This window comes from Topomyia yanbarensis, chromosome 3 (assembly GCF_030247195.1).
Source record: "Topomyia yanbarensis strain Yona2022 chromosome 3, ASM3024719v1, whole genome shotgun sequence".
In the NCBI taxonomy this organism is placed as follows: Eukaryota; Metazoa; Arthropoda; class Insecta; order Diptera; family Culicidae; genus Topomyia; species Topomyia yanbarensis.
The window spans coordinates 267,019,068-267,163,246 of NC_080672.1; the positions used below are offsets into that span (position 1 = coordinate 267,019,068).

The 144,179-nt window shown below is 39.1% G+C and overlaps 2 protein-coding genes across 2 annotated transcripts in view; both read left to right on the plus strand.

Annotated features, from left to right (window-relative positions):
* Positions 1-135,411: 135,411 nt before the first annotated feature.
* On the plus strand, positions 135,412-136,744 carry LOC131687918 (microfibril-associated glycoprotein 4-like). The gene is made up of 3 exons (XM_058972012.1): positions 135,412-135,557; positions 135,618-136,454; positions 136,597-136,744. Exons 1-3 carry the CDS (start codon positions 135,412-135,414, stop codon positions 136,742-136,744), a joined length of 1,131 nt encoding a protein of 376 aa, XP_058827995.1.
* Positions 136,745-144,111: 7,367 nt separating this feature from the next.
* The window catches only part of LOC131691440 (chromatin remodeling regulator CECR2-like), a 4,136-nt gene continuing 4,068 nt past the window's right edge, over positions 144,112-144,179 (plus strand). Inside the window, exon 1 of the mRNA XM_058977831.1 lies at positions 144,112-144,179. This exon is cut by the window's right edge and continues 354 nt beyond it. The gene's annotated coding sequence lies outside the window, so the exon portion shown is untranslated.

The window sequence follows — 144,179 nt, forward strand, 5'->3', positions numbered from 1 at the left end:
TGTCCGCTATCCGCTATTCGCTTTTCGCTATTCGCTATTCGCTATTCGCTATTCACTATTCGCTATTCGCTATTCGCTATTCGCTATTCGCTATTCGCTATTCGCTACTCCCTATTCCCTATTCCCTATTCGCTATTCGCTATTCGCTACTCGCTATCGGCTATCCGCTATCCACTATCCACTATCCGCTATCCGCTATCCACCATCAGCTATTTGCTATCCGCTAACCGCTATCCGCTATTCGTTATACGCTATTCGCTATTCGCTATTCGATGTCTGATATCCGCTATTCGCTATTCGCTATTAGCTATACGAGGTCCGCTATCCGCTATTCGCTATTCGCTATCCGCTATCCGCTATTCGCTATCCAATATTCGCTATTCGCTATCCGCTATCCGCTATCCGCTATCCACTATCCTCTATTCGCTATTCGCTTTCCGCTATCCACCATCAGCTATTCGCTATCCGCTATCGGCTATTCGCTATCCGCTATTCGCTATTCGCTACTCGCTATCCTATATTCGCTATTCGCTATTCGCTATTCGCTATCCCCTATCCGCCTTCCACCATCAGCTATTCGCTATCCGCTATCCGCTATCCGCCATCCGCTATTCGATGTCCGCTATCCGTTATTCGCTATCCGCTATTCGCTATTCGCTATTCGCTATTCGCTATTCGCTATTCGCTATCCGCTATTCGCTATTCGCTATTCGCTATTCGCTATTCGCTATTCGCTATTCGCTATTCGCTATTCGCTTTCGCTATTCGCTATTCGCTATTCGCTATTCGCTATTCGCTATTCGCTATTCGCTATTCGCTATTCGCTATTCGCTATTCGCTATTCGCTATTCGCTATCCGCTATCCACTATCCGCTATCCACCATCAGCTATTCGCTAACCGCTATCCGCTAACCGCTATCCGCTAACCGCTAACCGCTATCCGCTATTCGCTATACGCTATTAGCTATTCGCTATTCGATGTCCGCTATCCGCTATTCGCTTTTCGCTATTCGCTATTCGCTATTCGCTATTCGCTATTCGCTATTCGCTATTCGCTATTCGCTATTCGCTATTCGCTATTCGCTATTCGCTATTCGCTATTCGCTATTCGCTGTTCGCTATTCGCTATTCGCTATTCGCTATTCGCTATTCCCTATTCCCTATTCCCTATTCCCTATTCCCTATTCCCTATTCGCTATTCGCTACTCGCTACTCGCTATCGGCTATCCGCTATCCGCTATCCACTATCCACTATCCGCTATCCACCATCAGCTATTCGCTATCCGCTAACCGCTATCCGCTATTCGTTATACGCTATTAGCTATTCGCTATTCGATATCCGCTATTCGCTATTCGCTATTCGCTATTCGCTATTCGCTATTCGCTATTCGCTATTCGCTATTCGCTATTCGCTATTCGCTATTCGCTATTCGCTATTCGCTATTCGCTATTCGCTATTCGCTATTCGCTATTCGCTATTCGCTATTCGCTATTCGCTATTCGCTATTCGCTATTCGCTATTCGCTATTCGCTATTCGCTATTCGCTATTCGCTATTCGCTATTCGCTATTCGCTATTCGCTATTCGCTATTCGCTATTCGCTATTCGCTATTCGCTATTCGCTATTCGCTATTCGCTATTCGCTATTCGCTACTCGCTATCCGCTATCCGCTATCCACTATCCACTATCCGCTATCCACCATCAGCTATTCGCTATCCGCTAACCGCTATCCGCTATTCACCATCAGCTAACCGCCATCCGCTATTCTCTATTCGCTATTCGCTATCCGCTATTCGCTATTAGCTATACGATGTCCGCTATCCGCTATTCGCTATTCGCTATCCGCTATCCGCTATTCGCTATCCAATATTCGCTATTCGCTATCCGCTATCCGCTATCCACTATCCACTATCCACTATTCGCTATTCGCTTTCCGCTATCCACCATCAGCTATTCGCTATCCGCTATCGGCTATTCGCTATCCGCTATTCGCTATTCGCTATCCGCTATCCGCTATTCGCAATCCGCTATCCGCCGTCCGCTATTCGCTATCCACTATCCGCTATCCGCTATCCACCATCAGCTATTCGCTATCCGCTATCCGCTAACCGCTATCCGCTAACCGCTATCCGCTATTCGCTATTCGCTATCCACCATCAGCTATCCGCTATCCGCTATTGGCTATTCGCTATTCGCTATACGATGTCCGCTATCCGCTATCCACTATTCGCTTTTCGCTATTCGCTATTCGCTATCCGCTATCCGCTATTCGCTATTTGCTATTCGCTATTCGCTATCCGCTATCCACTATCCACTATCCACTATTCGCTATCCACCATCAGCTATTCGCTATCCGCTATTCGCAATCCGCCATCCGCTATTCGCTATCCACTATCCGCTATCCGCTATCCGCTATCCACCATCAGCAATTCGCTATCCGCTATCCGCTAATCGCTATCCGCTAACCGCTATTCGCTATTCGCTATCCACCATCAGCTATCCGCTATCCGCTATTGGCTATTCGCTATTCGCTATACGATGTCCGCTATTCGCTATCCAATATTCGCTATTCGCTATTCGCTATCCGCTATCCGCTATCCGCTATCCGCTATCCGCTATCCGCTATCCGCTATCCGCTATCCGCTATCCGCTATCCGCTATCCACTATCCACTATCCACTATCCGCTATCCGCTATACGCTATTCGCTATTCGCTATTCGCTATTCGCTATTCGCTATTCGCTATTCGATATTCGCTATTCGCTATTCGCTATTCGCTATTCGCTATTCGATATTCGCTATTCGCTATTCGCTATTCCCTATTCGCTATTCGCTATTCGCTATTCGCTATTCGCTATTCGCTATTCGCTATTCGCTATTCGCTATTCGCTATTCGCTATTCGCTATTCGCTATTCGCTATCCACTATCCACTATCCACTATTCGCTATCCACCATCAGCTATTCGCTATCCGCTATCCGCTATTCGCAATCCGCTATCCGCCATCCGCTATTCGCTATCCACTATCCGCTATCCGCTATCCGCTATCCACCATCAGCAATTCGCTATCCGCTATCCGCTAATCGCTATCCGCTAACCGCTATTCGCTATCCACCCTCAGCTATCCGCTATCCGCTATTGGCTATTCGCTATTCGCTATGCGATGTCCGCTATTCGCTATCCAATATTCGCTATTCGCTATTCGCTATCCGCTATCCGCTATCCACTATCCACTATCCACTATCCACTATCCACTATCCACTATCCACTATCCACTATCCACTATCCACTATCCGCTATTCGCTATCCGCTATCCACCATCAGCTATTTGCTATCCGCTATACGCTATCCGCTATCCGCTATCCGCTATCCGCTATCCGCTATCCGCTATCCGCTATCCGCTATCCGCTATCCGCTATCCGCTATCCGCTATCCGCTATCCGCTATCCGCTATCCGCTATACGCTATTCGCTATTCGCTATTCGCTATTCGCTATTCGCTATTCGCTATTCGCTATCCGCTATTCGCTATCCAATATTCGCTATCCGCTATTCGCTATTCGCTATCCGCTATTCGATACTCGCTATCCACTATTCGTTATATTCTATTCGTTATTTTCTATTCGCTATTAACTATCCGCTATTGGCTATTCGCAATCCGCTATTCGCAATCCGCTATTCGCAATCCGCTATTCGCTATCCGCCATCCGCTATTAGCTATTCGATGTCAGCTATCAGTTATTCGCTATTCGTTATTCGCTATTCGCTATTCGCTATTCGCTATTCGCTATTCGCTATTCGCTATTCGTTATCCACTATCCGCTATCCGCTATCCGCTAACCGCTAACCGATATCCGCTAACCGCTATCCGCTATTCGCTATCCGCTATCCGCTATTCGTTATTCGCAATCCGCTATTCGCTATATACTATCCGCTATCCGCTGTCTGCTATCCGCTAACCGCTAACCGCTATCCGCTATTCGCTATCCGCCATTCGCTATCCGTTATTCGCTATCCACTATCCGCCATCCGCTATCCGCTAACCGCTATCCGCTATCCGCTATCCGCTATCCGCTATTCGCTATTCGGTATCCGCTATTCGCAATCCGCTATTCGGAATCCGCTATTCGGTATCCGCTATTCGGTATCCGCTATTCGCAATCCGCTATTCGCAATCCGCTATTCGCAATCCGCTATTCGCAATCCGCTATTCGCAATCCGCTATCCGCTATACGCCATTCGCTATCCGCTATACGCCATTCGCTATCCGCTATCCGCTATTCGCTATTCACCACCACTAACCGCTAACCGCTAACCGCTAACTGCTAACCGCTATCCGCTAACCGCTATCCGCTATTCGCTATCCACCATCAGCTATTCGCTATCCGCTATCCGCTAACCGCTAAGCGATATCCGCTAACCGCTATCCGCTATTCGCAATCCGCTATCCGCTATACGCCATTCGTTATCCGCTATACGCCATTCGCTATCCGCTCTTCGCTATTCGCTATACACTTTTCGCTATTCACCACTCGTTATCTTCTATTCGCTATCCGCTATCCGCCATCCGCTATCCGCTATCCGCTATCCCATATCCGCTATTCGCTATTCGCTATCCGCTATTCGCTATCCAATATTCGCTATCCGCTATTCCCTATCCGCCATTCGCTATCCGCTATTCGCTATCCACTATCCGCTATCCGCTATCCGCTATTCGCAATCCGCTGTTCGCTATTCGCAATCCGCTATTCGCTATACGCTATTCGATATTCGATATTCGATATTCGCTATTCGCTATCCGCTATTCGCTTTTCGCTTTTCGCTATCCGCTATTCGCTATTCGCTATCCAATATTCGCTATCCGCTATCGGCTATTCGCTATCCGCTGTTCGATATCCGCTATCCGCTATTCGCTATCTGCTATCCGCTATCCGCTATCCGCTATTCGCTATTCGCTATTCGCTATTCGCTATTCGCTTTTCGCTCTCCGCTATCCACTATTCGTTATCTTCTATTCGCTATCCGCTGTACACCATCAGCTATTCGCTATCCGCTATCGGCTATTCGCTATCCGCTATTCGCTATCCACCATCAGCTATTCGCTATCGGCTATCGGCTATTCGCTATTCGCTATTCGCTATCCGCTATCCACTATCCGCTATCTGATATCAGCCATTCGATATCCGCTATTCGCTATCCACTATCCGCTCTCCGCTATACGACATTCGCTATTCGCTTATCGCTATCCGCTATTCGCTATCCGCTATTCGCTATTCGCTATTCGCTATTCGCTATTCGCTATTCGCTATCCGCTATCCGCAATCCGCTATCCGCTATTCGCTATCCGCTATCCGCTATACACAATCCGCTATTCGCTATTCGCTATTCGCTATCCACTATTCGTTATCTTCTATTCGTTATCTTCTATTCGCTATCCGCTATTCGCTATCCGCTATTCGCTATCCGCTATTCGCTATTCGCTATTCGCTATCCGCTATCCGCTATCCGCTATCCACTATCCGCTATTCGCTATCCGCTATCCACGATCAACTATTCCCTATCCGCTAACCGCTATCCACTAACCGCTAACCGCTATTCGATATCCGCTATCCGCTATCCGCTATCCGCTATCCGCTATTCGCTATCCGCTATTCGATATCCGCTATTCGCAATCCGCTATTCGCAATCCGCTATCCGCTATCCGCTATTCGCTATCCGCTATTCGCTATCCGCTATTCGCTATTCGCTATTCGCTATTCGCTATTCGCTATTCGCTATTCGCTATTCGCTATTCGCTATTCGCTATTCGCTATTCGCTATTCGCAATTCGCTATTCGCTATTCGCCATCCGATATCCGCTATCCGCTATCCGCTATCCACTATCCGCTATTCGTTATCCGCTTTCCGCTATTCGCTTTTCGCTAACCGCTAACCGCAAACCGCTAACGCTATCCGCTATCCGCTATTCGCTATCCGCTATTCGATATCCGCTATCCGCTATCCGCTGTCCGCTATTCGCTATCCGCTATTAGCTATTCGCTATTCGCTATCCGCTATTCGCTATTCGCTATCCGCTATCCGCTTTCCGCTATTCGCTATCCGCTAGTTATTATGTTCAATGTCATTCAAATTTTAGTAATGACTAATCCAATTGTTATTCCAATGTTCCAATTTATATAAAATCATTTCACTACTTCATAAAGATTAGGATAGTATATTAGCACCTTAATAGTAATTAGTAGTCGAGTAGATATGTCCATACCGCTATCCGCTATTCGCTATCCGCCATTCGCTATCCGTTATTCGCTATCCACTATCCGCCATCCGCTATCCGCTAACCGCTATCCGCTATCCGCTATCCGCTATCCGCTATTCGCTATTCGGTATCCGCTATTCGCAATCCGCTATTCGGAATCCGCTATTCGGTATCCGCTATTCGGTATCCGCTATTCGCAATCCGCTATTCGCAATCCGCTATTCGCAATCCGCTATTCGCAATCCGCTATTCGCAATCCGCTATCCGCTATACGCCATTCGCTATCCGCTATACGCCATTCGCTATCCGCTATCCGCTATTCGCTATTCACCACCACTAACCGCTAACCGCTAACCGCTAACTGCTAACCGCTATCCGCCAACCGCTATCCGCTATTCGCTATCCACCATCAGCTATTCGCTATCCGCTATCCGCTAACCGCTAAGCGATATCCGCTAACCGCTATCCGCTATTCGCAATCCGCTATCCGCTATACGCCATTCGTTATCCGCTATACGCCATTCGCTATCCGCTCTTCGCTATTCGCTATACACTTTTCGCTATTCACCACTCGTTATCTTCTATTCGCTATCCGCTATCCGCCATCCGCTATCCGCTATCCGCTATCCCATATCCGCTATTCGCTATTCGCTATCCGCTATTCGCTATCCAATATTCGCTATCCGCTATTCCCTATCCGCCATTCGCTATCCGCTATTCGCTATCCACTATCCGCTATCCGCTATCCGCTATTCGCAATCCGCTGTTCGCTATTCGCAATCCGCTATTCGCTATACGCTATTCGATATTCGATATTCGATATTCGCTATTCGCTATCCGCTATTCGCTTTTCGCTTTTCGCTATCCGCTATTCGCTATTCGCTATCCAATATTCGCTATCCGCTATCGGCTATTCGCTATCCGCTGTTCGATATCCGCTATCCGCTATTCGCTATCTGCTATCCGCTATCCGCTATCCGCTATTCGCTATTCGCTATTCGCTATTCGCTATTCGCTTTTCGCTCTCCGCTATCCATTATTCGTTATCTTCTATTCGCTATCCGCTGTACACCATCAGCTATTCGCTATCCGCTATCGGCTATTCGCTATCCGCTATTCGCTATCCACCATCAGCTATTCGCTATCGGCTATCGGCTATTCGCTATTCGCTATTCGCTATCCGCTATCCACTATCCGCTATCTGATATCAGCCATTCGATATCCGCTATTCGCTATCCACTATCCGCTCTCCGCTATACGACATTCGCTATTCGCTTATCGCTATCCGCTATTCGCTATCCGCTATTCGCTATTCGCTATTCGCTATTCGCTATTCGCTATCCGCTATCCGCAATCCGCTATCCGCTATTCGCTATCCGCTATCCGCTATACACAATCCGCTATTCGCTATTCGCTATCCACTATTCGTTATCTTCTATTCGTTATCTTCTATTCGCTATCCGCTATTCGCTATCCGCTATTCGCTATCCGCTATTCGCTATTCGCTATTCGCTATCCGCTATCCGCTATCCGCTATCCACTATCCGCTATTCGCTATCCGCTATCCACGATCAACTATTCCCTATCCGCTAACCGCTATCCACTAACCGCTAACCGCTATTCGATATCCGCTATCCGCTATCCGCTATCCGCTATCCGCTATTCGCTATCCGCTATTCGATATCCGCTATTCGCAATCCGCTATTCGCAATCCGCTATCCGCTATCCGCTATTCGCTATCCGCTATTCGCTATCCGCTATTCGCTATTCGCTATTCGCTATTCGCTATTCGCTATTCGCTATTCGCTATTCGCTATTCGCTATTCGCTATTCGCTATTCGCTATTCGCTATTCGCAATTCGCTATTCGCTATTCGCCATCCGATATCCGCTATCCGCTATCCGCTATCCACTATCCGCTATTCGTTATCCGCTTTCCGCTATTCGCTTTTCGCTAACCGCTAACCGCAAACCGCTAACGCTATCCGCTATCCGCTATTCGCTATCCGCTATTCGATATCCGCTATCCGCTATCCGCTGTCCGCTATTCGCTATCCGCTATTAGCTATTCGCTATTCGCTATCCGCTATTCGCTATTCGCTATCCGCTATCCGCTTTCCGCTATTCGCTATCCGCTAGTTATTATGTTCAATGTCATTCAAATTTTAGTAATGACTAATCCAATTGTTATTCCAATGTTCCAATTTATATAAAATCATTTCACTACTTCATAAAGATTAGGATAGTATATTAGCACCTTAATAGTAATTAGTAGTCGAGTAGATATGTCCATACAAAGTTTGATAAAAAAATACATCATTTAATGCAAATTTATTAATCAGGTAATATTTTCTGTAAGGAAAGGATTTTTCATTCCAAACTTTTAAAATTACCTTAAGGGATCGAAACAAGTATAAAAAAATTTTGGAAAAAAAATTAAAGAATCGAATAGAAGACACCATAGCCAAAGATAGAATTTTGCGCTTGGTCAAGTCTCCCCATGTTCCCCTACACAAATTTATCTGACAGCAAAGAATCATTTTTCAGACGACGCAATATACCATATTGTTTCTCAAACTTTTTGATGCTATCGCTATCTCTATCCGGTATCCTCTATTCGCTCTCTGCTATCCGCTATCCGTTATATGCAATCCGCCATCCGTCTTTATAAAGATATTTCTGCCAAAAGACTACAAGACCGTCAACAAGGAGTGCGTACAGTGCCACACAAAATTTAGCGCACCGATGTTAAATTGGTAGAGCTTCATTTAATCTGTACCCTATATGTTGGAAGTAACTATTTGTCCAATATATATCTTAATTATGCTTCTACTATAAATTCCTCAACATAAGCCACATTCTACAAACCTCCTTCGAGATGTAATAAAAACTTGCCAACGGTTAGTCCTCGTCCGCAGTCGAGAGCAAAAAAAAATTGAAACAATGCCGGCCATAAATTTGTTGGCATATAGATATACTTACTCTATAGCTGTCTCAAGCCAGAGTGTCCTCGTTCACCGATCGTTATTCAAAGACGGAGTTATGCATATCTAATTTGACCAGTATTTAGATCGAACAATGCAGAAGCCTTCCCGCCATGAAAACTACGAGATGTGTTGCATTACCTATGACAAGTTCTAGATCATCCAATACAAGTCAATTTGTGACCTGCTTCAGCCGGATCAGTCAATACACGGAGCACGATTAATCAGCTAGACTTCGTGCAACATCAGGTTGGCCAATTATTTATCAGAAGTCAAGGTGCTCTTTAGATTGGAAAGATTTATCCTGATCCGAGGCGTTTGCTTAACCGTTTGCGTTGTGAGGTAGGCTCGTTGACATTGATAGAACGAAAGTGATTTCTGTAGAGTAGCAATTAGTAGACATTTAAATATTCAGTAGACGTCTAATTTGAATTATTAATCGGGTGGAAGCTATAATTAATGATTTAATACTGTACATATTACTTTCATTTAATACAGCATGAACGTGCTTTCTTCAATCGACGTTGAGTAAAAGACAGACGGTCTTTGTAATTAGGCGTCGGCTTGTCTGTGGAAAGGGTTACATGAGAATAAGGGAAAAAATTAAATGTAGATCTCCAGAACACGACATTTGCGAACGTCAAAGCGACATAATGCTATGTTTTGTTTTTATTCGCACCAACTGTAATTTGCATGAACCATTCATTTTGTTACAACCACGTCTTTTTCAAGCAAGCATTGACAAGAATTATTTTATGTCGCTCCACACCGAAATAAATATGCTGCCGTTTTTCGTATCGTTCTACTAAAATTATATGAAAACCATCAAATTTTTCGTGGATCAACTTTTATTCAACTACGCCATGTTTGAAATGACCTCACCGCTTTTCTTATATGTAAGTAGAAAATTGAAGATTTGGATAAAATATTTGCAGGTTTTTACTTTCTATTTCAACATACTTTGCAAAAGATGCTTAGCGTATAGGACTATACTATACGGCTAGTGATGCAGACACTGAAGAATCTTTCTTGATCCGAACACGAGCATTCTTGATTTTAATATATGCGAACAGCACAAATTAGCAAAGTTTGAAGTTAGTTTTACGAAGATAATGAAAATAATTCAATTTCATGGATTTGGTCATACAATAAAGCATTTAATTATGACAAAAACACTCGGATAATTTATTCACGACTCGATGCAGCTCGGAACGGTTCACTGATTGATTTCTGGTGAGGTGAGCTCTCCGGTGTCGTAGACAGCTGGCCAGTCGCCGTCTGTCACAGCTGAGACAGCCGATATAAAGTGTGCCACGAGCACGATCTTGCTGGCGGATTTAAACTCGTTCGCTAAAGTGCAAATTGTGTTCCTTAAAATTGTGCGCCAACATCGTCATAAACAAGCAAAATGCAGCTTAAACGCGCGCTCGACATTGCATTGCCGTCATAACACAAGCCGATGCGATGTGTTGGTAAAGGGATAAATTACCTGCCTTACTCGCAATTGGCTGGTGTTCAATCAATGGTTGATTTATTTACAATAGAGCTATTTATTTTAGTTTTAATTTCATGATCAATTAAGGAAATCAGCGGCTACGGGAAGAGCCTCGGCAGCTGCGGAGATTGGCTAGCGGAAGGTTCCAGCCAGGCGGTAGCGAGGGTCGTGACTTTTACTCTCGTTCCACATACCTATACAGTAGGTTAAGCGGCTGGTTGCGAGGAACGGCCATAAATAATCGATGAGAAGAGTGACAGAAAGGGACTGCAACTTTGCTAGCACTGCAGCAACGTATTGCGGATTGCACACGCGAACCGTCAAACGTGCGGTAATTTTTCTTCTTTCATCTTCTGTGACATGCTGATCCGGAGCAAGGTCAAGTCGAACGTTTCGATCCAAGTAGGTGAGTGGCAATAGAAGTGTCGTGGATGAGGATTCTGAACATGAGCAGTGTTACGACGGGATCGGCGAGTAGAAAAAAAATGAGTGTCAAATTGTTTCTGCACGCAAGTATCAGTTTGGATCTCATGGATGGATTCTCAATATAAGCTAGCACGATGTAACGATAGAAATATACGCCATATAAAAATAAAATGGATGGGTTGCGGTAAACAAATTATTTATTTTTCTAAATTAGAATATTTAATATTGAATTTATTTATGTTCAAAACTCAGAAACATTTATTAGACTCTCTTAAACTAGTTCTATGTACGTTGGGGATCAATTTTTTACTAAGACCATAGGGATAGTTTAATGTAATTACTAGGAATACACTAGCTTTTTGTTAAATTTTTAATAAATATACCTTTTTTCCTTTTTTATATCGGCTAATATGTAGTCACATTTTCTTTTTTCTTTTTAACGACATTCAATTAGCTAGAGATTACTGGGTAGGAAAAGCTATGAAAATTTAGAGCCATTAGTACTCAAGTGAGAGCAAGGATGTGAAGTATACAGATCGGAAAACTTGAAGGAGCAGGGTTATTAGAAACAGGCTTAAAATTTTACAGGATAATCTATTGTCTTCTGTTGATGACTGCTCGGCCATCCATGGAAGCTGTCCTTCAATGTCAGCTTCTTTCTCCGAACAGCCTAGATAAGCCGTGTAGTGTCGGTAGTGATTGTTTCAACCGGCTAAGAATTACACTACGGACTACCTGTTCAGGTGGTAAAAACCCTCCACACAGGGAAGCCCAAATCCATAGTGTCATGCCACCCGTGTTATAGGTAAAATTGTTGAGGGGGTTTAAAATATTCTCAATGGCGAACGGAGCCTGGGAAGAGTTGGTCGAATTCCCCAGTATGCTGCATTACACAGCGGAACGTTCACTCTACGCACCGAAGTTTTTTCGCCGATGATCTGCTTAATTTTGCCAAATTTGTGTTGGCTGGGGGTTTGCTGAGACTCTCGGCTGGTGGTAGTTCGGTGAAATTTTGCTGGATTTCGATTATCAAATTTCGATGTGTACAGGGGGCATGTGGTATCCGGCCAAGAATTGAGCCACTGGGTTCCTGCTTCTATGTCGTACGAGGCGACTGAAAGTAGGAATCCCCAAGTCAAGGTGTAAAATATGCCAGTCGCGCACGGAGCATTTTGGGTTTTGCCCTACCTGTGTTATGCGAATCTCTGTGGACAGTGGACCATTATTTTCTTCGCAAATTGTGGGAATCAAATGATTGTGTCCCAATTAAACCTGATATGGCTCGCTGTATGCGTTAACAATCCAACTTGCTTGGTGTTCTCCAGTTGTTGTGCAATTTATGTTGGAAATGAAATGTACAGTTCTCTAATCAACAATGGTTAGAATAGCACAAATCGTTCTGCAGCATAAACGTACAGCAACTATGAATTTACCTCGACTCATGCAGGAAGGTAAAGCTTCCATTGCATTGGTCCAAGAACCGTATTTCCATAAAGGAAACTTCTACTTTGGAAAGTTACTTAACACCGCCTTCATTGCTTACAACAAGACAGGCATGAGTATCCCACGTGAAATGCCTCGATCTTGCATTCTTGCAAATAAGGCTATCGACGCGTGTCTCGTATCGGAGCACACAACTCGCGATATCTATAATGTCACAATTATTTATTTGTTCGATCTTCGGTAGATACCGTACAGGTTATTAAAAAATAGAACATACTTTCTAAATTAATTAAAAATTCCTAATAGCTAACTTATAACTAGATTTGGTGACATTAAAATCGAACAAATGTGAAGTTTCGTTGAATTTGTAGCAACATCTATCCACAGGATTGTTTTGACCGTAAACAGTACGATGTCTAGGAATCCACAAAAGAGGACGGTTCCTTAGAGCTCGAGGAGGTACAAACACATTAATCCATGCAAGAATATCTGGGCAGTCAATGTTATTACACAACATATCAAATATAAACATTCTTTGCAAGAATGTGCGGCGGAACTCTAACGTCGGTAACTCAAGCAGCATGCATCTTTCGTTGTAAGGTGGTAGATGGGCAGGGTCGTTCCACGGCAAATTTCTTAGAGCGTATCGCACGAAACATCTTTGTACGCGTTCTAATCGGTTTATGTGGACGTTGTGATGTGGAGCCCACACTTGCACAGCATACTCCAAAATGCTTCGCACCAATCCGTAATATAGAGATTTTAGTGCATAGAAATCGTTAAAGCCAGCGGTATTTCGCTTCAGGAAACCAAGTGTTCCGAATGCCTTCGCCGTCGTTGCGGTGATGTGATCCGAGAAGCTAAGCTTTCTATCAAAAAGCACTCGCAAGTCACGAATGGAGTCCACTCTTTCGATGACGCGGCCTTGGAGCAAGTACTCATAATGAGATAGAGTGGATGATCGCCTGAAACTTATCATTTTACATTTGTCAACGTTTATCTGCATACCATTCAACAGGCACCATTGTTCAATATTAAGTACATCATCTTGAAGTGCAGCAGAGTCAAGTCCAGAAGCAATGGAACGAAAAATCTTCAAATCGTCGGCGAAGAATAGTTTTCCAGATTTGATACGAGCACAAATGTCGTTTATAAATAAAATAAAAATTAGCGGCCCTAGGTGACTTCCTTGAGGGACTCCGGTTGGCATGTCGAGCAAGCTAGAACGTGTTGAACCAATTTCAACGAAAGCACTCCGACTAGACAGATATGATTGCAACCATCCAGTTAACCACGCAGGAAATCCAAGCCTTTGCAGTTTTAAAAGAGCAATGTTGTGAGGTACTTTATCGAATGCTTTCGAGAAGTCAAAATATATTGCATCGGTTTGTTGACGCTTCTCAACAGAGGGGACCAAGATGCTAGTGTACATCATCAAATTTGAAGTTGTAGAACGTTGCTTCACAAATCCATGCTGACATTCGTCGATGATGTGCGAAGCAGCAGCGTACATCTCATTGTAAACAAATTTTTCAAGGACTTTAGCAAAACAGTTCAAAGTGAGATTCCTCTGTAATTTTCAACATTATGAATGTCACCAGCCTTGTGAATTGGAAATATAGCCGCTTGTTTCCATGCACTCGGGAAGACGCTTTCAGTGATTGAGCAGTTAAAAATAATGCTGACCGGCAATGACAATGATCGTGCACATCCTTTTATGAATATCGGAGGCAAACAATCCGGGCCTGGTCCTTTCGATGGGTCGACACTGGATAGAGCTTTCAACACGTCTGCTTCAGTCATATTCAAGCTAGGGAGACTGATATTGTATGATGGTAATGTGTCTATATACTCTTGTGACGGAGAGGCTGGGTTGGTGAATACCCCACGAAAATGTTCTACAAAAAGGTTTACGGATTCGGCTGTGGATTGCGCACTGGCATCTCCAAGATAAACATTTACGGGAATGCCACCAGCGCGTTTTCTGCTGTTCACAAACTTCCAGAACGTCGAGGGGTTGTTCCGAAGGTTGCTTTGGGCGTGACTTATATACTCGCCGAATGCACTATTCCAGGCTGTTTCGTATTGAAGTTCGGTTCGGCGAAGAACAGCTTTGTTTTCGTCGGTCTTATGACGGAAGTAACGCTTGCGATGTTTTCGGAGAATTTTGCGCAGACGACGAAGCTCGGAATTCCACCACGGATACTTGTAGTCCGTCTTTCTGTTGACACGTTTCTTAGGAACTATGCGGCGTAGTATCTCGTATAGAGTTCCGCAGAACACCGCGACAGCATGATCCTGATCGTTTCCACTTAACATCAGCATCAAAGGCCGAAGACACTTCTTCAAAATTGCAGCGATTGAAGTCAAAATTGAGACCGTCGACGGATTCGGCAAAAGCGTCTTCTGTTTCAACTTGCATGTTAAACCTCACTACGAAGAGTATATGGTGAGCGTCCAATTTGAGTATAGAGGTCGGAGGCTCGAGAAGTTCGACTAAATCGTCGTAGTTCACGAATGCCAGATCGAGCGTCCGCCCATATGCGTTAGTGAGCGAGTTGATTTGATACAGTCCCCCAGCGACTATCGTTTCCGTGATAGCTATCTCTTGTTCGGTTGTGGCATTTTCAGGCAGGTAACATTTGAGATCATCGTCGAATATCCATCTGAGATGGGGAAGATTGTAATCACCTACAATAAGTACACTGTCTGAGCTACTAGCTTTATCCAAAATTTGTTGAACTGCAGAGGAGTGGGCATTGTACAGGTCTGGACTGCTGTTCGGCCGCAGATATATACAACAAATATATAGAGCGCTATTTGGTAGTGAAATGCGCACAATAACTTGTTCCAAGCATTCAAAACCAGGCATTTTTATTACAGTGCCGGTGAAATTATTTTTTAGCGCAATAAGAACGCCACCCCGCGACGTAGTTGACTAGAGGAAGAGTTGCGATTGCAACGATAGATTGTGAGGTTCATTGAAAGTTCCGAGTTATGTATGTCAGCACGCAGCCAGGTTTCTGTGAGAACAATAACATCATAATCGCAAGAGGAAAGCGCCAGCAAGAAGTCCTGAGTTTTTGTTCTCATTCCTCGAACATTTTGATAGTAGACGGACAAGAAACCGTCCGACTTAGAATTGGAATTGGCGGCCGACTTAGGATTGGAATTGACGGCTTGAGTAGGAAGGCGAGGCAAGTTGTGCCGATGAAGTGTCGGTTTGGAGCTTGGCTTATTTGGACACTGGCAGCATGTGGCGGAGCAGGCTTTACTTTGCTGCCTTCGGTGTTTCTGCTATCGGTTGAGGAAGGGTGGGATTCCAAAACCCCTTAATCGTGTTATCTTCGAACTCGCGGAATAGGATACAAACGGGCCATGTGGAAGCAGTCATCGCTTTGTCTTTTCTATCAATAGGCAATCCAACTTTGAAGGAAATAAATGTTAAAGTGCGCACATCTCGTACTTTAGGAACCAGCTTGTGTACTTCGACGTTGTTGGTGTCCAGTCTTGACTTGACCATTTCTGTTACCGTATCATCTGGTACCTGTGGCATTACCCCGGACAAGTACAACCAAAACTTTGGCTCCCCATTCTGAGTAGAAGCTACTGCAATCGATCTGAGTAGAAGCTACTGCAAGCATCACCTCCATGGACGTCGGTACCAGACAAAAGCTTTTTTACTGGCCTAGATACAGCTTCATCAAAATCATCGTCCCTCTTGCGTTTCTCTCTTCTTTCAGACCAAATGAAAGGTGATTTTCTGTTCACAACCAATGGAGTGGCAGGGACCGATTCCATCCAATATTTCAAATTGCTGCGAATTTCAGACTGGATCTTGGTCAAAATAGTATCGCGGATATCAGTCTTAAGAGCCTCGATAATATTTTCATTGGCTGCGTCGATTGATTTCAAAGCAGTAGCAAAATTCGCTTTTTTCAGGAGAGTAGAACAAGCATTACACATCCAGCACAGATGCACGCTGCTCTTCACTGCCAATCTTATATCAGTCGACATCAGAACCCACCACAAATAATAAATTCATCGGTAAGGGTACCAGTGCATTTTTCACAAAGTGCATTCATGATCAGAAAATTATACAGACTGTCGGTAACGTAGACAAAAACTACAAGGGGCAGCCCTATGGGGTTGCACGAGCTGTAGACGTAGGACTATACTACTTAATGTAAAATATTTATTTTCTTAGTACATTTATAGTAATAATAAATCAAACATATTTCTTACGTATGGTTTAATCACAACCAATCAACATCGAATATTACATATTGAACCAAACCTTCTTGGTTAACAGGTCATTTCATTTGTAGTAGGTGATCGAATCCGATTAAACTTATTTAAGAAGATCTGAAGAAAGAAGGCAGAAAACTGTGACCGAACTACTATCTGGAGCTAAATCTTTATAACATAAAATTAGCTTGTAAAAACTTTTCGATAGTGTGTGGTAAAAATCCCGGACCAGTGAATAAAAATCAAATTTTAGACAATATAATCACATTTCATGTATAGACCAAGCATTCTAGTTATATTTTGATCGAACGTAAATAATAAACTTTCGTTGCGCAATTTAGTAAAAAATTATATCTACCTACCTACACGTTCGCCTCAAACATTAAACCCAAGCGCAAAGCAAAATGAATGAACGCTGATGATGATGGGTAGAGCGAAAGAGACAACTAATACCACGACACTATGTTAACCGTGTTTGCAAATGGAGCTCGCATGTACAAACTATTTTGTGCACGAAAAATTATACATAAAAGTGTGCTGGAAACGAGCACAACACAAAAGATAGCATAGTGTTTGAACGGCAAGCACAGTCGCCAGGGATGCCACATTGAAATCTGTGTTTCGGCCAAAAAAATCTTTTTAGCATCTGTGATGACTAAAACAGTCAAAAAAAAACTGTGAAAATCTGTGATAAATTTCCAAAAATCTGTGAAATTTTTATCAAAATTCCAAAAATCTGTCATCTGTGAAAAAGAATCTGTGATCAAAAATTGTGAAAATAATCTGTGACATTACAGAAAAATCTGTGAATATGGTAACCCTGACAGTCGCATTCACTGGGTAGCGTACCTCCACAGGCAGTGTAACGGACTTCTAACTCAGCTACACTGGCTGTGAAAACACACAACGCAATGACCTGCGTCGTCTGCCGCTCAACAGGCGACTGAGCTGGTTCAGCGAAATCCGTCCGTTTAAATAGTCGATGATGACGTCATTCACAGAAACGTAGCGCGCTAGGTACACAAATCTGTCGTGCTGGACTAGGGAAGCGCTATCTTCTGTGTGTAAATGCGCGATATTTTGACTAGGTTGTTCATTATTTAAATTTTTAATGCCATGATATCAAAAATCTTTGGGTTTATCTATTGGAATCTATTCTTAGAAGTATTTCGGGGCGATATGTGCAAAAAATTGAAAATTTATAGTGAGATGGCTGAATTATATGCGTTTAAAATTGGACCACTTTTCGTTACATACCATTTTTGTAGAATTTGCAACGTTCACCCCTATATCGAAAACAAAGACGTAGTCCTACGTCAAAAAATATTGTTCAGTATATCTACCGCATAACGAGTGATCTCCTTCTGATGATTTCAAAAGCGTTGTATCATATTGTAGCAGAAATGGGCTTCCGCTCATTATCGGCAGTGATGCGAATGCTCATCTCATCATTTGGGACAGCTCAAACATTAATCTGAGAGGCTCTGAACTGTCGGAGTACATAAGTAATACACATCTCCATATTCTGAATGTGGGCAATCGACCAACTTTTGCGAGGTCCGGGAAGGAGGAAGTGTTAGACATAGCGCTCTGCTCTGATAGAATTTCGCGTGAACTGAAAAATTGGCACATTCCAAATGAAACTGAACCGTCTCCATTCGATCATAAATATATATATATATATATATATATATATATATATATATATATATATATATATATATATATATATATATATATATATATATATATATATATATATATATATATATATATATATATATATATATATATATATATATATATATATATATATATATATATATATATATATATATATATATATATATATATATATATATATATATATATATATATATATATATATATATATATATATATATATATATATATATATATATATATATATATATTTACACAGGTGTACCTCGATTTAACATATATGCAAAAAAAAATTATTGTCAATGTTACTAAAACGAAATGTTAAGAATCAAGATCAATTTTATTCTATGATCCACTTCCAATGCTTAAAGAAACATAATTTAATTTCGTTTTTTCGCTAGATTATGTTTAAGGTTCTGAGATACAAAACCATTCTCATCCCTTTCATGCCCATGTTGTTTGTGGACAACAATGTTTTTAAACAGCTATAACTTTTGATTGAGGCAAGATTTGCTCACAAAAACAAGTAAGGCTAATAAATGTGACTATTGCCTTTCATTTGAGCATTAACAGTTACAAGGATCAGCTCTAGAACTGAAGTTATTGCGATTAGTCTGATTGGATTCCGACGGAGCAGTGCTGCCAGGGACAGCTTACGTTGATGACGGAAAATGAATTTTTCATATATCTTCTTTATGTTGCAATATTATTGAAAACTGATAAATCTTATCAATTTAGACTGTCTTCCGCTTCGTTTTCAACGCAATTGGACTATTGTAAATATTCTTGGAGAATTGTATTGAGCATTGGAAGGTAAAAATTGAGCAGCTTCTAACACTGCGATGGAAGCACCTATCTTTATGAAAAAAGGCTTTTCGTGTTTCTTGACCCCACCATTTTCAAGGAAAAATAGTTTTGAAACTGTACCTGAACTAGAAAAAAGTTGGGCATGAAAGGGTTATTTTGATACCGCACAGCACAATGAATACACGAATTTGTGGTTGAAGTTATTTCCTGATAACTAAATAACTAAAATAACTTAACTGATAACTAAAAATAGATAACTGGAAAGATATGGTTGATGGAAGGTATAGGGCGGTGTCGATATATTGGTGGACGGTGAAGTCCACTAATAGGCATTGGGGCTGCAGCAGTTATTACGAAACTGTTGGAAATTTGTAATGAAGTCATGACAAAGTCTTGCAAAAAAATGCAATAGACGATAATGATGGAAGATACAAGACTTCCTTCAATGTACGACTCCTGGTAGGCTCACGGTGTTTATTTATGAATACCGGTGCCATTCATTACTTAATCTAAACAGAGGAAGCACACAAAAGCAATGTTAGTCCGACACTGATTGTGATTATATTCTTCATATATTACTGCGTATTCTGTGTATCTGTATATATTACTCTCAAAAACTGCAACGGGTAGAGAATGGTCGTTAGTAGAGATTGGGATTCGAACAAACTGTACTGGCATTGGCGTACGATTTAAGATGATCGAAGACTCTGAATACTTGGCCCCCAGGAGTACCATAATAAATGTTCACGTTTAAATAGAAATCTAGGAGATAGATCCAATAAATAATAAGCTAATAAAATGTGTAAAAAAAGGAAATAGATCCAAAAAAATGAAAAGAAGATTTCCGTCTTTGTCGCCTATTACAACGTGGGAGTAGGAAACCAGTGGATCAATTCTTGGCTTTAGACATCACATGCTACGCGGCTATTTTGGAGATCGATAATAGTGACATCAACATTCTAGTGAATTCCATCTCCTCGTCGTACATAACGATTAAACAATTTTTTAAAAATATTTTTGTATTGTAATTAAAATGTCCTTTTCATTCTGATGAGTTCGACTTAAACTGAGATATTGTATCTGTCGTGAACAAAATGATTTAATCCAACTTTTTCCTTAAGGAGAACTATAGCGCTACAATAGCTCGATTTGGTTGTTTTTTTTCTGCAAGTAGAACTCCTGTGCTTACAAAACTTCGTGACTAGTCGTTTGCTCGTGAACTCAAGTAGTGTTCTCTTTTTGAATTCTGCGATTATCTGACGGACAGGTTGGTCTACCAAGATAATGATGAGACAAAATAGAAACACAAATTTTCTTACTTACTAAAATTAGGCATTGTGCTCTTCATGCACACAATGGTTAATCCAACTTTGTTGACTATTCTTATAAGTTATTCTGAATTCTGAGAAAATTTTGCGACGAACTTTACGAAATGAATATCTGTTAGAATTGGCGAATACTTGGCAAGGTTAACATAAATATGCTGTTTATGTTCAGAAGAGCAATCTAATTGTTTAATTGTGAATATGTGGTTTCTATGTCACTGTTAGGTGGATACAATCAGTAATATCCTCGTAAATATGTCGTGTGATGAATAAAGAAATAATTCTATTCTAAAACAAATATTTCTTTTGTGTTTCGATTTTACATAAAATTCGATTTAACGTACATGATTGAATCGGAAAATGTATGTTAAATCGAGGTATACCTATATATTATATATATATATATATATATATATATATATATATATATATATATATATATATATATATATATATATATATATATATATATATATATATATATATATATATATATATATATATATATATATATATATATATATATATATATATATATATATATATATATATATATTCGATCATTTTAATGTCACCTTCAATGTGGTAACATATCGTAATCCTAAATCTACAAACTGGGACCTCTTTTTGGAAAACTTGGCGACTAAATTTCATGTCAACTAGAAGACTTAGATGACGTCGTGGATACGACAAACTCATTCATAGTAGCATCCTACGAAGAAGCTTGTCCACTTCGTAATGTTAAAACTATTAGGGGAACCCCGTGGTGGAGAGATGAGCTTGAAAGAATGAAGAAGAATATGAAAAGAGCTTGGAACCGGCGTAAGTGTGATGATTCCAGGGCTTTCAGGTCAGCTCGTAGTGCATATAAGAAATGTCTTAGATCGGCAGAGCGAGCTGGCTGGCAAAACCTAATATCTCTTCTCTGAACGAGGCTAGCAGGTTTAATAAAATTCTCTCGAAATCGAAAGATTTTCAAATGAACTCCCTAAAAACCAGAGATGGTGTTTATGTGATGGACGAAAAAGATGTTTTTAATTGTCTCTTCGACGCACACTTTCCAGATTGTATCGATCCGGAGCTGAATAACGTTCACAGATCTCATTCTGGAGATTCGGACTCCTCGTGGGCGTGCACGCACATTGGTTACCACTGAATCGGTCTAGTGGGCAGTTGACAGTTTTGCTCTATACAAACATATCTTGAAAAAGATTATGCTTTTAGAACGGATAATCGATCATCACATCAGGAACGTTAGTTTAGTTGAATATCCACTGCACAAAATGCAACATGCATATCAGTGTGGGAAATCCACGATCACTCTGCTTCACGATGTTGTTTACAATATTGAGCAAGCCTTCTCAAGCAATCTAGCTTGGGTGTATTCCTAGATATTGAGGGTGACAATGTGCCCTTCCAGTCTATTCTGGAAGCGACGCGCGGTCATGGGATATTTGCATGTATCTCGGGTTGGATAAACGAAATGCTTAATAGCCGCATTTTTTGCTCGTCACTGCGAAAGGCAGAGATACGGAAGGTGAGTATATGCGGTTGTCCTGGAATTCTGTCACCTTTGTTATGGAATTTGGTCGCCGACGGCTTGTTAAAGAAATTCAATGTGCGTGGATTTCCAACCTACCGATTTGCTGACGATTACCACATTCTAATTACTTGATTCTGCATCGGAACAATCCTTGACTTAATGCAACAGGCATTAGGAGCTGTGGAACAGTGGTGTCGACAAGTTAAATTATCAGTTAACCTAAGCAAAACTTCAGTGGTTCTTTAGAAAGGGCATATGAAATTACACGAATTAATTATTTTTGTTGGACCAAAATTCCAAACATATCGACAATTATAGAATTTTGGAAGATTTTAATCCATTTTGATTTAAAATTACACTTAAAATCATATTCTGGAATAAAATTATAGCTTTGTATGTTAATTAGCATGAAATTTAAAAACATTTTTAAAGTTATTATTAAAAAAAATGTTTTACCCATAAGTTCTCCATCATGCAATTACATTCAAAATGTTTCTTTTTTTGCAATTTTAATTTTTAACACAAACTTTTGTCTAAGCTGACACAACTTTTTTTCAGTGTTCATATTTTTTCGAACTGAAATATTCATTCTCTGTAACTCGTTCTCAGATGGTTTTGTTGTTTAAAGTACAATAATAAAAAAACGAAATTACTGCACGTAGAAATGTCTACGCCCTTTTGAAAAATTGCTCTTGTATGAAAATATTGCCTGGCAATTGTAGAAAATCATGGAGATTCATAAACCGAACATAACTGCAAAGTTTCGTTTGATTCGATGATGGTCATATTTTGCGGTCGGCCGGTGTCTACTGCTGTAATTTCCTAATTTTTTATACAAAATTTGGAAAACTTTTTTATTCGGCATTCACATGGATTTTATACTGTTGAATTGTAAAGCAAATTAAATTTCCTTTACAAGGATTAAAAAAAAAAGGTAGAATGGTTTTCCGGAATAGTGGAAGTCGCCCTAATATTCGCAACAGCTTTTTCAACAAGCTCCGGAGATAAGTTGATATTGATTTGCATTTTGACTAGTTCAGTTCAATAAACCGTAAGTCGACCGTAAAAGTTTATCACCATCGATCAATATAAAAAACGAACATTTTCGCGAACGTATAGATCAATCAGATGCTCGTTAATTGAGATTGCGAAGCGATTTCGTTGAATTATGTGTTGAAAATCTTTTCGGTGACATTCGGAAATTTGGCAAATAGCTCAGTCTCCGGTTCGATATTAATTTTATGGGCTATTCGCTGATCAGATTCGGCCAGTAATGGACACTAGCCAGGAAACCTAAACACAGTCACCCTGTCTGTGATTGGAGTTAAGTTTTATTGATATACTAAAATCCCTGCTTATCGGGTCGTAGGAAATGAATGCATCATTCCAATTCCCCTTTGGCATGTTCTTGGTAGTGATTTATTTTGAGCTGAGCTGGATCATGACCTAAACAACCTAAAGAGTTGTCCGACGCCAGGCGTTCACAAGTGCTTTCGCGAGAGCCGATTATGACGGGATAGGCGAGGATAAATATTTGTTTATAATTAACTTTTGGTTCGCGCACACATGTTGGCGCTGGACTTCGCCATAACGGACATTACAAGTATGTGCTCCTAGTTCACGAATCGATATTTATTAGCTTGTTGGACGTGAAATGAAAATAATGTAGGAATCGTGCACGAAAATATGAGTTACGTACATGTCGGGACCAGTTGTAGTCTGCGAATGGGCCGGCTAGCTGCGAAAATCTGCATAAAGTTCAAGCCCTCGAAGGTGGAACCGATAATGCCGGTGTCCCAATGTCTCATAAGGTAATGCTGCAACGAGATTCGACCGTTGAACAAGCATTTTTACCTTGAAGCAGAAACAACATTATTTGCCGAAAACGGTGTACATACATAGTAAATATCGATCTACACGTCGCATAGTGGGTCAGCATCTGGCTAAATTCAAACCGAAATTGACCTATTGGTAAGCTTCAGAAAACATGTTCAAGGCAAGTTATTTTTTGACGAATTGTGAATTACTATTCGCTGGTAAAACCATTCAAATTATTCGTGTTAATTCCAAAGCCACCCACATTCGCAACTGGATGTTGTGCCCGATGTTGTTTCACTGTGCGATGGCTTGTTCTAACATTCAAATGATACAAAGATGCAAACCCTTGGGACCATTGAACTCAAGAATTTCAATTTAAGGTTAACGCGAGAGTGTGTCGAAAAAAGTGAGCGGCTTGTTTGGGCTGTTCTCGTGCAATTTGCATAACTCGATAGGTACTTGTTACCGCAGCCGCCCGCACGGCCACCGACGGTACCGCCGTGACCGGTGAATGATTCATAGTTTATGGGATGTTGTGTTTTGTCTACCACATACGCTGGACGAGCGTATCAGTGGCGGTTAGATGTTGAATCATCAGGTTTAGAACTGCCTAATGGATTACATTTAATAAGATTACAAAAATTATTAGCTTTTGTGGAATTTTAACTCCTACTAATTATGGTTGTGCCTTAAGGGGGTCCTCTACTCTCAAGGCCTAAAATTAATCTGTTTAGTGGGGAATAAATTGCAAAGTATCTACTGAATAGATTTTGATTTCTTTTTATTTTGAAGCTAGAGGAGATGACCCAATAGAGAATGAACTATGTCAACGCCTAAGCAGTTTTAAAAGTAAACTCACTCAATTTGACTTATATGTGTTCTGTAATTGCATTTTTTTGAAGGACTGCTCAATTCTATAACTAAGAAAAATCCGTTCAAATCCAAAAAACTTACATGGAGTAAAACCTCTATTTTTGCAAAATGTCAATTTGACTTATATGTGTTCTGTAATTGCATTTTTTTGAAGGACTGCTCAATTCTATAACTAAGAAAAATCCGTTCAAATCCAAAAAACTTACATGGAGTTAAACCTCTATTTTTGCAAAATGTTAAAAAAAAGCTTTCCGTAAGACCCAATAGTTGTGATAGTTGTAGACACATTCCAGATTTAGGGGACTACAGCCCGTCGTTTGAAAAATCCTACGATTACGCTCAAAAAACTTAATTAAATACTTTAAAAATCGTAACACAACGTTAATGTTATGGGTTCGTTCTTTTTCATGTTGTCCTTTCATTCTGAAAGGGGAAAATGTCGCGTTAGGGGACAACAGAGCAAAATATTGATTTTTCAACCTACACCAGTATTTATCAAAAAAATCTGCTATATCTCAAACGTTAGAGCATTTTTTTGTTCTAGGAATTTTATCATCGATCCTCACAAAATAATACACAGAATATACGTGGATTTTTGAGTTTCATAAAAAAAATGTTCACGACTGATGCAAACTTGCGTTAGGGGACATCACCAAAAAGAAAACACAAACTGTCGCACATGAAGTGTTGTCCCCTAACGCGACGGAAGTGCTTGTTGAAGCTTAAACAAAGCGATGTATATCACCTCTAAACCTGTAAATGAGTCAAAATAAAAATTTCAAATGCCAAATCAGTTGTATTTCTAGTTTCACCTTCATGTGTATTTCGTCGTTGTTGTGCTATCTTATGGCAAACACCATTTTGGGGTAAATTGTGTTAGATATACCACATCACTTGTCTAAAAATCTCTACAAAGTGGCGTTTACAGAATTTTGCCGTTCTGCTTGGTTACTGAGCTATAGCGTGAAACGTGGTGAATTTTGTTTTTTTTTAGTTTTTTTGCTTGAAATGACTGTGCCTGGGGATTGGCTCAAGTTATCTTGATATATAAGATGTTTTAATGTGTAAAATGGCATAATCATTTTTAGAACAAAATTACACGAATTGCGAGAAAAATGCAATTTAAGTTTTAAAATGGAAATATAGCATATTTGGCAACACTGTGGCCAAAAATAACTATTTTTTCTAGATTCCCTGACTCATTTGTGTTTACTCCTATTTCGTTGAAAGTCACAGCAACACGCGGCGGGTATTGGCTAGTTCAATATAAAATACTTCTAATGTATAATAAGTGCTTCATACACTTTCATTGTTTTTACATGTTGATTGTTGATAATAGAAGATATATTTTGCATTGAGTGTAGTATTCTGTATTATTACGTGTTGATTTACTAACGCCCGCTCTATAGATACTGCGAAATATCCATACATTATACAGTATAAAAATGTAGGAAAACTAAAAAACCCGAAAAGTTCGGATTGTCAGGCTGAAAGCGATTAAAATTAACTTTTTTATGTTATATAGTTCAGGGAATCGATTGAAGATGGTTCGAATGACTGGACAAAATATATGTACCCGTTTTACCCCAAATTTCACCCATAGCTCAAATGTGAAGTTAGTCCTGGCTGTACCTCTCGGAAAGAGGCTGCATGCAGCTGATGAAAAGTAGTAATTCTTATGTAAAAAATTCCGGGCAACCGATTGGAGATAGCTAGTATGACCGCACGAAACGTGTATACCTGTTTGCCCCAATTCTTTACGTAATGTATGTGTGAAGTTATATCTTACTCATCATTTCAGCAAGAGGCTGAACGCAATTTTTTGTGCATAAGAATTACTATTTTTCATCAGTTGCATTCTGCCTCTTTCGGAGAAGTATAGCCAGGTTTAACTTCATACTTGAGTTATGAGAGGAACTTAGGGTAAAACGGACATTCTAGCTACCTTCAATTGATTCCCTGAAGTATTTAACATAAAAAATACTTTTTATCAACCGCTTTCAGCCTCTTTCTGAAATGTTGGGTAAGTATAAGTTAACACTTGTATAAGGGAAAGAATTGGGGTGAAACGGGTAAACACGTTTCGTGTGGTCATTTCAAGTATTTTCAATCGATTCCCTGAACTGTTTTACATAAGAGAAACTACTTTGGTGAGCCGCTTTCAGCCTCTTGCTTAAATGATAAGTAAGGTATAACACCACTATACATTATGTGAAGAATTGGGGTAAGACGGGTATACACGGTTCGTACGGTCATTATAACTATCTTCAGTCGATTTCCCGGAAGTTTTTACATAGGAATTGCTACGTTTCATCAGTCGCATTTAGCTTCATTCGGAGAAGCACAGCTAGGTTGAAGTGCACGCTTGAGTAATGGGAAGAATTGGGGTAAAACGGATGTACAAGTTTCGTGCGGTTATTCCAACTATCACCAATCGATTCCTCGGAATTTTGGGTATAAGAATTACTACTTTTCATCAGCCGCATTCAACCTCTTTCCGAGAAGTACAGCCAGGTTTAACCTCACACTTGAGTTGTGGGAAGAATTTGGGGTAAAACGGATTCACATGTTTTGTCCGGTCATTCGAACTATCTTCAATCGATTTCCTAGATTATTTGGCATAAAAAAATACTTTTGATCAATCGCTTTCTGCTTCTTTCTGAAATATTGAGTAAGATGTATCACCGCACTTGTGTTATGTGAATAATTGGGGTAAAACGGATACAAACGTTTCGTGCGGTCATTCCAACTCTCCAACCGATTCCCCAGATTTTTCTACATACGAATTACTATTTTTCATCAACCACCCTTAGCCTCTTTTCGAGAAGCACCGCCAGGTTTAACTTTTCACTTGAGATATGGGAAGATTTGGGGTAAAACGGGTACACATGTTTCGTGCGGCCATTCTAACTATCTTTAATCGATTCCCCAGATTTTTTTGCATAAGAAATACTACTTTTGATCAACCGCATTCAGCCTCTTTCGGAAATATAGAGCCAAGTTTAACATTATACTTGAGTTATGGGAGGAATTGGGGCAAAACGGGTACATACGTTTCGGGCGACCAGTCTAACTATATTTGAACGATAACCTGGATTTTTATACATAAGAATCATCACTTTTAATCAGCCGCATATAGTCTTTTACCGAAATATGAAGCCAGAAATCACTTCAAACTTTGGTTTTGCGGAGAATTGGGGTAAAATGGGTGTATACGTTTTGTGAGATTATTCTAATTATCTTCAATCGATTCTCTAGACTTTTTTACACAAGAAATACTAATTTTTGTCAGACATTTTCAACTTTCTTCCGAGTTAAATATTCAGTTTTGAACATAAACTCAAACGAAAGGGGGAATTGGGGCAAAACGGGCATGATAGCGTACCGTGCGGTCTTTGTAAATAAGAGCAATCAATTTTTCAGACCTTTTTAGATAAGAAATACCTTACCTGGTAAACGGCATCCAGCCTTTTCAAAAAAAGTCGCGTTTTGGGTCCATTTTTTCCCACTGTGCGCTGTAGGCACCATGCTTGCTGTAAGCCTAAGATTACGTAAGCCGGCATAGATTTTTGCACACTGCCCATTAATATGATTATCCCATTCTAGGTTTTGTTGAAAAATAATACCCAAATTTGAAACCTTCTCAACGTAAACAAGAGATTCATTATTGAAAACGATATCTGGTAATGGTAGACGTTGCTGACGTCTCGTTATAAACATGATTTTAGTTTTATTAGTATTGATGGGAAGCAAGTTTCGTTCTGACCACCGATATATATTATTTAGATCAAAATTTATTAGTCTAGCCATTTCAACTATCGTTGTATCGTGGGAACACAAATACAGTTGTACGTCGTCGGCAAAAATGTGAATCGAACAGTATTTGAGTACGGATGGTAAATCATTGATGTACATGGAGAATATCAGAGGGCCCAGAACCGACTCCTGTGGTATACCAGACACAATTTCAATTGGTCTCGAAAGTGAATGGTGCATTTCAACCATTTGAGTTCGATCACTAAGGTATGATTGTATCAAGTGTACTGCATCTCTCGAAAAACTAAACTTATCCGATAGTTTCCGCATCAATTTTGTGTGCGATACTCGATCGAAAGCTTTTGAAAAGTCTAGGAAAAGCAGGAATGCAACTCCTTTTCTGTCCACGTGGCGATGGATACCATCGTTAACGCAGTAGTTGTACTATGGCCGGTTCTAAAACCAGATTGATGGGGCGTTAGTAAGTTTAAAGCGTGGATATGGTCTTGTATTTGTTGTTTGGCTATTTTTTCAAAAACTTTTGACAAGGAACATAGTATGCTTATCGGTCGCAGATTATTTAAATCGTTGTTCCTAGCTTTCTTTGGAATGGGGATGACTTTTGAGGCTTTTGAAGAACGTGAAAATTTGGAGGTCAAAATAATTGTATTAATACAATGGGTAATAGGAGTTAAAACAAACGGTAAAAGCAGTTTTACGAATTTTAAGGGGAATGCCGTCCAAACCCACAGCATTCGATTTGATTGCTTGTATTGCTGTTCCAACATCCAATTCATTACACGGAATAAATTTAAAACCATGTGGGTTGGCTGGAGGTATTGGCGGTAATTCAAGATCAGATATGAAATTCCCACTGAAATAAGCATTAATTTCGTCACCTGTATTCGACGTTTGTAGTTGTTTAACTTGAGATTTAGAGATATTGAGCTCTTTTAATTTCTTCCACAATCGCTTACTTGTATCACATGAATTTAGCACAGCAGACATATAATCAGACTTTGCCTTAGAAATTAAATTATTAACCCGATTTCGTAAACGTTTATATTTTTATTCTAAACGTTTTTTGCACGCCTTATGCTTTAGGTTCTTCTCCTGATCGAATTTCCAATGTCCACCATTTTTTTTAGTAAAAGTACCATTTTAAGGAAGCTTTGCTTTAAAATTTATTTTAAGACATTCATATTAAAATACACATTCTGATCCATCATTCCATCAATGAAGACCAAATTTCTAGCACTTCTAATGGACATATAATACCCCACACAATAACTGCACTGTTCCTGCGCTTAGCTGCTGTTATAAGACTATTACGTTCAGGTCTGAGTTCGATTTTCTCCAACCAAAACAACAGCCATTTGAGTCAAAGATGTTGAATTTGGACTCGTAGACAAAGTTTAACATCTTTCCAATATTTCAATAAAGTTGTTTGGTGTATAAAAAATCAATTCTCTGTTCTTCTCATTGATGAACAGCTTCTTGCTCAGAACACAGGCATTGTAATTGTCCGATCTCCGTACATTACGAGCCGTACCAGAGCAGACTTATACTTAAATGCTATGAATTAATTTATTTACCATGTAAATTAATTACTCGATTTTCCCAATTTTTTCTAATTAAAAATCGTTTATCCCTCATTGTACATTTTGTTTACAGTTCAAGTTTTACGCAATATCTGCTCTATGTTTCGCCACATCAAAGTTTTTAACAACATGTTAAATAGTTGGACGCAGCCTTTGAACAATTTCAAAGATTTTATTAAGTGATTTAGCTTCATTTTGGTGAGTAATAATTAGTTTCCCTCCATAATGGCAGTTAATTTACTTTTTTTGACCATTACGTTAATTTGAGGGAATTTCTTAAAATAGCGTTGAGGAAACTGTTCCAATGAACACTTTTCTGTAGTCATAAAATCTATTTTTCAAAGTAAAACAAAAAAATAAAGAAATAACAGGTCTTAAATTACAAATTAAATGACTTTTCAAAAGTGTACGAATATGAAATTGTGCCATTTTCACACCAAGTAATGATTTTTTATGTGTAGTGTACGGAAACTTGCACACTTTAGATTACAAATGATAAGAAAATGATTCTACTACCACATTTACAAAACAATACCTATATTAAATAGCGCAAACGTTTGTGAAACAATATTAAACATATACACTAGAGGTGTACGAATATGAGATTGTGTCACTGTACGATTATGACACGCCGTACAAATTTTGTTATCAATACACACCTATGACACGTATGAACGCGACTTTTTTACATTTATAGTGAAAACTCGCAACATAGTTAACCGATCTTCTCAATACTTGAAAGATTAATACAGAATACATAGAAGTATCAATTGTTCCTTTGAATTGTTTATACTATTTATAAGTTTCAAGATATTCAATCTCAAACTTTAAAAATCGTTTTTCTCGAAATGTACTGAATGGCGCTTGTTAAAAGATAGCAGAACAGCGACGATTTGACAAATGATATTTAAAAATCAAATTAATATGGATTGAGAAGAGGACACACCACATACCACAGTGTGGCTCGGTATAGAAAAAATTGTAGACCACAATCTACACTTTTTAACCCTAGAACGTTGCATTGGGGTACAAATGTTTCCTACGCCGTCATTGGAGCCACATTGTCGGAATAGATTAGCGCCGGCTTGACGCAAATCCCTTAAAACTAAAACACACTATGTGTTTCAATCAAACGACTGATCAAACGTGATGTCCCGTTCGAGCAGAAGTTCTGTTTATGCCGATGAGACACAAGTGAAGCCGAAACTTGTCTTGGCTTAGCAGGCCTATGCGAAAGCACTATAGCATAGCATAGTGAAAAATAATGTAAATTTACGTCTCCTGGCCATGACATATACAAGCATCAAAAATGACATAGTTTTTCGTTTAATTTTAATTTTACATGGCGAATTTCGTAAATCACGTAATTTTACTCTACTTATAGCGTTTGTTTTGAACGGTAATAAGTTTTTTTATTTCGATTATAGAGGTTCTAACCTTAAGGTCATTCGCCACTTCGGGTTAGAAAAATCTCTTATGAAATTTTTTTAACCCTATGTGTGGGGTTGAGACTCGAGCCTAGGTGCGCTGCGTACAAGGCAATCAATTTACCAACTACGCTACGCCCATCCCTGGCAATAAGTGTATTTTTGTGTCATTACGTGTGTAAAGTATATTTTTCATGTAACATTAAATGGAACACGGCTGTGTTTCGTTATTTTGTGAATTACAGTTTGTTAAATTGTGTCATGTTTGCAATTACGTCAACGATAAAAATTCATATTTTTTGTGTGTAGCTGGTCATAGCCTTCGTGGAAATAAATGTCAAAGCTGGCGTGGGGTACATATGCAATACATATTTTTAATTCGGCGCTATAAAGATGAACTCCTTATGTTATACTAAACTATCTAAAAAGGGGACTGGGGAGTACTCAATTCATTTCGAACATTTCATTCAAAGGTACCAAGTCTCTGTGATGACTATATTCTCATTTATTTAAGTGTAAAGTATCCGTGTCGGTGGTGTCCTGGCAGTGTTGGAATAAATAATGAATTTCTGCATTTGTATTGAAGCATATGTTTTAAAATCGTTATTACTATTTTTTGAAAACTCGTAGCTAGTTATCGTCTTCGACAAAGTTGTTAACCAAGGTTTGAATTATCGTTTTATGAAGCTGGTTTTTCATATTGAGTGATATAGCGATCTTTATTAACGTAAATGCAAAATAATTGATTTCCCCATATAAAATCCTATACGAACTTTGAACACAATGCGCAAACCCGGGAAGCAACCTACCGCTCTCAAATTTTGCACATGTATTTGGTACCACAAAAGGAACTCAAAAAGTGCTGTGCTATAAAATGTCACTCTAATGTTCACAAAATGCAGCAATCCATATAATGGTTACTAACCAAAAAAATAATGGAAACACGCGCTCCCCTTCTTAACATCTTCAATTCGATGAATGAACTAAACTTGTTAAAATTGACAGAGCTCAATGAATGGAACTCAACCATCAGAGATTATATCTCCCAAACTGGCGCAGAGTTGAGGTACGCTTCTGTCGATCACCGCGAATAGTAACATCTAATGTATCGCACGACAGCGGTTGATCCACATATGAAACAAAAGCTAAGCTTACAAGGATCTCCTAATTGATTGAAAGATGTACGAATGCAATGTGCAATGGTTAGCGGATCAACGTGGGTCACCTTTGGCTGTCATGTCAAAAGTCGACATCGTGCAGAACCGTATCATCGAAAGTAATGTTTAGTAATCGATGTTTCAGGAATAAAGTTTGCAAATCGGGCTTCTGATGATCCATTTTATTAGATGAAATACATCTCAAATACATTGCCAGCAAAAAAATCTCTTACTAGTCATACTTTCATACGAATAGCAATGCGTTTAGATAGCAATCAAATACTGGGCAATGTGTAGTGCTATCAGTAGTTACGCTTGAGGAAAGCTCCTAGCACAGAGGTCTAAACAGTGCAAACACGGTTGTTGATGATGTTGCACGACGGTGATCATGACCTCTTTTTGGTGAACCTTTTTACTGCGGGGCGAGACCTCCCGATAAGGTACCGGCCAAAGAGTAACAGTAAAGAAGAAGACAGTGAAAAGAATCGTTAAATTTTGTGCATATGTTTAAGTTTAATTTCTGTGGAATTTAATTACTTTTCATCCAATGTCGCGCAGTCAGCTGCTTTAGTAGGGTTGCGTTAACAAGCATGTTCTGTTTCGAAGATTGTAACTCTCGAGAGTTCAGTCTATCGAAAGAAACACTTTCGTTTGTATGTCTTTCCATACAACCCTGTTTTTAAAGGGTTAGCCTCTCCAAAGGAATCAATTAGATTACTTTTAGCTAAAATAACAAATGGCTTACAAATCGAAATAGATAACTCAGTTATAAAAATAGCGATTTTCGTAAACTTTATTTTTCAGATTTTTTCCTGCAAAATTACGACTCGAAAAAAAATAATATTTAAATATTTATACATATTTTTCTTGTATAAAAATTGACTTCTCTAGACGTACAGGGCTAAAAATTAAAAAAAAATGAATTTTGTGAATATGCATTTAATGTAAAATTTCCGTTTTTGGCCGAGTCATTTCGTGAAAAATAGCTCATATAAATTGAAACACGTATAACCTTCTTTGGATGCAATATAAAACCCTCAATGTTAAATAAAAGAGTAATTAAATGATGCAAATATTCCAATACCCTAAGTGGTGTTGCTCCTCACGGGAAATAATAAAAACCCTCAACAATCAACTACGCAGTTGCCGTTCGACATAACGCTACTCATAACTTTGGAAATTCACTATTGACCCTTAACACCCCCAGAAAGTCATACGTCATCAATTTTATGTGACGTGAATGGAACTTTTTGTACGCATTTCAACTCTCTCAAAACTCCATTAATCACCACGGAGCTCTGTCCACTTTTCTGACTCAGATTCTCGCTTTCCAAGTGCCGATGCCGACAAGTAATTTCGCAAAGTAAGCGATCTCTCTGCTACTTGGCTTATGGAGGCCAACTTCAGAAGTGCACTGATGGGACCTTAAACACGTGAATCTCGTTTTTTTGTGGTTGTTGTTGTTGGTGGAACCCGCTTACCTTAAAAGAAACAAAGATAAGATTCCGCTATCTGAACCGCGTGATACAATCAAAGAAGTACTATCAAAGTAAATGATTAAGTTTTATTATGATGATGAATGACAAATTACTCTTACTTGGGGCCCAATTAAAGTGGGCACTGTTTACGAGCGACTTTGCAAACTTCGGGTAACTGGCGGCTGGTTGTTGCTTTGACGCAAGCAAAGGTCAGACCAGGCAGCAATGGATGGCCGCTGGTCGCTGTCAGAAGATAAAACATAATTTTACCTAACTACTGATTTCTATAAGTCAAGTGCTATTGAATAAATGTCAAAGATAATGATTTGTTAAGTCATTTTTTGGATAGGGTCAATTCATTCATATAAGAGGCAAGACGGAGAGTTTGCGATAACTATTTTGGATTGCATTCATTAGATTAGGCCGAAAAACACGAAAAACTTGCCTCTGTACTCAACATCGGTGCGGATAGATTGCATATTGCTAACGTTTCAGGGCCATTGAATACAATTAATGTGCGGCTGTTCGCCCATCTAAATATGGAAGCTGTTCTTCAATGTCAGCTTCTTTCACCGAACAGCCTAGATAAGTCGTGTAGTGTCGGTAGTGGTTGTTTCAACCGACTAAGAATTACACTACGGACTACCTGTTTCAGTGGTAAAAATCTACCAAACAGGGAACCCCAATTCCATAGTGTCATGCGACCCGTGCTATGGGTAAAATTGTTGAGGGGGTTTAAAACATTCTCAATGGCGAACGGAGCCTGGGAAGAGTCGGGCGAACTCCCCAGTATGCTGCATTACGCAGCGGAACGTTCACTCTACACACCGATTTTTTTTTCACCGATGATCCACTTAATTTTGCCGAATTTTTGTTGGCTGGGGGTTTGCTGAGACTCTCGGCTGATGGTAGTTCGGTGAAGTTTTGTTGAGTTTCGATTATCAAATTTCGATGTGTACAGATGAACCTGCCCAGAGGCCGTGTGGTATCCGGCCTAGAATTGAGCCACTGGAGTCCTGCTCCCATGTTGTAGGAGGCGACTGAAAGTAGGAGACTCTAAGTCAAGGTGTAGTTCCGTGCCGAGGACTTAATGACTGGAGGGTCTAAAATATGCCAGTCGCGCACGGAGCGTTTTGGGTTTTGCCCTTGCTGTGTTATGCGAATCTCTGACACAGTGGACCATTATTTTCTTCGCAAATCGTGGGAATCAAATGATCATGTCCCATTTAAACCTGATATGGCTCGCTAAATGCGTTAACATCCCAACTCGCTTGGTGTCCTCTAGTTGTTGTGCAATTTGTGTTGGAGATGAAATGTACAGTTCTCTAATCAACAATGGTTAGAATAGCACAAGTCAATCTCCAACATAAACGTACAGCAACTATGAATTTATCTCGACTCATGCAGGAAGGTAAAGCTTCCATAGCATTGGTTCAAGAACCGTATTTCCATAAAGGAAACTTCTATTTTGGAAAGTTACTTAACACTGCCTTCATTGCTTACAACAAGACAGGCATGACTAACCCACGTGAAATGCCTCGTGCTTGCATTCTTGCAAATAAGTCTATTGACGCGTGTCTCATATCGGAGCTCACAACTCGCGATATCTGTGTTGTCACAGTTTCACTGACTGTCGGAAACATAGACAAAAAATACATATATTGTTCAGCATACCTACCGTTAGACATAACACTTTGCTCTGATAGAATTTTGCATGAACTGGGAAATTGGCAGGTTCCAAATGAAACTGAACCGTCTCTATCCGATCATAAATATATATTTTTCGATCATTTTGATGTCACCTTCAATGTGGTGACATATCGTAATCCTAAGTCTACAAACTGGGACCTCTTTTTGGAAAACTTAGCGACTAAATTTCATGGATATTTTCCAACAATTAGTCAACTAGACGACTTAGAAGACGTCGTGGATACGACAAACTCATTCATATTAGCATCCTACGAAGAAGCTTGTCCACTTCGTACTGTTAAATCGACTAGGGGAACCCCTTGGTGGAGGGCTGAGCTTGAAAGAATGAAGAAAGTTATGAGAAGAGCATGGAACCGGCGTCAGCGTGATGACTCCAGGGCTTTCAGGTCAGCTCGTAGTGCATATAAGAAATGTCTTAGATCTGCAGAACGGGCTGGCTGGCAAAGCCTATGCACTAATGTCTCTAGTCTGAACGAGGCTAGCAGATTAAATAAAATTCTCTCCAAATCGAATGATTTTCAGATGAACTCCTTGAAAACCAGAGATGGTGTTTATGTGACGGACGAAAAAGATGTTCTTAATTGTCTCTTCGACACACACTTTCCAGGTTGTATCGATCCGGAGTTGATCAATGTTCACCGATCTCATTCTGGTGATTCGGACTCGTGGGCGTTAGCACGCACATTGGTTTCCACTGAATCGGTCAAGTGGGCGGTTGACAGCTTTGCTCCATACAAATCACCCGGAAAAGATGGAATACTTCTCGTGCTACTACAAAAGGGATTTGATATTCTTAAACATGTCTTGAAAAAGATTTTGCTTTCCAGTCTTGCTACCGGGTATATCCCGAAGGCATGGCGAGAAATAACTGTTAGATTTATTCCCAAAGGGGGGCGCTCAAGCTATGAAGAAGCCAAGAGTTTTAGGCCTATCAGCTTAAGTTCTTTTCTTCTGAAAGCTTTGGAACGGATAATCGATCATCACATCAGGAACGTTAGTTTAGTTGAATATCCACTGCACAAAATGCAACATGCATATCAGTGTGGGAAATCCACGATCACTTTGCTTCATGATGTTGTTTACAACATTGAGAAGGCCTTCTCGCTCAAGCAATCTAGCTTGGGTGTATTTCTAGATATTGAGGGTGCTTTTGACAATGTGTCCTTCCAGTCTATTCTGGAAGCGACGTGCGGTCATGGGATACCTGCATGTATCTCAGGTTGGATAAACGCAATGCTTAGTAACCGCATACTTTGCTCGTCACTGCGACAGGCTGAGATACGGAAGTTGAGTATTTGCGGTTGTCCTCAGGGCGGCGTTCTGTCACCTTTGTTATGGAACTTAGTAGCTGACGGCTTGTTGAAGAAACTCAATGAGCTTGGATTTCCAACCTACGGTTTTCTGACGATTACCAAATACTAATTACTGGATTTTGCATCGGAACAATCTTTGACTTAATGCAACAGGCATTAAGAGCTGTCGAACAGTGGTGTCGACAAGTTAAACTATCAGTTAACCCAAGCAAAACTTCAATGGTTCTTTTCACGAAGAAGCAAATAACAACCGAGGTTCGTCCCTTGCAGTTCTTTGATTCTGAGCTACTGTGTGCAGATCAAGTCAAATACGTTGGAGTCATATTGGATTCCAAACTGAATTGGTCTGCTCACATTGAGTTCAGAGTCAAGAAAGCGTGCATGGCCTTCGGGCAGTGCAGACGAACTTTTGGAAAGACCTGGGGTCTCAGACCTAAATACATCTATTGGATTTACACGACAATTGTACGTCCAATACTGTCATACGGATGCCTTGTGTGGTGGCATTCCATGTGAAGATTCCCTCTCGAGAGGAGTGGTTGTCTGGCTTTATGGAAAGACAACAACAAACGCAAGTGGTTTGCTACACTGACGGTTCTCTGATGGAGGGACGTGCTGGTGCTGGTGTCTACTGTCGTGAAATGAGATTGGAACAATCTCACTCACTAGGTAGATACTGTACTGTATTCCAAGCAGAAATCTTTGCGATTATGTGCGGGGTGCAATCGGCCCTTCAACTGAGTTTATCCGGCAGAGTTATAAACTTCTGCTCCGATAGTCTGCAATCAAGGCCCTTAGCTCAGACAAATCCCGGTCCAAGCTAGTGATCGCGTGCCGAACCCAAATCGAAGAACTAAGCATTGTCAACACTATCTAGCTTGTCTGGGTGCCCGGACATTGCGGTATTACTGGAAATGAATGGGCTGACGAATTGGCCAGGGCAGGTTCAGCGATTGACTTCGTTGGTCCTGAGCCCGCACTGCCAATTTCGACAAGTTGAATAAGGGAAAAAATACGGTCCTGGGCTTCGTCCGAGCACCGCAATTATTGGAGAAATCTACAAACGTGTCGCCAAACAAAGGCGTTTCTAGAACAACCATGCCCAGTGGTTTCGAAAAATCTCTTATATTTTTCAAAGCTCCACTGCGGCATGCTGACCAGGGCTTTAACCGGCCACTGCAAACTCAATTATCACATGGCAACTATTCAGCGCGCTGAGTCTTTTTCATGTGATCTTTGTGAATCCGACTACGGAACCTCATATCATCTGATATGCAACTGTCCAGCGGTAGCGCAATTGCGATTTCGGGTCTTCAGCCGTCCTTATATAGACGAAACCAGGTTTGGTCGGCTTTAGGCTTATTCGCAGGCAAGTTGAACTACTTGTGAGTTTAACTTACCTGTTGTTTATTTTTGTTTTGTGCTGTTATTTTTCCCACCCTTCCAATTCTATTTCCCCACACCTCCTTGTCCTTTCCTTCCGCTCAGGAAATGATGAAACACACGGCAAGGCACAAATCCCCGACTATGTACGGGGAACGTGCCATTTGAGCCAATATATTTTGATTCCTGAAATGATTAAGTTTTATTATGATGATGAATGACAAATTACTCTTACTTGGGGCCCAATTAAAGTGGGCACTGTTTACGAGCGACTTTGCCAACTTCGGGTAACTGGCGGCTGGTTGTTGCTTTGACGCAAGCAAAGGTCAGACCAGGCAGCAATGGATGGCCGCTGGTCGCTGTCAGAAGATAAAACATAATTTTACCTAACTACTGTTTTCTATAAGTCAGGTGCTATTGAATAAATGTCAAAGATAATGATTTGTTAAGTCATTTTTTGGATAGAGTCAATTCATTCATATAAGAGGCAAGATGGAGAGTTTGCGATAACTATTTTGGATTGCATTCATTAGATTAGGCCGAAAAACACAAAAAACTTGCCTCTGTACTCAACATCGGTGCGGATAGATTGCATATTGCTAACGTTTCAGGGCCATTGAATACAATTAATGTTTTGTATGACCTCACACGAAATATTGATGGAAGAGTTACGCATCCATGATATCCGGCAAAATCGTGCCCACACAAGAGCTACCTCCGGAGGAAGAGTACGCGTACCAGACGCGAACTCTCGGGGGGGCGTCCTCCTAATCCATGGTGGGACAAAGAGTGCTCAGACGTGTACACGGACAAGGCTGCCGCGTATAAGACCTTCCGGGACAACGAGTTGCCCGCTAGCTATCGACAGTACGCGATGCTAGAAACGCGAATAAAGAGTTTGATGAAATCCAAGAAACGTAGTTACTGGGGCCGGTTCGTTGACGGGCTAACGAGAGAAACATCGATAAGCACTCTTTGCGGTATAGCTCGGCGCTTACGAAACCGAAACAGTACTAACGAGAGCGTGGAATATTCTAATAGTTAGATATTCGATTTCCCCAGGAAGGTTTGTCCGGATTCCATCCCGGTACAGAAGATCTACCGCGCAGTTTTTCCTCGCGATGCTGTGAACGCAACACCTTTTTAGATGGTGGAGTTCTTACTTGCTCTTTTATCATGTAACAATAAAGCCCCAAGGCCAGATAGAATCAAATCCAACTTGTTGAAGAGTCTGCCAAACTCTGCCAAGAGACGCTTGCTGGATTTATTCAGTAAGTTTCTTGAGGGTAACATGTCTTGCCAATTCCTGTACGTTAAGGCAACTTGCAGACGACGGTGTGGTTAAGGGACCCAAAGCTGTCGATCTACAAGGGCCGTTATACCTTGGACAATTTGCCTGCTTAGGCTATTAAGCTAGGTCTCCACGGCAAAAACTGAGCTAGTTGTACTTTCTAGGAAGCGTGAACCAGCACAACTACAGCTTCAATTATTGATTCAAACTACCGCTCATGTCTTCACAGTAAAATATCTTCGACTCGAAAGGTACTTAGGAAGGCCAAATTAGTTATTTGAAACAGAAGTACCAACAAAGGATAAACTTTCTTCGTATAATAATCGGTGGGGTGTCCACCCAGGAGACCTAATTAGGTTGTATCAAATAACGATACTGTCGGTAATGAAATACGGATGTTTCTGCTTTCGCTCCGCTGCGAACATACATTTCATCAAACTCAAAAGGATTCAGTATCTTTGTTTGCGTATAGCCTTAGGGTGCATGCAGTCGACCTATACGATAAGTCTCGAAGTCCTGTCGGGCGTTCTCACGCTGAAAAATCGATTTTGGGAACTCTCATATCGATTGCTCATTCGATGCGATATCTTGAACCTGGAGGTGGTTGAAAATTCTCAGACCCGTTTCATGTCCTCGTACTTTGACTACATGGTGCAGAATATTAATCCTTCTTCTTACAATCCAAACCGTGTGCATTTCATAAATTCTTCTGAATCTACTGTTTTCTTTGACACATCCATGAAAGACGAGATTTGTGGAATTTCGGAGCACATACGCCCGCAAGTGGCTCCAAACATTTTTATAATAAATTCCGTCGATTGTTCTAAGATGTTTTATATTTTATTTTACTTATTCCATATTTGGTACGAGGCACCTTAACCTAAAATTGTTACAATAGCAAAACATGCATTTAATTACACATCATACAATTATAAACAAAACACACGCTTAATTCAACACTAGCAACATTAACCATTAAAACACAAATCTCCGATCAACATAGGGAACGTGCCATTTGAGCCAGACGCTATACTAACCAAGTTGAATATTCGAATAATAACAATGCTAACAAATCATTAAGGTTTCCAAACGCTGAAGTGCTCATGGAATTCCCGAAAACAAATTTCGCGAGGCCAAGTAGTTGGAGACAAAGCTCTACGTTTTGGTTCCAAGTCGATGCCCACCTTAACCTTAAAGCAGTCGTGCTAGTACACTGAGTGCACGCTGCTCTGAAAATCTGGCGAAATCATCTTAGAGCTCCTGCGGTTGCTCGTTCGGTAGGCCATTGACACGACATCCGGAGGGTTAAAATAGATGAATGGCATTGATGCTGCATCCTTCCATTCAGCTACCAACTTTTTCACGTTGACAGCATCACTGCTTAATGACTCCGCTGCCATAGAGGCGATTTCGTTCTCGCTCACGGTGTTTTTTAATCTTGTGAAGAACAGCCAGCAAAGTGATGATGCCGATTTTCTTCTCATCGAAGAGTGCACAGATCTCGATACGGTACCGGTGCCTTGCAATATTCTTGTTGATGACAGATTTGGAGAATTACTGCCGATGTAATATTGGGACGGAGTCGGGAAATTTTGGCGATAGACTCTTGAATGACTGCAATCTGTTATTTCAGTTTGCTTAACTCAGCGTGATCGTTTAAACTGCTTTCATCTGTTTGTGAGTCTGTGTGAACAGCAACAGAAGGATCACGGATGAAGAGAAAAGAATCAGCATCGTATATAGCCTGTCTTTTATCGCGAAACGCTCTGAATTATCTAGCATCGCTCATTATATCTGCGCATGGAGTACACATCCAACAAATGTTTCGATTTTTATTGCAGCTTAATGCCTCAGGAACGGTTAGTGCAACGCATTCGGCATGGTACTGATCGGAACAAAAACCTTCACAAACGATAATTTTCTCTCCTGGAGCAAACAAGCCGGCACACCAGCTCATCTTTACAGTCTCCTAGCAGCAAGCACTGTCTATCATTTTATTTGCTTCTTCTTGATACAATGCTCGTTCGTTTGGTGAAGAGTCTTGAAAGGATTTTTGGTTTTCGATGGCGGGGACCGAAAATTACAATTTAGCGACTAATATCAGCAAAACTACAGTCAGTCATACGACATTTAGGGAGTTCAACTTCACTATAAACAATGCTAGCATGGCAAATTCTACAATATTTGGTGAGCGACGTACATTCACACCCAGCAGAATTAGACAATACGATGTTTTATACTGACAGATCAAACCTTGAAGGATCCACTGGCTACGGTATTTTTAATCAAAAGTTCGCCGCTTGTTACAAACTCAGGGACTCTGCTTCAGTTTACGCCGTAGAACTTGCTGCTGTTCAGTATACCTTTGGCGTCATTGACACATTACTTGCATCATTTCGAATAGCCTATGCATTGACGCTATTCGCTAGATGAAACATGGAAAGCACTTCTCGTATTTTTTTGGGGAAAATACGGAAGCTACTGAGTGCTTTATATCTCCATCCCGGGCAATGAGAAGGCGTACTTTTTAGCTTTTAGCCTTTTAGGTGCTTTAGAAGGTGATATTTATGAAAGACCAATTTGCTTCAACGATTTTTTCAGAATTACTCATCAGAAAACCCTCGAAAGTTGGCAAACTTCATGGGGCAATGGGGAACTAGGAAGGTGGCTACATTTGATAGTCTGACGATGTGGGTCATTCATTCACGTGATTTCCCGACTCATGGCAAACCATTGCACGCTGGATGCATACTTCCGGCGTATTGGACTCGTGGATAATGGTATATGCGCTTGTGGCGACGGCTATCACGATATCGAGCACATTGTCTGGGCGTGCATTGAGTACAGTTCCGCCAGGTTTCGGCTAATGGATACGCTCCGTGCCCGAGGAAGACCACCCAACGTCCCGGTTCGAGATGTTATGGCAAGCCACGATCTCCTATATATGTCCCTCATCTATCTGTTCCTAAAATCAATTAATGTAAGAATTTAGCCCCTCTTATTGTTTTTTCTCGATCTCAGAAGTCTCCTGTAATGCTTTGTGGCGCCGTCTCTCATCAGAGCGCTACTTCGTGATTGTTTTCACTTTCACCTTTGTGCTGGTTTTTTCTCTGTCATTGTTGTACACCTTCTCTTCCCTCTATATTGCTGTTACTACGATGCTAAAATGAAACCTCCGGGAAAATGTGTCACTCAAGTAAATAGGCCGTTGTTAGAAATAATGATTTTGACTTAGGTTCCCCTTATTACCACTCTTATTAGATAATCAGCAGTCAATCATAATGAACATGATGTCAGTGTACAATCTGCCAAAATCATCGTCACAACGCAAATCAACGCCACGCAATGAATGACAGCAAAAATTTAGTAGAATGTTCTTTTGAAGTAGAATACTTCTATCGTTTCAATACTGGGGTCCCGTTTCAAAAAAGTCTACTGAGATATTTTCCGTTTTTCAATGCGAATAACTCCCGTAGTTCTGATTGAAATCGCGATACTTTTCACTGTCTGGCCAGAAATATGTGCAGATGTTTCGTATACAATTTCGCAAAATTGGCAAGCCTATTTCAAGCAGAGCCGTCGAAGGGGAGCATCTAAGCTTTTCATCGCAAATGGGAATGTTATTCATACAGTGGCTCAATCAAATACAGGTAGTTTACAAATAGAGGTGCCGCGTCGACGTTTGGATCATTCGTCGCTCGAATACCAAACGCGCAACATCATGACTGTATCGTCCGGACTATACAATCGTTCGTGTACATGCTGGGTTTTGATAGACTTTGCACACAGCAGGGAAACGTTTTACATGGTTTAACTGTGTACGAGTTGATGCCGTTCCTGCTATGGGATTTCAGCAGGGTCGGCATTGACACAGTTGGACTGTGTGGGCCTTGCACCCGTTTCCTTGCTGTGTGCATGATTTGTAGTGCACTCTTCGCCCTGCCATGGGATTTGAGATTGGATGTACACGCAGGGAGCCATTATGTTAGATTTAGCGGGCCAAGACAATTATTTGTAGCTTCCAGACAAAAAGATTAACCAGCCATTCTGTCACATTTTTGAATTATAGAAGTTGTTACATAAAACTATCATGTAACTAAACCGATAGTATACATTTTGGAAATTTTGGATATATTTTGCTAAATGCAAGAAAAATCGATTGTTGCACTTCTGTGAAGACTAAATTGTATGTTAAATTTCGATGTTTTTGAGGTCGCTGCCAAGTGACAATTTCGCCAGACATTTTAGTTGTACCGCTAGATTTTCTTTGAATAATACCTGTGTACATGAACGAGTATGGAAATGCGATACACTCGATGATTTGCAATTTGGGTGGGCAGTGTGGGTTTTGATTGAGTTCAACACTGCACGGTGCGACGTGTGCGTTGCTTGTGAGTTACATTAATTTATTTTTCTGCATGTGTGTGCGTTGGGTTGATACGGGTGAAATTCTTATACCAGCATGTTTTCGGCGGTTTGTGGGTGCGTAGGATGATGAGCCTATTCACACACACGTTTCATATTTCGAATATGCGTGATGCTTTTTTATCACTAAGGCATCTAACAACATACTTCTGTAGGTGTTTCTGAAGCACGGGCGGACTGTTCTTTCAGTTTGTTTCAAAAAGTTGAGAAGCTAATCTGTAGCCATTATTGGTGGTCAACCCAAGGGCAGGGATGTTATGCACCTCAGAGCAAATAAAGAGAAGAATAACAAAAGCTCTTTGCACTTTTCATGCGAACTACCGCTCTTCTCTTTCACAATAAACCTCTTCACTCCGAAGTGTATTGCTCTCACACGTGTATTATACTCCATGGCTGCACACCACAAAGAGTAGAAATAAAGAGGCTCTTTAGTGTGCATCTTGATCCCACGCGCACGTAAGTAGAAAAGGCAACAAAAAACATTTTTAAAACGTTCTTCCGATCAAACTTTGTCTGAATTGTAGTTTGATCCGCCTTCCTACCGGCTTTCCAGTGAGAGGAGGCACAAAAAAGTGGCTCTTCAAGGTGACTCTTTGAACGAAATTGTGCAGCTCTTACTCTTTTTCGTTTTCAAGTTTCTTTTTGTGCGGTCGTTCTGCACATCGCAGTGTTTTTGTGCTGCTCTATTTTTAATCGGTGTATTTCGCTCTTTGTGGCACATTGTGCGAACAAATAACAAGCTTGCCCAAGGGTGATGTCATCTGACAAAGATAAAGCACTGATTGGTTTTTATTGTTAACACAGGTTTACAAGCTCTGGTATTTTATAACAATCAGGTTCCTTAAGGTGCATTCAGTAGCGCAGTTTCTAATACATCCCTAGCAGAGGGTTTTGGTTTAATATTACGAACACTTTTGTTCCAAACTTTAAGTTGTTGCGAAAACGTGAGCTAAGTTCGTGATTTTTTGAATGTGTTTCATGCAATTTTTTTTGAAAAAGGGAAAGTCAGTTCGTTGGTAATACTATCGAAGTTCGAAAAAACAAGATGAATTATACAAATATTCAAGATTAGCGGAGTTATGGCCCAACCCTATAAGCGTGTTTTTGGCAAAGGTTTGCGGTGAACGCTCCCCAAGCCGAACCGCTCAACTGAAATCGAAAAAGTTAAAAGAATATTGAATATTACAAAAAATCGAAATTTTTTTGATGATAAAAGAATCGTTCAAACACACGAGAATGTAAATACCAACAATTCAAAATAAAATTATGAAAATCGGATGAATAGTTTTTAAGATATCACGTTCACCGCAACGGTACTTTTCAAAAATCTTAGTTCCGAGATAATTGCGTTTAAAGTTTTGTGTTAACTTCATTCGCGGAAGATCCAGCGCGCTACGAACGGCTGTAGTTTGAAATCTAGTGCTCCGATCTGAATGAAATTTCGCACCGATATTTTCAAAAGAATGCTTTCAGAATATCCAATATAAATTTTGTAGCACTGTATTTTGAGTAAGAATATTCAGCACATAAGATTTTTCGATAATTTTGAGTCAGGCAACGACCTAAGGGTCGGTATGGTTCTGTTTCAGATTCATGATTTTAACAGTTCTATAACATAAAACTGGAAATTTTAAAATTAGGACTAACTCTCCCCAGCAGCAGCTTGAGGGTGTTCTGTTTGGTTCAAAATTGATGCCACGTCATGTCTTAAGCATTACTGGACTCAAAATATAACAAAATTATTTGTTTTTAGAATTTTGTCATACAGCAAATTGTAACATATAGAAGCAGGAGAGTGGGCTATAACGTATCGTAGTGGTTTACTAAAGACTGTATAGTCTCCACTCCATCTCCAGTCTATAGTTTCGATAGATTGATATTCATCCGCGAATTGTGTTACACACTCTTCGAAAGTGCTATATTTTTGGTGTCGCTGTGGTCGTGTACTGTACACAACCCCTGAATTTTTTACTAATTGTCAATCCAAATTTTTATGACTTCACGAGAAGATTCCGAATCTACCATTTTGAGTATCGCAGAGATTCAAAAGAATCAAGAATGTGTGCATGGACCTTGCAAGTTATTTGAGAGAAATAATTACATTTAGAAAACATAAGTTACAAATAAATTAAGATATTTTACCACCAAATTATAATAACAATTAGGAAGTTCATCGCTTTGTGCCTACTTTTTGTTGCTAATAATAGTATTTTTAAAGTAGGTACAGCCCTTGCAAATATCCTGTTGGTGAAAATGTTGATTGTTTTAAAGTGCTTGCATATTCCGGAACACTAAAAGCGATGATAATTTTGTCGAATTTAAAAAAAGAATCATCCTAAACCACTTACTTGAAGTTTCCAATGACAATTGACTACACAAGTTAGAAGGGAAAACCTTAAGTGTATTCTACTAAGTATTCTACTTAGTTGCGGTTATGTCTCTGACATTACCCACCCATCTTTTTTATGTCCACGAACACAGAGGCCTTCTGTTCTTGTCGTTATTTTTTTACCTTACAATACATTTGAATTCACTTTGTAGTAACCTGGCACTCATAAGTCAAAATAAACCTGAAATAAAGCTTGCCATGCTAAGGGAGAAAGCTTCGACGGCCGGAATTGGTACTAGCATCCGTTGTCCTACCATAAATTTTAAAACCATCATTTTAGCTGAAAATAAATTCACCATTCAATTAAGCTTACCTATTCTCTAATTACGACCGAAAAACAAAATCGTGAACATCACGATTTCTATAAATCGAAGGCGATCCACTTCGGTTGCGTCTTCCATTACTGCGCCAGCCTCCGAGTAGCCACAGCAGAGACCCAATTCTTCTACTCCATCGGGGTGCTCTTGATCACTGTGTCATCAGATAAAATTTAATTAATCCTTATTACCTTCATGACTGCATCATTAATTAGCTGCAATGGAGCAACGTGCTGCACAGAGTAGTTCCACTCGTTCGCAATGTTGCAGGATCATCGTGGGATGGGACGGGGGTCTCGGTGGAATGTTGAAATCATGCTGCGCGAACAGAATAATGATAATAACCGTTTCTCTTTATGGATTTATTTCGTCGCTGTTGCTGCACACCAATCTGCGGTTGGTAAGACTAGTTAGGCATTGCGGATTATTAAAGGAATATTATGTACTGTTTATTGACCCAATGGGGAAAGATCTACTTCTTATTACTGAAAAGAAGATCAAAATTAGAGAATTATTTTCTCAAATATTTATATATAATAATTATCAGGCACTCTTACAAAAGTAGTTTTGTCGAAGTGTGTGTATGCTGTATTCTTACATATTCGGTATTCGTCAAAGTACAATTTAATTTTCGGATAAATCTCTATCGGGTCGTGGAATTTATTCCTTGCGGTCTGCAACATCGCAGCTTCTAAGGCCCTAATGAGTTCAAATCGTTTATAACTGGATCACGAGTTAAACCTGTTAACCCCTGAGATCGATCCCCCACTCACTGTTTACGAAAGGGCACCACTGATTGAACAAAGAATTAATAAAAATTAAAGCAAGCCAACTTCCGTATTTACGTTTCAACCGAGTTTCCTCGTAGAAGAAAGATAAGGACCGATCAACCTGTGCGCCACAACTAAAATAAATTCAACTTCCCCTCAAAATGTGTGTCCCTCGGAGAGTTTGAAGTGTCTGCCAGTTGGTCGTGACCAGCTTTTCAGGTTGAGGTTTTCCTTCCTCAGTCTTATCAGTGCTACGAGCGGTTAGGCATAGTGCTTCTATTTCTCCACACAATCAGTCAGTGCTTCTCGGAAGAAAAATCGTGGTAGCAGTACATAAGTGTGCACAATTTGTACTGCTCGCCATGGCAAGTGTTTATGGATACTACCCCAACCAACTGCCACGTAAAAGCAAAGCAAAACGGAGTGAAACGGCTCAAAGATCTCGTTTTCAATTTTCTTTTATAATTTAATTTAATTTGATAGAAAAAAGGGCACAACAAAATAAATAACACGCGGAGAGACCTGATCGTCTTCGCGTGGAAAATTATAGGTGAACATAGCTTCAACACGTGGAAGAACTGGATTTTCTCTGTGGGCTACTAGTGCAATTGTGGCCCTACCAGGTCCGGCTCAAAGGTTAATGATAAGTTCTGGGTTCAGAAGGCTTGGTGGTACTTCAGAAGTTTAAAAGCATTGGGAAAGCTTGTCGGAATTTATCTGTGAAACAATGATAAGATGGTGGTCGTGAAACGTAATATATTCAATATCAAAAACTGTAGTCGAAAATTGTTATTATTGAACTGTGCCGCAAAATAGAAAAACTGCTAATGCATACTAGTGTAGGTTGTATGTATGTGTGGTCGAATACGGTACTAGGTAATTCTTCGGGAAAGCGAAGAATACATATCGTTTTCATTCGTCCCAGGGTGTAGACTGTTCAACCAACTGCCGGTTTATACATCGCCTCCCGGTCTACCTTGGCATTCATGTCACGGATATCAAACTCAACATTTCAGCGTGGGCAGTTCTCGTAAATACATTCTACCTGCTATAGAGACCCTTCTGTATCTTCCGTGGATCTCTCTTCTTGTGGGCAGGACACCTTGAGTTCACGAAACTGCCTTTGATCTGCACTACACACATCTAAAGAGTGTACGGAATCAAATTGCTTCACAATAAAATTTTCGTCAATAGTCATCTATTCAACCGATCGTTTTTAAATTTTTTAGGAATAAGATAAACCATATTATTAAACAGTGTTTTTTGTCAAACTTAGGCATCTTCTGCTTTTAACTTCCTCAGGAACGTCGAAATTATGACGAGCAGTGAAGAAAAATAGGCACAGGAAGCTGCAGGAAATCAGAGTTCACATCAGTCTCGCCATCCATGATGAGACACTGCATTTTCTTCAACAACGGAGTGTAGAGCTTCCGCGACGTGATTTCCCAACTGTTTGTTACGTTTTTTTGCACATTGGACGAAAGTTTTTTACTTCTATGCATTTTTTCAAAGTTTTCCGTAGTTTTTTTCCTTTTTTATTTCGACAAATATGTAGCCACATTTTCGTTTTTACTTTTCAACGACATTCAATTAGCTAGAGATTACTGAGTAGGGAAAGTTATAAAAATTTAGAGCCATAGTACTCAAGGGAGAGCAAGGATGCGAAATATACAGATTGGAAAACTAGAAGTGGCAGGGTAGTTAAAGTCGGTTCTCATGGTAAAGAGGGACAATTCTGTCTTTGCCGTGAGACATGCTGGTAGACTTGAGCGATATATACTAATGCTGCCTAAGCTCGACTCCTGCCAGTAGAAGACAAAAGATTAGTCTGTAAGATGTTAAGTTTTTTTTCTAATGACCCAGCCGCTTCTAGTTTTCCGATCTGTATATTTCACATCCTTGATATTCCTTGAGTACTTTGGCTCTAAATTTCCATAACATTCTCTACTCAGTAATCTCTAGCTAGTTTTTGTTTTTCCTATATTTATTTGAATTTATCCTCAACAGACCTTTCAGAACATATCTCCAACAAATCACAAAGATGCTTTCTTGGAACCATGGTCACAGTTCCGTCATATTCTTCATTGCTTTTGTGAAAGTGAATATGGTAACTTGTGTGAAAGAGTGCGTAAACATCAATCGGTTAAATCGTGTGAAATACTTTACTTTTCGTTGAAAACTTTGTGGGCGCCTATTGCTAATCGAAATATCATTCAGATAAGTATAGTGTGTAGTCATACAGACTATTATTGCTCTGTGATTTTCAGATTTCATTTCGCTGCGGCTGGCTTTATAAGCTTGCCCGCAGTGGAAGACGCAGTGTTATATTGTTCTTTGGTATTGTCCCGCTTCTCCAGCTGTAGTTTAATTTGCCTATAATGAGCGGCCTGTGTGCAAGGTGTACGAGCACGGTGAGTCTCGCCGAAGGCCTGGTTGTATGTCTTTTTTGCGGTGATAAATATCATCAAAAATGTTCCGGGCTAACAAAGGCCATGGTAAATTGGGTGGCTGATAATGCAAGTCTTTGCTACAAGTGTGCGAAGTGTTTATCAGATCAGTCTTCTGGTGTGCAGGATGTTAGTTCGATATCCATTGAATTGAATAAGAAGATGGAACAATTCGCTTCCATTTTTGAGTCTCTCACTGATGCCCGAAAAAACATCGATGCACAGATAAACATCGCAGTAGAAAACGGAATAGAAAAACTGATCAGGTCTTTCAACAACTCTCTCGAGAGTAAATTGGCTAGCTTGGAAAACAGTGTTGCCAAAAAGTTGGAAGATTTGAAAAGTTGTTTAAATGAAAATGTTAAGCGTGAAATTGAATTAGTTGGAATGAACAGAAAGAGGAATTTTAGTAATAGGAAGGTTCATTCTGAATCTGACGGGAATCCCAGTAGAAAACGAAAAATTTTGACGAATAAAGAAGATGAACCGATGTTAATTGAAATAGACGATGATGGAAATAATGACGAGGTTTTTGATAAAAATAGTAGAATTACTTACGCGAATGTTTTGTCGGGAGCTACTGGGACGAATAAAATTAGAACTAGAAGTCAAACGAAACGTAAGGCTCGCCCGGTCATTGTGATTAAACCAGTCGAGCCGTTGCAATCGAGTGACGACACGAGGAATGAATTAAAAAATAAATTAGATCCAAAGGTGCACAAAATTAGCAACTTTAAAAACGGTAAAGATGGCTCGATTATTGTGGAGTGTGCAACTCGGGATAATATTGAATCGGTGAAAGAAAACATTGTAAGCAATCTGGGTGAAAAGTATAATGCTGTTATACCGATACCCGGTAAACCGAAGTTGAAAATAATGGGGATGAGCGATCGATACTCTGAGGAAGTTTTCGTTGACTTATTAAAGAATCAGAATGAGGGCATTCCGGTCGATTATGTTAAAGTTGTTGCCAATTTTGAAAATCCACGCTTCAAGTATAACAAATACAATGTTATAATTGAAGTTGATAAGAACACTTATAGCGGTCTGATGTCAGCCCGTACGGTGAACATTGGTTGGGATAGGTGTTCTGTTTTAGAGGCCTTTAACGTGCTGCGCTGCTTCAACTGTGGAGAATTTGGTCATAAGAGTACGGGATGCGTTAATAAAGAAACATGCTCCAGATGTAATGGAGCACATAGAACATCTGAATGCTCGTCAACTGATTTTAAATGTGTAAATTGTATAAAAAAGAATAGTGAACGCAAAATGAATTTGGACGTGAACCATGCGGCATTTAGTAAGCAGTGTTCAGTATATCGGAGACTGCTAGAATCGAAAAAAAGCAACGTTTTGTTGAGTGAATAGCAACTAACAAACGGGAGGCTGTCTGAAATATTATGTTTAAATATAGCTGGGTTGTCTACAAACTTTGTTGCAATGCGACATCTTGTAGAAAACAAACGTCCATTGTTGGTTTTTCTGTCAGAAACACATATTGTTAATGCTGATGCATTTGATCAGTATAGCATTCCGGGTTATAAAGTTGCTTTTTGCCTATCTCATTCCAGACATACCGGTGGAGTTGCTATTTACGCCAAAGAATCGATTAAATTCAACGTTCGGTTAAACGAAGCAGTTGATAATAATTGGTTCTTGGGTATATCAGTTGAAAGAGGCATGCAGATGGGAAACTTTGCAGTAGTATACCATTCTCCTAGTTCTAGCGATCGACGATTTTTAGAAATTTTAGAAAACTGGTGGGAGAATTTCGTTGATTTAAGCAAACTTAATGTAATTTCGGGCGATTTCAATATTGATTGGCTCAACGATCAAAATTCGAATCAGTTGAAGCAGTTGGCTGAGTTTTTCAATTTCAAGCAAATGGTTAGTGAGTTTACAAGAATTTACAGACACAGTAGAACATTGATAGATCACGTATATTCCAATTTTGATTGGGTTCATTCGTATGTAGAGGCCGATTGTAAAATTTCAGATCATGAGACAATTTCAATTTTGCTGGAGAGTGAACCAAATCGTGAGGAGGATAAAGTTAAAATTATGTGCTGGAAAAGATATTCGAAACAAGCCATGTCTCAACTGGTTTCGAGAAGCCTGGATTTTACGGAATTGAATGGAAATTTGGATAACAAGGCAGCTGTTCTAACTAATGTGTTAAAAGAGTGTACAAATAGTTTAGTTTCTCAAAAGTATATTAATTTAAATAACTCGAACAGCTGGTACTCTTTAGATCTTTTGCGCCTGAAACGTAAAAGGGATAAAAAGTACAAGAAATTTTGCAGAACTAATAGTGAACGTCTTTGGAATCGGTACACACACGCGCGAAATATTTATTCACGAGCTTTGAAAAAGGCCAAATGTGAGTACATTCAAAGGAAGATCGATCAACATCAAAACAACAGCAAAGAGTTATGGAAAATCCTAAAGAATTTAATTAAACCTAAACCTAGTTCGTCGCAGTCCATAACTTTTAACGGGGTAGAAGAACAATCTGAGCAAATAATAGCTGAAAAATTGAACAGTTATTTCGTTAACAGTGTGCAACTGATCAATCAAAGTATTGAGCTGGTCAGTGAACCTGCGGAAATAACACAGCCGATTAATATTAACTGTAGATTTGATGGATTTCAAATCGGAAACATTCGGTTGTTTTTTCAATATAATAACAAAGAACAACTGGTTTTTCATGACACATGTCATTCAACCGGAAACAACCGCAAAATTAACTTTTTCAATTTTAAGTGAACATGAAAATTTGGTTGGGGAACCCGGGGCTATTCTGATCTACCTAAGCAAATCGCCCTTTTAGGTGGATAGATGTGAACGAATTTATCGGTCAAAGGGCATAATTGTTAGTTTGAAAGCTCAGATACATTTTGGAGCCATAAAAATTCATTTGCACCACTCCATGGCAGCGCAAGGCACCGATTTGCAAAACTACGTTTTCCATCCTTTTACTATGTAAGGGTAATTCGGACCTCACTACGGGGCAACTCAGACCAGCGATTTTTTTACATTTTTTGACAATGGAATTATGTTTACCTATTTGAAATATTTTCTTTGCTGTGGCGTGTGCAATCGTATGTGTACCCGCAAGCCGCTGAACGGTGTTTGATGCAATACGAGGTCCGATTAGCCCCGTTTGCACAAAAGTGGTGAGCGTCTTGAAAATATCTGTGTTTTCACCTAAACAAAAACCATTCCATAAAATAGGGGACTCAAGTTTTCCAAAGCGCGTACCTGTTATTTTCTCACTGTTATTTGTTGCTTTAGTCACGGTTTTACCCTTATAATGATTTTTGTTTTGAGGATGGCAAAAAACACGTTGTATCTCCTTTCTACAAAAGTAAAACAATTAGATCCAGCTGTCATAATTAATGTTTTAGAATAGCGGTTCCACAAATATTTACGATAGTAGAAAAGTCTTACGATTTTCAGAGAATTCGTGGGGGTCCGAATTACCGCCACGGTCTCAATAGCCCCGGGGTCGGCTATTGTTGTATTTAAGAACAGCTCATGTTTCAAAAAAGGAAAAATTATCAATGATTTGTTTTGCACTGACTGTCAGTCTAAACAAGTAAGTTTTAATAGATAATTGATCATTGAAAGGTCATCAACATACTTCATCGAATTTTTCCTTCTTTTAACTATGAGCTGATTTCTAGTGCTAAACTTTGCACATTTTTAATACCATGTTTCCATAATTTTTTATTTTGACTTAAACCGTTTGCATTGGAGATCCAATTGTAAACAAAGTAGGTTCTGTTTCTTTCGATAGTATATGCCAATATTGAAAATAAATTATACTCAATGATTTTATTCATACGGATTCGAAAAAATTAATTAAAGAGACTTTCTTGATTTTGAACTTAAATTCGCTTCTACTACTTACGAACGACGACTGCTCATGAATTATTATGGACTAACACTTAACATTAACATTACATTTAACGGCGCATATAAACACGAGCATTTGGGGCGTGTTACTACGGTCTCCTGGAGAATTTCACTGGGTGGACAGTCAACCCTAAATGCGGTGGTCTCCTGGCAAAATAACTTTACAAAAATAAACAACGTAGTGAACTAATTAGACCTCAAGGACATCACAAAATTATACAAAGCAGTTTAATTAGAAAGGCAATACATTTTTTCAGAACTAACACACTAACGAAAAAATACGCTAATTTTGTTTTACTCCACTATTTTACTTTGGGATCGTTGCGGCCGAGATGAACGGTGGTCGACATTCTCGGGTTCCGGGGTATGCGACGACGAACGGGTACTGGAACAGCAGACGATAGTGTTCAGAATGGGTGTAACGTGGGGCCTGCGTTTCGAAGATCATCCGGGAGTGGTACTGTGCGCATAAAAACTGTTTTAGCGCAATCGAGTGGGGGTAAATCCTTTCATCACTTTTCTTATACTTTGATAGCATCATCTGACTAAAATGGCGCTCACGGCACAAGGAAATCGTTCTTCACTGGATTGGGCTAAAATTTTTGATCACTATACTATGTCCTCAGTGTGGATTCCCCACTCGACTGATCCTGCCAGTACCCAACGTTCGTGTTGTGCGTCTGGCGGATCGTGCTTCAGATCATGAAGCTCCAAATTCTACCGAGAAAAGAACTGTCGAAACGCATAAATTAAATTTGAAAGGTCTCGCATCGATTATCAATCACAATGCATATCATTAATGTGGTGGAGCAAAATGATTGTTTATTCAGCAAAAAAAAAATTGGTTTCATTTGGGATCCCATTTAACTTCGCAAAATTTGGAATTTGTTTGGGAAAACCTACTTCTTAACATTTTTAATTCTCGAGAGCACAGTTTTTCCTGCAGTATGCGACTAAATAAACAGGAGTTTAGTTTAAGATTTGCCGAATAACTTTGTTGAAAGAAGTATGGTGCTAGAATCTCTCTGAGCAAAGTTGTAACAGTTCAAATTGCGTTGGTTCTAATTAAGTGGCTAAAATTATTTATTTTAACAGCAATGTCGGTGTACTATTGGTAGTCAGACTTGAAGTTGAAATAGCTTCATAGTTTGTTTTTGTGTTACTGAATAAGTATCTTCGGATAAATTATGTGTTGCTTCTCTTTCTCGCACATGCTTAGAATAGGCAATTTCAAAAAAATCGTTTGGTCTTCAAAGTTAAATCGCCTGAGCCTGCCTGAGTGATTTTATTTTATCGACTATTGTGACTGTCTCAGCGTATGTGACATATGGTCACACGTGTTGCTGATTTGCACGGTGTCGGCAGCTTTCACCCAAAGCTGCGACGATGGATGCCCATCACGGTAAGTTCTATTTTTACCATTTTTTTTGTTAACCATTTTTGTTAACGACCTATTGAGTCAATTTGTCAACAGTTTTTTCGGCATTTAATTAGCAAGGGACTGGAACAAAACTGGCTCATTCAATGAGTTTCAACGTCGCAAATGCTTAGTGTGGAAGTTTACGGTGGCTTAACTTTTTGTCGGTTCCGACAGCATGAAGTAACAAGTTACTTAACGCTTGTCCGGACATGCCGTAGACTCAGGTGATTCGCATTTCTAATGCCAAAAGATCTTGACTCCTACGGTAGCAGACAAAAAGTTAAGTCGCCAGTGAGCTCTAAGCTTGCATATATGATCCTTCCACGCTTTTCTAAACTTTCTCCCTTCAACACCTTGCTCTCCCTTGAGTACTATGGCTCTAAATATTGAAAAATATACTTCACCTTCCAGTCCCTTGCTAATTAAATGCCGAAAAAACTGTTGACAAATTGACTCAATAGGTCGTTAACAAAAATGGTTAACAAAAAAAATGGTAAAAATATCAGTTTCATTGGTTGACCACATTGTCACTTGTTCAGTACTATGGTATCGCCGGAATCTGTTACCGTTCCGCATCTTATACCCTATATTGTCCATGCAGTAGAACAAAAAATACCATCGTTTGGAAATATTAGGCTTAAATGTTAGTTATAAAATTCATGGGCATGCGTTTCAAAAAAATAAATAATGTTAAAATAATCTAAATAGTAGTCAGAGGTATAAAATGTAATTAAATAAAATGTTAATTAAAACGTACGTCACTAACGATCAATTTAAAATATATTGAATTTATTTCGTTTGTACTAAAATTGTAAACATACACAACACTCTACACACTATTTCACTGCGAAGTTGGCACCAAAGTTTGAGTTCAAGGTCTTAAAAATCCGGGAAATACTGAAATCGCAGAGGGAGAGAGATAGCTGATAGAGAGAAACAATTTATTAACGGTACGTAAAATGAGGTACTGAGACATTTTCCATTCCAACCTTCAACCCAACCAGATTAAATTCATTTGTCCAAAGTGAGTTAAAGTTAAAAAAGTGACTAACCTACAGCAAGGACTAATCAACGAGTCAGGACCCATTATTGTACGAGCAAAGCAAAGTGCTTACCAGCCATGCACTAACTCCAGCCATTGAGACCGCCCCGCGGCTCGCCTTCGATATTGCCCGATACCTGCACTGTCGTGTAGCGGTCCCAGTTCATAGGAGGGATCGACGAGAAAAACCCTCTGCTAATAACACCAACGGTACCCGCATTCAGTCTTGTACCGATGTCTTGGTCAGGCGGGAGGAGTCTTACAGAGAATTATCAGAAATGGAAGCTATTGGGTTCAATTCCCAATTCTATCAAGTATCTTCCCGGAATGAAAATTTTATTGATGGACCTTGGTTGTTGATGGAATATTCGAAATATATCTGGTTACGATCTTTTGAAGGAAAGGCTATGTCTGCAAATTGAACCAGTCCGTTTTTTTGTTAACTGGTCTTGTCATGAGTTAAAATATTAATTATCTTCTAGATAAATCGTTCAGCTCACACCTTTGTGGGGGTATGAGGTGGGACCATCATCATCACCACGTTCCATTGGGAGGCAACGGCGGCCCGAAACACCACGTGTATCGGGCAGATCCAGACCCTCTCATCTTGCAGCAGTATTCGGGACAGTTACCCTGCTTTGGAAGTCGCACGCACGCACGCAGAACCACGCGGAGCGAGTATTTCCCCGCTCTAAGTATAGCCATTGGAGAAAAGTCGGCCGACTCAGTGAGTACACACACACACACACTAGGTTCAGTTAATAAATGTTCTGAAGTGAAGTGAAGTTAGTGACATTAATCATCCGAACTCTTGATCCTAAAGTAGTCCCGGAGCCTACCCTAAAAGTCTTCGTGCTTTCACGATCGAGCTAGCCAGAGAAGAGACCGTAAGAGTCCACCCCAGACGGTTCCCGTGGCTTGACCAGGGACTAGGGGCTTTTCAAAGGGTGGCCATCTGCCAGCCAGTAACAAATCAGCATCGGAAGCATAATACGGAAAAGCAAGATCGGTCCAATCATGTACAAAACTGATATGTATATTCTTACTTTTGTTTTATTTGTGTTTATTATTAGTATTCTGTCAATAAACTTGTGATTTATGATGACGGTTCTGCATACATCTATGCATACCAAACATGACCCCATTCGGCACCGATCCCCGCTGGCTAATCTGGTCAAAAGCAATAATATTTACCAGAAACTGAAAATTGAAACTCTAACTAACAATTTGGGTACAAGTTCATATAGATTTGCTGAAAATGTGTCTTAACCCATTCATGCCCATGCTGTTTGTGGACAACAACGTTTTTAAACAGCTATAACTTTTGATTTAGGCGAGATTTGCTCACAAAACATGTAAGGCTCATTAATGTGATTATTGCCTTTAATTTCAATATTAACAGTTATAAGGATCAGCTCTAGAACTGAAGTTATTGCAATTAGTCTGATTGGATTCCGATGGAGCAGTGCTGCCAGGGACAGTTTACGTTGACGACGGAAAATGTTTTACATTTCTTATAAAAGAAATGTATAGAATTCGCTCAAACTTTCAAGATTTTTTCCGAGGCCCGGAGGGCCGAGTCTTATATACCAATCGACTCAGCTCGACGATTTGGGACAATGTCTGTGTGTGTGTGTGTGTGTGTCTGTGTGTGTGTGTGTGTATGTAACGGACAAATTCTCATTCGTGTTTCTCAGCAATGGCTGAACCGATCTTATCCAAACCAATTTTAAACGAAAGAACTAAAAAACAGTATGAACGCTATTAATTTGTTTTTGATTCTGATGTTTAGTTCCCAAGATATGAATGTTTGAATGTGTAAAAATGGCGTTTTTTGCAGTTTTTTTAAATTATCTGCCGAAATTGACAACATAGATTAACACTTTATATGTTTTTAGACAGCTTTAACGAATACCTTTCAAACAAGCTATAGATTGTTGAAATCGGACTATTATCAAAAGAGATATTTAACATTAAATGCGGACGAAAGATTTTTATCATTTCCCATTGCCAGAAATATGACCAAAAACATGTAATCTATTATTAACGCCAAAACGGCTTATTTTAGGTCAATAGTATCTTCGGAGAATATAATGGAGGCAATACGCCCTTTCTTTCGGTATTGTGCTTTTACTGATTAATCTCCCTATGAGTGAGATATTTTCACAAATTTTCTTGGAAGTGATTATATCGAAATAATGCCTTCAGCAAATTTGTAGCTCTTACTTTTGCGAATAACTTTACTGAAGACTTCACATATCTATTTTGAATACTTTAAAAGTTATGGCTTGTTGTTTGTGGATTACTCTTTGTCGCCCATTTATTGTTCAATATAGTAATAATCCATTGAAATAAGCCAAACATTATTACGATAAAAAGAATTTGGTATTTCATTTTTCTATCTGCAACCGCTAGAAATAATCACCGAACACTTCCAAGTTGTCTGGAAGGAACTTGATACCTTATCAGTGCAAAAATGTTCATTTGTACGAACCTTCTGACTGCAATTTTTCTAACTTATAACCAACGGATCGATCGGAAACATATCGGAAAATGAAAGTGAAGTAAATAACTCCAAGCAACGGCGTAGCCAAGAGAAGGTTTTGGGGTTTAACAACTTCCCTCCCTACCACACCCAAAAAATATATTGGATTGCAATTGAAAATTTATTGATGCAGACTGATTTAATTCAATATTACAATAACAATTATCTGATCCGTAAATTGATAACCTGTTGTTGTAAACATCATGAGGACTTTTGATAAATTGTCGGAATGGGGTCCTGATATGTAATTGATCTATTGGTCTTGATTTCACAGTTGCCTAATAGCATCAATATCAAATTCCTGCCTGAAAACATTCCAAATAGAAAATTCCAGAGTTCTGTAATCAATCATAATCCTCAGATTTCTTTTCGAATTGAGCTCGCTTTTGTAGAGATGTACTGTAATGAGGGTCTTTATTTAATAGAAAGCGAAGTTAAAATTGATTTAATGTCTATGAAACATTTGCTAAAAATGTTTTTGCCTTTCTCATTCACTCTAAAATTCGTCAATCTAATCCCGACCGGGAGGGCCAAGTGCCATATGCTGATCGACTCAGTTCGTCGATATAGGAAAATGTATGTGTGTGTATGTATGTATGTGTGTGTATGTGTGTATGTGGAAAAAAATATGACCTCTGTTAATCAGAGATGGCTGGATCGATTTTGCACAAAGTTAGTCTCAAATGAAAGGTACAACCTTCCCATCGGCTGCAATTGATTTTTTTATTGATTGGACTTCCGGTTCCGAAGTTAGGAGTTGAAGAGTGCAATCACACAGCAAATTCCCATATAAACTGAAATGAAAAATTTTCAAAATCATATTTGTATTTTTGATGCCAAATGACTTTATAATGCATGAACCATTGAGATTTGATATAAACTCGAAAAAATAATGTTTGAAAAAAATTGATTTTTTTGGACTTTTTTGCCTTTCTCATATAGAAAGGTTATGCAATCACTCTAAAAATCGTCAATCATACCGGCCCGGAAGGAGTATGCAGTGAGGGGTTGCTGTTTTAAAATTAAAACTAGTTTAAAATTTCTTAACAAGTTGAAAATTTTCGGCAGGACCCGGACCTCCCGGATCTTACTATGTGATACTGAAACATTGCTTGAAACCAGCGGCGATCAAGCGATGTTTCAGCATCACATAGTATCTCAAGATCGTGGCTGTCGATCCATTGTACGTATGTGCAAATCGTACTGAACATGTAATATTCATTTCCACCATCGTATTGAACATAACCAGCCATGGAATCGTAGTCTGGACAAATGAGAAAAGCCCAATTGCACCACTAGGTGGATCAAAATAGGTTTTTATTTTGGGAATGCGTCGAGTTGAGACGAAAACGTAATATGATTAATAACGAGGATAACACTTTCCGAATGTAGAGAGAAATTTATGAAAAATGACGATTTCCATTCGACTCTAGCAGGTCCTGGTCGATTTTGATGAGAATTTGATTTTTGTTGTATGACCAATTATATGTATAGGTCAAATGTTCCAAAACAATAATTTAAGGTCAAGATAGCATCATTTTGAAACCGCCAATTTCGGAGGTTTAGTATCTTCGATGAGTTTTACAAACGAACAGCGCATCATTTGATAAAGTAATTTTGACGGTATATCGTCCAAGAAGTATTTATGGTGAATTTTCTCAGGTTAATATTCATGACTACAATAAAGTCTCAACAAATTTGCTAAAGACACGAACTCTGTTACTATTGTCTGAAAAATTAATTCTGCATAATTTTAAAACTTCAAAAATTACGGTTTCGGAATTATGCTGTTTGGACAGTAAGATCGATTTTCACCAAACTCCCACAAATTGTAAAATTGGTATTGTAGAAAAACGTAAGGGCGATACTTCAATGCTGATAGGTGGGACCGAAAAATTAACCAACGCCAAAGGGACTATATTCTATATATACTATCATTTTGTCAATTTCAATAGCAAACACAAATTTTAACTTAATAATTTCAAATACTTTATGAAGTTTTGGGTTTCGATCACTGAATCATGCAATCTAGGATGTAAAAAACACAATAGTTCTTAAATAGGAAATAAAACCAAGTCTGGAAATATTCACTGTTGATTTTCTTTGAATGGTGTCACTGCTACTATCGCTTTTTTCAAGAAAAAGCGTTGATTTCTTAGTTCTCAGTCGCGTTGTAAATTTGAGTAAAGTATAAACTTCAAATCGATTAAAAAAAATCGATTTTTTATGGCTCAGTACAATATACATAACCCCTTTAGGAAAATTCAGTTTTCCCACCACAATGCATTTAATGAAGAATTTAGATATTTTATTAACAGAGCATTAGCAATAATTCGTTTGTATGTCTATTTTATTGGCCATTTTTTCGCTTTCCCATTGATTTGGTTTGAGATTTCTAGCACTGATGTTGTCCTATGCTGATTTGAGCGATTCTCTGAGTCCTGCCACTATCCCATGTAGTATGTGTTATCAAAAACATCGCGAAGCATCAAGTTCTAAATGTTCTCAAACGATATAATATCCGAAGAGAGTGATAAGAGTTATAAGAAATGTCTCATCACACTGTTAGGTGGATTAAAATCGTTTTTTCATATATCTTCGTTATGGTGCAATATTATTTAGAACTGATAAAACTTCAATTTAGACTGTCGTTGGTTACGTTTTCCACGTAATTGGACTATTGTAATTATTCTAGGAGAATTGTATTGGGCATTAGAAGTTAAAAATTGACCAGCTTCTAGCACTGCCATGGAAGCACCTATCTTTATGAAAATAGGCTTTTTGTGTTTCTTGACCTCACCGTTTTCAAGAAAAAATAGTTTTGAAACTGTACATGCACTAGAAAAATGTTGGGCATGAATGGGTTAAAATTGAGTCCGAAATCGGGGTCAATATGACCCGCTAACACCGTATTCGTAACTTTTTTTGTACCCTTTCAGGAATATCCGAAAATTTTAAACTCGATTGAATATCACTGCACTCTATGAAAGAGTAAAAGTCAAGAAATTCTAAACTTTTTGATTCAAAACTTAAAAAGTTATCGCATTTCGAAAGTTCATTTTGGGTCATATTGAGCCCAACACCTAAAGAAGATTAAAACTATTCCAATCGCCCAAATAGTTCTTGATATATGGCCATCTGAAGTTCGAAGGTATTAAAAAATCATGTGAGTTGAATTGAACAGAAATCCTCGACATCACTTGCTTCAGCGGTACGCTAAAAATTGATTTTTCATCCAATTATCGTCACATTGAAAAATGTTTCAAGGCACGTGCCACGCAAGTAATGTTGCAATGGAATAATTGCGTGGGAAATTCGGTGGATCGCCGTAGATCTGTCAATTGACCGCCTACGTCGTGTGATATTACACCTCTAGACTTTCTTATGTAGCTATGTGAAGTTCAAAGTCTATATGCATAAGCCTGCAACGATTGAAGCATTGGAAGACAACATTACTCGAGTAATTAGCCAGATACCACATGAAATGCTCGGACGCGTCGTTAAAAATTGGATTATTCGAATTTAACACCTTAAGCGCTGCTATGGTCAACATTTAGAAAAAGTTGTTTTCAAACAACAAATGACAAAGAATGTTCTTTCAAGTGATAATAAAAATTTTACGATTGCATTCATTTAAAAAAAAATGTTCGATGTAATGTTGAAGTTGTTATCACTACACAATTACCTACATGATGTAACTGAGCATATGCCCCTTCCGTGAGGTTAAGCTACTTTTCGCCTTAAGTTTCTGTTCCACCTAGTGCACTGTGCAAATACGAGTTTGATTAAAGTCAATCGAAAGCGATTTTTAACTTCTCTTCTCTGAGAAATGAGTAGGAAGATGTAATATTACGTAGAATTAATGTTCCGATATTTGTTTGCGCTATTTCATCCTGCTACCAGTACAAACGTTATGATGCTTTTTGTATTAAATGTTGTCACTATGATTGTTTTATTATTTCTTTATTAACACGATAAAGAATGAGAAATGAACATGCCAATACTGTGTTTCATATAATCCTCACCTTATTTTATAAATCACAATCCGTAGTTTAAGATTGACTAACCCAGAAAATTCCCTTATTCCGCCTCTGAACTTGGTGTAAGGTAACACGAGCATTACACCCAATCAAAATAGTCTAAATGAAAGAAGGTGTAGAGTAGCAGGCAAAAGACGGATAAATTATCGCCCGCATTGTATCACGAGCTTTCGGCGAGGTCGTTTTGTGCGCTGGATTGGATGGAGGTGGCTGGGGTTGGGTAAGAGAGTGTTATTTGCCCAAACATGGTGCTAAGATTAGGTTTGTGGTACTGTTGGATGATATATAGGGCTTGTCCACCGCAACCCAACGCAAGGGCCAACATTTCGCCTTCCTACGTAAGTAAGTTCAATTATATAACATACTGTACACTATCTGCGTATTTAAGGACGTCATTTCTCATGCGCTGGCGAAAACCGAAATGGCAGTCTTCAACACCAAAGCGAACGCTTAATTTCGCCTTCCTACGTAAGTAAGTTCAATTATATAACATACTGTACACTATCTGCGTATTTAAGGACGTCATTTCTCATGCGCTGGCGAAAACCGAAATGGCAGTCTTCAACACCAAAGCGAACGCTTAATTCAATTAGAATGACCGTGTCAACTGCGGTTATCGTTGCTTGATCTAGAGACAAATGTTCCGCGACCACCGCCGGCATTGACTGCCACAAATGACCAACATTATCGACCGCTGCGCTGACAAACTATTCCTTTCTCGATCGCAAGATCAGCTGATTATTAATAAAATGGATAATTTATAGACATCACGATTGGTATCTCGCATTCGGATTTTGCGCCCAAAATGGAGTGTGAGAAAAAAAATCGATTTGCTGATTTCACTTTCCTTATGCATGAATGTACCTACCTACTACATGCAATGCTGCTCCGTTTCAAATACCGTTGGTGGCAAATAAAGACATTTATGTGATAATTCATTAACTACCTCCTTGGGTGGACGATGCTTTAGCATGATTATGTTGTTCGATTTGATCGTATTTTGGTCGCGGAGATTTATGTTGCGCAAGGTGAAGAGGGGCTTCTAAAATGTGTTGTGATGCGTATCACCAGGATTCATGAAATTTGCAATAGCATTTCTAAAATTGTAGTCATTTTTTTTTTATTTGGATTATTTTAATTATCGAAGTTATTGTACATTTTTTTGGAAAACAATAGTTTTTTTCTCAAATCATCCATAACTCTAATGTTGACAATGGGAGACAAGTGAAATCCATTGAGTTTTATAGGGTTGATGTGGCACTTTTAATTACAACTAGTGCTGGCTCCCCGTTTTGGCCGGTTCAAAAGCTATTGGTTTTGAAACTTTCGCAAATTTCATTAAAAATTACCCAGTAACTTCTAAGTCTTCAGGGATAAACCTATAATCTCGTCTAGAAATATATGTATCCTTACAAGACGAATAACTATCTGGAACATTCTAAAGCTTTATCTACGATACCGATGTTATATAAAAGTTTTGAAGGGGTCATTCACAAACCATGGTTTAACTTCGAGTGTATTATAAATAGATGTTTTTGGTCTTCAGTAAAGATTAAATATGTTCGCAAAAGTAAGTTTTTAACATTTCTGTAGACTTAATCTTGCTTTTAATACTTTAAAAAAATGTAACAAATATCACACTTGAAGGGAGATTAATCATTATAACCAGAAGATAGCATCGCTGTACGCCTTCTCGTTTTCGTCTTAATTCAGCAGAATTCCTTTTCTTGCGGGACAACACGCATGAATAACGGTTTGCTCAGAAACACAAATAGTGCTTTTGATTTTTTTGGTACTAGTGTCAATCCGGCGCTAGCTTAGTCCTGTCACTTAGTGCCGGATTCTGATAAAACTAAATCGAAACGCAAATTCTTTTCCAGATGCTCAGGAGACTCAGCAATGATTAGCAAATCGTTAGCGTAAGCAAGAATTTTTGGGAGGATAATTGCCGCACCTTGGTTCAAACAGAACAATCCAAGTTCCTTTTCCACGCTTGTAAGAACCACCTCCATTACTAAATTAAATATGAATGGGCTGAATGGGAGCAGCCTTGCTTGATGTCCATCTGACTAGCCTGGGAATGGGACATATCACCTTGCCAAAAAGTCTGCTTCATATCTCCTCGCAGACACTCAAGTACGCGATTGATAATCCTTTGAGGAACGCCTTTACCTATAACAGCGGTGCAGTATAAGGTTGTAAGCCTATATTTAAGTCCATTCTGTGTACCTTTCAAAATTGCAGGTGAAGCTTTCAGATTTATTGGGTCGAAGGTCTTTTCAATATCTAGGGACATTACATAAATCGGATCACCCTCATTCCAACGATCCTGAAGAATCCTTTGCGCGACGTATAAATGATCAGGTGTGGAACGATCAGCTAAAAACACAACTTGATGATGCCCAGTTTCACCCACACATCGTAGCAGAACGTCAAGCACCCACATGGCGTAGATTTTGTATCCGGTGCTCGATAAATGAATTCTGAGATGGTGTGAAACTATTGAATTTCGGGAATCGGCACAATAATATTCCTCTTCCATCCATCGGGAATTGTGTTACAAGACCACAACCTCTTCACAATTCCCAACAGCTACTCAGCTGGCAGTCGATCATGTCCTGAATCCTTACCATTCATCATGTGCGTAATTGTTGCAGATGAGCCAAGGACGGTCCAAGCGGTAGTGATATCGGATCAGTCTCTTTAATTGGGTCCGGTAAACCGTCAACACTCGAATCATCATCTCGCTGCTAGTCTCTCATAGTTATAGAAGCATAGGTTTTTGAACATTACAGCCAACCCCATTTTTTGCCTTACTCAATAGAAAGGTATTGCAATTGCTCTGAAAACCGATTTTTTAACGGAGGCCCGGAGGGTCGAGTGACATATACTATTCGATTCTATGTATGTGTGTATGTATGTGTGTATGTGCGTCTGTGTGTGTACGCGAACACAATTTCACTCACTTTTCTCAGAGATGGCTAAGCCGATTTTCACAAACTTAGTCCCAAATGAAAGGTGCAACGTTCCCATAGGCTGCTATTGAATTTCTAATAGATCCGACTTCATGTTCCGGAATTACAGGTGATGAGTACGATCACGTAGAAAATGTCGATTTTAATAAATTCTGCAATGAATGTATAATGGTGAAAATTTTTCCAAAATGTGACCACAACTGCTTCGATTTGTAGTACTAGGTCACTAACAGCCATTCAAAGTCTTTTTGGTCACATTGGCCACCATCATCGGTTCCGGAAGCCCCGGCGGAAGTATCCAAATTCAGAATAACAGTCACATCGGTTTCTCGGAGATGGCTAGACCGAATAAACCAAACTTAGTCTCAAAGGAAAGATGTTGCGTCCCCGTAAAAGGCTATTAAATTTTATCCCGATCCGACTTCCGGTTCCGGAGTTACGGGTTGTGGCGTACGATCACATAGCAAATTGTGATTCAAACCGATACTCCGATGATAGCAAAAAAGGTAAAAATTTCGCTAAAATGTCTCTCAAACAACTTAAATTTGCAGTTCTAGGTCACCGACGGCCAAACTTTCGTTGACTACATTGACCACCATAGACGGTTCCGGAAGCGCCCGGGAAAAGCGGCCATCTTTCAACACTATCAAACTCATATCAGTTTCTCGGAAATGGTTGGGCCGATTTTCACAAACTTAGTCCTAAATGATAGCTATATTATCCCCACAGATGGCTATAAAATTTCGCATGAGATGCAAGCGTTTTACAAAAATGTTCATTTGTGCTGTTTACAAAAATGGTGGGGTAAACCCGACCCCCTATGTTTTTGGTTGATTATTACTCAAATTTTATGGTTTTTTTAATGATAAATCAATGAATGTTGTGTTATTGAATTGTAACATGAAGAAAATGGAGTTCAATATCAATCTTGGAATGCTAAAATCACTAGCAGCAGCACGTAATGATATTCCCATTAGCATCGGAGCAATTGCTCGACGAATACTATAATCATCACGTTTTTGTGTCTTTCGTTTGTAATTAAAAACCATTTTGCATGAAAATAACAAATAATAACAATAAAAATATATTTCAATTTGATAAATAAAAATTTTCTTTGCAAAACAGAGGTCGGATTTACCCCACTATTTAGGTCGGATTTACCCCACCGCGTCACTTTTCATTACGATGCAATTAAAAAATATATGAAAAAGGTTGAACTAAATTTATTTATGCACTTTGTAGGACTTAAATCAAAGAATTTACATCCACTTACATTTATTATGCAATCACTTTAACAATCAGAAATATCCTGTAGTCAATGATGCACAAAAGTCAAATCAAAAGTTGTAAAAACACACTTTTTGTCGTATGAGCATCTCAATGTAGACTAATAAAATGCTTTTATACCACCATTATGATTATTTTAGATGCTCTACACGACAACATTGATATTAGTTCGCGTAGTGCTTCTGATTTTCGGTAACAGAGGGGGGTCGGGTTTACCCAACTGTCGGATTTGCCCCACCTTACCCTAATATTAAAATGTAATATATGCATCTGAAAGCTTTTAATGAATATAAACAACGCAAACATTCTCGTGTTCATGATTGAGAAAGGCACAATTGCACCGCTAGGTGGATTAAAACAGGTTTTTACAATGGAGAATACAATTTACGTACTTACCCAGTACACGTGCTATTAGTAGATGCCAAGCTACCACACGGGGTGTACTGGGGTGTGTTGGGCTCTCATGGTGACGTCGCCATGACTAGGTAATACCGACTAAACTCCATTGGGCACCACCATTGTTCACTACCTCTCGGTATTACTTCTGGGAGGATGGCTGTACTTGATGTACTCACTCACTCTCGCTCACGCGTACATACGTCCTGTATGAGGCTTACTGGGTGCTCTCTCTCTGTCACACCTTGATTCACTCTCTAACACTCCACATGAGGCTTACTTTTGTGCTCACCTTTTTCGTTCCTTGCGAGGCTGACTTGTGTGCTCACCTTTTTTCATTCCCTGCTAGGCTTACTTTTGTGCTCGCCCCACCCATACCATGTGAGGCTGACTTGGATGCTCACCCTATCACCTGATTCACTCTCAATCATACCACTCTATTACACCCCTGTCGCTCCCCCTGGTATCCCATGTGGGACATTTTTATTAGGCCCCACTTCTGGCATACCATGTGAGGCTTACTTGGGTGCTCACCGTTTTCATATCTTGTGAGGCTGACTTTTGTGCTCACCTCTACCATACCATGTGAGGCTGACTTTTGTGTTCACCCTTAACATACCGTGTGAGACTGATTTGGATGCTCACCCTTTCGCTCCTCTGCCACGCTACGAGGCATCGATAGCTAAGTCCCAACATACTACGCTACGACCCTCCCAGCTTGACATGAGGCCCCATGTGTCAGCAGATTCGCGCTATTCCAACTGGAATCGGTGACAACCCCCTCAATTTTAATCCGACTTTCTGGCACATATACTCTGTATTCCCTCGTAAAAGGCCCGTCGCCAGCATTGTAATTTGCTTGATTTATGCTATTTATTACTACCCGAAGCTAATCTGGGCGAATTTTCGATATTTCTGTCACGGTCAAATATCGATCTGTTAGAGAAATCTGTAATAAATTCAAGGAATTCGGCTCAGACTATAACCATATTCCGGTAGAGGAGTATGGTTATAGCTATAACCGAGAAGTCGATTTTATTCAACCTCCATTTCACCTTGAGGTGAATCATCATTAGCGAAAATCTTTTTTGTACGGACCTAGTACACGTTAGTAGAAGAACGCCCTGAAACGTTAGTGGGAGAACTAAGGAAAGGGAAGGTAATATATTAGCGATATTTATCTCTTATAACGGTATCCAAGTAACCCACAATATGAGACACACTGCCACTACTCTGCTGGTTAAATGACACGGTCACACAAAAGTAGACAAAATTCCAATATCTGGAAGAGGAGGAGAACACTCAAGATTACCTTGAACGTGGTTTAGCTAGATTTGCTTTACAGCGCTACACTGCACATATTGAAAAAAACATCTACAAGCTCAGTCATTGTGTTTGATGTCATGAGCTAAATTGGTTGCTTTCGATGTTGATCTATTAGCCGTTGAAATGACGGAAAGCAAATCCATCTGAGTTATCATTACCCGCAGTAATATACCATCAAGTTGAGTTTTCAATTTTCAAAATCTAGTACACGTATTCATCTTAGGTTGTCTCGTTTGTTTCAAAACCGTGGTCAAGGAATATATTTTTTCCAGGAGTTGTCCTACTGTAGCTGAAGAGCTAGGTTCTCGGAAGGACTCCCCGTCAGAATCACACACTACAATTGCAGGCGAGACGGGAAATGTTACCTACTAAAATACTGATCGCGCGCGGATCGTGAAACTGATACATAATTTTAAGTGTACGGTTCAAATGCTAGAAGAAAGTGAGTCCTTCCATATCATTAGAGTGGATATGAGCTTATTAACTGAATGTATGAACCTCGGTTGCTAGGATAGAGGGCAATGATTTCAGGATGTGACCAATTCATGATCGCACGAACACGGACGTTTGTAGGTTCGCGTTTGAAACTTATTTATTTATTAACAGATTAAGGCCGAAGTGGCCTGTGCCGTATACAAAAGATTCCTCCATTCCACTCGGTCCATGGCCGCGCGTCGCCAGCCACGCAGTCTGCGAAGGGTCCGCAAATCGTCTTCCACCTGGTCGATCCATCGTGCTCGCTGCGCGCCACGTCTTCTTGTACCGGTCGGATTGCAATTGAGAACCGTTTTCACCGGGCTATTGTCCGACATTCTGGCTACGTGCCCGGCCCACCGTAGTCATCCGAGTTTGAAACTTCGTAAGTACCGAAACGTTCACCTTATTACTGGGGTGTTATCAAGTTTGGGCGATCGCGGGCTTAGGTGTACGTGGTTGAAGAGCTTAAGCGTTCGTATGTTAACGTGTTTGTCACATCGCGTGCATAAATTCGATTTTGTAATCGTATGACCATTCACATATTCGCGTGCGTTCTTGGATGGTGACGTGGACCATTATTCGGATATTTAGTTTTCGATGTACGGTTCACATTTTTACAGGTTGTGACTTACCCCATATCACTAGAGTTCCCGGTCATGTTGACATGGAACTTGTTGTCCAGTGGGTATGAGAGCTTTCTTTTTATAATTTGTCCAATTGAAGGCATGGACCTAGGCTGCTGGTATCAAGGATAGGGACTTCCGAAAGTGACGGAATCATGATCGCGGGAGCGCGGGAGTTTGTAGGTTCACGGTTGAGACCGCGTTAGACAATTCATAAGTGCTGAGACGTTAACCGGGATGTCTTATCACCGGGATGTTTGCCAGATCGCGAGTGTAGTTTGCGTGAATGGTCGCGAAGGGCTCAAGCATTTGTATATTAACGTATTTGTCGCGTGTATGTGACTTCGCGTGTATAAAATCAATTTTATAATAATGTGGCCATTCGCACATTCGCGTGTATTCTTGAATGATCGCGCGGACCGTGAATCTAATGCTTAATTTTTAGTGTATGGTATAAATGCTAGAAGAGAGACATTTTTCCCATATCACTTGAGTGCCTGGTCATGTCGCCATGAAACGTGTTGTCTAGTTAATATGAGTGTAATTTTTTTTGATTGGTTCAACTGAAGGCATGAGTCTAGGATGCTAGGACCGAGAGTATAGACTTTTGGACGTGACCGATCCATGCGTTAATGCTTGAGACTGCGTTTGTGAGTTTATAGGTGCTACAACTTGCACTTAATTACTGGGGTGTTTTAATGTTGGCGAAATTACGGGCGTAAGTATGTGTAGATGATTGCAATTGCCTGTATGCGTTTATGACCAGGTTTGTGTTATCACGAAGACCACGAGCGTTTTGTACATATATGAGCGAATATGCAATTAATTGTGTTAGTGAGTATGAATTTTTAGGATATAGTATTAAAAGAAAACATAACACGCCGAAAAAAATATGCAAAGAAATTGATTAGAACTGTATAAATTGACTGATACTATTTCAGTATACATGAGCAGTGGAAAAGCAAACTAATAGAAGTACATTAGAAACTGACTACTGAAGAAAAATTGAAGAACACGTGTAACATGCACTAAAACTACTCGTCAATATGCAGCAAATGATGTTTATTTGCCATTAACGACATTTGCTTTCTGTCAGAGTTTCATCATGCTATGTTGACCGGAAATGGATGAATCACGTGCGTCGGAAAATTAATTACATCTTAATTTATCTAATCCGTCCTTCCCGAATGAATAGAATCGAATACACAAATTGAACACCAGATGTGTTAGCCACTATTCTACCATATACGCCAGTGCAAAATCCATTCCCTGACCCAGCTGATACAAATCCTCAGACGAACACATTCACAGACAGACATACGACCTAAGAGAAGAGAAGACAATCGCGTAGCCAATTTGATCCAGTCCTAACCTCAATATTGAACCAGCTTCTGATTGGTCGTTTTGCCAGTCAAGAGCGTTCATAATACTTTCAACCGGGATGAAAAACAGTGCTGCTGAATTTATTTTGGCTACTTTTCATACACATGAACATTTCATGCAAATTGAATAAATACCCTGAATGACGATATAACTACGTGTATTGTTAAGAGACACACGAATAAACGTAAAATTCAATTTTTAAATGCAGCTAGTATTGTGAATTCTTGACAGAGGGTCGATATTTGAGGTACAATTATTTTCAGCTATTGTAAAAAACATGCAAATGGAATCTGGCAACGATGGATGATTGTTGTCTTTACACTAGTAGTAAATACTATAATTATTACAAAATAACAACTAATAGACTTAGACTTTTTTGACGTAGGACTACGTCTTTGTTTTCGATATGGGGGTGCACTCTGCAAATTCTACAAAAATGGTATGTAACGAAAAGTCCAATCTTAAACGCATATAATTCAGCCATCTCACGATAAATTCATATAATTCAGCCATCTCACGATAAATTTTCAAATTTTTTGCACCAATCGCCCCGAAATACTTCTAAGAATAGATCCCAATAGATAAACCCAAAGATTTTTGATATCATAGCATTAAAAAATTAAATAATATACAACCTTGTCAAAATATCGCGCATTAACATACAGAAGATAGCGCTTCCCAAGCCCTGTACGACAGATTGGTGTACCTAGCGCGCAACGCTTCTATGAATGACGTCATCATCGACTATTTAAAGAACGAACTTGGCCAGACACGCTCAGTTCCCTGTTGAACGGCTGGCGAAGCAGATCACTGCACTGTGTTTTTTACAGCCAGTGTAGCTGAGCTAGAAGTCCGTTACACTGGCTGTGGAGGGACGCTACCCTGTGTCGTCCAACAGGCGACCGTTCCAACTGCTTCCTAAATGCCGCTATAATGTTGCCAGTAAATTTTTGGTTTAACTAGCACATGTATTTGCTATTTGCGCTTGAAATTAAGTAATGTAGTGGTAGTAATAAGCTTCCCATTTTGGTTTAAACGCAAGGACATTTTTTAAAACAGGATTAGATTAATTAGTTTAGCTCATCTAAGCAATTTTATCAATTCTGTAATTTAAAAGGAATTTTACGGAACTTGGTGAATTTGGCCCCACTTGCATCTGGTATAATCAACCTGCACAAAGTGTTGCATAACGCCGGGCTGTTTTTTGGAACAAAATGTGTTATCATTCATCCCTTCGCTATGCAAAATCACGATATTATGACAGATGGGCTAAGCGCGGCCGTTCCTTTCAATCGGGAAAGACCGCGTGGAATTTTGGTGAAATTCGCTAAAAGTGTCGTGGTGGTACTAGTTGTCTCTTTCGCTCTACCCATCATCATCAGCGTTGACTCATTTTGCATTGTACGCTTGGGTTCAATAATGGGGCGAATGTGTTGGTAGGTAGGGGAACTGGCGGTAAAATGAACACGTTAAGCAAAGTCATTATTTTCTAACTAATAAGTGAATGAGATATTACAATCACCTTATGTTTATTGTTAGACATGTTTTGTACATATCTGGTAAAAATACTTCGTCATAAACACATTTTTTCAAACATGATTCTTGATTTCTAAACATGTCCAAAAATGAGACATGTTTATAGCGAGTGGGTAAAATGAACATATGGCGGTGGTAAAATGAACAGCTTCTGGTGACCTGCAAAATGTCCTGTATGTATGCAATGAGCAGCGTTGGAAAGCATTTTCCGATCAATGTTAATATCTCAACAAATCGTGAGCTTTGCATACACACAGGGCATTTTGCAGGCAAAAAAATTGTCACGGAAGAATTGAATTTTCATGACGTAATATTAACCATTTTACAATCCTGTGGCATCGAAACATATCTACAAACTTGGGGTTATCCATGGGTGTTTGAACTTTTAGGATCTGTTTGAGAGCAACTAGAAAGCTTGTTCTATACATGAGATGTGATTATATTGTCTAAAATTTGATTTTTCTTCACCGGTCCGGGTGTTTTTCCCACACACTAAGTACTAAGAAAATAAATATTTTACATTTAGTAGTATAGTTCTACGTCTACAGTTCGTGCAACCCCATAGGGCTGCCCCTTGTAGTTTTTTATTAGTTTGTGCACGATGACAAACAATATTCAATCCACCTATCCCTCGGTTGCAACGATCTCTCGCACGAACTCAGCAATGTAAGCGTGGACCCAAAGAATACCACCCAAGCGCGTTAGTGCGATAATTAACACCCACATTTGGACACCCAGAGTCTCAGCGACTGCGCTTGGGAACTTAGTCTTGCCGACCCACTGTGTCGGTAAGTATCTATGCATATTGCACTACATGTACACACTAAAGTTACCATATTCGCGAGAAATCAACAAACTATCATCGTCATCGTAGAAAAACCGCTCTCGGACCGCACTGAACGTGAGAGACCACGACGACGCGTTATAATTAGTATTTATGGCTAGAACAACATAACTGACACTGCCCGGAAAGGACACGGTTGGGCTTTGGTTGGCAGTATAGTGGCCTCGTGATACGAAGAGGTTTAATTTTTGCCAACCGTGCTTCCAGTGGCGGAGAGATTACATAAAACAACCACAAACTGAGCAAGTTATGTTGGGCTGGTAGTGGATAGTGGTTTCATATTTCTGAGTGGTGTCGTATTTGATATCGTTTCATTTTTTGTAATTGTATCATAACGAGAAGCGGCGAATCTCTTTCACGTCAATACCAACAGATATTGTGTTGACTAGAAATCAAGCGTACTATATTAGTACTGAAAATGTAGGCAAAATAATTCTGACATTTTTTTGACCACTGTGCGGTAACGGAAATCAACTGCTCGCTGCGACAACTGACCACTTGAATGTGCGGCGATCTGATTTAGACACGCCACCAGTCAACCTGTCTGCGGTGCGGTGGTACCTGTTCAATAATGGGAGGTGTAGTGCTTTTAAAAAAGGGCGAACTAATTAATTTGAGAGTGAGTGAAAGAAAAATTATATCAATTTAGCTAAATGTAGGACTTTGGCCAAGCTGGTTGTGTCTTTCATCTTTTTTTACTACTTCTTATTTCGTGCTGTTTTCTTGCTACAACTAATTGATAGCGCGTTGGAATTGAAAGTAGCTTTGACAGGCACGATTGGATCTCTCCAGCTACTTGGGACCATTGTGAAATGAAGCAATTAAACAGTGGTTTATGTCGTGTATGACCCGTGTAGGTTTATGTTTTCATTTGTAATATACCAACTGAGGGTTCTTAGCAAATGATCAACCGCATGGTGTTGTTCCATTGAACCATTAAAATTGCATTACAGGTATTTGTGACGTTGTTTCAAAAAGAAAATTAAACAAAAAAAGAAAACCCATGCGAACAACCTGAATAAAAAGTTCCTTTGCTTCGATAATGTTAACATAAGTTTCTTTAATTATAATATTAACTTTTCACACACTACAAGACGTCTCTAGTCTAGTTGGTACAAAAATTCGAGAAATTGGATATATCTAATTATAAGAAGTGACGCCAGGATTACAATGTCATGATAGACACTGTAATGAAACTGCCAACTAAGGATAGTGAAGTGGTTGTAATAGCCCCAATATACGGTAATAAAGTCTATTATATTTTAATATTACCCAGATGTAATAAGGGTAATATTTACTAATAATTCCAGAATTATGTGAAACCATCATACTACCACATACAAACACATATGTTAACATATGGGTTTCAAAAAAGTGAGCCAAATGCAGTGATATCCTCAATTCCATCAAAAAACTGCAAGGGGCAGCCCTATGGGGTTGCACGAACTGTAGACGTAGGACTATACTACTTAATGTAAAATATTTATTTTCTTAGTATATTTAGAGTAATAATAAATCAAATATATTTCTTACGAATAGTTTAAGCACAACCAATCAACATCGAATGTTACATATTGAAGAAAACTTTCAGGTCATTTCATTTGTGGTAGGTGATCGAATCCAATTAAACTTATTTGAGAAGATCTGTAGAAAGAAGACAGGAAACCGTGACCGAACTAATATCTGAAACTAAATCTTTATAACATAAGATCAGCTTTTAAAAATTGTAAAAACTTTTCGATTGTGTGTGGTAAAAAGCCCGGACCGGTGAAGAAAAATCAAATTTTACACACATATACAAATGTAGCGAATGCAGTGGTCTTAATCATATATCTGTGCTTTCCATCGATCCGCGTAAATTTGTTGCTAAGAAAGTTTTCGTATTTGTGCAATGAAAGCACAGATTGCTATCATGCAGGTTACGCATACATCCGTTAACAAACAGGGATGCCAAATTGAAATCAGTGAAATATCATTTTGCCATCTGTGGTAACTGAAACAGGAATTTCCGAAAAATCTGTAAAAAATCACAATATTTCCAAAAATCTATCAAATTTTAAAAAAATTGCCAAATATCTACCATCTGTGAAAAAGAATCTGTGATCAAAAATTGTGAAAAAAATCTCTGACATTACAGAAAAATCTGTGAACCGTGCCAACAAATTAGATATACCTACATTCGTCTCAAACATTGAACCCAAGCGAACAAAGCACAATGAGTCAACGCTGATGATGATGGGTAGAGCGATAGAGACAACTAGTACCACGACACTATGTTAACCGTGTTCGAATGTACAAGTGATTTTGTGTAGGTATAACTGTGTTCGATATTGAACATAAAAGTGTGCTGGAAACGAGCACAACACAAAAGAAAGCATAGCAGTGCATAGCGTACCTCCACAAGCAGTGTAACGGACTTCTCACTCAGCTACACTGGCTGTGAAAACACACAGCGCAGTGATCTGCTCCGCCTTCCGTTCAACGGGCAACTGTGCTTGTCCGGCCAAATCCGTTCTTTAAATAGTCGATGATGACGTCATTCATAGAAGCTTAGCGCGCTAGGTATACAAATCTGTCGTACCAGGCTTGGGAAACGCTATCTTCTGTGTGTAATTGCGTGATATTTTGACTAGGTTTTACATTATTTAAATTTTTAATGCCAAGATATCAAAAATCTTTGGGTTTATCTATTGGAATCTATTCTTAAAATTATTTCGGGGCGATTTGTGAAAAAATTTGAAAATTTATCGTGAGATGGCTGAATTATATGCGTTTAAAATTGGACCACTTTTCGTTACATACCATTTTTGTAGAATTTATATGCGGAGTCTTTCCACAGTAGGAAAACTTTTCATGCCTCGCGGCACAAAAAAGCGAACAGATAGACTAGCCTCGCCCAAAAAATCAATGTTTGGAAGAGCAGTTTCGGCGAAAGGTTCGAAGGAAGCTGATGGAAAATAAGTTGTTTCCATGTACTCCTTGATTTTTCCTGAACGCAATTGCTTGTGAACCAGAATTTTCACTGGCCGAAGCAAAGGGTTCTTGAAGGAGCGAACCACATATTTCGCAATTAAGGTCCCTGTTGGAGACTACACCATCAATCTCTACTTCTCGGGCGGGTACATAGACAAGATACTACTTCGTACACAGCCGAGTGGTATTTAGTTAGATCTCGCATATATCGATGATGTTAAATGGCCTATCTTTGCCCTCATTCAAGTTTTTTATGAATATATACCAAATTCGTTATAGATACTTTTTGAATGGTTCAGGAAACTAGCACTTGGGAAATTGGATTCTGAGATGATTATGACTTTCATTTGTTCAGTTTTCGATAAAAATACACTGAAAAAATTAATTCATTTTGGACAATGAAAAGTTTTTTTCAAATAACTTTTTTTCCTTAAAAGTGCCCAACTTGAATTGACGGCGTGTAGGGAACATAATTATCTATCATGGAAAAAATATCATACAAATCAAAGATAGGATTTTTTTGTAAATCGACTTTAAATTTTAAAAATTGATTTTTTTCCGTGTATAAGTCGATGAAGAATTTTTTCTATATTTTTATTCAAAAATTTGACTAATTTTGTGAAAATCACTCCTACAACATTTTTTTTTGCAGGATTTGCCATTTTTAGACTATAGCCATTTGAAAAAAATTGGTAAAAAAGTTTGACCCTTTTCAAAAGACAGTCTAGATCATTTTTGGAAAAACGAAGTATGCAAAGTGGCTTTTTGTGACAAAGTTCTCATGTACAGAAAGTTTAATAAAAATCTGAGAGGGTGTTGTCAACTCTGAATACGATTTAGCGCGAAATTCGTCTCAAAAATTTCGTGCACTTAAACAAACACGAGTTTAATCCACCTGACAAAAAATATACAACTAAAATTTTCTAATCAAAACATGACTCGTATTACTTACTATAATTCTTCTGAATATACTATTGACCTAAACCTAACCAATATTTTACAAAAATATTTAGTACGTGTGCATCGAGTACTGATACACAACCATGTACTGCTAGGCCCCATATAAAACTGACTCAGAGATCACTTCGTTAAAAGTTTAAAGTTTAACTTCTTTTAACAAAGCTGGATTTACTAGCAGTCTTCGATAATGTTGTAGGTAATTAAATTATCTTTCTTATTTTCATTTATAGCGATAATACGATGCATACAATGCCACCTAGCGGCGAAAATGCGAGTTAGTGGGTTTTCTCCATGTAAATTGTAGAAAAATCCCATACAAATTTCAGGCACGTTGGTCCGGTAGCTAGACTTGTCCGATTTGCTTCAAATTTGGATTAAATACTCCTGGTGGGACTAGGAATCGACTCAGGCATTGACCGATAGGGTTTATTTTTTCCTGTCACTCTAGTGTCCATGTTACTCGGAGTGTCGGTCTTCGACGCACTTCCCCTACTTATAAAGCCTGTCACTAAAATTTGATTGAATTTTTTTCCTATCTACTGTATCGGGTTTACCCCACTTCTTACTAGCAGCAAAGTGTTTTTGGTACTATTGTAAGTTCCTCATTTTAACTAGTGAATTCCGAATTGAACCAGTATATGAGAACTGGGCATATTACACCGACTGTTTGCTACCGGTCGGTGCCCCAGACAAAGATAAAAGGCCGCATTCGCAGGGAACTCGCGTGCTTTACCGATTATTTCGTAACAAGAATCTCCATTGCACCTATGGGTTGTTCGAGAGACCAGTACAGGTTGTTTCAATATAGCCAGCAAACCTACAGCTAAGTCGAGGAGGAATCCATGAATATATGCTGTAAGCGACGAGGATTTAATGCCGCGACCGGCTGAGGCTAGAAAATTGAACCGAAAATCAATATCAGCACGACGTGGTTCATTTGGGTTAAGTTTGTCACGAAGTGAGCATTAGCGAAGCGAAGTGCCTGGAAAAGCGTGGCGGTGAGGGGCGGAGATGCCAGCAGTCTACATTTTTTGGATTGGCGACCTGTGCAGCAACTTGTATCCCAGTTATGTTCGCCTGCCTCCGTTCGAGATGCTGCTCAGCTCCGGGCAACCCCAGAAGTACATCTCTCTCTCTAATCTACCTTTGTGTTGGCTGGTTCATTCATAAATGGAGAGCTACGGCCTGCAGAGGTATCCAATGATAGCGTGTTGTGTGAAATGAAAACTATGCGCGGGCGAGAGATGCAATAGTCGTCTGACATTAGGACTCTACTCGCGAATCAAGAAAGTGTCTTATTGTTGTATCAAACGTGAAGTAAAACAGAAATAACAGCCATAAGTGATACTCCGAAATTGCGTACGGATAGGTCATTTTTGCTTCCAGGATCGTATACGAGCATAAGCTTGAACATTGCCGGTAACTACAATCTCGACTGGGCAAGCGGAATGAGTATCTGCTGTGGAGGTTTCACTGATTAAATTAAACTCAAATACATTTCAAAAGCCGTGGTACCTTAAAGGCTTTGGCTTCGGGTAGGTTGTGATAGAAGAGAAAAAGGGAATCAACAGCAAGAAAACCGCCGGCACTACCGCCGTCCGTCGTGTAGAGCCCGAATAACACAAAGATGAGGGAGCCTTCTACGGCGCATTTGTGTTACAAGGCGCTCGATATTAAATTTATTTTAATTATGTAATTTCACCATCTCCTACTGAGCAGTTCAACAGTGCAATGCCGTTGTTTGTTGCAATTTTTTGAAAGACCTTTTCAAGAAGAATATAAACGTCCCTCGGAAGAATTCAAATTATTTCTTCATGATAGCTGCACAGTAGGCATTTCAGCACCCTTTCGAAAATTAGGCAATTTGTGTGGTGCCAGCATCGAGAGATATGCATTCAGATTTATGCAATTAGCACCAGAACGACGGATTGTTAGAGTGGCTGAATCGGATCGTTGATTTGCGGGTAAGCTCCCCTAGGATATTATGGCAATGCAATGGGAATTGTACTGGCATTGTGTGCATTATTGTCCCATCTTATATGAAATTACCTATAAACAGTGCAGTGTAGTAATTATTCAGATTATTTGGACTTTTTTCTATATTATAAATCTGAAAAATCCTTTTGATCGAACAGGTTTCTATAATCGTGTTTACCAATAAGGAGAGTGATAAAAGTTTATGTCTGCCCACGCGGGCGAGGGCGGAATTATCCCAAATGCAGAGTTAAAAATAATCGAAGTTTTTTGTCGGCTAAAAGTAAACCTGATGCGACTCGTAATGTATAGAAAAATAATTCTTTCAATAATCCATGTTATTCATTCAATTCAATATTTTACAAGAATATTCACTTCACTAATTATATATAGAAATGATTTCAAGGTAACGCACACAAAATATTAGTTATCATCGGCTGACGTAAAAATCCGCAAAAATCCGCAAGCAAAAAAAAACATTTTTGATTATTTCCACTATTTAGGGCTTTTTGAGCTTTTTTACAATCTATTAACAATATGTATGAGTAACCATTATATTTTGATTTTCAAAAATCTGGCTGAAAACTCCACATTCGCCGCTGATTGTGGAAGGAAATCTACTTTCTTAATCAACTGAAGGAGACGCGGAACTTCGACCAGACGGCATATTTAGTGCAGCGCACCTAGTTCCAGAAATTTTCACAATATAAAATTTAAAAAAAATAAGTATTGGAAACATAAAATTTGAAAAATAAAAGATCTGAAAATCACAATTAAAATCCTAATTAATTAAAAAAAAACAATTTAAATTTAAAATTAAAAGCATCGAAAATTTAAAAAAAACATCATGAACTGAAAAAATGATGAAAAATAACACAAAAATATAAGGATACATCAATCAAACTCATAGGGGCGGGCAAAGCGTTGTTCAGTGGCGGCGCGAGGTGTTTTGTCGCTCGGGGCCAAACATTAAATTTGCCGCCCCTTTTACAACGAATTTTCAAAAGAGTTCAACTATTTCCCACCTTTTCACATGAAACGAATATGATAAAGGTATTAGAAAGGTCTACACAAAAATGAACTTTTTCACATTTTATTGTCAATATTTTGTCCTGGCAGTAGTGTTGCGCATAAATTTCCTCGCGAAAGGTGTGGCTACGACTCCGTTCACATGTTCGCCCCGCGCTCATGTCCTTTAATTATGGCAAAAATTGATGCCCAAAATTTTCTTGTTTGAGCACAGAGAGGGTACTCGCAACTTCATTTGGTTTATGACTACTGGTACACCTTCTATAAAATATTACATATTTAAAAAAAAATGATCAAGGAATTGGACAAATCATTTTAAAAATGTTATTTTTGTGAGATACTGGCGATCAACCTTTTTTAAAATTCTCTAGATAAACGTTCAGAGAAACATAATTTTCTTTTAAGTCCTATCAAACCCATTTTATTTATAAACAATAACGTTTATCAATTTTTAGCTAAGGAAAGACTAGCGTACAAAACTAATTATTGAGACTATTAAATTTCTTTTGAGCACTAGCATATATAAGTAATATTGATAGAACTGACGTAATTGCAATTTGTCTGGATAGATCCCGGTGAAACAGTGCTGCCAAGGACAGTGGGCATAACATAAATTTTTGATATCTTTATGGTGGCTCGAATTATTATTGAAAACTGATAGACTCAATTAAGACCGTCTTTGCATACCTTTTCCATACTATTTGATTATAGTAATCATTGTAGGGGAATTGTATTGAGTATCGGATGTTAAATTTTGAGCAGCTTGTAGCACTGCGAAAGAAGAACTTATCTTAATTAAAACAGGTGTTTATGCTCCTTGATCGCGACAGTTTTGATGAAAAATTGTTTTGGAGCCCTACATGCACCAGGGAAAAAGTGGAACATGAATGGGCTAATGTATGTTTTTTAAATATTAACTTTTCATATTAAAGTATCGCAACGTTCACTTTAATGCCTTTGGAGTATTACAAATAACACGGTGCCATAGTGATTCTGTACTTTTCAAGTGACCTAGGTTATAGATTTCATCAAATGCAACATCAAATAATGTATGAGAAATGCTGTATACCCTCAAAATCTTGATTTATAGCCAAAAGTTTTCATATTTTTCGGGACCTTCGCCGCTGAAAGATTTTCTACGCGGTCATTTTTTAACTGATTTTCAATATCTGTGTTCTGCAAAGAAGACGAAAATACCTTTACAACGGTATACTATGTTATGTTCTTTTGTTTAAAATACTCTGCGAGTTTAGGACAATAACTTGTAAACAACCAATATTTTGCGATTTTTTCATGAAAATTAGGAAAATTTCTCAACAATTTTATTAAAAATTTAGAGAGATTTAATTCAGCATCTAACGACCTGTTTATCTCCAAATTCGGCTACAATCTTCAAACTTTAACTTTAAAGTTTATACACATGCTTCCAAATGTATACGCAATCGAGCAAAAAAATCGAAATTTTTTTATGGGGACGGCCCCTTGAAAGATCATGTGAGCAAGTTTCTAATTTGGAAACGCTGTCATTTTTCAACTAATTGTGATTGAAAATACCGCATAACACTTTTAACAAAAGAATATAACATAGCAAACCGTTGATAGGGCAATTTCTTGCTCGTTACAGAATTCTCAAAAAAAAAAAATAAATCCGGCTGAAAAATGACTGCGAAACTAATATTTTAGACCCGAAAAATAGTTTTTTTTGCCATAAATCAAGATTTTGAGGGTATTGTATTTGACCTAACCTAGCCTTTACTAAATCACTTGAAAAGTACATTCTTTTTTTATTTTGTAACCCCGTGTAATTATTCATTATGGTACAAGAGTCGACAATTTTTTTATAGTGTTTGTAGTATTTGTAATATTTGTAGTATTTGTAATATTTGTAGTATTTGTAGTATTTGTAGTATTTGTAGTATTTGTAGTATTTGTAGTATTTGTATACTAATAACAAGGTCGTCGAATTGTGTATACTTCCATGTGCTCGCCAGATTCTACCTCGTGCCTCAGCTTTGTAAGTAATTGTTTGTCACAAATTGGGTCCTATATATATGCTCCCAAACGACCCCAGATGAAAGGGCGGCCAAGAAGCTTCTACCATAATTTTAAATTTGTGTAAACAAATTAATAATCGTCATCATTATTTTAGTGACCTAGTGACCGAACAATACGGATAACCGAATCATAATTGAATGTATTTTAGAGTTCCAGGTTACTTGATCTTGAATCGCCGCACAGTGGCGTAACTAGACCAAATTCCTGGCCAAAATTATTTTGCACGTTTTTAAGCCTTATTATATCTCAAAGAGCAGTAAAAAGTGATTTCTTACAGTTTTGGACAATATACGAATAAATAATTACCGCATTAATCCTCCTAGCAGTGTAGTGAAAAACAAAAATTAAAAAAAAGTAAATTACACTTCAATGTTGATTTCTTCAAATTTAACGATGTTATTGGGGATGCCGGGTGTCAATTAGAAGGTTTCGCACTTAAAGGTTTTGATTTTCTGAACATAACCCCACAAATTAAAACATTTCATAATTTGCGATAAAATTGAGCTAGCGCAATAAAGTTCTTCCGTCAGCTCATCTTCTAAATTACCAAACTTATCTTAGATAAATATAGCAGGAAATTGTTTCAGAATTTGAGAACGATATTTTCTTATGAGCCTTTTGATGCTTCTATCGGTATCTAGAAAATAACCTCGTGGATGGTTCAAAAATGGGATACTTATACAAATCAAATTTTTTTAATATGCCAATAATGAACAATGAAATAAAAAGATTCAAATTTTAAACAAAATTCCGAATACCATTGCTTCTCAGTAATCTACATGAAAATCAGAATAAACTTTCTAATTAATAGACTATGTACGAAAAAAGCATTAATATACAGTATTACAATTCATAACAGATACAACCTGAACAAATGACGATTTACCAACGTTTAGAAAGCAACTTGTGTGCGTGACTATTCATATAGTAAGATTCGGGTTAGTTATATTTCACATTCTACACTAAGCAGAACGTGCATGCGATTGTAAATATAATTGTCATAATGGATTGTATAGATTAATGAACAAAAGGTCTTAATTTTTAATTATATTGATTTAAAAAAATATCCACATCACAATAGAATTGAAGAAACTTACGGAGACACTGAATAAATCATTGTATACCTTCATACATAATCTAATCTAATCATGTTGAGATGTTTAGTACAGCCTCAATAAAGGCTTTGTTGCTTATTTTGCCCATATTTTGGCATAAACATACCATTTTCAAACTGCTGTAAAAGCGGCAATGGGATTAATTGGGAATGTTTTTTTCGTGAAACGTAGAGAAGAGAGCCCAAATAACCGTGTCGTTTAAACGGATCTGCCTGACAATACCCGACAAGATACTTTTTCTACTACCGAATTTTTAAAAATATTGATAAAATTTGCGCATTTTGAACCCAACTCAAAAGAGGAAAAAATGTAACAAAAATAGATGTTCTTTAGTCAAACTTGTTGGTGTTTGTTATGAAAATCACGATTTTATACCAGATATTGACTTTGTATACTTAGTTTTTGGGCGATATGAAAAATTGTGAAACAATGTAATTCAAAGATAGAAAATCCGTTAGAAATTCACCATTTTCAAATACTCACATACAAAAATTATTAATCGAAAGACCTATTTTTCTGTTGCCATTCATTAGAGTGTGGTTTTCGTTTTGCGTTAACTTTTGCGTTTTTAACTTTGAATGTTCAAAAATTTAAATAATATTTAGCGATTAAACAACCAGAAAATTCTTATCGAAGAAACAATCGCAGCTTATAGTAATATTGTTGAATTTTAGCGCTTAATGTATTTTTATTAAATTCTCAAACTCGGAAACTATTTCGCTGAAATTCAGCAACCAAAATTAACTTTGCTGTTGTATCAGTTCCGAAATTTATTGTTCACTCGACTGTTTCGGAAGTTTCCGAGATGAGTTAAGTGAGTGTATGTGAAAATCGGTTAGATCCCTGTACGACAATTATTGCATAATTTAATTTCTTAATGTAAAAACCGATTTTCGGCCGAATAGGATAAGTAATGGCCTAATATTCATGCAATTTTTAAAAGAAATAAAGTGAAAGAAAATACACATATGATTTTATTTAAGTCGACGTATTTAAAGGGCGAACACGAAATTATTGCGACACCGAAAATGTCATGCCAATTTTCTTATGTTTAAAATCAAACCAAAATTTTAGGGTAGTTTTATACATATATTTACTTCAAAAATCAAAAGAAAAGTTAATCGATGGAGCCTTGAGTGTAAAATTGAACGCATTTTCGCTTGATGCCCTCCATCAAAGTCTTTACAGTGTCATCCGGTACCAGTTTCTCAGTTTTTTTTACATTTTCTTAACATGTCCTTCTTGTCTTTGACTGTCTTCTTGCTCTTTCGTAGTTCCCGCTTCATCATTGCCCAGTACTGCTCCACCGGGCGCAGTTTCGGACAGTTTGGCGGATTCATGTCCTTTGGAACAAAATGGACAGAATCGGCCTCATACCACTCCAGGGCACTTTTAGAATAGTAGCATGATGCCAAATCTGGCCAAAATAGCGGAGCTTCGTCGTGCTGCTGCAAGAACGCCAAAAGGCGCTTCTCGAGGCACTCAGATTTGTAGATCTCGCCATTTACTGTGCCCTTTGTCACGAAAGGCTCACTCCTCAGTCCGCAAGAGCAGATGGTCTGCCAAATGAGATATTTGGAGGCGAACTTCGACATTTTCTTCTTCTTAAATTTGTCGTCCACATAGAACTGGCTCTTGCTGGTGAAAAACTCCAACCCCGGAATTTGCTTAAAATCGACTTTTATATACGTTTCGTCGTCCATCACACAGCAGCCATATTTTGTCAGCATCTTCCCGTAGAGCTTCCGTGCCCGAGTTTTAGCCGTCGATTTTTGCCGCTCATCGCGGTTTGGGAAGTTCTGTACCTTGTATGTATGTATTCCAGCTCTCTTCTTTGCATTCTGGACGTAGTTCTGCGACATGCCGATCTTTTTAGCCAAATCACGGCTTTAAACGTTGGGATTTGCTTTAATCATCCGCTTCACGTTTCCCTCCGTCTTTTTGTTCTCCGGTCCCGGGTTTCTTCCAGCTCCTTTGCCGTGGTCCAACGTGAACCGCTCCTGGAACCGCTTCAACACTCTGGAGACGGTTGAATGGTGAATATTCAACATTTTTCCCAACTGCCGGTGCGACAGGTCAGGAAATTCCAGGTGTTTGGAAAGGATTTGTTCTCTCGACTCGCGTTGGTTTACCTCCATTTTCGTTGAATCGAAAAACACGACTTCGAGTTTGACAGCACGTAAACAATACACATCAATGAGAAAGTGTGCAAAATTTGGTTTATTTTTACCCAATGGTAAAAATATAATGCCCTGTTGAATGTGTCGCAATAATTTCGTGTTCGCCCTTTACTGATGATGTCATATCAAATAATTAAAATTACGTTTCATACAGGTGAGCATTTCTCCGGCAGTAGCCGATTACGATGCTGCTCATATATGAGTACTTCGATGGAAAACAACCGTTCGCTCACAACAGTGTATAGGGATGCCACCCCTCCGGGTTTGACCCGGAGAATCCAGTTTTTGGAGACATTCTCTGGGATTTAAACCAATTTCTCCGGGTATAGTGAGAAGATGAATAATTTTAACTAAATTTGTTTGTTTCTAACGAGTTCTTCTGACTTGGCGGCACCAGCAGCCGCCATTAACTGTTGACCAGAGAGTAAAGCTTCGTTCTTTTGTTGCAACCTCCCTAGCGACTGTGATAATGAATAACCGAATTTGCGCCCAGCAACAATTCCGGAAGACATCGCAGTGTGCTTCCCCAACGTTGCCACTTTCCTGCCTGTTTCACTCTACTTCTCCTGTTAGCTGTGGCAGAGGGTAATCCTTGTCCGGTTTATTCTCCACAGCGAGAGTGGTCGGTGTTTTTGGATTTTTGTAGTTAACCGGGGAGTTGACATTTTACACGTATAAACATCTTCAAAACGGTTTAGAAAAGCGAATAATTTACGGCTTAATGAGAAAAGTTCAGAACAGTGGTGTGGATTATGCGCTTTGCTAAAACAAAGCACTGAACGGTGTAAATTTTGGAAATTGATACCTCGTCGAGTTACAAAACGAATGAAAGAGTTTATACTTGTCTCATTTAAACTCAACAGGTAAGTCTGGTTTCAACTCGTGCTTCTATAAAAACCTATTCCAGGTCAGTAGAAATTTACGGGTGAAAGCCTCACTGGAGATGGCAACACTAATTGCGATTACTACGCATTACTACCTCCCGGCGTCGGCGGTAAAATATGATGATGAGTTATGTTTTATCAATGACCATGCGGTAGACTTGGATGCAACGCCCAACTCCTACTTAGCAGAAGGCAAAGGATTCGTCACACTAGCGTCACGAGCCTGCCTAGTCCTAGTTTGCCGTACTAAGTTTATAACTTGTTCACTCTAGAATACCTATTAGGGTGGGGCAAAATGATCGTTTTTTCAGCACAGCACTTTTTTGGTTCCATTTGGGGTCCCAAATAACTGTACAAAATTTGGGGTCGATTGAATTTGACCCGACGTAGCGCATTGCGTTTGAAATTTGTATGGAAATTAATATGGAAAACCTGCTTTATTGCATTCATCAATTAAAGCGCGCCAGATATTTTGCTTTGATTTAAGGTGTTGTTGAAGCAAATAATCGAAAAAACATTATCGAAAAAGAGAACGAAAAGGAATAAAAAATGCTCCGAAGCGCAAATGTGATCCTTGCACAGCTAAGCACAACTTCAATTCCACACTCTGGCGACGACGAGGACACCAAAGAAGTCATTCGTAAGTACAAAGCCAGATGCAGCTGCTGAAGAAATATGTTCGTTTTAACATTTCCTTCCGCGGTTTCATGATTTTTCACATCATTTGCCACTTCCTCATTTTCTTACCTCAATGACGTCAATGGATTGCATATATTATTTGGGTTATGAATTTTTAAATTATCTGCAGTATGCATACTCTTCAAATAAAAATTGAACCGCTGATTTTCTAGGCGTGTACAGTGTTGTATTTAACCCGCAATAGTAACCGATAGATTTAAAAAAAAACCATCGAAAAAAGTACCTTCGCCTTATTGGGTTTAGCTCGAAACATATTTAGCCAGGCATAAAATCATTATTGCCAAAACGGAAATGTATAACCTTTCCAACGAATGCTTGTTTGTCAAAATCAGTGCAAAAATGCCATCGCAATTTTTTGCGGAATTAGATACACATTTGTGGGGCTTATTTTCAACCAGGTAGCGCAGAAATTTTGTTATTTTTGTTGGAATCAGTTAATTGTCAAAAAATAGGTGGTGTAATATTTATTCCTCAAACGGGTTTCCAATGTTGAATAAATAAACTCTATTTTAATTTTAACAATCCAAAGACAGGAACCTCTAGCTTTTTTAAGTGTTATCTATTCAAAAAGACTGAGAGATTTGAGTGATTTGGTTGATTGGAAAATAAAATAGTTTTCTGGAACTACCTGAACTAACTGCAACAAATGGATGAATGTCAAAGTATTTATACCTTTTGAAGCCACTGGAGCTGCAAAACTCTTTAAAAACCCAATACTAGGAATTTTAATAAGCTTTCGGCACCGCAAGGTTCCCGTTGCAAACGACCTGCTAACCAACTAGATCCGACGAACGGGGTCGTGTTCAACTTTAGACCGCGCCGTGAGCAAACCGACTGCCCGCGGTTGGGTGACAGAATCAATAGCGCTCCACGTGCTTTCCTGGCCATCGCGTGGTCTTTTCGCAGAAAACAAGCCGCCCGAAATGCATATCACTGATTGCCGATCTCACTCGTCCCATGGCTTGTGCCCAGCGGCAGCCTGTACGCAGATCGTAGCATAACAGTAGAAGTGTTGGGAATATTGTTTTTCTCCAAATCTATTTATGTACCTTTGCCTCCTATCCCCAATCGACATCGTCAATAGGAAAAAATCCAACCTTTTTTGCACGAAAAATTGCGGGGTCTACCGACGAGCGGCAATTGTGCAACATTGTTCGCTGGATACTTGTGAGCAATTCGGATTCGGTCGTTTCGTTTAGTAAGCGATGAATCATCGAGATTTCGTCGCACTAAACTTTACTCATAGGCGCTCGAGCTGTCTGCACATACTAGCCTCCATTCAAACGTGATTCTTCATCACCCAGCACAGATCAAACAGAGCCTTGTTTCTTTTTTGTGACGAGAGTGGCATTTAGGTTCTTTCATACCATACCTACTATCGACCGTGATCGTTCAACCTTTTTTGCAGCGCATGTGTGAATGCGAGCACGTGAAAACCCATTCTCGCCGCATAGCGATTTGAACTTTTCCAACTACATATTGTAGCCGATCTAAGGACGGGGACTTATGTGAGTTTGCAAATTTGGACTAAAATAAACACATTTCAATGAACTATTTTGCATTAATACTCCCGATTGAATCTCATTTTCGTGTTTTTATGTGCGATGCTGCGATTCAAACCCGTCCAGTTTTGGTCAGGAATAATAAGCATTTATTGGCTTCGCGCCCGCCTCCACCTTCGCCTTCCACCCGCCCGGTGATGCTGATCTGGCGTCAAAAATAGTCAAATTGATATTCCGCATGATCGGTGAAGTGGTCACTGACTGCATATTCCGGATCGGCACGGATGAGTACAGAATGAACGGGAGAAGGTGGAGGAAGGTGGTGTGCAATAATATTAAATCGATCGTAAATTCAGCATTGAACCATATCGACGGCTTTGTGTGCGGGGTGCTGTTGATGCGTATTGGCATCAGAAGAATAAACATTTATGACCAATTGTATGCAAATCCAAATCTGCGAACGAGAGATGGAAATTGTGCAATGTGACGCACTGATACGCTTAGATACGGACTGTTCAGACAAATTTGATACTGAAGTTGAAAATTATCTTGTCAATTACAATTGAATAAGCAACGGACGACGAAAGACGAAAGACAAAACACGAAACACGAAAGACGAAAGACGAAAGACGAAAGATGAAGGACGAAAGACGAAAGACGAAAGACGAAAGACGAAAGACGAAAGACGAAAGACGAACGACGAAAGACGAAAGACGAAAGACGAAAGACGAAAGACGAAAGACGAAAGACGAAAGACGAAAGACGAAAGACGAAAGACGAAAGACGAAAGACGAAAGACGAAAGACGAAAGACGAAAGACGAAAGACGAAAGACGAAAGACGAAAGACGAAAGACGAAAGACGAAAGACGAAAGACGAAAGACGAAAGACGAAAGACGAAAGACGAAAGACGAAAGACGAAAGACGAAAGACGAAAGACGAAAGACGAAAGACGAAAGACGAAAGACGAAAGACGAAAGACGAAAGACGAAAGACGAAAGACGAAAGACGAAAGACGAAAGACGAAAGACGAAAGACGAAAGACGAAAGACGAAAGACGAAAGACGAAAGACGAAAGACGAAAGACGAAAGACGAAAGACGAAAGACGAAAGACGAAAGACGAAAGACGAAAGACGAAAGACGAAAGACGAAAGACGAAAGACGAAAGACGAAAGACGAAAGACGAAAGACGAAAGACGAAAGACGAAAGACGAAAGACGAAAGACGAAAGACGAAAGACGAAAGACGAAAGACGAAAGACGAAAGACGAAAGACGAAAGACGAAAGACGAAAGACGAAAGACGAAAGACGAAAGACGAAAGACGAAAGACGAAAGACGAAAGACGAAAGACGAAAGACGAAAGACGAAAGACGAAAGACGAAAGACGAAAGACGAAAGACGAAAGACGAAAGACGAAAGACGAAAGACGAAAGACGAAAGACGAAAGACGAAAGACGAAAGACGAAAGACGAAAGACGAAAGACGAAAGACGAAAGACGAAAGACGAAAGACGAAAGACGAAAGACGAAAGACGAAAGACGAAAGACGAAAGACGAAAGACGAAAGACGAAAGACGAAAGACGAAAGACGAAAGACGAAAGACGAAAGACGAAAGACGAAAGACGAAAGACGAAAGACGAAAGACGAAAGACGAAAGACGAAAGACGAAAGACGAAAGACGAAAGACGAAAGACGAAAGACGAAAGACGAAAGACGAAAGACGAAAGACGAAAGACAAAAGACGACAAACTAACACCAAATTATCAAAAATATTTTCTAATGCGCCGTAAAAACCATTGAAATAATCATTCAAATGGTGGTGTAAACAAAAATTTGCTAACATTTGGCATTGGTGGAATCTTGTGTTGACACGTTGATAAGGTCGGTCATAGTTAAAACGATGACCACAAAAGGTGTTACGATGTTCGTTCAAATCTTGTGTTGCTTTCGTAATGTTTGACATTAACTTGCTCCAACTGCGAACATATAAACAAACAACCTCAAACTAGTGATTTTTACTGTATACGTTTCTAACACGTAATAAAAAATGCAATAAACGAGATCCCATTTTTGTCGTTTTCTGTTCAGCTGATGAATTTGATAGCAAGCATTCCAGTGTATCGGCGTATACGATACCCATCGAATTATGCATGTTTGCAAATTGGCGCCGAACGACTGGCAACTACGACTTTAATTCGTGGCGCTAGCAGAAGTCAACAATCAAACCTGCAGCGTGACATTGACTGATTGAAACAATCAAACCGCCATTCCATGTGTGTTCCGCAGTCTTCCAATAGGTTCGAGTTTACGCCGCGTTATGCCAAACAAGACCCTGATCGCACACATATCACACGCTGGTGCCAAACTGTAAAAACCACGGACCTGGAATCGTTCAAATATTGACTGTCGATGTACAATTTTCGAACGATGTTTGCTTAATGATTAGAAATTTACTCAACCGCGAACCAAACCAACATCAATTGGAGTCAGACAGTGTTTTTTTAATTTGTGAACATTTGCGGAGACCTGTTGTGCTGCGATTGTGGATGGGCGGGAGTGGATACTGCGAAAGACAAGCTGCAAGATGTATACATCACAGGGGGAGAAGCAAAACGTGGAGTGCCTTGTTGTTCTTAAAGTTGAATCATTTTGAAGAAGGCTTCTATTTTCCATCGATATACATTCATGATGAAATATAAGTTCATCATGAATGTATATGGGGATAAACCCCCCTCCCCGGGCACACGAATCTGGACGTGTATTGGCGGGTGGCGAGCATTGTTCTAATGACATGAGATTTGATCAGACACTTAGAAAATATACAAAGATTTCTGTTAACTAGAAAGATTTTTGACGATTCTCCAAGTATCTCATCAAATTTTATGTCATTAGTAAAAAATAGTAAAAAATATTGAAAAAATTGACTCCTACGCTGAAAGAATCGATTTCAAAAATTTAAAGTCGTTTTACAAAAAAAAACCCATTTTTGATTTGGATGAAATTTTGTTCCAAGATAGATAATTATATTCCCTGCCTACCGTCAAAAATTCAAGTTGGGAACTTTTGAGGAAAAAAAGTTATTTGAAAAAAACCTTTCCTTGTCCAAACTGATTTTTTTTTCTTCAGTGTACTTTTATCGAAAACTAAACCAATGAAAGTCATAATCACCTCAGAATCCAATAAAACTCAGTTTGTGAGAAGATATTGTCTAATTTAGCAACTAAGCATATTTTTATTAAGGGGTTAACTACTTTTTCATTTTTCATGAAATCGAAATTTTTTATTACTTCGTCTGAAAGTACAACTCCCTGAGAATGTTGTCCCAAATTTTTATTAAGATTCGAGAAATAGATCGAAAGTTACAGCGCTTCCAAGCGCGCTTCGTCTACCAAGAGCAGTGGTAATTTGAAATTTTAAACTCGATTTTCTCGAAATGTCGTTTTACTAAAAATAGTTTTTCCGTGATCACGATTACCGAAAAACTACTCAATCAATTTTCTTAATTTTTTCAATTGATCGTAATTAATTCCTTTTTTATTCATAAATTTTTGTTTCATGGATAAGAATTTTTAATACAATTTTTAGAGCTTAAAATAGCGATGTTTTACTGAAAACGTTCTCCAATGCAGGAAAAAAATATTATTTATTCATCTAATCGTTAAGGTACGGGGAATACTCATATACTAATGGAATTTTTTGAGTTTTGGGATTTTAAATGATCTGTTAGTCTCCAATCGTGATCAGCGCAAACTTCTTAAAAAATCGGATTCGGGGAAAAAGCCATAACTCCGCCAATTATCAATTTATTTTTATAAACCTATGCTTGTTTATTTTACTGAAAAATGTACTACCAAAATATTATAAGTTTGATGTAATGAAATCATTCCTTTATTTCTTTACTCAAATTGTCAAACTTTCTTGACATTTTTATCCCTAAAAAATGTAACCCCTTAATCAAGAATCCCATTGAAAAGAGTTTATGCCGTTAAACAAATATTCCATTATTACTTTTTTATTTTCTTGTTTAGTGCTGAGGAAGAATCAGAGAAAAAAGTAACCACCGCAACAATATGAATTGAATTTTACATAATTATTTATTTATTTTTATATTTTACATTTGTCTTAAAACTATCTTCATGCATGCTATTTTGTATTATTTCTATACACGGAAAATATTTTTGGTTCATCTTCTGAATTAGAATACCTTTTCGTCTCTACTTTGCCCCCACGAATAGGCACAAAACTGTGGAATTTTTGAGTTCCAGATATTGTTTTGGCGTTATTATAGCTCTTAGAGTTGACATTTTGTTGTACTGTTCAGTGAATATGTAGCAGAAAATTAATTTTGTGATATTTTTTTCAACTGCCCAGTTATATAACTCTCGGGGACTTTCCATAGTCTCGATCAAGACTAGCTTTTTTGCCATTCGCTTGAGAGTGTCACCAATAGCATCACAGGGTCTTCTTCCATGGGATGCTGCAACAAAATGCCATTCTGCGCTAAACTTATATTTTGACTGGAATCTACACAAGCATGCAAAGTTTTTCTTATTTTTGTATTATGCTGCTGCTCCATCAGGCATAAAATACATTTTAGAAAAGTTTACCAATTGTTTCATAAAATTTATCAGTTTTGAGAGGAACAAATGAACTGCAGTCTTCAAGTCTTCCAGTCTTATTGTCTTCCAGTCTTCCCGTCTTTTAGTCTTCCAATCTTCCGATCTTCCAGTCTTCATTCAAGTTTGTTATGAATATATACCAAATTCGTTACTGATACTTTTTGCATGTATCAGGCTACTAGCAGCTGGGAAAATGGATTCTGAGATGATTATGACTTTCATTGGTTTAGTTTTCGATAAAAATGCACTGAAAAAAAATCAGTTTGAACAAGGAAAAGTTTTTTTCAAATAACTTTTTTTCCTTGAAAGTGCACAACTTGAATTTTTGACGGTAGCTTCCTATCTTGCAACAAAATTTCATCCAAACCAAAAATGTTTTTTTTTTGTAAACCGATTTTTTTCAGTGTAGGAGTCAATGAAGAATTTTTTCAATATTTTTGAAAAAATTGGAAAAACAAATTTGAAAAAATTGGAAAAAAAAAATTTGGCCCTTTTCAAAAGACAGTCTAGATCATTTTTGGAAAAACAAAGTATGCAAAGTGGCTTTTTGTGACAAAGTTCTCATGTACAGAAAGTTTCATTAAAACCTGAGAGGGTGCTGCCAACATTTGTTCGAGTTGGCGCGAAATTCGTCAATAGCGAATCCAATATTGTTGTTTGCGTATTGCTTTGGGTTGTATGCACTCGACTCATACGATGAGTTTGTAAGTGCCGGCGGGTTGGGTTGGGAAAACTGGAGCATTTAAAAAAACCTGTTTTAATCCACCTAGTGGTGCATTTATCCAAACTATGATTCATTAGCTGGTTTTGTTCAATAGAATTGTGGAAATGTATATTACATTCTTATTTCACTTAGCACGTATCCCACGACCACCACCAAAGTAGACGCAGACTCACTTTAAAGGCTAGTTTGCGGTGTTTTCAGTTTCCATTTTTACCGCTTTGATGTCTATCTTACAAAATACAACATGTGGCTGTTGCCAACATCCCTGAATTTTATCAAAGTGTTTGTTGCATTGTCTTTGTTTTTATAGACAAAAATGTATGACGCCGAAAACCCGCCAATTTACCCCGGCCCGGGGTAAGTATGTATGAATACGCCAGAAAATGGAGATTCAGTTATATCAATGGTTCGTGCTGAATGTCATTTCAATAAAATTGTATATCAACCGACAATTACCATTATATTTCAGTCTCAATACACCGGCAGTTGTTTATTCAAACAGCTGTGCTGCATAGCGGAGCGACGAAAAAAAAAATGCTGACCCAAAATTTTGTTCATGTGCGGGTCAATTGTGTTTGTTTTTAATTTTTTTTTGTTTCTTTTTATGGCAACCTATAGCATTTCGCAGTCGTGCTTTTTATGAAGCTTGCTCTCTTGGTAGGAGACTGGTAAGAATCGCTCGAAAGTGTTAAAAAAAACTGCTGCAATGCAACTTTGGAATGTGAACTGTACCTAGCAGTACCCAGATTGGGACCAAATCTATATTGATAATGTGAAACTCAGTCGAAGCTCGTACGCTTCTGTTTAGTTATTAATTTGATAAAAGCAAACACAAACACATATCGTGCTGTGTGCTTTCCCATTTTTAAATTGATTCGTCAGAGGCTTGTTCTGAGCGATACTAACAATGTATGTTTCCCTGGTATTGGGTGATGATTAATTCTTATTAATTTTCGAACTTTCTGTGTTTTCGAATGACCGACTTAGTACCCTCCGGCTTTATGCCAGGAGGTCGGGTTGCATTATATGCTTTTTTTTGTGCGAGACGGTTTTCATATTGAATGAAACGTTGGACAGCTACTTTTGCGTGTCACTTACAATGTGCTGCTCCGGGTCATGATACCCTGGTAGCGCTTTCAGTGGATCTTTAACCAGTGATCCCTATATCCTTAAGGATGGTTGGTATTAACAAAAAGATTGACCTGATAGCTTGGACTCGCCATTTCTATCGGTCTGTTAGTGTTAGTATAAAAAATTTGTCATCGAGTTAGTGATTATTTGCTTGAATAATTACTTTAAACCCCGTATAGCACCCCTATCCTATTTGTATTGAACTGACACAAGTCAACATCTCGGCGGGCGCACAATTCATGAGCCCCACTGACGGTTCAAATTGTTCCGCTTGTCTCGCTCAAAGCCCGATTTTTGCTAGCCAGATTCCGAGCGGTATGACTCAATTTTATTAGATATTTGGTAAAAAGCGAGAATATTGGATACACACCTAGAAAAAATAGTGTAAATTTACGTCTCCTGACCCTGACATATACGAGCATAAAAAATGACTTAGTCCCACGTTTGATTCCAATTTTACATGACGCTTAACTTCGTAAATCATGTAATTCCACTCCACATACAGCGTTTGTTCTGAATGGTAGGAAGTGTAACCCTATGTCACTGCGCATGTAAAGCATATGTTTCATGCAAAATTAAACGGAACACGGCAATGTTCCATCATTTCGGTTCACTTACCTGAATTGCATTGTTGCTCTGCCCGTTCTTGCCGAGATGATGTAGACCACTATTTCTACAGCACATGGAGCGCCGCTAGTTCCACAGCTCAACTTTACGTGATGCCAAATCTGTTGGAAACACTTTCCAAACTCTTATCAAGCGCAAAACGATGTATTTGTGTGGGACCGTTGACGCACTCTGTCAAAGTTTTGCGAACAAAGAAACTTGCACTGAATCGATTAGATCTGCTGAGTGTTTGCCTTTTTCCACATTTAAGCTATCGCATTTTTCGTGACTGGTTTGCGATTTTCCTTCAGTTTTCAACATCAATATCACGCAGACGATTTACGCATTTTTTTTCATCACATTCAATATTAACACGATCAGAAATCATCGAATTTCTGCTTTTCTCGAATCTAGTCGAGGTGAGTACACTTATGGTTAAGGTTTCCTCGCGACGGGACTTATTTCATGCATTAAAACTGGTTACCAACAACAAGCAAACTTTCTAAGATATCCACAATTTTCACTCACTGCCTACTCCAATCTGTCTCCACTACAACTGGACGAGGGAAGCCTCGCGGGCCGTTTTTGGCGTTTCCTAGCCTTTCACTTTTGCGGCTTAAAGTTTCCGCTGTCACCAGAATGAAGGAATAATTCTTCAGAGTTACCTTTTTCAACACAGTTTTATTATAATCACCTCGAATAGTATGAATAGTTTTAATTTTCCACAGTTTACTTTAAATGCCCACTTGTTACAATATTCTTCAATTCCGAATTATGAGTACCGTGATCACTATATTTGCTTTACGGTAATGTGACCTGCGACTGGCTGACTTCCGCACGCGCGCGCCTGCTACGCGCGAACACTAACTGACTTACTACGACTGCCCTCTTCCAATCTGACTTTTATCATTTCGTCTGTGTAGACTTCTCTCTGAGAGAGTCTCAGACCTAAACAAAACATTATTTCCTCGCTCGCGAGAGTAAAGTCCCCGGTGAATGAATCAGTAGTTCATTATGATTCATACGCGGAAGCCTTTGTTTTCTACAACGGCGTCGCCGCTGTGGCTAACGACAACAATTTATGTTTAATTAAACAAAACGTTTATCGCGGTTTCGTAAGCATATGGCTTGGAAAGCGCGATTGCATCAGAATATCAGCTTAGCTTATGGCTATTGCTGATGATGTAACCTACTTCCGCGTTGCATCACGTGGAATTTGCCAGGGTTGATGCTGGCCGAAAACTATGGGCGCTGCATTAGTTTTTCGCGTATTCCATATTCAAAAGCATATTTTCGAAATTCTTCAGGCGATTGGCCGAAGTAAATATCCCCTGCATTGACGAGATACACAAAGTTTTACTTTGGAGTGAATTCCAAAAATAAAAATATTTAATGACTATATTTGCACTGTAAATAGTAGCACCAACTTGCCCTGCGTGCGTCACCGCCAGGCCCGATGAGAGGGGGAGGCAGCCAGGGCAATTGCCCTGGGGCCCGGATGGTATTTGGGGGCCCGCGATCTTACCCGAAAGATTGGCGAACACGTCCGGTATTCATAGAAGATCAAAAAATAGCAATAGTAATTTTTTTGTAATCATTCGCCTTAAGAAATTGTTATATGATGAAAGCGTATAAAAATGTAAACTTTATTTGATAGTTGACATTTGTTAAAACAAACGTTCTTAAGGGAGTTGTCTACTTTGTGTACAAGTTTAAAAAAAATAGTTTTATTGCTTGAAACGACGGAATAAACTACAAAATAGTGAGAAGCCAATTTAAAGTATTTTCGAAGAAAGCAATAGAGCGTCAAACAGAAATGTGAGCGCACGGACAAAAGCATTCGTCCTCTTCTACGTTCGCTTTTTTGCTGGTAGTGCCGGTTGTTGGCTTGGAGACACTGGGCGTTATTGTTGTTGAGTGTGTTTGTTCCTGTCAGATCCGTAGATATTGGTTTTGTAGCCGTTTGTGGTTTGGCATAAGATAACAGTGTGCTTTTTACGGTTACAGTAGGTGTGCTTTTCTTAGCTGCTGTTGCTCAAAGTTTTCCGTGGTGCAGTGTCTTTTTGTAGAATTCGCGCATATGAATATACCATTGTTGCATAACCAGAATTGTCTGATAAAACGTACCATTTTTGGTTGATCCGCATAAAATGGTTATGTTTGAAAAAGTTGGTTTGTACGGAAGCATTCTCACCACAAGAACAAAGTTAGGGATACCCGGGAAAATGCGAAGCTCTTATTTATTTATTTATAATTGATAACAACAGACACAGTGTGGTCCTAATGATAATTCTTAATCTATTTAAAAAGTCAAATTGTAATCTGCTACGTGGAATGTGAAGATCGAACTCGGATGACACTCTGTTGAAGGTCCGCTGAAAACCAATGATGGCACCGTTTACTCCATAGTTAGTCCGGCGAAAAGGTAATTGGAGGAATAAATTATTGCGAAGGGCGCGAATGCGAACGTTTATATTTATCGCACTGAGAAGCTCGGGGCAGTCAATTCGATCTTGCAAAATGAAAGCCACTTCTCCCTATCTTGACATAAATTTGTTAAGGTTCAATTAACTTTCGGTGAGCGTCTACACGAATTGAACGCTTGATAGTATGCGTTGGAAAAAATGCGTTCAACTTTGTCACCGGTTTATCCATATAAAGCATCTATTAAACGCTAAAAGAAGAATATCAGTCGATTTATTAGATTATCACGATTCAAATCATGCAAAATAGTTGGTGGAAAAACAATTGACTGGGTGGAATGGTGCTTTTGAAAAAGAAACTCAGGAAACGTGAAAATAATATTAAAATTTAAAATAAAGAAATATGTTGACAGTCTGGATTTGACACTATAGGAAGGATTTAACATATCGAATTTCACGACAAATGATGCCCTGTCAGAAAAAATTAAGGCATGTTTTCCCGGTTTTCCCGCAGGGTTATTTTTATTTGACATAAACACCATCCATTGCATATAGTTTTTTTCATTTTGGGTGATAGGCCAGATGTAAACAACCGCAGTTTTCCTATGTATGGTTGCCAAGTTTGCATAAAATTTATTTTAAAAAACAAAAAAATCGTTTTTGCGCATTACAACGAAATTTTTTTTGAAATTATGTTATATTATGTATATTGGACCTAAAATTTATCGAATGGAACGGAAAACTTTATATAGCTTAATGACCCAATTTCGAACTTCATCTTCTACCTTTTCATTTTGCCTACAATAAAAGCTAAAAACTGCCCAATTGCATCCAGCAGATAAATCAATCTGTGTATCGCTTTGTCTGCACAGTAGAATCCAAATGTCGTGTTCCAAACCACTATGGCCAATGTTTACACCCTACAAATTCACCATGTAAGATATAGCGTGCTGATTATATTCCAGACCATCAATCAAGCAGAAATGTTTGTTTCTCGAAATGAAATATATACGCTCACTGTTAAAATAAAAATTCCAAATTCCTCCGGGGGTTGGAAGTATTATTCCCTGCTATTGTAACACCTGCAGATCGTTCAGAGGCGCAGAATGCTCTGCTTTGTGTAGTAACCATAAGCACTAATTTAAAATTCTAGATAAGCTATAAGTTAGCATTTCCATTACCTTCATGTAATAAATGATAATGCAATAAATTTGTAATCAAAATGCAAATTGCATATGTGCGATTTTTTCGAAAACTAAAAAAACTGCTGCTATCATCAATCAACATGCAAATCTTCTCACAGATCAGTGATCAAACGCGTATACCAAATTGAGACGAGGTTTTCGACTGCGGCTCGAATCCCATTTCCATAGGCACTAATTCGTCAATTTAAACAGTCGGTTTGTCAAACAAAGAGAGGAAGGGTGGGTGGGGCTTCATGGCAAGGCACAATTCTCCGATCAACGTGGGGAACGTGCCATTTGAGCTAGACGCTACTGCTTCCTGATTCCTGAGTAACTCGTAGCTATGGCAATTTTACCCGATTTGGATACCACGGAATAAGGGACCATTCATAAATTACGTAACGCGAAAATTGCCCAAAATTGACCCCCCCTCCCCCATGTAACAAATTGTCACAAATTTCTCCATCCCCCCCTCCCCTATTACGTAACAAATTCCCAGAAAAAAAATTTTTTCTTCGGTGAAAACATGTTACGTAACGATCTAGCTAACTCCCCCTCCCCCCTATGTCACAACTTGTTTTACCCCCTCCCCACCCTAAAAACGTTACGTAATTTATGAATGGTCCCTAAGAAGCTGTCGAAATTCACCTGTCTGGCACGCTATCTGTGAATGTGGCGATATGAGTCAACCGGAGACTAATAGAAACCACGGACTCACGAGTTTTCCATGGCTGAAGAGGAACTAACTCATACTGAACAAGAGGGCTTTAGTTTAAAAGGGCCCAGCAGTAATACAAGCTTTGGGGCCCGACACGGCTCTCGACGGCCCTGGTCACCGCCAACTTACTCCAACCACATATTTTACAAAAAACTATCGAAAAATAAAATCAATTGGAAAATAGATTTAAAATCACTCTAAATAACAAAAAGTGTTCAAAAAAAATATGCTCGAAAACACAATATCGACCACAACTTTTACAAAACAAAATGTTTTTTTTTGACAAAAACACATTGGATAATGCGTTTCACATAAGTTGAGGTACACAATGAGAGGCAGCGCTATATGTCTAATAGAAACGAAGACAAAGAGATTCCGCCAACTTACCACAACCACCAACTAGCCCCGAGCTCTCCTAATATTTAATTAACTTAGGGCCGATTTCTTCAACCTCGCCTAACGTTTAAGCCAGGTTTAAACGTACTGGTGAACCTGGTTTAAAAGTTAAGCGAGGGTGAAGAAATCGGCCTTTAATCAACATGAATTCAATGTTATCTTCATGTGATAATATTTTGAAATGTTGGTGGAATGGGTTTGGAAGTTGAGCGGGTGAGGGTTTAGTAGAGTGGGAGTGGAGGATGCGTCAGAAATCCTTCATCATATTTGGGTATATGGTGTGGATGTGAGGGTGGTCCAAAGGGAGAGGAGTGATGAAGGAGCGAGGTGTGAGGGCAAGGCGGGGGGGGCTGAATGGCGACACAATACTCAACCGCTAATGTTGCCTTTCATTTGAGACTTGGTTTGAGAACATCGGTTTAGTCATCACCAAAGAACCGATGTGACTTTAATTGTGGAATATGCCCGGAATCGTCGATAGTGGACAATATATCCAAAGAATGTTTGATTGGCAATCAGTGATCAAGACGTGCGAATCGAAGTAATTTGGTGACCATTTCAATAGTTTTTGGACTCTGCTGTGTTACGATTGTACCGATTTATAAGGGAAATTCCAGTGTAACCTTACTAATGGTACAGTCAATGGCATTACTGTACCTTTCATTCGAAATCGGTAGAGAATTCGCTGGGTAATAGGTATGACATTAGCTTAGGAACTTGGCGAGGTCCCCGGAGGCATTATGAACCGTCATAGGTGGCCAATGTGGTCAAAGCTGCTTTGATTTATCATTACAGATCCAGACCCGCAAACTAGAGTAATGTAGAACCCATTTTAATATGTTTTACGTCATTTGGACATCATGGTTGTACCAGTTTATATGGGAATTTGCTGTGTGGCCGCGCTCTTCAATCCGTAACTCCGAAACCGGAAGTCGGATCATCTTAAAATTCAATAGCAGCTTATGGGAGCGTTATACCTTTCGGATGAAACTGAATTTGCGAAAATCGATTCAGCCATCTCTGAGAAAATTGCGTGAGTTTAAATGACACACACATACACACACAGACATTTGCCGGTCTCGACGAACTGAATCGAATGGTATATGACACTCGGTCGTCCAGGCCTCGGTTGAAATGTCGATTTTTTCAGTGATTTATATGAGAAAGACAAACAGGTGCGAAATCGGCAATCCCAAAAAGTCGATTTTTATGAAAAAAAATTTTTTTCGCGGTAACATAAAATCTCTACGTTTCAAAGATGTTTGGTATCAAAAATACGAATTCGATTTCTGAAATTTCATGGGGTCCCCCCTTTGAAAAAAATTTTAAGTTCCGGCTTATATGGGAATTTCATATGTGACCGGACGGTTCAGTCTATATTTCCGGAACCATATAAGCGTACGAAATTTTATAAACATCTGTGGGGATAATATAGCTATCATTTGGTACTATGTTTGTGAAACTCCGCCCAACCATTTCCGAGAAACTTATGTATGTTTGTTAATTTTGAAAGATGGCCGCTTTTCCCAGGCACTTCCGGAACCGTCTATGGTGGTCAATGTAGTCAACGAAAGTTCAGTTGGCCGCCAGTGACCTAGAACTGCAAATTTAAGTTGTTTGAGAGACATTTTAGCGAAATTTTTACCTTTTTTGCTTTCTCGGAGCATCGGTTTGAATCACAATTTGCTATGTGATCGCACGCCACAACACGTAACTCCGGAACCGGAAGTCGGATCGGGATAAAATTTAATAGCCATTTACGAAGATGCAACATCTTTCATTTGAGACTAAGTTTGGTTGATTCGGTCTAGCCATCTCCGAGAAACCGGTGTGACTGTTATTCTGAATTTGGATACTTCCGCCGGGGCTTCCGGGACCGATGATGGTGGCCAATGTGACCAAAAAGACTTTGAATGGCTGTTAGTGACCTAATACTACAAATCCAAGCAGATTTGCCCACATTTTGGAAAAAATTTAACCGTTATACATTTATTGCGGAATTTGTTAAAATCGACACTTTCTGTGTGATCGTACTCATCACCCTGTAATTCCGGAACCGGAAGTCTGATTCATTAGAAATTCAATAGCAGCCTATGGGAACGTTGCATCTATCATTTCAGACTAAGTTTGTGACAAACGGTTTAGCCGTCTCTGAGAAAAGTGTGTGAGATTGTGTTCGCGTACACACACAGACGCACATACACACACACATACACACAGACATTTGCCGAACTCGACGAACTAAATCGAATGGTATATGTCACTCGGCCCTCCGAGTCTCCGTCAAAAAGTCGGTTTTCAGAGCAATTTCAATACCTTTCTATTAAGAAAGGCAAAATCAAAGAAACAGATATATTATTCATTTCTTTTGTTTGCATTTTTACCTGCGGAAATTGCGATCAAACGCGTGAGGTACTAGGGTGGGGCAAAATGATCGTTTTTTCAGCACAGCACTTTTTTGGTTCCAATTGGGGTCCCAAACAACTGTGCAAAATTTGGGGTCGATTGGATTTGACCCGGCGTAGCGCATTGCGTTTGAAATTTGTATGGAAATTAGTATGGGAAAACCTACTTTTTTGCATTTTCGATTTTGCAGACTACAATTCTTCCTGCAGTATACCAGCAGTTAGATAGAAGTATAGTCCAGGATATGCTGAACAACTTTACCGAAGGATGCATGGTGCTAGAATGTCTCTATAACAAATTCTGGCTGTTGAAAGTTCGATAGATCGAATTAATTGCCAAAAATCATTTTTCTTGCCAACACTGCGGGTGTACCAATGATATTTCATATAGCATACCAAAATAACATCATATACTTTAGATTTACCACTTTGGTATGTTAGGATGAATTATTCAAAAGCCTTAGCTTAATTTCATGAGCATAGGTAGTTTAGCAATAGGGCGTAGTGAGGGGAGGACCCCCTCCTTTTAAATATGGAAATTTGAACTGAAATAACTGAACTCTTATCGAGATAGAATGTTCAGATGAATTATTTTACAACATTTACACAACCCACAAGAGCCCCAGTTCAACAGCATTTTTTACTTCAGGTGATCGAACAACATCGAAAAGAGCATCCTATCAAATCATAGTGCGTATTAAACTGAAATATAATCAATGCATTCCTCTGACATATCAACTCGACATCAGTTGATTCAGTCTTCAACTTTACTTCCATTGATATAAAGTCAATGTAGAGGGATACAGTATGTTTCGTTTCATCGTTACTATTATGCGTAGGACATTGTGCAAATGTTTTAAAATAATTAATTTCAACTCGACAAGATTTCAGTTATTTCACTTAGAATTTCTATATGTTAAAGCTTCCCTCTCCCACTCCCCTCACTACGCCCTATTGCTAAACTACCTACGCCCATGGAATTGAGCTTAGGCTTTTGAATAACTCATCCAAACATACCAATGTGGTAAATCTAAAGTATATGATGTTATTTTGGTATGCTATATGAAATAACATTGGTACACCCGCAGTGTTGGCAAAAAACAAGATTTTTGGCAATTAATTCGATCTATCGAACTTTGAACAGCTATAATTTGTTGTAGAGACATTCTAGCACCATGCATCCTTCGGCAAAGTTGTTCAGCATATCCTGGACTACACTTCTATCTAATTGCTGGTATACTGCAGGAAGAATTATAGTATGTAAAATCGAAAATGTAAAAAGTAGGTTTTCCCATACTAATTTCCATACAAATTTCAAACGCAATGCGCTACGCCGGGTCAAATCCAATCGACCCCAAATTTCGTACAGTTCGACATAGATTTTTCATTAGGACTTAAATCGCAAATGTAAACAAACTGCGTTTTCGCTATTACGACATTATGCAACAAAAATACTACAAGATTGAGGTGAAAATTAGTTAAAATGGTTTTTAGTTCGATGTATAATTAAAGAAAACAAAACGGCGAAACATGCATTTTCTTCGAGATTTCGACTTAGGCCCTTCTTCTCATATGGAATATAAAGGCCAAACTTACATTTTTAGACAGAAGCGGGCGTACGGTTATTATTCACAAATAAAAGAATAAACGGCGATTCTGTTATATAAATGATAAGCAATATCTACTATGATCATGTCTACTCGATAGTTGTTGCACATAAACATTCGAATATTTCGATATTTTCATGAAATTTGAAGAAAAGATTCACGCGCCCTTTCTTTTACATTGGGTTTCTATGCGCCCATTTGCTGAGCCCTATTAAAAAGTATACTGTCAAGCTCGCCCATTTACCCAGCCCTACCCAGCAAGACAGAGTCAGTTTAGCCCATTTACCGCGCCCTTCTGAAAATTATGTACACGGTTTAGCCCTTCCGCAAATGGTGGTTGCTGAAGGGCGAAATCACGACTGGGATGCAAATTGGGCGTAAGCATTTTTTTAGTTTCTACCCACTAAAAGCACATAGGAATTAAATTCTTTGTTATATTGTCATAAGGTTTAACGAAAAATGCTTCCGGAAAAACACGGTCATAAAGTAATTTATACCTACAATAAAAACTACATTTAGAAAACCTTCGCCGAATATTGAAACTGATTTTTCTCCATTTGAGTACATTGCGACTTAGGCCCTAATGAAAGATCTGTGTCGAGTTGTTTGGGACCTCAAATGGAACCAAAAAAGTGCTGTGCTCGGTTGATTAGGTTATGATTACGTTTTTCCATATAACAATGCCCCACCCTAGTGAGGTACGTTTGTACCCCAGTGCAAAGTTCTAACGTAGAAAAAGTAAGTGCAACGTTTTAGGTTTAATAGCGTTCTGCCTGAGTATTGGGCAACCGTTACTGAGAAACGTGAATGAGAGTTTGTCACATACATACACACATACATTGGCCCAAATCTTCGAGCTGAGTCGATTGGTATATAAGACTCTTGAAAGTTTGAGCGAATCCTATACGTTTATTTCATGAGAAATGTTCAAAATAGCCTTTTGGAATGTTTTGATGAATCAGCTTTCTCTGTTGGTTTCATTTAGTCAAGTCAAGGCCAAGTTAAGGTCATCGAGGTTCCCAGTAATGTTTTTGGTTTTTCAGACAACGGTCCAGTAAACGAACGGTTACAGAATACATTCGCAGTCTACCACACAGTGACACTCTAAATGTTAACCCGGCCGACTGTACTTGGCCACAGGCCCTACTCACGGGGGGGGTTGGATGTTCAACCCCCCCCCCCCATGAGCGCTTTGAATTACTTTTAAAAATTTATTATCTTCCTGTTCAGGAAAAAAAATATACTGCAAACCGTTTGAACACATAAAATGTCATTTGAGTTCGGTCACTCTAGAAACAAGTCAATGAAGAAACCAAGGACGAAACTTTTCGAGGGTGGCTGGAAAGGGATGTATGTCAAGTTGGACGGCTACTCTGAAGGATCGGTTAACGTTTCGACAAGCTTCGCTATTAGCAAAAGTAGTGAGTAGATAGCAGATGTCGGTCAGCAGGCTAGCAACGGCAGTCAACGAGGAAATACACGAAGTTGAAGAAAATCGGGATATCGTTGGATGGCAGCGAAATGGATCGCAAAAATGGGCATCGGTATAGGGTGAAATACTGCCGCCAAGAAGTTCTCAGCACCAGCTAGCAGATAAATAGGAACGACTAGCATCAAGAAGGATAGGAAACCCGGCGAAGGTGGTTGTAAACAGATGTAAATCCTTATGGTCGACACCCCCGGATCGGTTCATGTCTCAACAGGGTACGATATTTGCAGCAGACCTGATCAGGTGAGATATATCGCGAAGGTTTGACAGCAAGTAAGGAAAAGTAGCTATGGATAAAAACATGGCGATTAACACAAAACAAAATAAGCAAGAACACAATTCTTACTAAAGCAGTACTTAACGGTTGCCCCGGATGGATGAGGATTACGAGATACAAGTTTAGTCCGTTGGCTTAACAACTACTACAAACCAATCCGAATCCACCACGAGCCAGCAGGCAACACACAGTGGTCGGAAATTCCAAAAACGTCATTAGAGACCAAACCATTGAATATACTCATAGGGTATCTTTGGACGAATTGTTCGTAAGAATATTCCCCACAATCTGATAAAAATTAAATTGAGGCATGGCTTACTATGATTGAACTAGAAAAATTAACTTTCTATACTGACGAGGTAGAAAGATAATGTCTTCGACAAAGTTTTAGGAATGCTCATAATGAAGAATTTTGTTGAACAACTTGAGCTTGTAGGACTTAATGTTATCGATTTATAAAGCGTTTTCAAAGGTAAACCCCTTAAATTTAGCTTGTTAATATAGCTTTTTTCGCTGTGACTTTTCGTGCAAAAAATGTTCCAGACAAATGTTGAGGTATTAAAACCACATTATATTGTTGAAGACTACATGTAAAAATTAAATTATTGTTGAAGACTGCATGCAAAAATATTGTTGAACACTGCATATAAAAATTGTACTTGAAATCGGCGGCGCGGAGCACACCTCTTGTAAAAATACTCATTCGTTTTAGAGTTATTGAAGAATTCTAATTTTTTGCACCAAGTTCAACTGTGTATAAGAGAGAAAGGTGCAAATTAAAATGGACGTGCAGGCACTATTTTCAATGTCCGGACTACGCATAATAAAGGTAAGAAGGTTATAAGCTCATTTTGTAAATTTTTTTTACTTGGGTATTTTTACTTACAGTCTTCAACAATATTATGTGGTTTTAATGCTTTCACATTTGTCTGGAGCACGGTTTGCACGAAAATTCATAGTGGAAATAGTTATTTTAAAAAAAATTTGAAGGTGTTACCATAGAAAACGCTTTACAAATCGATAACATTAAATCCTACAAGTTAAATTGTACCAAAAAAATTCTTTATTACGACGATTTCTAAAACTTTGTCGAAGGCACCAACTTTCTACCTCGTAAGCATAACAAGTTATTTTTTTAATTTGATCGTAGTAAGCCATGCCTAATTTTAATTTTTAAAAAGCTTATGGAGAATATTTTTACGAAGAATTCGTCCAAAGACACCCTGTGAATATATTCGATGGTTTGGCCTCTAGTGAATTAAGTTCACGTTTTTGGGGTTTCCGACCACTATGCAGCAGTGTCTTTTGATGACTCCTGCTCGATAACAAACATTTACCCAATTTGTTGAGCAGAGTCGTTTGGTTCACAAGACCAGGTCCAGGCCTCTGAAAAAATCTTCAAAGTTTGAGTGTTTCTATACGTCTACCCCCCCTTGAGAATTTTCTGCGCACGGGCCTGCTGGGCCAGAAATTACAGCTTTTGGCAGTCAAACATGGAAAAAAAATCAGAATGAACAACTCTACGTGAGTGAAGCAAATCAGAACAATCGTCATCCGGGGATGTGTAAAACTAAATGATCCACCAACCGAGCGAGCCGCCCGAGAAGCGACGAAACACGTTCTCTTACACTTGAGTAAAATCTCAAATTTATTGTGTCATAAATTGTTATTATTGTTATTGGAATCAATAATTTCTGTCAAATCAAGTAGATATCAAAATGTTTATTTAATTTCGAAACACGTTTTATGAATATTTATACAATTTTTTCGCCGTCCTGTGCACAGCATTCTCCGCAGTTGAACTTCCTATCGCGTTTGAGTGGCTGCCATCGGTCAGGCGACGCACTTCACGGTTTAAGAGGTTTCATCAATCCCCTGATTTTACATGGCTTGAGCCAAGTGTGACCAGACGGAATGCACAACGGAACAAAAATATGTTTCATATGTGCGGAAATGTTAGACTGATTCTATTTTGATTGTACATCGTAGGTTTTATATTAGATAAACAAAGGAATTCCAAAACAGTAATTGAATGTATTTAACCGATTTCTATGTGTGGCTTACACATAGATAATAAAAAAAACCTTCTAACACAGAACGGTGATATTCATTGATTTTTTCCTTCCATTCATGTCGTCTTTGAATGGAGTAGAGTTCGGCTGTTATCCCGGAGGGGGCCGGCAAGGTTCAAGCGACGAACGGATGGAAACAAGTTGTTGAAAAACGTGTTGAACAAAACATTCAAGAGTCGTTGGGACCGCAGCTTTAGTATAAGTGGGTAACTTATGGGTGCTCGTTAAAATTAAATGTCCGTCGTACTCTGGTTTTCGGTAAAGGTGCTTTTTCGTCTGTAGAGATTTTCTAACGTTTAGCATAACCGACAACTAGAAAAGAAGAGCGAGAGTGTGCTTCTTTTTGTACTTTGCATAAACTTCGGAACCAAGTTGCGGCTGCGAAAGTTAACTGGTACATAGGGTGATGAGCCTATTTGCGCCATGTTTCTATTATCACCCTACCCATTTGAAGCCGTTGGTTAGAGCAGTGTCTGCCATCTTTGTTCAACGCATTGAGTCAAATGGTAGCGCAACAATAGGGGCTCTCGATTCGAGTTTTCATAGTGCTCAAACACGAGAATTTTACTGTTTTCAACGCATTTGTGGTATTATATTGGTTCTTAACAACGAAGCAAAGCGGTTGATGTCAATTTTTACGCATTCCATTGATTGTAAGGCAAGAAATTACCGAATTAGTGAGGCACCTTGCTTAGTATGGTGAAAATAGGCTCATCACCCTATCAAATGAAATAGGTGAAATTGGTCTTTCTTATATACTGACCGAAATTAATTAAATATTTCATTCAATTGTCTGTTAATAAACGACTTTGAAAACGAAGTCTAAGGTTAAAAATAGTTTTTAAATTTAAAATCGTGTTGAGCTTCCAAATCAGAATTGCTTCTTTTACTTTTGATAGTTTCGCCTCATTTGTTATGCGTTACATAATTATTCCTACTGAAATAAATTGACATTGTCGAAAGCAATTAAATCTTCATTAATCGTACGATTTTAGAACATTAGTTTTATTATAATCGAAAAGAAACAATAATTATAATTAAAACGTTGCAGACTAATTATAAAAATAAAGTAATAAAAAAATCGATCCCAAAAAAAAAATTGCGATACAGAGTGTTCAGTCTATTTCCATACAATAATTCAACATTTGAACATTTTCCTCAATTTTCAATGCAACGCTAAATTAAACTGAAAAACGAGTTGCGTTTAATAAATTCTCGAATCATTACGAAATCACTACTTTCAACTTAATCACGAATACAAACAGTAAAGCAGACGAGTCTTCTCCAGATACCTACGAAACGTCCAGCGTCAACTGAAATCTAAACCTAAGTTGTTCTTGAAGTATGTGAATGAGTAACGAAAAGAATCCAGGCTACCATCTTGTATGTTATTAAATGGAGTTTTAGGCACCGACACTAAGGAGATCTGCCAGCTGTTCTCCGACGAATTTTCAAGTGCTTCTTCCGACGAGCGCCTTATACCTCAACAAGTCGCCGCTGCCGTGACTCTCACTCCTTCTTCACCATCAACTGAATTTGCATCGAAAATGCTGCTATTATTGCAGCAAACTCCAAGCTGAAGGTATCTAGGGGGCCGAAGGGGTTCAGATGGGGTACCCAGGGCCGTCTTAAGACCACCCTGGGCTCCTGGGCACTGTTGAACTAAGGGGCCCCTATCATTGAACAGGTGTAAATGGATGTACAGTAACATGGTTCTCCATGCCACTCAAAGACTCTTCGGAATTTGAACCAAGAAGGCCAACAATTCAGTTAGTAAGGGAAAAACCATCAAAATATATGAAGAAATTACTTGGTTGTAGATTACACCACCAGGTAGCATTATACACTGAAGATAATCCGAGTTGATCTGAAAGTAGCATTTATATAAAGCGTAAAATACGCGAACATTGCCTTTTTTTTATTCAGTTCGTTTATTTGATAGGCACAAATGCGTTAGCTTGGCGGTGCCAAATTCTTTTTTTTTTACATTTTGAATATTTTAAAACTAAGAGGTTACAATGCACAAATATTTTTTAATATTGAGTGGAACATTTTTTACAACTATCTTAAACTAAAAATAGGATTCGATATACAAAATTGAACAATAGTTATTTTTTACAAAAAAAAATTACAGCTATCTTAAGACTAGGAATGTAGATTAATATACAAGAAGGGGAAGCTTTCATGAGAAATTTCACAGCTATCTTAAAACTAGGAATATAATTAGATATACAAAATGGGAAATTAAAAAAAAATTAAAAGGTTCAAGGCTATCTTAAAACTAGAAATATAATACAAATTGGTTTTTGTAACAGCAGCAGGAGTTGTATCAGGAACAGGGGGAATAGGCGAGCGCGATGACAGGGAAAGAAGAACAAAACGTGCAACTTTCAGGCAAAGAGAAGATCAGTGACTTGAGTTAGATCCTCAGGCTGGTAGATGGTAGATGCCAAGGATCGGGTTGACGGCGGAGAATCCTTCAACAGTGATCAGACCATGGACCGGCTCTCGCCATAAATTCATTTTATGCAGGCGTGGTAAAGGTGACGGCAGTCACATAGTGGCACTCTGGTGCTCAAAAAGGAAAGACAGGGAACTTCTAAAAACGAGAAATAAATAGAGCTTCCATCCCGGGAATTTATTTCCCGGGAATCCCGGGATTTTTGGATTTCCCGGGATTCCCGATTCCCGTAAAATTGTGTTTTCTCATTCCCGGGATTCGGGAATCCCGGGAAAAAAGATTTTTAATTTATTCCATAAGACTTAGATTCTCCAAGTGAAATTATGTAGGAAATATCTTTACCGGCAAACATTTGGAGTGAGTAGTGAATGCAGATTGTGCTTTTCCAACTGATTTGCAGATCAATGGACTATATATCTTTAGGCTCACTGATATGTTTTCGTGATTTTTTTAGGTATATAGTCCACGCCAGACTCAAAACACGGCTAAAGAATGTTGCATTCATTCAAATTTTCATTCAAAAATGGATTAATTTGCCGGCCTTTATACCGAACCATTTCCTTACAGTAGCGTTAGTGATGCGCACGATATATCTGCCACCGATGAACCGATTGATCAGATTTTTAACAATTCTTTTAATAGTTTATTTTAATAGTTAGATCTTAAATTAAAGGGCTTGCAATCAAATTAGTAATGGAAATTGCGTTACTTTCTTAAAAAATCGATGTGTGTTTGTTTCAAAACTTGGGATGGTTTGTAGTGATATCATGCTTAACGCAAACGCTATTTAAAATAAGGAATGTTTCTAGAACGTCTGCAGAAATATTTGGTCGGTTCATCGAATACATATTTCGTCTTATTTGTTATACTGTAACTGTAATATCTGTAAATTTTTGGATGTATGAAAAGAAATACATAACGTTGTATCTGTCCAATATCATGCGCATCCAAACTCTTTGAATGCTTTCAAGGATGCAGGCAGGATTTTTGAAGGGATACTATCAGGCAATCCAGATACTTGCCTGTAACAGGAAATCGATAATAGGCTTCATCCATCGCTGCACAGTTCGTCTATTATCTGCTTGATTTTGATCCACACTTAATTCGAAATGATGCTGATCCTACTGTGACGGAAATGAATTCCATGTATAAACTTTCCTCTTTTGATCAGAAGTACTACCCTGAAGCAGCTCAATCTTTTCATTCAAAATTACCAAAGAAGGTGCTTTGCATTAAATTGATCACATTCCATCGTATCAGAACAACGAATTCCAATTTTGGACAGTAACTCCAGCAGCTGCGTTTAGTATATCGTCCCAATCGTAATCGTAATTACCAAAATTTAGGCTATACATATAGCCAAGTAAAAGTTTTGCGTAAACTTATTGACGAATTATCAAATGATTGAATGATGTGTGGGCCACCAAATCGCCATCTTCTGACAACTGCTTTAGGGCAGATATACATGCAATCATCCCGGGATCCCGGGATTTCCCGGGAAATTTATTATTTATTTCCCGAATCCCGGGAAGCTGAAAACCGTCGGGAAATGGAAGCTCTAGAAATAAAGGATATGGGCTAGATTAGGATATTTGTCGTTTCAATAAAAAGGTAGATGAGAGGCATATAGGGAAGATCGCAGCTTGCCAGGATATCCCGAACTGGAACATCGGGCGGTTTACCTCGGGCCCGAAGGGAATCCTTTAACTGAGACCTGGCGTTACAATACCCGGCGCATACCCAGACAGCGTGCTCGATGCCGTGATAGCCCTCGCCACAAGCGCACAGACTACTCTCCACAAGCCCAATACGCCGCAAATGCGAATCCAACGTGTAGTGGTTGGACATAAGCCGGGACATTACACGAATGAAATTTCGACCTACATCCATCCCCCTGAATCAAGGCTTCGTTGATTCCTTTGGGATAGTGGAATGTAGCCATCGTCCAAGTTCCTAAATGCTCCACGAGATTGGCCAACTTTTGAGTGTCCTCTGACGGCATATACTAAAAAATTCGTCGAAGCAGATTGGTCTTTCGTATATGTCACCATCTAATGCGCCCACCTTTGCTAATGAGTCGGCCTTTTCATTGCTCGGGATAAAGCAATGAGAGGGGACCCAAACAAAGGCAATCGGGTAAGATTGTTCAGATAACTTGCTCAGAGACTCCCGTATCTTCCTCAGAAAATACGGGAATTGCTTTTTGGGCTTCAGCGCACGAAGAGCCTCGATAGAGCTGAGACTCTCCGAAATGATGAAGTAGTGATCTGTGGACAAAGTATCGATGATCCCAAGGGTATACTGAATTGTAGCTAATTCGGCGACGTAAACAGAAGCAGAAGCATTGAGCTTGAATGAAGCGGTGAAAGTATTATTGAAGATACCGAAGCCAGTTGACCCATCAAGATTCGATACGTCAGTGTACAACATTTTGTCACAGTCGACTTCTCGGAATTTATTTTAAAATATACTGGAGATCACTTGCGAGCGTATGTGGTGCGGGATTCCACGAATCTCTTCCTTGATGAATGTGTCGAAGAACACAGTAGAATCAGAAGTATCTAGGAAACGGACTCGATAGGGATTATACGAAGAAGAATTGATGCTCTGTGCCATGTTGTCGAAGTACAAGGACATAAATTGAGGGTTGAGAATTCAGCTCGACGAGCCTTTCGAACTTTTCAATCACCAACGGATTCAGAATGTCGCATCGGATGAGCAATCAATGTGAGAGTTCCCAAAATCGATTTTTCAGCGGGGGAACGCATACCAGCATTTGGAGACTCATCGTGTGGGTCGAGTGCATGCAACCCAAGGAAATGCGCAAGCAACAATACTGAATTCTCTCAAGTTTGATGAAGTGTATATCCGCAGCGGAGCGGAAACAGTAACACCGGTACTCCATTACCGATAGTATCGTTGTTTGGTACAGCCTGGTCAGGTGTCTTGGGTGGGCAGTCGACCTTGTTCCAGTTATTGTCCAAAGAAAATTGATCCATTGTTGGCATTTCTATTTCAAATACCTAATGTGACTACCCCAGGTACATTTAGAGCCGAACCAGACCTCGAGATATTTAAATGTGAAGACCTGATTGATCGTTACACCCATTAATAGAAGCTGGAGTTGCGCCGGCTCACGCTTCCTAGGAAAGACAACCTACTCAGTTTTCTCCGTGAAGAACTTGATACCCAGCTTGGGCTCTTCAGACAAAGTTTCCAAGGTATCTTGTAATGGTCCTTGCAAATCGTCAGCTTTGAGCCCTGTAACAGAGACCAGCCCGTCATCTGCGAGTTGCCTAAGCGTGCGGGAAATGACAAGACAATCGCCAATGTCATTCACGTAAAAATTTTCGAGTAGGGGACTTAAACATGAGCCATGGGGTAGACCCCTGTAGCTAAAGCACGATGTTGTTAAATCGCCATGCGGAAAGTGCATGTGCTATTCAGACAACAGGTTTAGCAAAAAGTTATTTAAAATCGGCGAAAGACCATACTGGCTTCTCTGGCAGAATGTTGATAGAAACTGAGTCAAAAGCCACCTTAATATCCAAGATGACTGATGCCATCTGCTCTTTGTTAGCACAGGTCAATTGGATTTCGGTAGAAAGTAACGCAAGACAATCGTTCGTCCCTTTGCCTTTGCGGAAGCCAAATTGTGTATCTGACAGTAAACCATTAGATTCGTCCCAAGGTGAAACAAGATCATTTTCACGAACAACTTCCGAAAACTGGACAGCATTGCAATCGAATTCTAACTGTAGCGATGTCGAGCATAGCGATAAATCCAACGCGCTTGCGCGTGCTGCTGGTGTAGGAATCCGCGTTATTTCTTCCATGTTCAAGATGGTCATGTTGAAATTGTCGCAAAGATCTTGGATTAATGTTGATCTATTATTATCATCATGGAGACAGTGGAGTTCGGTTTCTCATCTTGCTCAGTTCAGAAGCTATAAATCGCTCCGCTGCTATAGCAGGCCAAGTGATCAAATTTAGCCGTGCGCTGCCGCTTTGTCTATTTGCAAAAGCAAAAATTGATTCCTTTTACCTAGTGTGTGAAACGTGACCAAACAATGAGTGATAATGCAAAGGAAAGGCATGTCCCGTTGCGGATAAACTGTGTTGCTGTTGACTTCTCGAAATGTCCGGTAAGACCATCGATTGAAGGTGAACATGAAGCTCAACATAGCAGAAATTAGCGGCATGCAATTCCATCATTTACGTCATGCGGTACTGATTACGTTCAAAAACACTAGCCAAGCAGAATCATTTGCTTCGCAGATCAACTTGAAACACGCCGTCGAATGTAATGACATTTTATACAACATCCCAGCGTATATTGATAATAACAGTATTGAAATAAAGCTACATGACCTGGCACCACGTACTAGTTCCGCCGCTATCAAAAAACTCATGTCAAAATACGGAGAGGTGGATAGTGTTAAAGAAGATACTTGGAGGAATTTCTTCCCAGGACTTGGTTCGTGTAGTAAGAATGCGGCCGACAAAACATATTCCCTCCTACTTGTCTATCTCAGGCAGATGCCCTAAGATGTTGTACATTCTCAACGAACACTAGTTACGTGCCAACATTGCGATCAGCCGATACACCACGGAAAACCTTGCGCAGAGGCTGCTAAGGAAATTCCCCCTGCGACGACCAAAACCGGTTGGTAAACCGGACCGGGCAGTAACAAACACCAGCTCAACAACGGCCGGGTCCAGTGCCACTAAACCAACTGCCATTACCAACATCGAAGCAACAACGATTACTGCAAATGTCTCCAAACCAACAACCAACAGCACCAATATAAAATCTAACACCGATGAAGAAGGATTTACAGTAGCGACCCGGAAGTACAAGAAACAAACAAGAACATCCGACCATGAGCATCTTAAATGCAGTACCGATGACGACATGGACATGAACGAAAACGCGAGAGAAGACGGACCGAATGACCCTCAAGGTGCGGAAGACAACGCACCTAAACTTTCACCACCAAGGAAGAGGATCTCAACACGCAGCAGCAAGCAGCATCAACAAGATCCTATGGATAGTTGAGAGTTTATTTTAATTTCTCATTTTTAAAATTTTAAGAGACCCACGGCTCAGTTATGCTAACGCTTTGAGCCGTGTCAAACAAACAAGAAAAAAAATCACGAAGACAGCCGCATACCGTACCGTGCGAGTTAAAGTCTCCTAGAATTAGTCGCGATGTCGGTAAGGATTCCGTGATCTTACAAAGCGTTCGGTGCCCTACCGAGGCTCTAGGAGGAATGCAGATAGAAGCAATGCAAATACCTTTGATTATTACTTGACAAGCGACAATTTCAATGCCTGGTGTCGGAGGGAGGTTAATTCGGTTGAAAGAATAGCTCTTTTTAATCCCCAAAAGTACTCCTCCATAGCGGTTTTCTCGATCCAGACGAATTGTATTAAAGTCGTAGAAGTTGAGATTTTGTATCGGAAGTTAACCATAATGCGAAAACATCACATTTTAAACTGCTTAGTAAAAATTTGAAGCAATCGATTTTCGGGAGAATACAACTGCAATCCCACTGTATAACAGTGATCGAACAATATAAGTATCAAAATGCTTTTAAGAGGATCAGTAACATTGAAAGCTGTGAAAATTAGGTATACTATGTCAGAAATTACCATTAGTTCGTTATTGGACTGAATGTCTGTTTGAAAAAAGAGGACACTTGGGGTTTTTTTGTTGTCCCTGGAAGTGGTAGATACTCCTTGTTACAATTAAAATTTCCAAGTCCTGGAGCAACTTGCTTACGAGGTAGCCTAGGGGAAACTAGTTTTCTCCTCCTCCAGGACTCCCCCAGGTTAACAAAAGATGTCCCCTCTTGTGGGTCGTCAGATTTTTGCTCAACGCCAGCCAAAAGAGCAAAGGAGTTTTCGGAAGGGTCAGATGGCGAAGCATTCTTTGGAATTTTTGTATAAGAGCGCTTCGAGCATTCCTTGAAGGAGTGCTTAATTTTATCCCCGCGCTGCTTGTACGCAGGGCATGATTTAAGATCATGCGGAGGGTCCCCGCAGTAAATACTCTTTTCAGCTTCTCTACCGCAAGCGTCATCCTCATGCTCTCCCTCGCATTTGCCGCGCCGTATCTTATTGCAACAATAGGTGGCTGTGTGGCCCAGCTGCGGTACAAACCAGGTAGACGAAACTTATCCAGGAGGATATAGTTAGGAAGGGAAGACCAAGAGAATGTCACCCAAAGCAGGTCTTACAATGAATAAGTTGTCTTATTATTCTTAGTTTTGCTGAATACAATTCCAGAATCTTCACATGTTGAAGTGAGGGGTCCTTAAAGAAACCAACCCCGCACTTCAACAGATCTTCGCCCTTCATACCCGGTTCGGCGACGACCCCATCGATCTCCACTGCCCTACAAGGTACATACACATTCAACTGCTTTGTAAAACACTCGCAGCGAACAATCTGGTTTGCCTGGTCGAGGTTATTTATTAAAATGCGAATATTATTAGCTCCAACACGTGTTATCTGAGCTACGGCCAGGTAATTAGCAGTCAGCTCCCGTGAGATTTATAAAATATTGAACGATTTCGTGTTGGGCTGGAAGTAGACCACCCAGGGTCCACTTGAACTGGCTATGTATGTTTTAATGCGAGGAGGATTGGGGAAATCAGGGGAGGGAGTAATTTTGGGATTATCCGGTATATTGATAGGAACATCAGTGGGTTTATCATTCCCGACAAATATTCCTTCGCTCTTGGTCATTTGGGCACGAGGATAGCACGTGGTGGAAACTTATATTCAGGGGAAAGGGTTCTAAAAATCAACGAACGATCGGGGGTAAAGGAAATGAAAAAAAGTACTTAGCCTATATAGCGGTGTGTTCGGCAATTCCACTATTCACTTCACCAGCCTAAGCACTAGTGAATAAAGACTGCCTCTAACAATGGTTAACCTTCATTGGCATGTTCGTAGTAACTTTCTCTAAGCTCGGCTCCTGCCAGCAGAAGACAGAAGATTAATCCGTAAGATTTTAAACCTGTTTCTAATGACTGTGTCACTTCTAGTTTTCCGATCTGTACATTTTACATGCTTGCTCTCCCTTGAGTACTATGGCTCTAAATTTTCATAACTTTCCCTACTCAGTAATCTCTAGCTAATTTAATATCGATAAAAAATAAAAAAAATAGCAATAGAACATAATTTCAGTTAATTCCGAATTGTTTTTATTGTTTTTAGCGCATTGACCAGAAATATGCCTCTTTTAAATTTGTATTTAAATTGACTCTTTAGAATCTGTTCCTCTCCTTTAGATGATGACGTCTTTTTGATGCCATAAGTTATCAAGAACATCAATCATCAGGTAACTAAAAAGCAGGGACGGATTCAGAAAACTTTCGGAAGAGGAAAGGGAGGGGATTCTGAAATTTTGAATTTTAAATGAACATTAAGTAATACGTAAAATGTATAATAAACTAATTTAATGAAACTCAATGAAAATTTTGGTTTGCAATGATTTTGAGTTTAAAACTAATATAAAATTTCTTAACAAGTTGAAAATTTGTGGAGACAAGCAACCCACCTGGATCCGCCGCCACTAAGAAGTTGATTTTAACTTTAGATTTGGAATCACTATCAATGTACTTAAACTGTTTATTCTAGATCGTTGCACTAGTGTAAGTGGAAAGCATCTAATTTTACTACTGATGTTGGCATCTGTGCTTAGAATGGTTTATGTGCGGATAAATAATTTAATTACTTTGATAAGTTTAATATCTAGCAACTGCCTTTATGTTTATCAGCAACACACATGTATTCCCTTCAATTGCAATACTTCGTTCCATTTTTCACCAAACAACTTTTTTAATTTGGGATATTCCATGCTTTACTACGCTTTCATATTATTATTTACTCCTTCTTCGATAAACATAAATATCAAAATCAACCATTAAAATTAATAAATAAAACTTCTAGAAGTCGTCCAGAACAAACGCTTGCACCTTACTACACGACCCTTAGCATACACACGAAAACGCTGCTAGAAATAAATCCAAAATAGTTTTATGCTAGCGGAACGGACATAAGCGATGGGCGTTAGTAAAAATATAAACCCTTATATGATTGATACCTAGCCTAGAACATTTCCTAACAACCTGCAAAAGTTTCCCCGCTGATTCGAAGCCACCAATCGGTGATTGATTTAATTACCATCAAATTCGAGTCACACGAGGTTAACGAAGATCACTGTTACAAGCGATGTTTATTTGAAACTAAATTGAAAGCGTGATTTGCCTAATTTTCCTGTTTATTGTTCGACTATCGTCGGAGGTACCGCCGACTGACGGCTCCCAGGTGCAAAAGCAGTGCCAGTCGATGCGACCGTTCGCGGAGGTGTTTGATCGTAACGCCTCATAAAACTCGGACTTGCAACAACGAGAACCGATCTTTCCTGCTCCTCCTCATTGGGGTTTTTATTGTGATACATATTATTACGAATCGTGATGAGGATGGCACTCAAAAAAGTCAGTATCCAAAGAGCGCCGCCAACATCGAACAAGAAAAAAATTAGACTTGATGAGTCGAGTAATTATTGTGAATAACTTGATTGTATAAATAGAAAAATCATTAACCTTCTCTAAGAAATGAAAAACGTGACGATATATTCTGTATTGTGTGTTTTTCCCCGTTGAATTAAGCGTAATTTGCATAAATGTTGCAAAAACATAAATGTTATTTGATAGAATGAAATGTTTGACGTTAGAAAAAAAAAATAGTGATTGCTAGAACCGTTATTCAAAATTACGAATTGGAAGCAGAGAATGGAAGGTCAGGGCTATGCAATCTCGCCAGCTGATTGGTAAAGAAATCTGAAAAACATTCACATAACGAGAACAGATGTGATGTCGATTGAGGAACCTGATGAAATTGACCTGCTTCACCTCGCTGTAAAAATACAGCGATGACAATCCAGAAAAGGTGTTAGTAAAATAATCAAAAACCATTCAGATAAGAAAAATGCTGAGATTTATTTTTATTACGTAAAGAATCTTGTGTTTATTGTTATTAATTTTATTACTACTTCCTTCTAGAGTCTTTTCCGTTCTCTTTTTTTTTCGCTTAAAATGACTGCCGCTCTCAGCTGGAAGAAAGGTTCGTTCGATAGGGTAACCCTTCGAATTTAATGCGAATGAAAATATGAAGACTTGGAAATCAAGTACGAAGTTAGCAATCTCGGAATGGTTATGCATGGCCTCGCGGGAACCTGTTAAACACCGATAAGATGTAGTCTTCTGAGGTAATTTCAACAAAGTTGATGCCCATATTATTAGGATCCTGTTAAAATTTATGAATAGTTGCCCATTACTGGAACATGTCTCCAAAAATTCCGATTCATGAGAAGCTAATAAATGTATTCGGTTCACCATTACAGATATCAGTATCAATTTTAAGCAATTGAAAGAATATTGGAATTGCAAATCTGAATAGATACCCTATCGTTGAAATTCTGCTGTCAACCAACAACTCAGTATTTATGAACCCAACCAGGGTTGTTAATCGATAATTAATCGTCATCGTCGATAACGTTAACCACCCGTCAACGTCATCGGAAACTCCGTTAACGATAATATATCGTCGCCTTCATCGTCATCGTCGATAATTGTATCGTCGTTTTCATCGTCATCGTCGGTTCATCGGTTATCGCGATACATTTTGCGTTACTTTCCCGTTTATTGGGGTTGAAGTTGATGCGGTTAACTTTCAATTGTTTAGAAATAAATAACTATTGAAGGACATGTTGTTGGCAGTTGAAAATCAATAGTTTTGGACATTTTCTATGCACAGGGGGGGTCCGACGATGTGTCAAAATGGAATTTTTTGGCAACTTTTCGGGAGAGTTTTATATTGAAGAGAAAGTTATTGGCAGTTGACAATCAATAGTTTTGGACATTTTCAATACACAGGGGGTTCGACGATGTGTCAAAATGGAGTTTTTCAACTTTTGAGGAAAGTTTGTTATATTGAAGAAGTTATTGGTAAGTGAAAATCAATAGTTTTGGGCATTTTCAATGTACCGTCGGTGCATCAAAATAGAATTTTTTTCAACTTTTCGCGAACTTTTTATATTGAAGGGCAGGTTGTTGGCAGTTGAAAATCGATAGTTTTGGACATTTTCAATTCACTCGAGAATCCAAATTGGCAAAAAGGTGAAAGAAATTCTTTGAACCACGAAAAACATTTTTAGTTATAGTGTCTTCAGCAAAGTTTATTTATATTTTTTGCATTTAAAAAGTATTAGTTGGGTGATTAATCCTTCTAAAGCTGAGAAGAAAGTTTTTGCTTAAGTTTATGGAAATAAAAAAAAAACTTTCTTTGACAAAGTTGTTGAGAATATCTTAAGTATTAACTTCGCTGAAGAGACTATGTGTCTATCTGTCGATTTTAATTTACATTTGTGGATATTTTTTTGATATACCCCTGAAAATTGCTTTTTTCAAAATACTTTTCCTGGTAATTCTCTAGAATTTCTAAATGTTCCAAGATGTTGTTCAGCATAAGAAAATACAGAATTTTTATAATGTAAGTTTATTTGTATCTCTTACAACTTAGAAGTTGTCGAATGTTTTAGTGCCCAAAAAGCGATATTTTGGTACAGAAGCCGCAAATTTCCGCAGACGAATACCAATACGAATCTGTAAAATCTTATCTTAGAGATGCAAAATATACAAAAATAATAATACTGTACTGTAAGACCTCCTTAAGAGAATTTTTTACTAAATGACCAGAACGGGTTATGAGGCTTTGTCGAGGAACTAAAGAAGAATATTTTAACCGCTCCGGTTTATTAAAAAGAAAGAAAAAATATTTGTTAGTCCAGATGTTTGCGTTTCGACTTCGACTCTTCAGAACCAGAAAAAATATGTGCCGATTTTGTCAATGTCATCGTTTTATCAGCCTATAATTCGTCAAGGGGCTGATAAAAACGGGTCTTCACTGTATTCGAAAAACGTTTAAAACTCTATTATGAGGCCGTACATAAATTACACTACATATTTAAGGGTAAAAGAAAGAAGCATGAAGCATCTTGTTACATAGTGGAGAGAAGAAACGGAGGAGGGGGCTAAAAGCTTCCCAACTAGAAAAGGAAATCAAACATTGGAAATATGTATGTATATTCTCCTTTTCAAAATCCGAAATCTGGTTTAAATTAAAATTATAATAAAATTTGTTAATCACCACACGACTTAAATGTGTAGTATAATTTGTGAATGGCCTAATAATAGTGGTTTAGTAGTTCTTTCAATATATGTTTTTGCGTGCTAAAAATTACTAATTGCACAATAGCTCAAAATTTGTTTTCTTCATGGTCAAAACAATATTGATCACCTTTTTGCCGCTTGGAAACACTGTGCACCTGGGACTCTTCTGTGCACCAACTTACTCGAAAAGTTGAAAAATTCAATTTTAACACATCGTCGGACCCTTCTGCGTATTGAAATGTCCAAAACTATTGATTTTCAATTGCCAACAATTATTCAACATAATACATTTTCCCGAAAAGTTGAAATAATTTCATTTTGACGCATCGTCAGACCCCGCTGTGCATAGAAAATGTCCAAAACTATTGATTTTCAACTACCAACAACATGTCCTTCAATAGGTATTTATTTCTAAACAATTGAAAGTTAACCGCATTAACTTCAACTCCAATAAACGGGAAAGTAACGCAACATGTATCGCGATAACCGATGAACCGACGACGACGATGAAAGCGACGATACAATTATCGACGATGACGATGAAGGCGACGATACATTATCGTTAACGGAGCTTTCGATGACGATACATTATCGTTAACGAGTAACGCCGATAAATTATCGTGAAAAATGTATCGCATTAACAACCCTGAACCCAACCCTTTCAAAATATGGGTATCAAGATTTTCGGATTCGCAGTTCCAGACCATTGATGGCTACAATTTTCTTATAAGCATTGGTCTTCCCCAAGGAAAAGAAATTTAAAATTAATCAATTTCAATCAAACGTTCAATGCATGTAGAGATATCAGCAGCTAATTATCATTTCTCTGATACATTCAGAAAGGTGCAATGATGGGTTTGTAAAAGTCACTTTCCAGTGTTTTTAACCCTAGAACGTTGCACTTGCGTTTTCCACCCTAGAACGTTGCACTGGGGTACAAATGTACCCCACGCGATTGATCGCAATTTTCGCAAGTAAAAATGCAAACAAAAGAAATGTATAATACATCATTTTCTTCGTTTTGCCTTTCTCATATAGAAAGGTTATGCATCACTCTGAAAAACGTCAACCTAATCCCGGCCCGGAGGGCCGAGTGTGATATCCCATTCGACTCAGTTCGTCGAGATCGGAAAAAGTCTGTATGTGTGTGTATGTGTGTATGTATGTGTGTGTATGTGTGTGTATGTGTGTGTATGTGTGTGTATGTGTGTGTATGTGTGTGTATGTGTGTGTGTGTATGTGTGTGTATGTATGTGCGTATGTGTAAAATAATGTCACTCATTTTTCTCAGAGATGGCTGGACCGATTTGCCCAAACTTAGTCTCAAATGAAAGGTGCAACCTTCCCATCGGCTGCTATTGAATTTTGGATCGATCGGAATTCTGGTTCCGGAATTACGGGTTTCAGAGTGCGGCCACACAGAAATTTCTCATAAAAACTATAGGAAAAATTAAAAATAGAATTTTTATTTTTTAAGGCTAAATGTATTCAAGGTGCATAAAACGTCGAGATTTGATGCAAACACGAAAAAAAATTGACGAAGATTCACTTTTTTGGATTTTGCACATTTTTGCCTTTCTCATATAGAAAGGTTATGCAATCACTCTGAAAAACGTCAACCTAATCCCGGCCAATTTTTTTTTTCGACTCGCATAAGGTTTCTGGATTTTAACAGGGGCGTAGTTGATGGTTTACGGAGAGGGGTTACACCCCCCCCCTCTACTGTTCACTCCCCTCCTTTAAAAATCTCCTTAAATCACCCCTCAGACCACCACCTCATACCCCTCCCTTTCAGCCCCATCATCTTTAAACCACCACTATATTACAAAGCATACCAATTTAAGCTGGGGAGTCGTTCGTTCATGGGACTTTCGCCCTCCTCACATACCCATCCCCGCATGACAAAATGAGTTAGCAAGTAGATAACATTGATCTAATGCTGATTAGGCTAATGGAGTATGATATTTTTTTGTTTCAAGTGTTTCACCGTCGACACGTAGCTCATCAAGTTCGTGGCTGGCATGCCATTATGTATAAGTGCAAAGTGTACTAAGAATGTAATGGACATTTCCACAATTATGTTGAACATAAAAAGCCTCCGTGCCATAGTTTAGAGAAATGAGAAAGGCACAATTGCACCGCTAGGTGGATTAAAACAGGTTTTTTAATTTAACGTCAAACGATTCCGCGCTTGGAGCTTTCTTCAGCTTTACTCCTTTCCCACATCTACGAAAGAGTGGTCAGTAACACACACATCACAGCCCCAGCTTTCTTTTGGACAGATTCGATGATTGTTAAGTGCTGGTTAGCATCATCACCGTCGCGATGGAAAGAATTCGTTGCGAACCGAGTTTCACAAATCCAGCGTATAACGAAAGGCAGCATCTGGAATCACGTATTAGGAGCAGAGTTTAAAAAAATTGACATCACTGCATGAACTTGAAAGAAAACGAAATTCAATTCATGCCCGCTGCGATGAATGAAATTTATGGTTCATTTCCATCGTCGTTCGTTCTCCTGACGCAGCGCTTTCAGGTACGGACATGTTCGGTTTAAGAAGCAAAGTGAATTTTATTTCTATGCTAGCTCTGAGAGGGATTATTGATCAAAAGTGCACCAGATATAGTTTATGCAATTCACTTATGCTCGAAAATGTAGAAGATGCTAACTTCAGCCTTCAAACTGTCGACAGAATAACAAATGAATGCTTTGGTTGGTGAATGAATTTATATTTCCTCTGCACTCAAGCATTCGATTCTGCATGAAATTTCAGTCAGTTGGAAAGTGAATGAATGAGGGAGGTGTTGAATCTGAATGTCGTTTTCGGTAAATGCAAGCAGAAATACGCACCTGATTTTGAAATTTCGTAACACTGAATTCAGGAGTTGAAAATCCAGCCGATATAGTTTCTCGCGGCATGACGCCTGCGCAGCTGCAGTACCAATCGCTATGGTTTGGTGGACCTCACTGGTTGCTTCCGGAGCAAGATAACTGGCCGGGAACCCTGCAAGCTTCTGGAGATAGAATTGACAGATCAGTACTAGAAGAAAAGGGAGCCGTTGTCGCAGTTGTGAAATCCGTAGCTCCCAGTGAGCTGTTTAACCTGCGATCAACTTACACTGGATTGGTGCGATTCACAGCATAGATTTGTCGGTTTCGTTTCAACGCTCAAGTTGTAAATCGGAATTGCCGGAACCTGGGAAGTTTAACCGTCAAAGAACTCGACGGCGCTATACGGATACCTGTCTATCTGTCTCAGCGAGAATGTTTCTTACAAGAGCTGGCGGATTTGACCAACAATCGTTCACTACGTGATTCATCGATCCTTTCGCTCCATCCTCAACCAGAGTTAAAAATAATCGAAGCTCTTTTTTGACGGCTGAAAATGAACCTGATGCGACTCGCGGTGAATAGAAAAAATACTCATTCAAATATCCATGTTATTCATTCATTTGAATAACGTACAATATAATTATTTCACTAAAGGGCGAACACGAAATTATTGCGACACCGAAAATGTCATGCCAATTTTCTTATGTTGAAAATCAAACCAAAATTTTAGGGTAGTTTTATACATATATTTACTTCAAAAATCAAAAGAAAAGTTAATCGATGGAGCCTTGAGTGTAAAATTGAACGCATTTTCGCTTGATGCCCTCCATCAAAGTCTTTACAGTGTCATCCGATACCAGTTTCTCAGTTTTTTCCATTTTCTTAACATGCCCTTCTCGTCTTTGACTGTCTTCTTGCTCTTCCGAAGTTCCCGCTTCATCATTGCCCAGTACTGCTCCACCGGGCGCAGCTCCGGACATTTTGGCGGATTCCTGTCCTTTGGAACAAAATGGACAGAATTGGCCTCATACCACTCTGAGACACTTTTAGAATAGTGGCATGATGCCAAATCTGGCCAAAATAGCGGAGCTTTGTCGTGCTGCTGCAAGAAAGGCAAAAGGCGCTTCTCGAAGCACTCAGATTTGTAGATCTCGCCATTTACTGTGCCCTTTGTCACGAAAGGCTCACTCCTCAGTCCGCAAGAGCAGATGGCCTGCCAAATGAGATATTTGGAGGCGAACTTCAACATTTTCTTCTTCGTAAATTTGTCGTCCACATAAAACTTGCTCTTGCCGGTGAAAAACTCCAACCCTGGAATTTGCTTAAAATCGGCTTTTATATACGTTTCGTCGTCCATCACACAGCAGCCATATTTTGTCAGCATCTTCTCGTAAAACTTCCGTGCCCGAGTTTTAGCCGTCGATTGTTGCCGCTCATCGCGGATTGGAAAGTTCTGTACCTTGTATGTATGTAGTCCAGCTCTCTTCTTTGCATTCTGGACGCAGCTCTGCGACATGCCGATCTTTTTAGCCAAATCACGGCTTGAGACGTTGGGATTTGCTTTAATCATCCGCTTCACCTTTCCCTCCGTCTTTTTGTTCTCCGGTCCCGGTTTTCTTCCAGCTCCTTTGCCGTGGTTCAACGTCAACCGCTCCTGGAACCGCTTCAACACTCTAGAGACGGTTGAATGGTGAATGTTCACCTTTTTCCCAACTGCCGGTGCGACAGGTCAGGAAATTCCAGGTGTTTGGAAAGAATTTGTTCTCTCGACTCGCGTTGGTTCACCTCCATTTTCGTTGAATCGAAAAAGACGACTTTGACAGCATGTAAACAATACACATCAATGAGAAAGTGTGCAAAATTTGGTTGATTTTTACCCAATGGTAAAAAAGTTATGCCCTGTTGAATGTGTCGCAATAATTTCGTGTTCGCCCTTTATTTATATAGGGAAATGTTTTCAAATGCCGGTAAATCATATGAAACAACAATCATCATCGCTTACATTGTGCCAGGGCCTACTTTGATGCGTTTGATTCGTTGCTGCACGGCCGCTTCGTGTAATAATCGGAGAGGAATGAAAATCTGCATGGATGAATGGGCGGTTTGTTCGTTTGACGTTGTCAGCTGCGCCACTGAATATGGAAAATGAATGCGGCTGAATATGATCAATTTTCATTCAATGAATTTGAATATTTTTAACTCTGTTCTCAACTAATTGAAGGCATACTCTGCGTTGGCGGCCGGCTACGGCACGCACATCTGTCGAACAGTCGCAAACATCCGCTCATTTTGGATCGTCGTCACCCTCTAGCAAGGATAGAAATGGAGTACTATCATCAGAAGCTGTTCCACGCGGGTCAACGGTTACTGATATCGGCAGTTCGAGAACGATTCTGGCCGACATTCGCCCGCGATTTAGCAAGAAGCGTAATCCATAAGTGCGTCGCATGCTTTCGGGTGAAACCGAGAGTCCAGGATCAACTGATGGCGGATCTACCGCCAGAAAGCGTCATACCATTCTTACCGTGTCGTCGTGTTGGAGTTGACTACCGTGGACCGTTTTTGGTAGGCTACCCGTATCGCAAAAATCGCCCAGTGAAGTGCTTTGTAGCCAGGCCTTCTTGGCCACACTGAAACGTTTTTCATCCCGGCGAAGCAAGCCGGACCTGATCATGTGCGACAATGCTCGAAATTTCGTCGGCGCCAAACGGGAGCTTGACGAGCTTCGTAAATTGTTCAACAACAGGCGATTAGGGAAGCTTCAGAGGACAAAATAGACTTCAAATTCACACCAGCGCGATCGCCGAACTTTGGCGGACTATGGGAGTCAGCAGTAAAGTCGTTCAAAACCCTGTTCAAACGCACTATCGGAACACGAAGTTTACTTCATGACGAAATGCTTACAGTACTAGTGCAAATCGAAGTGATTTTAAACTCTCGGCCGCTTACACCTGTCAGCAACGATCCAGCAGATTTCGAAGCGTTACCTCAAGGACACTTTCTGATTCATCGGCCACTAACGGCAATACCAGAACCAAACCTGAACAGCAGTTTCTTCAGCAATTGTGGAAAAGGTGGTTGGAACAGTATTTATCCAATCTGCAAAACAGAACTAGATGGATGCGACGAAAGGAAAATTTAACGATCAGGACCATGGTTGTCCTGTAAGACGAAAATCAGCCCCCACTGAAATGGCAGTTGGGGCGCATAACAAAAATTCATCCTGGACCGGATGGAAACATTCGTGTCGCAACAGTACAAACGAAGTATGGTAGCTACCGAAGAGGGATTTCTAAAATCTGCGTGCTACCCATCCGTGACAACTCCAACTCAACACCCGAAGGGACCTAGACGTCTCCAGTTGCGGAGATCCAGAGGATCTCCGCAACAACCAGTTAAGTTATGTATATTTTTTATTTGCAAAAAGCTTATTAGAATTTTCTTTCTCAGTCGCAACGTCAGGTTTCGGTCATCTCCCGAAATACTAGACTGCCCGCACTCAAGCTAAATGAGTATCCTTGTTTGATTCCCCACATTCTGGTAATCTGTTTTGTTTTGGTGATGGTCCATGTTTTGATGTTGCATGCTTGCATTATGTTCCAGTCTGTACTGTCCTCGGTGAAGAATCCGTTCTAAAACCATACATCACGCTTGGTCTTTCGAGGTACAACTGCGTCTAGCTTGCAGCGGAGAAAGAAGTGGTCAATTCATCCTCTTGATGTCCACGCCGGAGTCGTTGGCGAGCATGACCAGCTTGACTTGACAATTAAAGCAGCGTAGAGATCCATCGCAGTCACAGCACATTCGTAGCATACCGAAAATCACCAGCGTATCGTCGAATCTCACCGCACCCGAGCAACATCTATCAGCATACCATCATCGATGACGTCACCATCACTAAAACTATCCGATCACAGTAGCAGCAAACCAATGAATATTCGTTGGTACTTACACCGAAGTCCTGAGAGACGCACCCAGTCCGGCGGAATATCCGTTGGAATCAACCAAGTAGTCACGAATCAACCGGCAACCAATCGTGATCGAGTCCACAGCGAGAAGGAAGAATGTCCTGCAAAATTTCCAGTTCAGTCAGCAATCCAGCCAATAAACAAACAGCAGAAAAACCAACAAAATCACCACTCACCAGCAGCTCAGAAATGCATTCCACCGTAGCAGCAAAGGGCACCGAATGCCCACGAATAACAGCAGCAGCGAGATGTTTCCGGCAAACTATCTTCATACAGCAACAGCACCGTCACAATGTCAGCAAAACAACAAATATGTTGCATCTCGAATGCACTTTTGATCGACCCAACAGCAAAATTGGGTCAAGATCAACCGATCAACTGTCGCACCGGCGGCACTGAGTATTGGCAAAACACAAGCCGAAAATATTGTTTAGGTTTTGTGTTCAATTATATGATTATAAAGCCTAATTTGAAATGTAGAGTTAACTAGTAGTTAGACTAGGAGAGACATACGTTGAAATTCGCAGAGATTTCAAGGCGGCCGGCGTATGTTGAAGCAAGAAGAAAAATTAAAGCAACTTAAAATTTCACAACCACCCTGCAACTCCGACAAAGCGGAGAATGGTTTATTCCCGTTCTAGCGCGTAGCGTTCTTCGGTCTATCTCATCCATCTGATACAGGTAGACACGAAGCAATAGGCCTTTTTGGCACGATCGTCCACCGGTCAGCTGATCAGCATGAAATGTAGGTCAGAGAAATATAGATCAGTAGCAAATATGCAGTCCACGCAAATACACGTTTTTACGCAGTTCTGTTCGCGCAGTGAAATTTGCATTTTTCAGTTTAAATTCAAGTATCCGAAGAACCACAGTGCGCGCGAACAGCATTAACCCTAGAACGTTGCACTTGCGTTTTCCACCTTAGAACGTTGCACTGGGGTACAAATGTACCCTACGCGTTTAATTGCAATTTTCGCAGAAAAAATTCAAGCAAAAGAAATGTGTAATACATCATTTCCTTTGTTTTTTAATTGCGAAAACAACTGTGTAAGTGAAAGTACGGAATTTATTGAATCAATGATACATAGATTGGTTTGAACAAAAAGAAAGGTGATAAAATCGCGGTTTTGACTTTTTTTTACAAAAATTTGCGAATTTTTAACCGATTTGAAAAAAAATCAAATGATTCTAAAAGTTGAAAGAATGGTCTAGAAACGATTTCAAATGGATTTTTTTTTTGAAAAAGCGAAATTATTTGGAAGAGAGAAAGTTTAAAAATCCGGTTTTGGAAAATACCACGAAATGGGATGGAAATTGAAATGAAAAAAATATTTCTGACCAGTAGTACATTGGTAACACGCAACGTTACTGTTACAGCAGTTCCTGTGCGTAACTTATACTTCCGAGTTATTGTTTTGAAAAAATATAAAAAATAAACAATAAAGCATTAAAAATCAGCAAAAATTAAATCGATTTTTTTCTACTTCAAAATAAAATTAAATTAATCGAATAAATGATTAAAGACCATTATATAACACTAATTGTTACTTATGTAGTAAAACAACCAGTATTTAAACTGGTATTGTCACGAGTCACATCTGCACGGAAAGAACGAAAACTTACGAAACACTAACGGCAACCGTACACTGGGATACAAATGTACCCCACGCCAACTTTGACACCTGCTCCCACGAAAGCCATAAGCAAACTGGCTATACCACCTTTTCCTACTCTTACTAGGAACTCTAAAGGGCGAACACGAAATTATTGCGACACCGAAAATGTCATGCCAATTTTCTTAAAATGTTTAAAATCAAACCAAAATTTTAAGGTAGTTTTATACATATATTTACTTCAAAAATCAAAAGAAAAGTTAATCGATGGAGCCTTGAGTGTAAAATTGAACGCATTTTCGCTTGATGCCCTCCATCAAAGTCTTTACAGTGTCATCCGATACCAGTTTCTCAGTTTTTTCCATTTTCTTAACATGTCCTTCTCGTCTTTGACTGTCTTCTTGCTCTTCCGAAGTTCCCGCTACATCATTGCCCAGTACTGCTCCACCGGGCGCAGCTCCGGACAGTTTGGCGGATTCATGTCCTTTAGAACAAAATGGACAGAATTGGCCTCATACCACTCCAGGACATTTTTAGAATAGTGGCATGATGCCAAATCTGGTCAAAATACCGGAGCTTCGTCGTGCTGCTGCAAGAACGGCAAAAGGCGCAAGAGCAGATGGCCTGCCAAATGAGATATTTGGAGGCGAACTTCGACATTTTCTTCTTCTTAAATTTGTCGTCCACATATAACTTGCTCTTGCCGGTGAAAAACTCCAACCCCGTAATTTGCTTAAAATCGGCTTTTATATACGTTTCGTCGTCCATCACACAACAGCCATATTTTGTCAGCATCTTCTCATAGAGCTTCCGTTCCCGAGTTTTAGCCGTCGATTGTTGCCGCTCATCGCGGTTCGGGAAGTTTTGTACCTTGTATGTATGTAGTCCAGCTCTCTTGTTTGCATTCTGGACGTAGCTCTGCGACATGCCGATCTTTTTAGCCAAATCATGGCTTGAGGCGTTGGGATTTGCTTTAATCATCCTCTTCACCTTTCCTCCATTGAATGGTGAATGTTCAACATTTTTTCCCAACTGCTGTTGCGACAGGTCAGGAAATTCCAGGTGTTTGGAAAGAATTTGTTCTCTCGACTCGCGTTGGTTCACCTCCATTTTCGTTGAATCGAAAAACACGACTTCAAGTTTGACAGCATGTAAACAATACACATCAATGAGAAACTGTGCAAAATTTGGTTGATTTTTACCCAATGGTAAAAAATTTATGCCCTGTTGAATGTGTCGCAATAATTTCGTGTTCGCCCTTTAAATTGAATTATAGTTCCCAGGTCGATAAATGCCTAATTCTTGTCTTCACACGGCTCCAAACAAGGCATGGGGTACATTTGTACCCCAGTGCAACGTTCTACTGACTACTCAATAAATTTATATCTAACGATTTAATCAGTCGACAATTGTGTGAATCATGTAGTTCTTCGAGTTCTACAATTATAGATTCATTTTTCTTGTTGAGTTCTCGTTTAAAGGTTTTGGTATTAATTCTGTGGACGGAATTGCAGCATCATCAAATTTTAAGTACCGGGCAATGTAGTAGTTCAATAATTTCAATTGATTTTTTGTGGCATTGCTATAAATTCATGTATTTCAAATATTTTCAAAAACTTTCGATTCTTCTGTTAACGGTAAAATAGTGCGATATTCGTTTATAATTTCTAGGATAATGCTTTTGCGTTTTTCCGAACCAAGATTTATTGGTCGAAACTTTGATCTATTAAATGTGTTATCTACATCCAGTTTGTTTTGATTGATCTGATAAAAACAGATGTTAACTCCACAAAATGTAGTCAAATAAAAATGCTTTGTGGTATTATTAATATCTGAATTCAAAGAAAAATATCGGAACGCTAACCTCAAGTTACTATATCTTCACAGTTCTCTAACAGATTCTAAAAGTTTAATCACCCGTGGATAACCCCAAGGTTGTAGCTATTTTTCGATGCCGATTGTAAATTGGTTAATATTACGTCATGAAAATTAAATTTTTCCGTGACAAGTTTTTTTTTCCTGCAAATGCCCTGTGTGTATGTAATGCGCATGATCCGCTGGGACATCAGCATTGCTCGGAAAATGCTTTCCAACGCTGAGCATTGCATACATACAGGACATTTTGCAAGTCACCAGAAGGTGTTCATTTTACCACCACCGCATGTTCATTTTACTCACACGCTATAAACATGTTTCATTTTTGGACATGTTTTGAAATCAAGAATAATGTTTGAAAAAATGTGTTTATGTCGAAGTATTTTCACCAAATAAGTAGAAAACATGTCTAACAAGAAACATATAAGGTGATTGTAGTATCTCAATCACTTATTAGTTAAAAAATAATGGCTTTGCTTAACGCGTTCATTTTACCATTAGTTCCCCTATGCTATGGGAATTTCACCCTAAGGAGAAAAAGTTAGTGTCGGTTTCTGATGAGACGAAGTCGAAACACACCCATGACTTTAATTAAATAGCCAAATGGGGTTTTCATTTTCATTAAAAAGCCACATGGGGTTTTGGGTTTTGGTGTTGCATTTTCTAGCAGTTAAATAAGCCACTAAACGTGTTTCATTTCCATTTCTGCTAGAAAATGCAAGACCAGTGCAATCCACTACCCGGTGTTTTTCAATGAAAAGCGACATATACAAACTCAATTCGTCTCGGCAATTTCCCAACAGCCGTGTAATCAGCAAACTTAGAAACTGATTTCTCAGTAAAATGAAATTTGTTAGCTGATTTTCGGTGAAATATTTTCCGAGTATCAGCTTTGAAAAGTCACTTTTACTGAGATCTCAGCCATAAAATGGTTCACTGAGATTTCAGTTGTTGAGAATTCGGCAAAAGTTGCGAAAAAGCTGAGATTTGGTAGAAAAAATTAAGTGCGTAAGTTTCAAAAAATAAATCTTGAACCTCAAAAATAGCGTGGTTGGTAAATCGATTGCCTTGTACGCAGCTCACCTGAATTCGAGACCCAACCCCGCACATAGGGTTGAGATTTGTCTAACCCGAAAAAGTGGTGAAAGACCAAGGTTAATTGTTTGTTTATCGAAAAAAAAACTTAGATGTAAAAATTCATAATGCGCTAGAACGCAAGCTGTATGAGTTAAAAATTTCTCTTGTTAGATTACATCGGCGGCCCATTATGTCTTGGGCTAACTAGAAAAATGTGTATAATCTCCTTTCACATACCATGTAAAATAAGAATAATAGCTGGAAAATTTATGTATACAGTATTGTTCTAGATAAAGATCGGTGATCAAATTTCTAGAACATATGGATGTTCTAAAGTTTGAAATAGAGAAGACTTTTTGATAAATGCAAGTGTAAGTAGGAAAAATATTATTTTGCTCTGTTGTCCACTAACGTAACATTTTTATTTCTTAGAGTTAATAGGCAACCTGAAAAACAACGAACATATAACTTTATGTTGTGTTAGGACTTTTATAGCAGTCAATAATTTTTTTTTGAGCGAGCATGATAATATATTTTAAACGACGAGCTTTACAGCTGTATGAAACGTGCAAACTTCGTCCCCTAACGCTGTGAATGTGTCTAGCAGAAATTATCCGACCTCAAACTTTATCCAAACCATTGAGCTTTTGACCAGTTTTGCTTTATATAACGAGCTTAAAGCTCCCACACAAAATCCAAATTGGGTAAAGAATATAGCAGACTCAATAAAGCCCACTTGCTGTGCTATAATATTTGAAGCTTTTGTGAAAGTTATCTGCTGGAAAATACAGTGCCGTCTACAAGAATTGGTTCCTATCCTGTATTCAATATGATTAGTATGATTTCACATTTTGTTTACATACTGCAAATGTTAGTAAAGCTTCACATATTAGAAAATAATTAATAATTGGAAGTCTATATCGGGGTCTCTTCGATTGATGTCTCCTTATTTGTTTGTTTCGCTTCTCGTTCCATACAAACAATGCCAAATTCACATATTTTTTTTAGTTTAGCTGATTTTTTCTGCATTATTTATCGTGTTCACCTTGCTTCGGTAGTTCGTACCACAAGATGGCCCAGACAAAGTTTAGATTTAGCCGTCAACAACCGGTAGTTCAATTCGTGCTTTTAAACCGTCAACATGTGTCGCCTGTGGGCGTTCCTGTTCGTTGCGCTTTATAGCATCGAAAGCATCGCATTCATAAATGGCCAAACGCTGGACGGCGGAAGTGAACCAGGTATCGACTATCAGAAACTGCTCGCGAAGCTGGAGATATTGGATACGAAGTATGTTCCGTCAGTTTAAGACAACTCGTGGGTCTAATGAAAACACATTTCCTATTCTAGAATCACTCGAGTGGAAACTGCATCACGGGAACAGTTTTCACTGCTGGAGTCAAAATTGGAGAAAATCTTCAAGCAAGTCGAAAACATCAGCTGGTCGGTGCAGTCTGTGCAGAAGGACGTGGAATTTGTTAGAAAGGAAATTCAACAGTTCAAAAACTATTCACGCGAACAGTTGAACTTACTGACCGACAGTGTGGCAATTATTCAGTCGTTGCTAGTTGAAGGTCGCCGTCCGAAAGACGAGCAACATCCTGCAAAAGGCGAGTCATCGCTGCGGCGGTTAAACATGCAGCAGCCGCAATCTCAACTAGTGGAGCAGAAAATTTACGACAGTTGTGATGTCGTTCCAAGAAATGGTTCACAGATCGAAAAACTTCAACCGGAAGCAGGTTTTGGGGAAGCTTTTTCGGTGCTTTGTGACCAGGAATACGAGAATGGCGGATGGGTGGTGATACAAAACCGCTTCAATGGTTCGGTGGATTTCTATCGTGGTTGGAAAGAGTACCGGAACGGGTTCGGAAATTTGAATGGGGAGTTCTGGCTGGGTTTAGACAAATTACACGCTTTGACTTATTCGGCTCCGTACGAGATACATGTGCTGATGGAAGATTTCGAAAATCGCACTGTTGTGGCAAAATATGCCAGATTTGCCGTTGGAAATGAACACGAATCCTATGCGATCACGAGACTGGGGGATTATAGTGGAACAGCTGGCGATGGACTGAGCTACCACCGGGAGACCAAATTCTCTACTATGGACATGAACAACGATTTGCCGGGGAATAATGGAGCGGTTGATTGGACCGGTGCGTGGTGGTATCGCCGGGGACATCACAGGTAACGTGAATCAGATGAGCTCTGGGGACAAATTTTCAGTAGGACCTAAGTAGCGAAGGTACTCTATGTAAATCGGGTTCCATTGAAAATTTTCCTCAAGAATCTTGATTAATTTCTAGTGATTTTTTTTTGTGATTTTTAGTAACCTAAATGGTCAATACCTAAGAGGAGCTGTCGATTACACCAAATTTCATGGCAAAGGAATGACGTGGAATCCGTTCAGAGGATACGACTATTCTTTAAAACGATCGCGAATGATGATTAGACGAATTCTTCAGAATACTCAGTAATATATATTTCTGAAATATGAATTACAACAGTATTCGAAAATAAAATTAACACGTATTTTTGGATATAAAACATTAGTCTGATTTTTATTTAAACTTGTTGAGAATGAAAAATAACGTAAAAGGGTTGTCTTTTAGCTGATTTATATTTTTGCTGTTTCATACCTTTCCAAATGCCTGCTCCGTGATTTTGGCCCTTCCATCAAGTACCCATCTGGTATCCCAAAGAATGTTAACATCGGAAATCTAGTCTGGTCGAAAAGTATTTGTGCTCGGATAACATACTCACCTATACTCCAGCAATTCAATTTGTCTGGCCAGAAGTTCCTACCCAAAAGCATCATTATTTTAACTATTGGTGCCAAATACAGATTTGTTTTGATCGAATAGGAAAACCACACGAGTGAAAACAAATATCGAAACATCGTCGATATTTGTTTTCACTCGGAAGTCGTCCTTTATCAACTATTGGACAGTAGCTTGCTCATTGCGGTTTTTAGAAGATACGAGATGGGCCAACCGCAATTCACGTTACATTTCCGTCTAATGTTTATTTATATTGCCATAGATGTACTGCACTACTGAACTGGTCAACCCATTTATGATTAATTGACAATTCAACCGCTAGCCAGTGGCGGCGCGAGGTTTTCGCCGCTCGGGGTAGAAAGTTAAAGTTGCCACCCCTTTCAAACGAGTTCGATTATTTCTTATCTTTTCGTGTATAACGAATATGATGACCGGGTGCCTTTTAACAGAATGCCGATTTGCCGAATATAAAGATTTCAGAGAGCGAAAAATAAGTTTTGATAGACGATATATCAGCAAAGTTGTGGAGAATGCTTTCGAGAATATTTTTACTGCGTACACTCTTCTTAAACAAATTTTGAAGTTAACCTAGGGTTACCAAATGGACTTAGAGCAAATTAAGGACATCCCTGCAAAATGTTATGCCAGTTATGTCACTTGAGCCAGAATTCTGAAAAAAACAGTCGGAATTCTGACTAATTTTCTAGAGGTTGAACTGAGATGTTAAATCTCAATCGAGACAAATTAGAATGATGTAGTGCCAATACCAAACGAAGCTATCCAACAAATTTTGGTTACTTCTGAGTAAAACAAATTTTGGTTGCCATGAGTCGCAGAGAGTATGCATTAACAGAAAATCACTGGAAGGAATTGAAATTGATTCTCTTGGAAAAAAGTTGATCTGAATAATTTAATACAGGGTGATTCGTCAAGACGTTTTCTTTTAATCTGGTAAAAAAATTGAAAAATGGAGTAAATCGCGAATTGTTTATTTGTCAATCGAAAGAACATGTTTTTCCATTTATTGTTTGAAAACAATTTCTTTTAAATGCTGACCATGTTGGCACTCCAGGTAGTCCATTCGACTGGTCCAAATTTTGATGACGGATTCGAGTATTTCAAGTGGTATCTGGCTAATTACTCGAGTAATGTTGGTTTCCAATGCTTGGGGATGTCACCGCCGCTATGTTTTCTTCACTACGTGCTGGATGTGGTCTATTTGTACGCTAATCATCCAATAACAAGAACTACAACGCTTACTTTTTGGTTGTATGGCGAAAAGTTGAGTCAATAGGCCGATGATGTCGACCATATTATGGTTGGAGTTCACTAAACACATTTCCCACAGATCGCTGATTTTTGAAATATAGTTAAATAATTTGAAGATGGTGAGCCAGTGTAAGTCGTTTCATTATGAAATGGCAAACAATACTAAACTACAATAGCATGACAGTTTGCAGTTAGTACCCTTTAACTACTAGAAAATGCCCTGTTAAAAAACTTCATGTTGAACCACCCTGTATATGCCAAGGTTTGAGACTAAAATTAAGGACATTTGAAGTAAAATAAGGACGCTTTCCAAAAACCTCGAAAATAAGGACATGTCCTTTAAAATAAGGACGGTTGGTAACCCTCGTTAACCAATTATATCCTAGCGTATGAAATTTCATACGCAGAACTATCCATCGTTTAACGCGTATTTACTGCAGAATTTTGGCAACTAACTGCTTTATTATTGCACTAATGGGATCATTACACCTCATATTTCATTGTGAAACAAGACAACTGCCATATTTTATAATTTTGTTTACATTTTTTAACCGTGTATAGTTGGGGCAAATGGCGGCTGAAAAGTAAGCAATACATTTAATTGAATTTTATTGTTGGAATTCGTGCTAATAATTCCATTATGTGACAAAACTTTCCTACAGGTGTAAAAAAAGTGTTGTCTATCAGAAAATCCGAAGAAATATGTCAAACAACTTAAAATTTGTTGCTTTTATTTAAGCGTGCGAATTTTTTCGCGCGAGATATTTTCATTCTCAAAACCATATTAGGCGGTGATTTTGTTTTTCCCATAATCTTTGATACATTTTTTGGTGGAATTGAAGATATTATTGCATTTGGCTCGCTTTTTGAAACCCCTGGGTTATAATGGGTTAAAGTTCGTTATCTTTGGATCACCCCCAAAAAATTGTTTTTTATATTTTCATGTATGGATCTAATAATTTTGAAATTTTCGATGTAATTCTTCTTATCAATTCTCGTTTTTTTCCGTCGACCTCAATCTACATTGAGTACCAATCACCGACGCCAGAGAGGTAACTCCACCATTTGGGCCCTAGTTATCGTCCCATCAACACATGGACCTGGACCAACGGCCAGTGATGTCCTAGAACACCACGCGAGCTGCACCGTCCCTGCTCTGGGGTCCAAGTAAGCATGCGTGCTATTATTTGCCAACAAATAAATAGAAGGGTAGTCCAGGATATACTGAACAACTTTGCCGAAGGATGTACGGTGTTAGAAAGTCTCTAAAACAAGTTGTAGCTGTTCAAAGTTCGATACATCGAATTAAATGCCAAAAATCATTTTTTATTTCTAACACTGATATTTCATACAGCATTCTAATATACAGTGGCGTAGTAGCGGGGGGGTTTTGGGGACGAAACCCCCCCCGAAATATTTTGGAGAAATTTGAAAAAATTTAATACGTTGAACAAAAAATGCCTAATATTTTAAATGAAATTCTCAAAGTTTCATTTGCAAAAGTTATCTTGTGAAAATATTTCCTTGTAGTGAAAATTGGCTGCAGACTCGACACCTTCCTTTCGGCACGTTGTGGAGGCTAGCTCAACCGCCGAGGACTATAACGAGTAGATCGCGGCGAAGCGAGGAGCTAGGAGCTTAATGGTTCACGAAACGGATATCGGTACCGAGAGAAATTTCGCCACATTCTGTAGTCCTTGACTGACGGCGAACATGGACTGGAGAGTGTGAGTGTGAAGTATCCCCATAGAGACCACCAGGCGATTCGCTACCGCATCGATCAATGGAACCATGCTGCAGCACGAAGAAAGACGGGCGGCAAGCTAAAGTGGAAGAAAGCCTTTAACGAAAACCTCTTTGTTGAGTTACTTCGGCGAACAACGGAATCAAGTACGTTGATAAGGCTGACGGCTAACAAGAAGGATTGTGACGGCTTGTGACGTTACAATGTCACGAAAACTAGGGCCATGCAGTAGACGGCGTGCAGCTTACTGGTTAAATGAGTAACTCAGTACGCTACACGCTGCTTGTCTTAGAGCCAGAAGGCGGGCTCAGAGCGCAATATCGGAGAGTGAGAGAGGAGCGCATCTAGAAGGTAGGGACTCTTTAAAACGGGAGATCAAGCTTAGCAAGCCAATTGCCATAAGTATCTGTGCTGAGAAATAAACGTCAATCCCTGGGGGACGCGTACTGAGTCGTCATGACGAAGACGAGGGTTCGTCGACACCAGTTGAAATATGCCTGGGTAAGCTAAAGATAATCGTTGAGGGTCTCTTCCCGAATCACGATTCAACTACCTGGTCACCGACACCGTACGGCGAAGAAGAAGGAGGTAACACAGTCGAGTGGCAAGTGACTAACGACGAGCTCAAAGACACGTCGATGTGACTAAAATCAAAGAAAACCCCCGGTCCGGATGGAATACCAACCGTGGCGGAAGTCACCGGGCCATTCAGCCTCGAATAGACCAATGCGCAGCGTGGCATAAAAGAATGTGGCATCCTGAAGAGCTACTTCCAGAGTAGAGCACTGCTGTACCAGACGAACAAAAGGGCAGAAGGCGATGCGAGTCGCAGCGGGCGTTACTCAGGGCTCCATTCTCTATCCAACACTTTGGAATGGGATGCACTGATAATATAATTTTGTGAATATAATGAATCATGTAATGCACGAATTCATGCGTCGTTTTCTGCAACGAAGTATTTTCGTGCCCTGTAAATAGTAAGTTTCGTTCATTTTATGAATAAGAATGGCCGTACGGTGAACGAAAGCTTTCGTAAATTTTACACTTTTAGTGTATGTACACTGCACGAATGTTATCGTTGATAACGACATTATTTTTCGTGAATGAAATGTAATGTTTTTTTTACATTTCTTATAAAAGAAATGTATAGAAATCGCTCAAACTTTCAAGATTTTTTCCGAGGCCCGGAGGGCCGAGTCTTATATACCAATCGACTCAGCTCGACGATTTGGGACAATGTCTGTGTGTGTGTGTGTGTGTGTGTGTGTGTGTGTGTGTGTCTGTGTGTATGTAACGGACAAATTCTCATTCGTGTTTCTCAGCAATGGCTGAACCGATCTTATCCAAACCAATTTTAAATGAAAGAACTAAAAAACAGTATGAACGCTATTAATTTGTTTTTGATTCTGATGTTTAGTTTCCAAGATATGAATGTTTGAATGTGTAAAAATGGCGGTTTTTGCAGTTTCTTGGAATTATTTGCCGAAGTTGACAATATAGATTAACAATTTATATGTTTTTAGATAGCTTTAACAAATACCTTTCGAACAAGCTATAGATAGTGGAAATCGGACTATTATCAAAAGAGATATTTAACATTAAATGCGGACGAAAGATTTTTATCATTTCCCATTGCCAGAAATATGACCAAAAACATGTAATCTATTTTTAACGCCAAAACGGCTTATTTTAGGTCAATAGTATCTTCGGAGAATTTAATGGAGGCATTATGCCCTTTCTTTTGGTATTGTGCTTTTGCTGATTAATCCCCCTATGAGTGAGATATTTTCACAAATTTTCTTGGAAGTGATTATATCGAAATGATGTCTTCAGCAAATTTGTAGCTCTTACTTTTGCGAATAACTTTACTGAAGACTTCAAATATCTATTTTGAATACTTTAAAAGTTATGGCTTGTTGTTTGTGGATTACTCTTTGTCGCCTATTTATTGTTCAATATAGTAATAATCCATTGAAATAAGCCAAACATTATTTCGATAAAACGAATTTTGTATTTCATTTTTCTATCTACAACCGCTAGAAATAATCACCGAACACTTCCAAGTTGTCTGGAAGGAACTTGATAACTTATCAGTGCAAAAATGTTCATTTGTGCGAACCTTCTGACTGCAATTTTTCTAACTCATGACCATCGGATCGATCTGAAACACATCGGAAAATGAAAAGCGAAATAAATAACTCCAAGCAATGGCGTTGCCAAGAGAAGGTTTTGGGGTTTAACACCATACAACGCCCCCCCCCCCCACCACACCCAAAAAAAATGGATTGAAGTTGAAAATTTATTGATGCAGACTGATTCAATTCAATATTACAATAACAATTATCTGATCCGTACATTGATATCCTGTTGTTGTAAACATCATGAGGACTTTTGATAAATTGTCGGAATGGGGTCCTGATATGTAACTGATCTATTGGTCTTGATTTCACAGTTGTCTAATTGCATCAATATCAAAATCCTGCCTGAAAACATTCCAATAGAAAATTCCAGAGTTCTGTAATCAATCATAATCCTCAGATTTCTTTTCAAATTGAGCTCGTTTTTGTAGAGATGTACTGTAATAAGGGTCTTTATTTAATAGGAAGCGAAGTTAAAATTGATTTAATGTCTATGAAACATAGAACAGTTCACCAAAAAAATGCATAACTTTCAACATTTGCTAAAATGTTTTTGCCTTTCTCATTCACTCTAAAATTCGTCAATCTAATCCCGACCGGGAGGGCCGAGTGTCATATGCCAATCGACTCAGTTCGTCGAGATCGGAAAATGTCTGTGTGTGTATGTATGTATGTGTGTGTATGTGTGTATGTGGAAAAAAATGTGACCTCTGTTAATCAGAGATGGCTGGATCGATTTGCACAAAGTTAGTCTCAAATGAAAGGTACAACCTTCCCATCGGCTGCAATTGATTTTTTTATTGATTGGACTTCCGGTTCCGGAGTTACGAGTTGAAGAGTGCAATCACACAGCAAATTCCCATATAAACTGAAATGAAAAATTTTCAAAATCAAATTTGTATTTTTGATGCCAAATGACTTTATAATGCATGAAACATCGAGATTTGATGTAAACTCGAAAAAAATAATGTTTGACAAAAATTGCTTTTGGGACATTTTTGCCTTTCTCATATAGAAAGGTTATCCAATCACTCTAAAAATCGTCAATCATACCGGCCCGGAGGGAGTATGCAGTAAGTGGTTGCTACTTTAAAATTAAAACTAGTTTAAAATTTCTTAACAAGTTGAAAATTTTCGGCAGGACCCGAACCTCCCGGATCTTACTATGTGATACTGAAACATCGCTTGAAACCAGCGGCGGTCAGTATCTCAAGATCGTGGCTGTCGATCCATTGTACGTATGTGCAAATCGAACTGAACATGTAATATTTAATTCCACCATTGTATTGAACATAACCAGCCATGGAATCGTAGTCTGGACAAATGAGAAAAGCACAATTGCACCACTAGATGGATTAAAACAGGTTTTCATTTTGGGAATGCGTCGAGTTGAGACGAAAACGTAATATGATTAATATCGAGGATAACACTTTCCGAATGTAGAGAGAAATTTATGAAAAATTACGATTTCCATTCGACTCTAGCAGGTTCTGATCGATTTTGATGAGAATTTGATTTTTGTTGTATGACCAATTATATGTATAGGTCAAATGTTCAAAAACAGTAATTTAAGGTCAAGATAACATCATTTTGAAACCGCCAATTTCGGAGGGTTAGTATCTTCGATGAGTTTTACAAACGTTAAACAGCGCATCATTTGATAAAATAATTTTGACGGTATATCGTCCAAGAAGTATTTATGGTGAATTTTATCAGGTTAATATTCATGACTACAATAAAGTCTCAACAAATTCGCTAAAAACACGAACTCTGTTACTATTTTTTGAAAAATTAATTCTGCATAATTTTAAAACTTCAAAAATTACGGTTTCGGAATTATGCCGTTTGGACAGTAAGATCGATTTTCACCAAACCCCCACCAATTGTAAAATTGGTATTGTAAACAAAATGTAAGGGGGATACTCCATCGATATCGAGACGAGATTTTGTAGATTCTCCGTCGCGAGTGACACCTGGAAAC

Coding starts and splice junctions, on each gene's coding strand:
- LOC131687918 (XM_058972012.1), top strand. CDS start 135,412: ATGTGTCGCCTGTGGGCGTTCCTGTTCGTTGCGCTTTATAGCATCGAA. Junction 135,558..135,617: donor CTGGAGATATTGGATACGAA/GTATGTTCCGTC, acceptor TTCCTATTCTAG/AATCACTCGAGTGGAAACTG. Junction 136,455..136,596: donor TATCGCCGGGGACATCACAG/GTAACGTGAATC, acceptor TGTGATTTTTAG/TAACCTAAATGGTCAATACC.